Source organism: Barbus barbus, assembly GCF_936440315.1.
Source record: "Barbus barbus genome assembly, chromosome: 17".
NCBI lineage: Eukaryota > Metazoa > Chordata > Actinopteri > Cypriniformes > Cyprinidae > Barbus > Barbus barbus.
The window spans coordinates 12,462,519-12,584,314 of NC_136745.1; the positions used below are offsets into that span (position 1 = coordinate 12,462,519).

Consider the following 121,796-nt stretch of genomic DNA (forward strand, 5'->3'; position numbering starts at 1 on the left):
ATGTGCAGTGTACACTTGCCTACTATATTTAGCTATTCCAAATCATCATGTATGTTTATTTCAGTGAATGGAATCCATTTACCATAAACAAAAATATTATTAATTCATGAATAAATATTGTTATATTGCATATATATCATTTTCTGGAAAAAAAAATATTTAGAATATAATTAAAAATAAATCTCTCTCTCTCTCTCTCTCTCTCTCTATATATATATATATATAAAAAAGCAAGACAAAGAGAAAAACTAAGCTATGAAAACAAACGGAATGTCCAAAAACAAGAAAACACAAATCATGTTAAAAGCATCCACTGCTGTTTTTCTCAATCCAATTTTCTGTGGGAAAAAAGGGAGTAAAAAAAAATAATAATAAAATTAAAAAAAAAAAAAATAAAGCAAGAAATATTACGCTTACAAAACAAATACATCATGGGGTCTGGCTGCAGACTTGCACTTGCAGCCCAACAGGTAACCTAATAACACAACATTTTCCCTTGGAATAAAAACACAGGAAGATCTACACATCCTGCTGTTTTGTATACATAGCTAACTAAACTAAAAGAAAAACGTATCTGCACATTTGAAATATATCAGTCTGTGTGTAATGAATGAATCTAATATACAAGTTTCACTTTTTGAATGGTATTACTGAAATAAATCAACTTTTTCATGATATTCTAATTTTATGACCAGCACCTGTATATGACTCTCGAAAGATGTAATGAAACATGTTTTCAAACAGTAACAATGTTGCCGTTCATGCACAGCTGCCACCTGCTGGTGAAGAGAGGAACGTCTCTAATTATTGTTCCCCCAATTAAACCAGTTTTTAAAAGTTACATAACAGATTCATTCATGCAAACACGAACAATTATAAATTTAACAGCCGTCTATAAAATCTTAATTGTGTAAGTATCAGCACCATCTCTATTTAGGACTGAAAGTTGAGCGCGCTGCGCAGAACCCGCCCCCTTTCCTCAAGTGTGTCCAATAGTGTTTCCAGAGTCTTGAGCTTTATTTGAATGACCTTAGATTGACTTTTCCACCAATTTACAGGTGTGCAATCACAGGTGGACAGCGACATGGAGGGACACCAGCTACAGCAGGTGAGCGAGTTTATTTACAGTTAATATTTATAAACAGCACACTCGTTTTGCCAAAACTTTGCGCAGTAAGAATTTTACGCACCATGAGTTTATTCGTGTCATCACACTTTGGCGTTTGAGAGCACTTCAGCTCATCGATATGAGATGGAAAGCGTTACATCACCTCTCTAATTTGATTTCTGGCAGGTTTTGAACCCGCAGAGACTGAAGGCACTACAGGAATGGATGCAGAAAAGCTCAATCACTTTAACACAGGTCAATGGGCAGAGGAAATATGGTGGTCCTCCTCCGGGTGTGTACTCTTGAATGTAACCGAGATCAGCCTTTTGCAATTAAAACACAACCTGTGGCACTTTATTTCTCATAGCATGAGACTGGAGCATGGTGTGGATGAAGACAGAGCTGTAGCACATGGCCTCTTATTTTCCTTCATAACTTTAAGCAGAGCAGAAACAAGCCGTTTACTTTTCCTTTTAGAGGTTTTAGGAATAAATCTCCATCATCTTGGGTTTAGAACGGCTTGTCATGTAGAACTGATACGAAAGTTTGAACCATGCCTCTTTTGTGCTTGGTCTTTACCTCCATTAAAACATGGACACCTGGAGCTCAATTAGGCTGCAAGTCCTCATTGCTGCTCAATTATTGCTGATTGGATGTTTTTAATTATTGCTTGATTGAAATGATTAGTTCAAGATCCTTTTAAAGCAAAATTTGTAGATGAGTGAACTTAAATTCCAAAGTGTTGATCACTTTAGATGTAAAAAACCTGTTTAAATCAGACACCAACACTATTTTCTGCTTAAGTAATATCTGTTTTATTTGTTATACTTAACTTTAGGAATATTATCCCTAATGAGTTATAGGTAACAAATCATGAGTGTGTAGATAGTACTTCCTTAGTAGTTTGTACTCAATGAGTACATCTAATTTTCAGCTTTGATCTGAGTCTGGTCAGGGGCCTGTACCATGAAGCCGGATTAGCTGGCTAGCCAGGTAAGTTTCAGTTTAGTTTGCACCAATCCTGGGTTTTAGATACCATGAAAGTGGCTTGGCTTTTAGCTGCGTTCATTGCCATAGTAACTTACACTCCACGGCTAACCTGCTCTGGGGCAGGTTATGTTCTGAGTTAGAGATTGCAAACTGAAATTGGACCAATCAGATGTGAGCAAAGTGACACATGTATGACACAAAAAAAGTCACTCCCCCAGTTTCTCTTTCTACAAATTAAAGGTCACTATGAAGTACCGTAAAAAAGATACAACGAAATTGTCTGGCTTCACTGATAATTACAATTTACGTATGATTTATATAATTATTATAAGATTTGTATTATTATTACTCCATTACACACAAGCACCTTTAGTTGAACAATTATTATAAAGCATTCATTTTAAATAAATATTAATATATACAGATCATATGTAATATAAATAAGTGGTAGAATCAATAGATAATGCTTTAAAATGTGACCTTACATGTTTGAGTCTCTATCACTATATATGATAAACTATATAAACTAACTTCACAAGTTTAACTTGTGACTGCACTTATAGAGCAAGATAATTTCCTTTATTTGTCCTCTTTCATGGACAAGTACTTCAGTGGAAATGCGTTTAAATTCCTCATATTCTTTAATCTCTTAACCTTTAACAAAATAGTTCTGAATCTCGCTGGCTCTCGCGAGAAGTGAATCACACTTGCTCTGTGTTGTGATTGGCTGTTCGCCGCTGATGTCACACATTCATGTGCACACGCTCCATTAACTCAGGATTAAGCCTGAGTTGACAGAGAAAGTTGATGATCAGCTTCATGGTACCGACAAAGCCAGATTGGAGTGGTTTGGATTTGTCAACTCAAAACTTATCCTATAACTCTGAATTTGTTCATCTACCATCATGGTACAGGCCCCTGGGCTTATGTGATGTTTTCATCAGTTTTTCAGAGTATAGTTATACTTTTAAAGGATCATATTGTGAGGATTTTTATTTGCCTTGATCTTTATATTTTCAAGAGTTTAATGTACTATGAAATCTCTCAAACTATATATGCTTTATAAAGTCAGATCTTGACAGTCTGAGCATTTCAGTGTCTATGATGGTCATAATTTATTATGAGATGTTTCTGTCACACTTTGACTGCTAGTCGACACAAAATCACGAAGCTTTGAAGTTACAGCTAAAAAGGTTTTTTATATAGTTTTTTTTTATAATTATTAAAAGCACTTTAAAAAAAAGTGTATTTTGGCAAAAGTGTATATAATTAATATATAAATTGGAATTTATCTATATGATGACTTCATGTCTAAGTGTGTGTTTATGAATGTGTCCATGTATGTCTCTCTCATACCATTCTCAAATTAGTTTCAACATTAATCATGAAATATTTTTGAAATGTAAACCCAGTCACTTTTGTTTTTGAGGAAACACAAATTATCACTCCTTTTTTTACTTTCTTCTCTTACTCCAGGCTGGCAAGGTCCTGTTCCCGGCCCTGGCTGTGAGGTTTTCATCAGCCAGATCCCACGTGACATCTACGAGGACCGCCTGATCCCTCTTTTCCAGAGCGTTGGCACTATTTACGAGTTTCGTCTCATGATGAACTTCAGCGGGCAGAACCGAGGCTTCGCCTACGCAAAGTACGGCGACCCCGTCACCGCCTCCACCGCCGTCATGACCCTGCATCACTACCGTCTGCCGGATGGGGGCTGCTTGACTGTGCACAAGAGCACGGAGAAGCGGCAGCTACGTCTGGGGGATCTTCCGACTAGCATAAATCAGGTGAAGTTGCTGACGGTGCTGCGAATGGTGTCTGACGGTGTGGAGGATGTCATGCTGAAGATGGCCGGGCCCAAAGGGAGAGAGGTTGTGGCTCTAGTGAACTACTCCTCCCACTACGCCGCATCTATGGCCAAGAAAGTGCTTATGCAAGGTATGCCGGGACATGGAAATATTTGGATTACTAACTGAATGGCTATTATTTTAAAAGAAAGTGTTATGCAGTATGTTGCATGTGTAGTATGGGAATTTGTAGTACAGTATATTGTGTATATACTGTGTAGTATGCATTAAGCAGTACATAAAGGTTTATTTTATTAATCTACTCGTGTGTGTGGATTTTTAATTAATACTTTCACTCAGCAAAGATGCATTAGATTGTGACAAATAATGTCTTTTAAAAATGCTGTTCTCTCAAACTTTCTATTTATCAAAGAATCCTTTACAAAAATCCTTTATCATGTTTTCCACCAAAATATGAAGCAGCTTAACTGTTTTTAACATTGATAATTATAAGAAATGTTTCTTGAGCAGCAAATTAACATACTACAATAATTTAAATCAGCATATTATAATGAATTCTGAAGGATCTCATGACACTGAAGACTGGAGTAATGATGCTGAAAATTCATCACATGAATAAATTAATTTTACAATTTATTCAAATAGAAAATTTTAATTTGACGTTGTAGTGATGTTTCATAATCTTTTAAAATTCTTACCTCTCCCAAAATTTTGAACCGCAGCATATATGGTATGAAATGCATAAATATACATTTGGAAGCAGTTTGAAAAAAAAATCCTCAAATGATTGTGTAATATATTTGTTTTATTTGAAGATAGGATGATGATGATGATGTCGTAATTTTGTTTGTAATTCAAATTGTTTTTTTTTTTTATCAATTTTAGGCCAGAAAATGAGGTGGGAAAAATATGAGGATTGGTGCTTTTTAACATTATGCTGTCGTCTTGTATATATAATTATTATTTTATTTTTTTCTGTATGTCAACACGCATATATAAATACTGGAGTAAGAGGAAAATATTGTAACATTCAACAAATAATGTTGAAATATTTCTCTTAATTTTTTTTTTTTTCTTTTCTTATGTCTTCTCAGCTTTTAAGAAGCATTACGGCATTTCCATTACCGTGAAATGGACGTCCTTCTCCAAGTCAAAGCATGTATCTGAGACCGGACAAGAAGTTGGCACCTTTACCCCACCTGGTCTGAATCCCCTCCCCAAACCCTCCATCAGCCCTCCCAACCTGCACCCTCAGCCCTCCCTTCATGCTGTCCCGGCCCACCCCCCTCTCCAGTCCTTCTTCAGGGCTGTGGGGGGTCTGGCCGGCCCTCCGAGAGATGAGATGAAGCCACAAGGCCCCGTGAACTGCGACGCCGTGTCTCTGCTGCAGTGGATGTGCGAGGTCTACAGACTCGGCACGCCGCAGTATGAAGTCCGTTACCATCACGCCAGCTCCGACGGCTTCCTCCGCTTCAGCTATGAAGTCCTGATCCCATGCTTTGTTATTCCCCTGTATGGGGTTATCCAGATCCTTCCAGGCCCCAGCGTTCAGGCCACGAAGGAGGAGGTTTATCGAGCCGTCGCCGAGCTGGTAATCCAAACCATCTGTAAGGTCTCAAGCTTGCGACCTTTCTAAATTTTGAGCTGTTAATGTAATGCAACGTTATCAGTTTTACGTTCAGTATTATGGTTTGAAGGCATGTACTGTTTCAGATGAATGAGTGGAAATTAATAATTAAACAAGTATTTAGTTTAATGTTAAAGGGGAGGAAAAAAGCCAATCTGGGCAGTGGATTTCTTTTGATTTTACAAGCTCTTGAATTCAGCGGTATGAAAGAGGTTTGAAGTATTTTTATGTTCTTGTTGGTATAATGTTTTATGGTATTTTAATGTAATATTAATCATTTGTTATTTTCGTCAGCCTCATCACATTTGGATGATTGCATGTTTTCACAACTACTTATTTTGAGTGTTTTTCACCGTATTTGATTTTTCACGATTTGTTTTGAGTGTTTGTCACATTGGTTGACTGCATGGTGTGCTCTTGTTTCCTTGTTTGATGGGTTGTGCTGACTATAAATGACTTTTGTACAATAAATAAGTTGTTCGATAAATGATTCTTGTGTAGGCTATTGCTCAAGTCCCTGATAATGACTTGGATGTATTGCTATTGTTCATACTTGTGGTAACAAGTCAAAACTTTCACACAGAAAATGGCTACAGATATGAATGATGCCTCGAATCACATGGGTTAAGAGACGTCTTTCAAAAATGTTGTGACTTTATATTAATGACTTGAATCCATATTAAATGTAAAATTGTAAAACAATATTTGGTAAAATAGCATTTTAATTTAAAGCTGTAAAATCACAACTTGCATAATTACTACTGAAAAAGTAGAAAATTGTATTTAAAAGCTGTGAAACTACAATAATGTATAAGAAATATTACTACTTTAAATATTTTAAAATATATTTTTAATATATATATTTTTTTTTACAATTATTAAATTAAATTTGCAATCCTAATATTTATGGCTGTCTTAAAGACAAAGTTACATAGAATGTAGGTCTAGAGACAAAAGTAGCATCTTGCATGTGGCATTAAAACAAAAATAACAACCAAAATATCTTAGTTACTCATGTATTGATATATCTGACATAATCCAAGCACATTTTAAAAGAGCAGGCAATGAATTTGTTCTCTCCTTAATGTCAGTGTTTGATAACTGGCGTTTGGTAAATGGGTCCACTGTCGTCCTCCGTCTGTATGGTGACATTTTTTAAGACTACAAGGTCCTTTTTTTGATCTCATCCACCAGATCCACTCTGGGCACATCAACCTACAGGAAACCAGACAACATATTAGTGATTTTTAAAAATTCTTAATTTTTTTTTTGATCGGACTACCAAAAATTGAGGTTTAGAAATGTAAACTAATTATTTTCAAGAAGATGAATAAACATGCAATATTGTGTGACAAATGTAGCCTGTTCGAAACGTTTAGTTTGAAAATGCATAAAATTGTTTTATAATCAGTCAAAATGTTGTTAAAAGGCATGTCAAAGAGTGAACAATCTGCAAGACTATCAAACGCACTTCTTCTCGGCTGGCCACGTTGCGCAGTTTGACGACTCCGTCTTTGAGTTCTTGTTCTCCTAAAATGGCCACCAGTGGAATCCCAGTTTCCTCACAGTGCTGCAATTGGCTCAACAGCTTCGGGTTTTTCTTATATAAAACTTCAGCCTGTAGCACAATACAACTCCAAATTCATTTTGATTATCTTGAAATGACATTCACAGGTGTTAAGGCAAAAAAAAAATCTTTTGACTGAAAATATTTCCTCGGGCCAAATCCCATTCCACAGCCATACGCGTCACACACCCAGTTTAAGAGCCGTGTTCTTCTTCTTGTAATTAGGAGCGCTTGTCCTCCTAATTTAAAACATTTGGGAGCACCTTCTAATCAATGATAAAACATTCTGATAAAAAATTTTTGCCTTAATACGAGGTGACATTTGACTCAAAGTGATTTACAGGGGCATTTTCTTTTTACCTTTGTAAATGCATTTTTCTCTGTTTCCTCTAGGACAAGAGTAGGCAACGTCAGTCCTGGAGTGCCAATGTCCTGCAGAGTTTAGCTCCAACCCTGAAAAAACCTCACCACATTAGGGTTGAAGCTAAACTCTACAGGACAGTGGCACTCCAGGACCGACGTTGCCTACCCCTGCTCTAGGATTTTATCCAGCTGTGGTGGCAGGACTATTTCCCATGGACCACGCCCCCTCCCCACCCAAGAATCACCTGCACTCAGAATTGAATTTATTTTACCTAGCAAAGACAAGTAAATAATACAATAAGAACAAATAAATGAATGACAATCAATAGCACAATAACAAGATACAAATTAAATTATCAGTACTTAAATGTTTTCAGTTAGGTCTAACTATAATCTATTCAACTGTAAAATAACAATGGATTGTCTTCACTGTGTTATGAAAGACAGCAGCAGGTTTATTTAGGCTGCTGTCTCTTTAAGACCTCATGCACGGATCTAATATGTTACACATGGCTCTATGCTTTAATTACACTATTTGAGAAATTAAGCATATTTACGGCCTTAAAATTATGAAAAGTGAATTTAAGACATTAAGGACAGGTGGGAACCCTGCAAATGACAGAAATCCGTCGTAGCGACGGAGAACTTTAATCCCTGCATTCAAGCATACACAAACCTTGATTCCGGCCTTCCAAAGCTCGCTGGTCAGTTTGAGTCGCTCTTCTAGAAGGTTCTTCTGCGCTGAGGCCACCAGCACTTGAGTTTCAGTGGTGCGCACCTTCTCTGAAGATGTCTGGAGGAGATGAGAACATTCCACATTTCTATTTAAACCATTCTAAAAATGAACTTGGTGAAATAAAAATAATTATATAACTAAAATATTTAAAAATAAACCATTAATCTTCACAGATTATAAATACCTTTTATAATAAAAACCAGAGGCACCATTTTAAAAATTAACTCATAAGGAAATCAATTTTAAAAAGCATTTAGTAATTAAAACGATTTTTACCATAATGATAAACCATTAATATTATTTTAAAAGTTTTTAAATTTAAGATTTCAAATAACTTTTATCATAAAAACAGTGGCACCGTTCTACAAATTGTACTCAATAATGTGAACAAAAATTTGAATAGTATTAAATAAATATGAAAAATAAACCATTAAACTTCCCAAATGTGTAAAAAGCATTAAATAAATATTTAAAGTGAACTCTTAATATTCCCAGTTATAAATTTGAAATATCTTATTATTATTAAATAATTCATTAAAAACAATACATGCAAATAAATAAATGTAAATAACATTAATACTCCCAGTTTTAAATTTAAATACCATTCATATTAAAATACAGTGGCTCCATTCTAAAATTGTATTTAATAAAAAAAAAATTGAACGTAAATTTTAAATAGCATTAAATAATTAAAATAAATATTAAAAATAAACCATTGATCTTTCTAAATGTTTAAAAAGCATTAAATATTTAAAGCTAAACATTAATATTCCCAGTTTTTTTGTTGCAAATACCATTTCAACCGCTTTTTTATATTATACAACCTCTTTCTCTCACTCACCTCGGCCTTCTGCTCCATGATGGAAAAAATCCTCTCAATCCCAATGCTGACACCAACACAGGGCACTTTCCTGCCCTTGGGGTCAAACATGCCCACCAGACCATCGTATCGCCCTCCACCGGCCACGCTGCCAACGCTCAAGCCAGCCTCATCCGCCCCGTTCTGCTCTGCGGGAGTGGACTGGAAGAGAATGGCTTCATAAATCACACCAGTGTAGTAATCCAATCCTCGAGCCAGACTCAAATCAAACACCACCTAGAGAGAGAGAGAGATTTAAAAGTTAATGAGGGCAAACAAAAAGAACAAGATCACAGATGCAGACAGTGAATGGGTGTGAATAAAGAAATAATGAACATGAAATTATAACTGCATTTACTGAAATGAAACACCCATCTAATAAATTTTATAGGGTGTGTATTTCTTATCTAACGGATCATAAAATGTAAGGAAGATGCATGTGGAGCATACAAAAAAAATAATCAGGTGTGACGTGATATAGCATCTTTTTCAAGTTAATTTTGAGGTTGTTGTTTTTTTGTTGTTCTAACTAGCTGTAAATATAAGAAAGATAAATGCAATTATTTTGATGGATAAATATATAATTACAAAAGACTGCAGAGTAAAAGCATTTTCTCTACACACCTTTTGATCAGTATTAAGCACAATAGAAAATAACTGAAGTTTCTTTCGAAGCGTTCTTGACCTCTGAACTCACCTTATCGGTGACCTGAAAGAGCTCCAGGTAGCCGAAGAGCAGCTTCATATCCGTGAGCCCAGCGCAAGCCTGTTTGTTCTGGGACAGTTTGGGGTCCTGAAGCAGCCGCTCGGCCAGATCCTGTCCACCTGGAGGTTAAAGGTCAGCAGATGTAGGAAAATTCAAGAGGGAACATATCTGGTCAGGTAAAAACCGACTGCAAGCGACTTTGGAATGTGTGTGTGATGAATGTTTACTCACCCTGCATGCTAACATACTCCCCAATCCGATCGGCCACATCCTCTGAAAGACCTTTCTCATTCACCATCTCCTTTTTTACATCCTCCCAGGCCATCTACAAACAAAACAAGCACTTCAGACCTTAAACTAGGGCTGGGTTCAATCATATCACAAATAATTTGTTGCGTGCTTACTACTCAATAATTCCAATAAGCTTTGTGCTTTGCTACTTTAGACATTGAAGTCTCAGCTTTCAAATTCTGCTAATTTTATCACAAACTTCTAACAATAAATACTGCTTTGACACTATTTAATGTGCCGTGACAGATCACTGTAGCACATCAGTTTGTGGAAGCACAGCTTGTAAACAATGTCAACGTTAACAACGTCACCAACCAACTTATTTTGTCAGCTAGACAAAGCAACTCCAGAGAAAAACATTTTGATAAATATAGGCACTGTATTACTTTTTAATTTTATTTAAACTGTAAGTGATGACAGATACAGGTATATTCAAACTGAAAAATTATGACAGCCACCGTTTAATATTTCAGCAACAAACAGGAATAGAAATTATGTAATTGAAAAGTTTATATAAAACTGCATTGTTTGTATACAGCTGTTTTTGAGAGTTGATTGAATATGACTGTTGTTAATTTTAACCTTCAATATTATAGTAATGTACCAACTGGCAGGGTTCCCTGTATAATTTACAGCTTTAATTTTGAGACTGAAGAATAACTGAAATGCACTGCACCTGTTATGCATTTAAATTCATGGAAAATTAATTGAATCGCAATCGAATCAAATCAAAGACTTGATTGATTCTTAAAATCTGTGTCAATACCAAGCCCTACCTTAAATGGATTCTATTATCATTCTATTCTATTATTAACATTTATTACGACTTAAAAAAAATGCTAATATTCTCTTGTAACAGAAAGCATTTCTCCAGTCACCTAATGTTAATGCTCAAGTTTGATCTCTCACCTTGTCCAGTTTGTCCACTGTGGAGCAGATAGTGCGGAACTTCTCATCAGGAACGCCGCACACGGCAAACATTCCATCTAGAATGCGTCGGTCATTCACCTGAAACACCACAACAGTGAATATCCCATCTCAAACTGATAAATACACAACAAGAGGTTCTACAAAGACTAATGACCATAGCTGCTTCTGAAAGCATAGGCTGCTGACATGTTGCCTCACTGACTCTGCAGGCACAATTTAGGACGGGCTTCTGAGGCAGCATAGTAGTTTAACGATCTACAATAAAATAGAGAGAGCTTCGGATTATAACGAAGCCCATATTTAATTACTACAATACTAATTTCTCACTAGAAATTATATTAAAAGTGTACAAAGTTGGTTACACAGTGCAACTTTTAGACGCCATCTTTATTATTTAAAGATCAACTGTCACCAAATGGAACGCACCGGATAGTGGGATATCATAGGCAGCAAAGGATACATCTATGCTGCCTTCAAAAATCAATCAGATGAAAGCATCTCAGCAAACAGGATGTGAAAAGGTCATTGGATTATGACGTGCCTTGTTGCCTTGCGGAAGCAGCATTTTTCAACTTTCAGACCCAGCTCATAATACTGCGAATTTCTCATGTCGACCAGCAACCAACCTTGATACGAAAATCTCCAAGATCTAATTCGTTCAGGATCTCGTAGACAATTTTCAGACACTCGGCATCAGGGATCATGGCATCGTACTGACCTGCAATATCGAAATCCTGCAGCCACAAAGAGCAAGAATTATTTACATTCATATTAATAATAATAATTCTATTACAACTACTACTACAAGTAGTAATAATAATAACAGCTAATAATATTGAAGGATGCTTTAGAGCGAGGTACTCACACACTGGTAGAACTCCCTGTATCTGCCCCGGGTCATGGCCGGGTTGTCTCTGCGGTACACTTTTGCAATGTGGTAGCGCTTAATGTTGGTGATTTTATTCATCGCGAGATAGCGAGCAAATGGGACCTGAGGAGAAAAAAGTCAAGGAGCCAAATGCTGACAGCACTGTTGAGTCTTCAAAAAAAATGTTATGCAGTTATGGTGAGATTGTATGGAAGCCCGTTTCCGCCACGGAATAAAAAAGATAAAAAAGGTTATTGTGACTTCTCACAATTCTGAGTTTTTTTCTCAGAATTGCGTGATATAAATCGCAATTGCGACTTAAAAAGTCATAATTTTGAGATATAAACTCGCAATTCTGACTTTTTTTCCTAGCAATTCTGAGAACATAGTCCCCCCCCCCCCCCCCCCCCCTCAAAACTGGACTTTAACGCGCAAGTTCGAGTTTATATCTCACAATTCTGTGAAAAAAAGTCTGAATTGCAAGTTTATATCTCGCAATTCTGACTTTATAACTCTCAGTTGCGATGTCTTGTTTGAATTGTGAGATAAAAAGTCACAATAACCTTTTTTATTTTTTATTCAGTGGCAGAAACAGGCTTCCATAGATTGTACACATACATGTGTCAAAAATAGCTTTTACAGCAAAAAAAAAAAATCACTCAGATTTCAGAAACACTGAGAATATGCAACGACTTGTTTGTCTGATGATGCTTTTTCTGGCTATCACTTGATAATTTCTGTCCCGAGTCCCTTGGAGAAAAATGGTAATTTCAGTCTAAATCAAACAAGCTAACAGATGCAAATCAATCTGACTTTCCCCACCAGCTATGTGTCTGCAAAAAGATTCAATATTAGATCAATAAACGCATGTCTGATGGATACAGTGAGGTCGTATCTCAAAGACAGAAGTTCTCCTCCCTGATCCTTCAGATCGTAGATGAGTTTGGAGTCTTCGCCATACTTCCCCGTCAATGTTTCCTACAGAAACACATATAAACAGGGTCATTATGGTGAATGAATGCAATTATGTGATTGAATGCGTAACTGCTAAAGAGACCTTCAGCTCAAAGACGGGGGTATCGATGGTTTCAGCACCATGGCGTTTAAAGCAGCTGATGATGATATTGAAAACCTTTTCTCTGATAGCCATTTGCTTGGGGTTATAGTCCCTGGTCCCCTACAGAGAAGAAATGAAAGATATAGCTCACTGCAAAATGGCTCACTTCAAACAAACCCGTGTGTCTAAAATGTCAGTTGTTTATATACCTTGGCGGTCTTGAGAACAAACACATGTTTTCCCTCGTCTCCTCCCAGCTGAGCTTTGAGCTGCAACAGTTTGGCCACTTCTTCATCAATCTGAAAAACAAAGTTTTTACCTTCAGAAAAATGAAAATGCAGAAATTGCTCCTGGGTGAATAATGAAACTTGCCAAGAAAATATCTAGGCCATTTTTATTAGCCTAAAATTTAAAAAGAACCCCATTTTGTAAATTTATTTTCCCCTTGTGTTTTTTTTTTTTTTTTTTTTTCCTGAAAATGTAATATTTTTACCCCAATTCTCTTTCTTGTAATGCAAAATATCTCAATACATCATGGTGGTATTTGTTGTTTTAAATTACATTTAAATGCTTATTTTAATTTTTTTATTTCTGTCTGCATGAAGTCTGCATTATGGGGGGTGAAAAAAAAAGATTTCAAATGACCTGTTATTTTCTCAGCCTTACGATTTAAAATAACGGTCTTATCAAATGTTGTGTTGAAAAAATCAGCACACCCTCCTGAAAATTACTAAAAACGTAAAAAAAAAAAAAAAAAAAAGTGTATAGGTTTAAGGCTATTTTTGATCAACAGGTAAGTATATTGAACCAAAACCTTTAAAGACAAGTAATTTCCTGACAATTAAAAGTGTTTAATAGCCCACTGAATCATACTCAATGCTGGCAGCAGTGGAACCACTTGGGAGAGAACTGCCAGTTGACCTATTTCTTAGCATAAAAGAGGACAATGTTACAAGAGGAATACCTAATTATTGTTTTAAGTGTGAAAATATAGCAGAAGTAGCACCGACATTCAAAAACAATGGACTTGTGACAAGGCTCCTGAAATAATCAGGTCTTCACTTTAAGTTTTCATTTAGTGATGACTGATGAGTGAATATTTGCTAGAAAAAGAGCAGGAGAAATAACATGCAAGTGTCTCTGAGCCGGCAAAAGCTATGAAAAAAGTGGCACTTTATCTCACAGAGTATGATCAGTCTGCAGAAGTGACATGCATGGTTGTCACCACTAGAATTACCTACTGTAGCCAAAGCAAAATAAACTCATTTAACTTCTTCCAAGGCCCATATTTACAAAACAGAGACTTCTGGGAATCCATACTCTGGTCTCAAGAGACCAAGTCAATCATTTAGGATCCAAATGCATCCAAAATGTTCTGGTGTTGCTAGAGGAGGAGTACAGTGAGAAGTGCTTGGTACCCACAGTGACGTTCAGTGGTAGTAAAGCTCTTATATAGGGATGTATGAGTGCTGAAGGTGTGAGAGACTTGTGCTTTATCAACGCTGTCATGAATTCACACACTACTGTGTGATGAAATACAAAAACTTGAAACAGAAGATGCTACCCTCCACTCATTCCCTGCATTACTGGGCATTTTTTCAGCATGACAATGAAGATATTCATTCTCCCAAGGTGAAAATCCTTCAGTGGACATGTATTTCACTCGATCTTAACGCTCTGGAGCAGCTGTGGGGGATTCAGTAGAGACGAGCTGAGCAAAACTCCCCATTAAAGACCAGACCATTCAAGGAGGTCGTCCTCCAGGAGTTAATAAACAGGACAGATGCAAAAATTTATCATGAACTTGTACACTCAGTGCCAAGAAGGGTCAGAGCAGTACACTTAAAGTTCTGGAGGACATCCTAAGTACTAGAATATTATACATTTGCTGAATTAAATCTAGGGTGTACTCATTTCTGTAGTCCTTCATTTAAACAATTTACTTATCTTACAGACAATACTGGCATTTATTTTGTTGTTTTTATTAAGTATATGTTTAATACATTTCAATTTTACAATCTTTCCATGAATTATATTAGTGATCATTAAGAAAATACATATTTTATATTTATTCAGAGGGGGTGTACTCATTTATGCTGTGCACTGTATGTCTGCACTGTTACTTTTGAGCAATTTAATGCATCTTTTTTTTTTTTATTATTACTAACCCCAAATTGTACTGTATAAATAGTAAGAAATTACATATATATTTTCCTTGATTTTGAAGTTAAATTTGACCTGCTATTTTCTTACCCTTTTAGTACATTTATTTTTGTTCTTCAATAAGTTTAGTATTGTTTTGGATGGGGAAACAGGACGCAAGCAGACGACAGGCAGCATGTAAAGTCATAAGATGAGCAGTGACTGGACTGTGACTGAAATAAAAAGGTACCTGTGATAAAGTCATTCCAGAGGAGAAGCGCAGAGATGGCAGGTTCACAGCAGACCGACGGCCCATGAGTCCAGCACACAGCCGCATGGAGACCAGCCCCAGAGCGTTCATTATGCACAGTCCAAACACACACCACAATCACAATACCATAGAGTCCAAAAGCAGGTGAACCATCCGATCCCACAAACAGCGAGGATAATCCAGGTGTGCAGCGATGGTGATGGTAGCCGCACCAACAAGCAGGAAGAACAGGAGAAAAGTGGTGAACAACCCTGTCACTAGGGGCCCATTAGAGAGGCATCACAGCAATGAGGAAGCAAAACATGAGAGGAGGCCATCAAAATCAACCAGCACCCCCAAACTGAGCTAGAAACATGCCACACCTCTTAGATCTTATATTATAGCACTCCATGAAATATAAATACCCCATATATGACTTAACTTGCCTCTCTTTTACATACACTTGTCATATGTTATAGATGTGTACTAGACATACTGAAGTACAATAATGAGTCTCATTTACAATCACTGATCACGTGATTTATCACTGGACACTCAATAGCGTCCCATCTACAGCAGTCACTATAACTATAATATCATTACAGATATATTCATCCATCTATATACACTAATGATGTCCACCAGGACTGATAGATTGCATCAGCTGGCTAACAGTTAGCATCATGCCGCACGTCTAATGCATTCATTAAATATTGAATAATGATAATGGAATAAATTAAAAACAATCAATCAGATCATAACCTGTCATGCAGCCTAGACGTAAACAGTTGTGATCTCCCGTTTTCTTACATGAAAGATACCGCAGGCAGCCATTGATCTTTGAAACGCTTCAGATCTCATACTAACCTGTTCCTTACTCGCTTTCTCTGATTTCAGTTTCCTGACGACTTCTCCTTGTGTTTTAATCGTCTCCTGTAGCTGTGCTTTATCAGCCATGGTGCTTCAGACGGAACTGCACTGCGCATGCGCAGATGAACGCTAGGGGCGCTAAGAAAACATGGGGACGATGAAACGTTTAAAAAAAAAAAAAAAAAATTATGTTATTATTATTTGTTGTTGTTGTTGTTGTTGTTATTGTTATTTAAAAAGAAATTAAATTGTATTAGTGCTAGAGGTAGTTTCATGCATATTTATAATATATGCATGTTCATAACCATATCTTTCTCTATTATATCTTTGTAATTTACCAAAACTGTTTTTTTATTTTGATAAATGGAATAACAAATAAATTAAAGTAAATAATAATAGTAGTGCTCCAGCTAGTTTCATGCATATTTATAATACATATATGCTCAAATTTTATTCTCTGTATTATATTTTATATTTATTCTATAAGTCTTTCTAATTTATACCAAAAATAGACATTAATAGATATTTATACCTAAAAAAATATTTGTATTATTATAATTATTATTATTATTATTATATAATTAGCAGTAGTGGTGTTTAAAAAAAATAAAAAATAAAGAATAAGGTAACTTATCTATATCTTTGTAATGTATACACTAGTTTTGGTACTGTAATGTTATGGTGGCTGTTTTTTTCACTACTTTAATAGTTTTTAATAGTTGGTGGTTAAAATAACCTCCTTAAACAAACACATATTTTTCCTCATCACCGGTAAATTTCTAAAGACGTTTCGCAGTCTGTCCGGAAACGTGTAGTAGCATACTAATCTTACTATTTTTGCCATAAAAAGATGTAGTATGCAGTTTTACCTTTAGTCTGTGAAGTGGCTGTAAGCGCAGCATGAGTCCAGCAGGTGGCGGTAAAGAGACGCATCTCGTGCAAAACGACGCGAAAAGCCGCCGAAAGAAGAAGCAGTCACATGTCATGAAGAAGGTGGGGTTTGAATGAAAAACAAGAGCTTTACATAAATGTAACGTTAGTCCAGCCTGTGAAAACCGAGCAAAACACTACTAAAGGTGACTAAAGGTAAATACCTCCCAGCTCATAGACTAATATTTAACGTTACCTGTTATAAGTGACAGCGGTGCGCTTATTAATATTGTTTAACAGGCTGTTACTGAGCGTTAGCTTTAGCATTCACAGACTAGCATCAGCTGACAACTGAAGGAATCAGATGCTTTGCAGTTTATCCTTTGACGGTTTGCAGCAAAAATGTCATTAGATTTATCATATATTTTAAAAAAAAGACTTATATGTGTATTTGTCAGTGTGTCGTTTATTTCCTGTCTTCATATCCCGAGATTTCTGTTGTTCAAGTCACTCTCCAGGATCCTTGAACATAAACCATGGTCGTATATCTCCAATGAACAACCCATATCAAATGAAAGAAATGTCTTAGACTTGCATGCTGTATTTGCCTCTCAATGCAGTCTATATTTACTTTTTTTGTTGTTGTTGACATATTTGTGTTTATTTTGTGCTGGTCAGGTGGTCTGTTCGCCGGCGTCATGAGTCCAGCTCAATGGGATCTTCCTCCAGAGCTGTGCTGCAGGCCCATGGCCTTTGTGGCTCTGACAGGACTGGACGTGACTTATAATGCCATCCACAGAGCCATATGGGATGCCTTCTATGCCAACCGGCGGTCAGACAGAGTGCCCATCTCGTTCAAAGTTGTGCCCGGAGACCATGAGTATCCAAAGTGCAGAACTAAGGTGACACAAAAGAGCTTTGAAACCTTCTAAAGATATTCAAAAAATGCTTTATGCTCTTGATAAATAATTATTTTAATTTTGGACACTGCTGGGCTGTTGTGTAAGTGTGATGATTTGGTTTGCTAACACACTTTCTTTTTATGTTAGAGAACATCATATGAGTGGTACATCCCTAAAGGGATACTGAAGACGGGCTGGATGAATAAACATCTCAACCTGGTGCCTGCGCTGGTCGTGCTGTTTTATGAGCTGGACTGGGATGATCCACAATGGAAGGAAAAGCAATCCGAATGTGCAACCAAAGTGGAAATAGTCAGGTATGGTTTTTGGAAATTGTCAGGTATAGTTTTGACTGGTCATAACTTTTTATATTCAGGTATGAAAAGGTAGACTTGTCTTATTTGTATTGGAAAAGTAAGATTGATAACCACTTGGCTACTGCTAGTAAGTTTTGTATATTATTTACTTTACATTTACTTTTTAACAAACTGCCTAAAAAGGGTAATATTTTATGTATTTGAGGTCTGAGATGTGGGAACATTGAAGAGAGAGAGGTCAAACATTTTGCATTTTAGGTCAGCATTGCTGTCTAATCAGCCAAAATTGTCTTAAATAGACTGCATTGCACTTCATCTATTATAAAATGGGATTTTGACCAAATATATTCAGTCTTGATTTTTGTAAAATGTTGCAACAAGATATTAATTTGTGTGCGTGTGTGTGTGTGTCTGTGAGTGAAAAATTACAGTTTTGGACATATAAGCTAATAAAAATATTTGTAAAAATACCTTAAAGTAACTACAAATGAGCATGTAAAAAAATGTATTTAAAAAAAAATTCCATGTGGAGCATGTCCCCGGTTGTGACCTTTTTTCCCCCCTTAGTCAAGTCAAGTCAAGTTGAGCTTTATTGTCATTCCGCTACATGTGGGGACATACAGTGGAACGAAATGTCGTGTCTCGCAGGACCACGGTGCTACATAAATACAGACATACAACAATGAAGTAAAAAACACTATAAACCTATACACAACTATCCTACTGACAGATTTAACTATAAGTATACTATATATAAGTATTTATCAAACTAAAAGAATAAAGGATAAAAAATACAAACTATACGAATGCTTCACATAAATATTACCCTATACAAACTAAAAAATAGAAGATAAAAAATACAAACTATACGAATGCTTCACAAATACTGTACATGTGCAAAGATTTGAGTCAGCAGCTGGTTGGGGAACAGTGCAACAACAACAACAACAACAACCTTTATTTATAAAGCACATTTAACACAATAAAAATTGATCCAAAGTGCTGTACATAGTGCATAGCAGGACTACACTATAAAAAACAACAATTACAAATTTCCAAAAGCTAAGGAATAAAAATGTGTTTTCAGAGTAGATTTAAAAATGTCCAATGAAGAAGCAGACCTCACATGATAAGGAAGAGCATTCCAAAGCTTAGGCCCAGCCACAGAAAAGGCCCGATCACCCTTTAATTTGTAGCGACTTCGTGACACATTTAAAAGCAAGTGATCTGAAGATCTGAGTGCCCTAGCAGGACAATATGGCACAATAAGATCACAGATATACCTTGGTGCACAGCCAGACAACGCCTTATAAACAAACATAAGAATCTTAAAATCAACTCGAAACTTAATGGGAAGCCAGTGAAGGGATGCCAAAACAGGAGAAATATGATCCCTCTTTTTAGACCCAGTCAACAGTCTTGCAGCTGCATTTTGCACAATTTGTAATCGAGATAGTGAAGATTGAGGAAGACCACAATAAAGAGAGTTGCAATAATCTAATCGTGATGTTACAAATGCATGAATTGCAACTTCTAAATCTTTGCTTGAAAGAAGGTTCTTCAACTTTGCAATAGATCTTAAATGGAAAAAGCTTCCTCTAATAACCGCACTAATTTGTTTATCAAAGAATAGTGAAGAGTCAAAGATCACTCCAAGGTTTTTGATTTGTTTGCATACATTCGTTGAGAGAGGACCTAACTGGGCTTTCAAAGCAGGAGAGAAATCTGCCGGACAACCCAGAATTAAAACCTCTGTTTTATCCTCATTTAGCTGCAGAAAATTATTTGTCATCCACCTCTTGATATCATCTACACATTCCAATAACACATCAAATGGAGCAGTGGTGTCAAGCCTTACTGGGAGGTAAAGCTGAGAATCATCTGCATAACAGTGATATGAAATGTTGTACTTTTGAAAAATGAGGGCCAAGGGGAGCATATAGAGGGAAAACAATAAAGGTCCCAAAATAGATCCCTGGGGCACACCAAACAAAACAGGCGCAGATGGCGAGGAACAATTTCCTAAATTTACAGAAAAAGTCCTCTTTTCGAGGTAGGAAGCAAACCACTTTAGTACAGTGCCCTTGACACCTACCATATATTCTAGCCTTTCAAGAAGAATGTTGTGGTCAATGGTATCAAATGCAGCGCTCAGGTCTAACAAAACCAGCACAACACAAGAGCCTGAATCTAGAGAAAGCAAGATATCATTTGTAACCCTCAACAGAGCTGACTCAGTACTATGTAACGATCTAAAGCCAGACTGGAACGTGTCCAAAATATTAAAAGAATTCAAATAAAACTGGAGCTGTGAGAAAACTACTTTCTCTAAAAGTTTAGAGATAAAAGGCAGTTTAGAGACCGGTCGATAGTTACTGCACATTTCTGGATCAAGTTGAGGTTTTTTCAACATAGGTTCCACAATTGCATGTTTAAAACTAGCTGGAACGACACCTTTGGCTAGAGAGCTGTTTATAATAGCGGTTACCATATGACTAATGGTAGAGAAAACATCCTTAAAAAGACGAGCCGGGATAATATCTAACTTAGAACCTGAACACTTCATAGTAGAGATAATATCAGCTAGCTGAGTTGGAGAGACAGGTTTAAAGTTAGACAGACAACTCATAGGACAGGGCAGTTGCAAGTGACATGGTTCAGATGGAACAATAGAGCTTCTAATATCAGCAATTTTTTGAGTAAAATGTTTTAAAAAATCTTCACAAAGCTCAATAGAGGCCTCAGATAAAATATTCGTGGTCGGGTTTAGAATAGAGTCAATCGTATCAAACAGGACTTTTGGTCGCTTAGCGTTGTCAGAAATTAATTGAGAAAAGAAATTTGATTTTGCCTGTTTTACTGCCGTTTGATAGTTAAACAGACTTGATTTTAAAATGTCAAATGAAATCTGTAGCCTATCTTTTTTCCACTTTCGCTCCGCTTTTCGACACTCTTGTCTGAAAGCGCGGGTGTCATCATTTAACCACGGCTGGCCAGCAACCTTCATCTTTTTACGCTTAAGCGGAGCAACAGCGTCCATAGATATAGAGGATGCTTTATAAAATATCTCAGTCAAGCATTCAGTATCCGTTTCATTCAGAAAATTATTATTAAAATGTGAAGAAAAATGTTCAGAAAACAAATTTGCAGTATTTGAGTGAATAGCTCGAGAGAGAAATGAAGGCTGAGGGCAAATAGAAGACGGGAGAAAGCACTCAGATTCAAACAAAATAGGATAATGGTCAGACAAACACGCATCAATAACCTCCAGTTTTGAAATCAAAAAGCCACGAGACAGAACCAAATCTAGTGTGTGACCCAGATTATGAGTTGGACCACATACAGATTGTACAAAGTTCAAAGACTCTAAAATAGTTACAAATTCTTTGACCAACGTTTTAGAAGGGCAGCAGAGATGAATGTTAAAATCCCCAAGAATCAATAGTCTATCAGCCCGAGTCACCAGATCAGAGAGAAAATCAGAAAATTGTTGCATAAAATCCTTATTGTATTTAGGGGGTCTGTAAATCAGAGCACATAGCATAGGACCATTTAAATCAACCTTCAGTAACTGGACTTCAAAGCTAGAAAAGGTGTCCGTAGGTACAGGCTTACATTTGAAACAGTTTTTAAAAATTGTTGCAACTCCACCACCATGTCCAGAGGCCCGTGGAGAACTGAGAAAAGCACAGTCAGGAGGCGCAATCTCGGCAAGAGGCATCAAGTCACCCTGTTTTAACCAGGTCTCAGTCACAAATAAAAAGTCTAGGAAGTGAGATGTAAACAAGTCATTTAAAATAAAAGATTTGTTCGATATTGACCTTGCATTCACTAAGGCCATCTTTACAGTAACAGGGCAAACAGACTGCCGAGATCTGAGAGGCGCGTGTTTGAGCAAACTAATGTTTTCAAGATTGACACTCTGACTCTTACCATTTGATCTAATGGAAGAGCGGCGATGTGGCGACCAGATGACCGGAATGGGATAATTATCCTGAAACACAGTCGAAGTCCTCACAAGGGGGTCACGGCGAGATCCACGATGGATGTACCTGTGGCGGCGTGCGATTCCCAATGCGGCGCAGCGGTTGTAAGTTCCGCCGGAGAGACGGCAGAACGAATTTAGTCTCTGTAAATCCACCGAAGAGTATTTAAGCACCATATTTGGAGAATTATCCACACCGGGAACGACAAAGAGACTCCACTTTGAAGAACAAACAGTAGAACTCCAGCACACCAGTGTGCAAATGATATAACACCACATTTCAATCTGGATTCACTCCTCCACGTTCAAGTTCACCAAACGGATCTCAATAGATCCACGCATTCAGATCCTCCGACTCATTCAACCATGAAAGTACCCAACAATAATCAGGTGAGATCTCCTCGATCAAAGGGCATAAAATATCCTCAAAATTAGGCTTAATTTTAGAATAATAAAATACCGGAGAGCAGCGGCAGCCAAACACGCCAGCGTTCGCTCAAACCGGAAACACGTCAGGATGATTTGTAGTGCATGAGCATGTAAACATACATATATTGCTGAGTCTTTTGTGGGATTGTGCACACGCAGCAGTGTGTGTAAGTGTCCATAGTGCACATAGAGGAGAGTGTGTTACCACAGGTGGTTTGTACAGGCCCACTCACCTGTGTGTAGCACACTTCGAATTGCACAAAAAAAAAAAAAAGTTCCATACAGTTTTTCTTTGGGGTGGGGGGTGGTCCATGTTTCAGGAGGTAGGGGTTTGCATGGGGTTTCAGAGAGGGGCGGGGTGGTTTGAGTTCAGGGCTCTCACAGCCTGGGGGAAAAAGCTGTTGAGCAGTCTGGCGGAGCAGGCTCTGATGCTCCGGTACCGTCTTCCTGATGGTAGGAGCTGGAAGAGACTGTGGGAGGGATGGGTGGAGTCCTTCACGATGCTGTTGGTTTTGCTGGAGCATCGTGTAAGGAAAATGTCCAGGATGGAGGGGAGAGGGGCACCGATGATCTTTGCCGCTGTGTTCACTGTCCGCTGGAGGGTCTTGCGGTCAGCAGCACTGCAGTTCCCGTACCAGACAGTGATGCAGCTGGTCAGCACACTCTCAATGGAGCCTCTGTAGAAAGTGGTGAGGATGGGTGGAGGGAGACTTGCTCTTTTCAGCCGGCGGAGAAAGTGTAGGCGCTGTTGTGCCTTTTTGGAGAGTGACATGGTGTTGGTGGTCCAGATGAGATCCTCTGTGATGTGCACCCCCAGGAATTTAGTGCTGCTGACTCTCTCCACAGTCGAGCTGTCGATGGTCAGTGGGGGGTGGTCAACGGAGTTTCTCCTGAAGTCCATCACAACCTCCTTTGTCTTCTCCTCATTGAGGGACAGATTGTTTGTGCCACACTTACCTGTTTGCATCTCTGTTTATGAAAAGGTCACAATGATCAATTTGGTGTTATTATTAAACTATTAAAAATAGTTAATTGGTAATTGAAATAAAGCTGATATAAAGTAAATGTAAATGTTACATAAAGTGATCTTTAAAAAAAAATTAAAACTCAAATAAATAATTTGAAGAACTAAAATGACTAAAACTAGCTTTTAGTTAACTGAATTAAAAATAAATTAAAGCTAAATAGAAATATTTAAAAAAGACAAACAAATAAAATGTCAAAGGCAAAAGTAAAAAGTTACTAAACTAAAATAAAAATTAAAGCCAATTCAAATAATATATATATATTTTAAATAATAATAAAAAATATAGTATGTAAATAATACTAAAATAGCACAGGAAGATAAAAATGCTTTGTTTAATTTTGTAACAGAATCCAAAACTCTTGGGTGAATAGACATTAGGACAAATCCAAACATGTTTTTTTATTTGTTGTTTGCTGATCTGAGATGTATTTATTTCTTACAGGACAAGTTTACAAGGAAGAAACACAAAGGTCGCTGTTGTTTTGATTCAGAAGAAAACTCCTCTCCCTCCAGGTATCACAAAACTGAAATCCATGTTTCAGGAAATTCAGTATATGTCTTGAGCAGATGTTGATGGGTGACGATGTGGTTGTGCCTCAGGTGAAGATCTGGTGGCATCTGAGAGGGCTTCTGCTCTATGTGGTACCTGTGACCTGTCTGGGAAATCCCTGTTTGTCCTGCCCCATACCGACCACCTGGTGGGATACATCATTAGGTTAGAGTCTTTCTAGATGTAGAGTGTGTGTTCATTATGCCTGAATGACCCAATCAGATCTGTCTTTGTATGTGATAAACTTAAAAACGACTTGCTGGGTTGCTAGAAGAGATCAACTGTTTTGTTTTAAAACAATAGAATAGTCAGTACTGATTATTTTTATATTTGAGTATACAATAACAAATATGCAGAACTTATATTTATTAACTGCTTTTATTTTACGACATGGATGTACGGTATTTTCTGTGAATGTGTGAGACTTCTGATTCATTTGCCAGAATAGGTAAATGACTAGAAGAATAACAAATTGCTGTAAATGTTAAAACTATATGCGTTATAAAACAGTGTGTTTATAAATATGCTAATACATTAAAAGAAAATGAAATAAAGAAATGCCAGTATGTAATATCAGGCAGCTTAATAGACTGTTTTTATACAGCTAATTAACTTGAAGCATATGACACCGGAGCCTCACACATTCAAGTTACAAATGGCTGCACCGCTCTTCTATGTTAAAAATATGGTTGATATAGCCTCAATCGCAGCCTAGATTATATGACAGAAAGTGACTGACTTGCATCTTCACACCTTAGTTTTATCTGTTATGTATTTATATGCCTGCAGGTTGGAAAACGCATTCTACGAACATGCACAGACCTACTATTATAATGAGATCAGGAGAGTGAAATCTCACAAGGAGTTCCTCAATAAAACTACACACCAGGTAACCAGGAGCCCGACTGCAAATATAAAACCTGAATTCCTTCAAAATGGCCTTTATAATGAAGTTCCTAACACTCAAAATGAGGCATTACTACAAGTGTAAAATGCAAGAAATTAATTCAGCTTCTTTTGAATGCATAGCCTATATGAAGAATATGGCATGCAGTTGCCTCTTTCTAAATGAATAATTAACAGTTATTTGTTTTGTGGTTCTTAATTTATTAGTTATCTGTTAAGTGTGAAAAAGCTCAACTTGCACCATAATAACTTAAGAATTCTGTGAATTCTAGTTGCTGTTTGTCAGGCACCAGTTTAAAATGGGCTTCTTCAGTGAACTAAAGCAGGACACTCAGAACGCCCTCAAGTAAGTGCTGTTAACAGCAATTTTGACACTGCTATTTTGTATTTATTTATAAGAACTCAAACACATTCCATGTGCTGTCTTACAGATATTACAGGACTGCTTATAGCCTCGTTCATGAACAAAGAGCTCATGAAACCAACATGCTTGAGATCAAAACCATGGCTGGATTCATCAACTACAAGGTGAACTAGATGTTCTGAAGGAAGTGTGCATGGTGTAATATTATTTTAGTGACATTGATATATATTATCATTGCGTCATTGACAATATTTTGAATTCAAATTTTTTTTTTTTTTTCATTTTAATTATAAATTGTTTTCATTTTAATTTTGATGTTTCCATTTTGTAATTTGTACTGTTTTTATATGTCTATATAGTTTTTATTAATTTAATTATTTAGTTTAATAATTTTAGATTAAACTAAACAAAAATGAGAAATTTTGACACGTGCAGTGTGAGGTATCATCTAAACAGCTGTAAACGCCACACAGGAAACTGGCCAGAGTTCATTTCCTGTTCACATTCTTTTCTAAATAGCACCGTCATTTTCAGTTGCATTTTGTTCAGAGTATATCTCTTTATTTAGTGTCTACCGGTGGTCTTCTCTCACAGATCTGCAGGCTCTGTTTTCAGCATAACACCCCCCTGGATGCCATTGCTCAGTTCCGCAAACACATTGACCTGTGCAAGAAGAAGATTGGTAGCGCTGAGCTGGCGTTTGAACACTCAGCCTGGATGTCCAAACAGTAAGATTCAACCCTGCCATATGCACACATTTTTATTTCATGTTTTTGGACAAATCAGAATTTTAACAGTTTCAGGGTATTTATTGGGTTTAATTGCAGATATAAAAATGTCCATCTTTCAGTCAGAGTTTGACTGAATGATTAGTAGTTATTAAAATGTTGTTGTTGTTCTCGTGTTAATGCCATGTGGCTCTAGTTAGTTGATGTCCTGCCCATTGCGTAAATATGAATTACTTTGTATTATTTTAGATTGAATGTTATCCGTTAAAATGATTTTTATTATTATCAGTTGTTGTTGTTATTATTATTAGAAAATAAAACCATAGACTTCTATTGTAAATTAATGCGAGATGTCGAGGGAGTGGGCTATTGTCACTCAGAATGCAAATTCGTAAAAAATCGCAACCAGCAACCATTTAGAGCACACCAGAAACCCTATATCTACATGAGCAAGCCATATGTCAGCTCTCTCTTGCAAACACCCATTTGCCATGGTAAGCACCACTCACGTTTTCTTCAGGAAATGTACATGTTGAGTGATTAATATTATGAATATCTAAAATACTGCAGACATTATGAATATATAACATTTATGTAATGAGGTAAGAAAAACAAAACCAGCACACCAACTGACTCATTGCTTAATGATTTCTGGGCATGTTGCAAGTTTAGAATTATTTAAAATTTTACTACAGGCCTATAGCGCTTTTAAATTTTGATCAGAAAGTAATAATGAAAGTGCTGGCTAATAGATTAGCAAACATATTGCAACAAAAATGCATCCAGATCAAACTGGGTTCATACCTAGCAGGTTCTCTCTTTGCAATGTAATGTTTCAATGAAATGTTTCATTTAATGTTCTTTACAAGGAAAATAACTCCCAGCAGCGATTATTTCATTAGATGTTCAAAAAGCTTTTGACCAAATAGAGTGGCCATTTACGCTAAAAGCGCTTGAGCATTTTGGATTTGGAAGCGGTTTTATCAAGTGCGTAAAAATTTTGTATTTACATCCATTCTAACAAATGCTAATAAATCTAAACCATTTGAGTTACGTCGGGGAGTTAAACAAGGAGATCCTCTTTCCCCTCTTCTTTTTGATATTGCCTTGGAACCATTGGTAGTAGGGATTAGAAGTCACCCCCATATTCACGGGATAAAGTTCGGAGGTAATGAAGTACTGGTTAGTTTATAAGATGCTGACCTCTTAATATATCTCTCTTATCCAGTCAAATCAGTGCCTCATTTGCTTAAATATGTTAACGCCTTTGGCAAGTTATCTGGGTATACTATTAATTGGTCCAAAAGTGAATTTATGCCACTTTCTAAGCATATAAATCCCAATCACTTTGGTTCTTTGCCTTTCAAACTTGTTGAAAATCACTTAACTTATCTTGGCTTAAAGAATCCTAATTACATTTAAACTGAATTTTTTTTTTTATCAATGATTGATAAAGTGAAGGATAATATTTGTAGATGGAGGCTACATCCATGATCAGTGGTTGGAAAGATCAATGCAATTAAAATGATTATTTTACCACAGATTCTATACTTTTTTCAAAAATTTCCCATTTATATACCCATGTCCTTTTTTAAACTTTTAGATTTAATTATCATGCCATTTATCTGGGCCTATAAAACTCACCACATAACAAAAATGCATTTACAAAAACCCACACAGATACGAGGCTTTGGGCTTCCAGTATTTAAAGTGTTATATTGGGCAGCAAATGCTAGAGCTCTATCCTACTGGCAGAAGGGTGTTCTTAGTGAAATTTCCTCTATAGCTGATCCACTATGGCTTAAGATAGAGACAATATCCTTAGCTAAATCTTGTCTTCCAGTTCTACTTTTCTCAAAGGTGTCTCCATCAAAATATATTGGGAATAATTTTATGATTAAAAAAAAAATTCAGTACGAATATTAAACCAAATAAGATATTGTACTTTACCTGATGTCTCTGATCATACTCCAAATGCTTACAATCATTTGTTTAAGCCATCAGAACTCGATTTGGGGTTTGCTGCATGGAGAAACAAAGGTTTAAAGTCCATTGGTGACCTCTATGTAGATTAAATGTTTGCATCCTTTAGTCAATTACAGTCTATATTTATACTTCCTGGGTCTGATTTCTTTTGGTATTTACAAATATGGCATTATGCTAAAGAAGTCATTCCACAATTTGTCAGCAAACCAAAGACTAATACATTTGATGAATGTATTATGTCAAATCCAACCTTTAGACATTTGATCTCACATTCTTCCCAATGTCTGTAAATACAAATCACCTAAAAGAAGCGTAGGCCAAGGATTTTGGTATAGACTTGTCTGATGAAATATGGAACGATTGCCTTAGTAAGATCCAATATTGTTCAATAAATGCCAGACACAGGCTGATCCAGTTTAAGGTAGTACATAGATTGTACTACTCCAAAGTTAGATTAAATAAAATATACAACACTATTTCTCCAATATGTTATAGATGTAAAGTGACAGAGGGCACCCTATCACATTTGTTCTGGTTTTGCCCTAACCTGTTTGATTTTTGGAGTAGCATCTTTGATTTTTTTTTCAAAGGTTTTCCAAAAGGTTGTGAAGCCTGATCCCATTCTAGCAATTTTGGTTACTGAACTGAACAGGTACTGAACACATTTTCAAGCTCTCAACAACAACCACTGTTGTTGGGTATGGTTCTTGCCAAAAATATAATACTTTTAAACTGGAAATCTTCAGATGCCCCTTTTTTCAAAACCTGATTGTCTGAGTTGTTCCATGTTACACGATTGGAAGGTATACGTTTGTTGGAGCCCAAACTACATTGTCGATTCCAAGCTGTATGGCAGCCCTTCCTTGATTTCCTCAAGCCTGTCTAATCTACTTTTATGTAAAACTCTTCCTGCTGTATTCCAACAATCCACGTTAGCCCATTCCATCCCTTGTATTTTATTTAATTAAATTTTTTGTTCGTTTTTGTTTTGTTTTCATTGTACTGTATTATATTGATTGAATGAATGACGCATTTATATAGCGCTTTGTGTATTGCTGTACACCCAAAGCGCTTTACAATCATGTGGGGGGGTCTCTCCTCAACCACCACCAGCATCCACCTGGATGATGCGACGGCAGCCACAGTACAACGGCGCCAGTGCGCTCACCACACACCAGCTACAGGTGGAGAGGAGAGAGAGTCATAGAGCCAATCAAGTGTATGGGGATTATTGGGAGGCCATGATAGACAAGGGCTAGTAGAGGGAATTTGGCCAGGACAACGGGGTTGTTTAAATATTTTGTTTTGTATGTCATTACAAAAAGCTTAAAATATATAAAAATTAAAAATAATAATTATATAAAATTTTATAATTAATTTGATAAGTGATTCCACTGATTGGTGACCTCTGGTCTTGATTTTATACATGCACTCATTTTCTTGTTCCTTCTGTCTCTGTAGGTTCCAGTCGTTTGGTGATCTGTTCGATGAGGCCATTAAACTGGGCCTCACCGCTATTCAGACCCAGAACCCAGGGTTCTACTATCAACAGGCTGCTTATTATGCACAGGAGCGCAAGCAGCAAGCGGGGCAGCTCTGTAGTCATGAGGTACTGCTACCCGCAATGCATCATTAATGTTATGAGTTTATTTTAGTTTGTGATGCAAAATCGCCCACTCTTACTGTTCCAGTCAAGCGTGGGCTACCCTGCACCTGAGCCATTAGAGACCACCTCCGGAGCTCTAGACTTTTACGGACAGAGACCTTGGAGACAGGGACATCAGAGTGAGTAATGGCTTAAGAAACACTATAACCGTATCTGACTCATATGAATCCTGTCCAGAACATGTCATGTTTCACAACAAAATCCAAAGAAGCATAAGTTTTTTATTTTATTATATTGTTATAATTTTATTAATATTTTCAGTGACAGTTAAGCACATTGACTTGTTATTGTAATGTGGTTAAAAAAAAATCTAATTCACATTACTGTAATGTAAAAAGAAAGTCGGATTTTTACTTGCCTGTCAATATTGCGGTAGAACACAAAAAAACAAAATAATATATAATTTTAGAGCCATATTCTGTCTGTAAAAGAATAGTAATATTTTTTTAGATTAAAAATACATTAAAATGGAGTTGTTTCAATCATGTATAAATATAGAAATATAAATATATTTCTGACCCAGTGAACTTTAATCCTCAGGCATTGATCCTCCAGATTCTGAGAAGGAGAAACAAGGCATCCTCTCTCTTCAAGTTAAAGAGAGAGACGTCCCTCATTCGGTGGGATTTTCTTAAATACCTGTTATGTCGTTAAAAGTTCACGTTCATTTGTGAATTTCTCTTCAGACTCATGTTTTAAGATGCAAATGTTCAGATCAGAAAGTAATGAGTTCTGAATTCTCAAAATGTTATGTTTCTTACAGAAAAAAAAATCATTTTACAGATAAGAACCAACTGTATTTGTCTTCTAATGGTTGTATGTGTGTGTTTCTGTCAGGAGCTGATCATTGCTCTCCTCAGCAATGCTGTCGCTCAGTTTAAGAAGTACAAGTGTCCACGAATGAAGAGCCATCTCAGTTAGTCTAAAAACACACACATTCATCAGCCAGATGTTCTGTTCTGTATTTAATTGCATAGTAAATCAATAACATTTTTGTTCTCTCTATTTTCTGTGTCTCTCCGCAGTGGTTCAGATGGGAGAGGAATATTATCATGCAAAAGACTACACCAAAGCATTAAAGTGAGTTCAATTCAGTATACTGTAAGTTTGACCTTTATAAATTGAACTCTGCTTGTGTCAATGGCTTGCAGCTGTACATATAACTGTTGTATTCTGACTCCCCAGACTGTTGGATTATGTGATGTGTGACTACCGTACAGAGCGCTGGTGGTCTCTGCTGACGTCTATATTGTGCACGGCTTTGAAGTGCTCCTACCTCATGGGTCAAGTGAAAGACTACATCACCTACTCCATGGAGCTCGTGGGCAGAGGTACATGACCACCATGTATTGACTCTCAACTTCACCTCAATCAAAAGTTCCTGCATTAACAGAAGTATATGTATGTGTTTAGCCTCTATCCTCCCTGAAGAGCAGAAGTCCAGGATTGAGAAGAATCTAATTAAAGTGATTATGGTATGTATGGAAATATAGCGATACAGTGATACAGCTGAAAATAATCGTATTTATGTATGAAATTTATTGTCTCAATATTGTGAAAGTTTTGCTATAGATAGAGATGTAGTGTTTATGAAGCTGACATTTAATTTGTGATTGTCAGAATGAAGTCCCAGAGCCTGAACCGGACTGTGACCCGGTGTCTGTGAAGACGGCCCAGTCTCTGTGGAGTGATCGCATCTCTCTGGCCGGCAATAATGAGTTCACCATTGAGGTCCAGGACTATGTGCCCTTTGGTAAGCACTCAAAGAATATTCACTTTTCAGTCTTTTGGGCTTATTAGTCATAATCATCTATTTGAGAACTGCAATCCTGGCCATAACCCCTACATTTTAAATATATGGTTTAACCCCCCCCCCTTATGCTTATCAAGGCTGTGTTTATCTGACAAAATGCAGTAAAACAGTAATGTTGTGAAATATCATTCAAATTTAAAATAACTTTTAAAATATTTTTTATAATGTATTTTATTCCTGTGATGCAAAGTTGAATTTTCAGCATCATTACTCCAGCCTTTAGTGTCACATGATTCTTCAGAAATCATTCGAATATGCTGATTTGCTGCTCAAGAAACATTTCTGATTATTATCAATGTTTAATTTTTTTTGAGGAAACTAATACATTTTTTCAGTATTCTTTTATGATCAGAAAGTTAAGTCTTTTGTAACAAATATTTAAATTTAAATTTTGTTTCATTTAAAGCATCCTTACTGAATAAAAATATGAATTTCTTTTAATAAAAATCTTACTGACCCAAAACTTTTGAATGGTAGCATATATATTATAGATGTATATATGTTGTTGTCTTCATGCTGGATTACTTAATGGAACAAAACGTAATGATATGTATGTTTATTTTCAGTTCAGTGCAAAGCCAAGTTCCTGTCCCCTAGTTTCCACATAGATGAGCCTGTCCAGCTACACGTCTATGTGAGAGCCGACTGCCCACATCCTGTGCGCTTCTCAAAGCTATGTGTCAGCCTCAGCAACCAGGTACAGCACACATAATACACACACACACACACACACACACACACATACACACAACTCCACTGAACAGTGGCTGTGTTTGAATCGCAGGAGTATAACCAGTACTGTTTGCTGGAGGACGCCTCTAAAGGGAAGGATATTCTAGAACCTTCCACCCAGGAGAACATGTGTCTCGTCCCTGGCAAAACCCGCAAATATTGCTTCAAATTTGTAGCCAAAACAGAAGATGTTGGGAAGAAGATTGAGGTGAAATATATATTTTCATTCATTTCATTTCAACAGATTTAGTGGTGCCACAACTAATCGCATAGTAAGTTTTGTTTTATTTTTGTTTTTCAGATCACGAGTGTGGGACTCATGTTAGGCAGAGAGACAGCCCGATACGTCTATCTAAACTGGCGGGGTGGCTGGGGGGATGCAGCCTCTTCACATGAGACTTTGCAGGTGTCCCGCTCCTTTAAGAGGAGGACACGCATCCCAGAGCAGCAGGTGGATTGGAACACAGTTACTATACAGTCCAGCACTATGTAAGTTAAAAAAAAAGTAATAATTATATATATAACAAATCTGGAAATCTATTATGTCATTGTCACTACAGAAATATCTAATCAGCATGAAATCAAAATGGACCTTATTTATTTTCTTAATACACATTCCAGAAGCATTACTTTTGGAGACAGTTTCTAAATTATACACATAAAATGGCAATGTTTTCCTTCCCATCATGCCCATTTAGGATCATCTCCAGAGTGCCCAAAATCTCTGTACAGCTGACTCATGAGCCTCCAGTACTGACCAATGAGATGTACTGTATGATTGTTACCATCCAATCAGAAGAGGGCACTGTGGCCAAAGACATCAAACTTACTGCAGGCCTCAAACCGGGTACTTGCTATGTTGTCTGGAACAAAAATCTCATTATGTTTTAGTAAATGGTTTTTACATTTATTCGTAAAAAACATTGCTTACAAAATTAATAACATGCCTCTCAAAACATATGATTTGAGGTATCATTTGGGGCTGCGACAATTAATCGATAATAATTGATGATGAAAATCATCAACAACGAATGTCATTATCAATTGGTCGCATCTGCCCACCGTGCACGGAAAACTTCTGCCAGTCGTGTCAAATTATACCACTGAATAACGCATTTCTATGGGCGAAATTAATCTAAATGAATCTAATAGTGGAAGAAACAGAGTGAGCTGCTTCGGGAAAGATGCATGATCCAAGCTGCTCAAAACATGCGAATGCTTTATTCTAAACTTCAAGCTAATACATTAGCGTAATGTTTAACATGGCTCGTCCTGTCAGGTGCTTTGACAGATACTTGTGCTTAATATGTGATATGATTCCTCAGAGCCAAACTTTCATTTTACGGATATATCCTTATCTGTAAATGTTACATATTCATGCAAGTGTTTCTATTTTGCCTGAAGGCTCGTCCTGACAGTATGTATTAAACTTCAGAATTTACTGAACCAGTGGCTGCGCTTCAAACAGACTGAACTCATTAGAGAGGGAGAAAATTTATATGCAGTGCAAAAATATTCATTTTACTGAAATATCTGTTATTGGATGTTAAATTTAGGTTTAAAAGTCAACCTGTAATTCAAGCATTTTATGATAGTAACTGTAAAGGGATAACGGCATGTAATTGAATATAAATTTAATATGTTCCTTACATTTACAGAATAAAGAAATGACAGTAACAGGTTAATGTATTCAGAGTGAATGTGTCTGTTCATGGAGAACAGTCCTCTCATCTGTTAACACTGAGTTTTGTTTTTCTTTAATATCTTCATTATTATCTCCATTTGTAGTGTAGGGATTTAAACTGTCCTTTGTCCATTTGTCTATTTAAACTCTCCATTTAATCTGTGCTTAATAACTTTTTCGGACATGATGTATAGCATAGATATAGATATATTCACCATATAGTATGTTTATAGCATTCAGTTGGCATGCCTGTTTGAAGGACAGCATTGGGCAGCACGTGGCATAGTGTATTTTGTCAATAAAAAAATAAAGGCTTTTTATCCGATTAATTGGAAAAAATTATCAGCCAACTAATCGATTATCAAAATATTCGTTAGTTGCAGCCCTAGCATCATTCATAACTCAAATGTTAATTAACCCGGACGAGTATATCTTGTAAACTGTAGAAATACTCCAAAACGTCAGTGTCACATGATCTTCAGAAATCATTCCGATTTGCTGCTTAAGAGACATTTCTATTATTATCAATGTCGAAAACATCTGTGCAAATCATGATGCCTTTTTTATGATTATTTGATGAATGACCATTTATTTGACATAAATCCTGACTGTCAATTTTGATCGATTTAATGTGTCCTTGTTGAATAAAAGTATTAATTTATCTTTAAAAATCTTATGTAAAAATGTATTTGTGTTTATTTCTATTGTTACAATTAGGTCAGGATGCCAATCTCACACAGTCAACCCAAATCACACTAAACGGCACTGAGGTGTGTGATGATTCTTATCCTGCCCTGCTTCCTGACATTCCCCTTGGAGATTTGCAAGCTGGACAGAAGGTGCTGCTTCTTTTCACTGAGTTTGACAGATTTAATTGATTCAATTAAATCAGCTGATCTTGACTTCAGTATAATGTTGTGTACTTGTGTTCTTGTGTGTCAGATTGTAAAGCCCCTGTATATCCACTGTGTTAGCACTGGATCCAGAATATTACTGTTTCACGTGGCTTATTCTGTGAGTGCCACAGTCGAGGGCAAGGACATCACCTGCAAGTGTCACAAAGTATGCAGAATCCTACCACCCTGTCATCAAAACCCATGCAATTGTTTGTTGAATGCTACGGAAAGATTTTGTAAAGATTATGTCAGAGCCAGACATTAACTTCACCCCAACCTAGTTGAGTTGTATTATGTTTGTTCTTCACCTGCAGGATGAAACTGTTACATTAGAAACAGTTGTTCCTTTTGAAGTGGCTATGAAGTTTGTGTCTAGCAAGGTAAGAGCTGCCCTCCCTGTACACTTGAGTAATATATTAATACTTCAGTCGTGAAAATTCTGTCATTATTTACTAACCCGAGTTACTTTTTCATCCATGGAACACAAAAGGAGATGTTTTGTTCATGAAGATGGATAAATGATGACAGATCTTTCCTTTGTGTCCACAGTTTTAAAAACACATATTTTGTAAGGTTTGTTACAGTACAAAATGTTTATACGGTACAGTTTATGTTTATGTGTGTCAGTTTGAGCATTTGGAGCGTGTGTACGTGGACATCCCCTTCTTGTTGATGATGGATATTTTGAGCGCGTCTCCGTGGCCGATCGAGTTGGTGAACAGTGAAGTGCAGCTGGCCTCCAGTATGACTGCCATCGATCAGCCTCAGAGTCAAGTAGAAGGAGGTGGGAGAACTTTATTTCTGATAGTGTTTTTTTTTTAAAATACATATATTTAGGGCCTGACTGTGATTCATTTCTACTGTGTCTCCAGTCACGCTTCAGACCAGCGAATGTGCCAGTGAGTGTTTCCTGCTCAAATGTCCTCCTGTTCAGAACGGCACCAGTACTGTGGCATCTGGACACTACATCATCTCCTGGAAGAGGTGACGGCACTCTATATACTCTCACTTTTACCCTGTATATTACATGCAAGCAATGACTTTCCTTTTCTCATGCTATTGTCTTATAAGCCATTTTCTATAAACAATGCTAAAGTGTGAACATTCATAACTTGCTTTTTAATTTCCTGTATAACTTTTTTTTTATCCAGAAAGTCAGCATTTGCTGAGACATCAGTGGTGCAAACGATCATTATTCTGCCACATGTGATGGTTGAGAATATTCCACTTTATGTCCATGCAGGTCAGTCTGTTTTTATATTAAAATCAGTAGTATATATTGAATCATCTGTGCTTTCTCAGTCTTGCAATTCATTCTGTCCGTCCTCTCTTAAGGTCCATTCACACTAAGAATGATAACAGTCACTACAACTATAAAGATAAAGTTCTAAAAATCATCCTGAAGTCAAGAGAATAATGCAGTTCACGCCACAATTATAACGATATAGAGGAATGGGATCACTTTCAGAATGCTTTTTCAAGCTGATTAATAATAAAACACTGACAGCTGAATTCAGTGTGATTTAAACGGCAGATGACATTGCGGAGAAGCTGTACACAGCAAACATTGTAAAATAAAATGACCTCACTTTTCCAGTGCTAGTTTCGACAACATTATCTTACCTCCTTTGTTGCAGTGAAAAAGACTGTTGTTCTTTTTTTTCCACTACATTGACTGTTAGATCAGATTGCACTAGTTAGTTTCACTGTTCAGATGCACTCAAAACGTAACATGCTGAGGATATCTGCTGGTTAAAGCTGTGTAAAAATGAAATTGATACTGACGCATGGAATTTGTCTTCAAAAAATTTGTCTCCTAAATTCTATAAGCAGAGTGACAGATTCTCTCAACTCCTTTTGTCTCATATACCCAAAAGCATCCGTTTTTGCATAATTTTGCGTCAAATCATCAGCAGGTCACCTACATCCATCTTCATTCCTTCGAAACTGCAGCACACAAGCTTAGAATAAATAGATCGTTAGCGTTGGTTGGAGACGATGCAAATATAGTTATAATTGTTGTCATCATTCTTGGTGTGAACAGACCTTTACCCTCTCATATTCTAGAGCTGCCATCGTTTGGTCGTGTGCGCGAGTCTTTACCTGTTCGGTACCATCTGGAGAATCGAACCGGGTTGGTTCAGGATGTCGAGATCAGCGTGGAGCCCAGTGATGCATTTATGTTTAGTGGACTCAAACAGGTCAGTATATAGAAGGTGGCTTCATGTTTCCTTCACATACATTTTATTTGATGAATACTAAAATAAATGGATTTTAGAGCAACTAGGTGTGTTTTTCCCTTTTTGCGTTTATTTCAATAATAAACTTTTAATGTGTCTTAATAAAAACTAATGGAAAAACACATCCCGATGATCCAGAGTAAATTCATTCACAATTAGTCTAAGGGTGTCGGAAAGCTATATAGATATTAAAGCAAAAATTATCTTAGAGTAGCCAAACCAGTCGCAAATAAAATAAAAATGTGTTTGTTCCTCTTTACTCACTGATTATCAATAAACGCACAACCCTTACATTTCTGTTCCAACTGCCACTCATTCACTCCGGAGGTCTTGTTCTCTTTCTGTGTCTGTGTGCAGGTGCGAACGAGGATTTTGCCCGGTGCAGAACAGGAGATGTTGTATAATTTCTATCCTCTGATGGCGGGATATCAAGTCCTTCCTCAGCTCAACATCAACCTGCCGCGCTTTCCAAATATCTCCAATCAACTGCTACGTCGCTTCCTGCCTTCACGCATCTTTGTCAAGGTAATATTTTAAACACACCACAAACAATTTTGTCCATCAAATGAATCTTGATGTCAGATAATGTTGTGTACCGATCAGAATTGAGCTGAGTATCCTGTGAGTGTGAATAGTTCCATTCAAATTCAGCCATTTCTTAAATTCTGCCCATCCTTAATGGATGAGACTAAATTTGTGTGTGAGAATGTTTCAGGTGTGTAATGGTCGCTGTATCGTGTCTGTTCTGATTTCTCAGCCTCAGGGCAGAAATGGAGATACTTCCATAGAAGCAGCGTGAGGAAGAGAGGAGCACTTCTCCCAACTCGGAAGCGTTGTCATGGATCCTGTTGCAGGATGAAGGCTGAACGTTCCTTGGAGAACACGTGTTTACAGCTTAATGGTTTGAACTTGTGAATGAAATATTAGGGATTTCAGTTGATTTTGTTGTGTCTAGATTATTGCTTGTTAAACAAGACTGAAATGATGCTTGCATAAGATTTGGTTTTTAAATAACAGATTTAATCTACAGTGCTTCTATTCTCTCAAATGTTAATGAAAATAACCTTGTCACTAAAACTAAATAACAGCTAAATAATGTTAGAAATCATTAAACTGACATGAAACTAGCTGTTGAATAAACTTTTTTTTTTTTGCTTCATTGTCATGAAGCTGTTGGTTGTTGTGGCTGGTGGTGTCCCTCAAGAGGTGCTCTGTGATTGGACAGAAGTGTAATCATTTCACCACTTATACACACTATACAAGATTTTTTTTAATTTGATTATACATTTCAATTACACAAACCTTCATTAATTCAGCCAGTTTTAATAATCTTACTGTGGATATTAAGAAACTGTCATCTAAAAACATGTAATACAAAATACTCCAGGATTCAATCCAACCATATGACCGTTTGTTTGACCTGTGGAGGTAAAAGGAAAATTGATCCTGAACAGAAGAGCACTTGTCAGCTGGTTTCAGATAAAGTTTAGTTCAATGTTTAGACACAATAGAAGGTTGTGCAGTACCTCTCTCTCATCAGCCTTATCATATAGACTTTGAATTTTGAGGTGAACTATTCCTTTAAACTCAGTTTACTCTGTAGGCAACCTCACATTTACATTGTCTTTACAATACAAACCTGTTCGGTTCCTATAAAGCAAAACAGGTATCAGAGTTTGATTTTGTTTCCTAGGTGATAAGTATCTTTGTTCTCCTATCCTCTTTTACAACTTACAGACTTGTAAACAAACCAGGCTACATGAGGTTATGGCTACTTGGTTTTTCAGTCACCCAACACTCTTTGGCTTCCATTAAACATATTACCTTACAATGATGTGTACGTGTGAGAGTTTGTTTGACAGGAGGACGAAATGACTGTCTGAAAACTGTCGGCACGAAAAGCCCAGATTCCTTTCAGTCTGTCTAAATCTGTTAATCCATCGTTATAAGATTCATGAAGCTTTATTGGCATGAAAATCACCAGAGAATTAATAATATACATTGACGATGTCTGTTAGAAGGGCCTCACAATAGGATTTGATTTCTGTTTGGGTGAATGTCAAAAATCTTGTCAAGCTGGCAGGGTCATTTTTCATCCTAACACTGAGAGGGAAAAAAAGAAATACTATTTTAGAGAAATTAAGAATATTTTTAGCAACTCTTGCCTCCAAATTGTCATTAGCATAATGGAAAAAACAAAATTAAATACATAATCAGTTCTAACAGTATTTTTCATAGTACTTGTATATTTTATATTTTTTTATGCTGATTTAAATGATAAATTGTAGTATTTAGTATTATATAGTAATGGAAATGACGAATGACCAAAACATTAACATCTAGATGCATTATGGTATTGAAAGTTTCAGGGCAAAATGTGCCTTTTTTTTAATGAATGCCACAAAAAAAAAAAAATCTTAATTGTCTCTAATATATCTTAATTTTCTGGAAGGCAAAATTATATATTGTGTGTGAGATTTACACATTTCTTTTAATCAATAAAACAAGATATACACCGAATGATTGTGGATTGATCTTAGATTTCAGTAATAACTGCTTCTACATTTACTGAAACAAAGGGAAACTTGTGGAGTCAGCAGACAAGTTTAACATCCTCCTGCAGGTTAGCAACATGCTCACCGTCTTCATACTAAAGCATTAAATTACACACCACCTGTGGCTATTATGAAACAGGAGAAGCAAACAGCACAGCAGAGACATGTTTACATGTCTGAGCCTGAGTAAAAAAGAACAAAACCCCCCAACTGTCATCCCTACCTCTTCTTGTTGTAATAGATATCATGTGGTTGTAACATAAGGTGATTCTTTTTAGTCTGGATGCTGTAATTGCATTGAAAAATGTGTCAGGATCTGGATTTTTTTTTTTTTTTTCAATTGCAATAGAATCATTTGTGATGGTGAGTGGGACGCAACCTCATATATAATGTTGTAGGTCAAACTGTAGCGAAGCCAGGAGTCACTATATGAAGTTGTGTTTGTCTGTTTCATTGGATTGGAAGAATCCATTCAATGAAAGAAGTGGTATATTGTCTCTCTCTCTCGCTCTTTGTCTTTATTTCTGTTGCATATTGCATTTTGTATTAATGCTAACTATGCATATTGTGCTGTATTATGTTGCACAATAAGGTGGTGAATGACAGTGACAGTATCAATTGGTTTCATAGCCTACCATGAACATCACCATAAAAGTTAACCACATTATTTGTACGTATTCAAAGTCTTCTGAAGACATTTGATAACTGATAGACAAAACAGACAAAAATTTAACTGTTGTTCATCTTTCATAAAAATGTATTTGATTGATTTGTTGATGTTTCTTTTAACCCTTGTGTGACCTTATGGACATTTTTGTCCATTTCAGTTTTGTTTTTTGTTATAAGTGTGCCTGTGTTAATGCCAACTGCATAAATTTTGGCTCAGGTGTTTATTTTTTTTTTGGAATTTTAATATTTTACCCTCATTTCCTTCAAAAATTCAATTTTACCTACTGTACAAAAAATACTCACACTCAGGACCTTAAGGACAAAAATGTCCCCATTGAAACCCATTAAAACTGCTATTTTTAATTGCAGCGCCGTTTAACTAAAATGATGCAATTTTTGTTAATAGGCTTTCATTCTGTTGGCAAGGCTTCAAAATTAAATTTTTAAAAAAAATTTTACCAGATGGTGCCATTTTTTCAGGTTTGGTCTATAAAGGGTCTATAAAGCAAATACTTTACTCTACTTAATACTATACTCAGAGTGTGGTTTGTATGTGTGTCATAAAAAAAAAATGGTGTGTGTATGTGTGTGTTCTTGTAAAAATTGAGAGAGAGAATCTAATGGGGAGAATTTGGTACTGCGCCCAAACAAAATTTTACTGAAAGCTCATTTTTTGAGATATCAACCTCAAATTTGGAACACAGCTTGTTTAGATTTATGGCTTTGATTTTCTAGTAGGTTTAGCGTTCAACATGTTTCATAAAATATTCATAAAATAACATAAAATATTGTTCATAAATAATTTTCATAAACTTAAACCTGTATAACTTTTTTTTTGTTTCACTTCTTAAACTTTTTTTACTTCAACAATAATCTGCCATGGGTCTTCTTTAAAATGAGACCACACTTAAGTCGCTACTCCCAAGCTTTTATGACCTTTTTTTGACATGGACATTTTTTAACTTTTTTTTAACTTTTTTTATTGATGCACAAGGGTTAAAGTGAGCATCGACATATTCACAAAAAGTGGAGAACGAAATTACCCACAAATCAGTGCGCCTCAGGCCGTTGTGAAGCCTACCACATCGATATTACACCGTGTGTCCAAGTAAACTCGTTTTGTCAAGTGTTCTGAACTTCGGAATAACTTTGCACAATCACTTTAAAGAGCGATTAACAACGCATGCATGGAACCAGTTTAAACCACTGACAGCAAACAGTCAATAACAGCCATCTGAAAGGAGAATAATCAGTCAATAACAACTTAATTTTGGTCCGTTTTTAAGCAAAACTATCGGTTGACTTCAGACCGCTTGGAATATGTCGATTTCAGGCTGTATCTCATTGACTGCTCATTGCCAAAACATTGAAAATACATTCTTTAAACTCCGTTATTTTGTGTTTTGCTGAACGGAAGAAAAAAAAAGTCAAAACTGGTTTGGAACGATATGAAGGTGAGTAAAGGAAGAGAATCTGTATGTTTGACTGGGGATCGCGCCTGCAGTACCTCTTCTCCGCCGTTAGAGGGCATCACTATCTGAGCTGCGGGAGCTTCAAGGTAATAACCTGCTGTACACCGTAAACCACACAGACACCGGCCTGCAGGGATCCACCGCATCTCGACGAGATCAAAAATAAGACGAGAAATCTCAGTTTTGCGTTTGACGCGAACCTATATTTCATCCAGGGACGTTAAGATAATGTTTTTCTCCATCCCGCATCCCTGCTGGAAGAGGATGTCATTATTTTCACGCCGTTGTCTCTGATCAAGGTGAGGAATGGATAATATGCGGCGATTTCAGCGGAGAATAACATGATCACCCTTAAAATGACATTCCGCATCCACCCAAGCCTTTGTTTGGAATAATTATGATCTTATCCTTGCTATATCACCATAATGCTCTTTTATTACAATAATTGCATCACCTTATACAGGCAGGTCAAATGAACTAACGCGCAAACGCGCTCTTTGTCTGGTTGCGGGCGCGCGCTCAATCAGTCAATCAATCAATCCATCCATCGCCTTATTTGCGCTTCCACGCGCGTGGAATGCGTCGAGTCTAACGAAGCGTCTTCGAGGGGATCAATGGAGCCTTTCCTGCAGATCGCGCCGCACTCGCTGGCCATCGTGCTGTCGCGCGTCGTGGCGGAGGACGCGCCCGGAGTGACGGAGAGCGAGGAGCCGCCGCACCATCACACCGGCTACGAGATATTCGCCGACTTCAAGTCACTGAACATGAAATATTTCTGGAATAAGATGGTGGCAGATGCTATAGCCGAGACCTTCTTCCTGGGCTGGATAGACGAGCATGTGTTGCTGATCCAGGGGAAGGAGGATCACCTGGAGGTGTTGAGGGAGGCTTGGATGAGGAGGTCCCTCAAACCACCGCAGGGCTTCGACATCAAATACCTCGGTAAGAATCACCTATGTGGTGCATATATGATGTTTATACAACGATGAGGACTTCATTAGTGGCCAGTCTTGCTCCTGGAGATCTTCCATTGACAAAGTACCATGGTATTGCCTTGTTTTGAACATGGCACCAGGGTAGGGCCACTGGTTTTTGGACATGTCGTATTAATTTTTATGCCACTGTTTTGGCCTGTCATGTTGTATGAATATGTTAATTATTCAGTGCCATGTTATTTATCAAGTGCCCTTGTATTATCAAGTTGTGTTGTGATATTATTATTAGGGTTTTTGGACAAGCACCATGGCAGTATCATGGTTCTTTGGAAATGTGGCATGGTAATTTTGAAGTACCTTGAAGCAGCATGCAAATATAGCGGTCTATGAATCTCACAACCATTTACCATGGTATATAAAGTACCTTTGTATTATCATGGTGTTATGGTTTTTGGAAATAAACCATGATAATGACATGTTTTTTGGATATATGTGCCATGTTAATTTATAGTTTACTTTGAAGTACCTTGCATCTCCATGCAAATACTATGGTATTTGCAAATGACAGTCATTCGTTACCATGGTATTATTACTTTTTGGGCAGGTACCATGGTAGTGCCATGTTGTGACGGGCACTGTACAAATCAATATTTTTTTTAAGTGTTTTTTGGCTGTGTCTAAACATTAAGCCTGCTGATTTTCTGTACAGTCAAAGATTTATTGTTTGTGTAAGAAACTTTGTTCAATGGCTTACAAGGCTATAATATCAAGTCCAGTGATCTACAAAAAAATTCAAATGACCCTTAAATTAGCAAGCATATATTTAAGTACTGCAATTCTCTGTAGAAATAGTTATTTATTTGCTTGCTCAAAAAATGAAGAAGGCATCTTAGTAGATGGAGTGTTACAAAAACATTCAGATGTGCATTAATGGTCATATACTCCCTGCATGTGCAGCGTTTTTCAGGTTTCGGACACAGCCTTTGTCTTCAGCTGTGAGATATTGAGGAATTTGATCACCTGTAACCTGAAACCTTCTTGTGATCATTAAGGCAGAGGATGCACGTGTTTGTTCTTCTCTTAAAGGAACAGGCCTTCCCTTCAGTGCTGGGGTTGTGCTATTGCATATTGTGAGAATTATTGTACACGTCTAGTCTTAACAACTAGCATAGGTTTTGGTTGTCTCCTTGAAGATATTCTGAGTTTTGAAGTTGTGAATGAAGCTAATGTACTCACATCCTCATCAAGACCTTTGACGTTCAGCTCCATTATTCAGACTAATTGGTGCAGAAAACTGCTGTCCCATATTCAGCCTCATGGACACACACTTGAGGACAGCAGCACTCTTTATCTGTAGCCATTACTGTTACTGCAGCTCTGTAGATTATGGGACAAGTCTGTATTGTGGCATGTTCTTAGTGTAGTGAAGGGAAGAGGAAGGAGCCGTGGTCCTTGACAAACAGCAGGTTTTTGAGGAGTGTCGCTGTAGGCGTCAGGGTTTTCTTTCTTCTGTCCTACTCTACTTGCATCTCTCTCTCTCTCTCTCTATCCCTGATCTCCCGCCCCTATTTTGCAGGAGAAAGAGCTATGCTGTATCCGTCTCTTTGTGTTTGACATGTCTTGCGGAACAGCTGAGTTGTAGAGGAAAAACCCTCTATTGATACACAGAGACATTCTTTGCATGTTTACGTCACACAAAATAGTTAATTTTGATATTACGTTACAGAGTTTAAGACAAGAAAAAAAGTTCAGAAAGTGATCAGTAATGAGTTTTCAATGGTGTGTGAAAGTTTTGATCTTCCAAGAGAAGAGAAACATCATAAAAATGTTAATATTGTGGTGCACTGAATGGAATTTATTCATATTACTATAACTAGGCCAGTTGTTCTCGACCAGGGGGCCTCATGATGATTTAAAAATAAGGCAAAACAAGCATTAAAATAAGCAAAAAATCTAGACATTTTATAAAAATTATTTAAAAAGTTAACTTTTTTTAGCTTAATTTAAAAAATATTTTTTTTATTACCTAGATATGTTTCAATTCATAAAATCTTCTGCCTCTGTGAGAATTTTATGCATTTTAAGCTCTAAGATATTTTAGTGGGTAGAAATTGTGCTTAAAAATAAAATGCAGAACTCAACTAGTGATTTTAAAGTCAGTTGACTGAACGATCAGTAGACTGCCTTGAATAATTAACCTAGTTTTGGGTTTACCTTACTCTTATTGTACTCATTTCTTATGGCAAAGCATAGGCTACTTCAGTTTTTATGTTTATGTTAGGGTCAGCGTACAGTACGCGAGACAAATTTTGTCACCAAAATTGTACACACTTACTGTAAGCGCACCATCTGATTTTTGTAACCGCGTGTACTTTGTACGTGCAGTGCGCACATGCGTATTGACTTGGTTTTGCACTAATCAGTTGTTCCACAAGGTGGCACCACTGTCCTGGGCCATTGTTTCACAGTAGAAAATGAAACTAAAGAGACGGAGCAACAGATGGCTGCATTGACAAGTGCTTGTGTGAAAGGGTTATGAGATAGCAGCTAGCTAGTGTATGCATGCAAAAATGAAAAGGGATGCACCGAAATGAAAATTCTGGGCTGAAACCAAAAATTCTGGATGCACTTGGCTGAAAACCGAAATCGAAAATGCTTCGTAATAATTTTTTATTAAATAATAAATAGTAATTTAAGACTTTTTGAATTAATAAAACACAAGTCAATAAATAGCCTCACTTTTATTGAAAGTACAATAAAAATGGACAGAAAATATATTAACATTAAATATCAATGTATTATTTTTACTCAGTTCTATGCTCAAATATAACACTTTTTTTTTTTTTTTTGGTCTAATTATCCAAATATTGTATAGTCCTTCAAAGCTGTTTTCATCCGAGCATGTGAGCAGAGCATAGCGGGGAGCAGATCAGTGAACGAGAGGGTTAACGTTAGGGCAGCAAAACGATTAATCGCATTCAAAATAAAAGTTTGTTTGCATGCTATATGTGTGTACTGTGTATATTTATTATGCATGTATAAATACACACACATTATGGATGTAACTATTAACCACAAGCCGGTTGAAAATCGATTCATATATGTGACGATTCAAATCGGTTGAGATGCTAAACAAATCGCGATTCAATTAGGGGTAGGAGTTTATATGAATGTATGTCTGAGGGGAACTTACTACATTTACATTACATTTACATTTATTCATTTAGCTGACGCTTTTATCCAAAGCGACTTACAATTGCTATATATGTCAGAGGTCGCACGCCTCTGGAGCAACTAGGGGTTAAGTGTCTTGCTCTGGAACACATTGGTGTCTCACAGTGGATTCGAACCCGGGTCTCTCACACCAAAGGCATGTGTCTTATCCACTGCGCCATCACCACCCCCATTACTGTCTTTAGAAAAGTTTAGATGGTATTTTTTTTTCATCTTGGCTCTGTATAATGCATATTAAAGTTCATAAGTGCAGTGCTGCTTTGTTTACAGCGGAAACAAAGGAAACGCTTAAAGCGCCGCCTGCTGGCAGAGAGTGAATCTGCGTCCCATTCAGCTCGTCATCTGTTTCATTTCATGCAGATATTTTTTATGTATACAGTAGTTTCACAAACCTGAAGTGAGACCATTCTGTTTTTGCTTCAAATTTCGAAATTATACAATCTAATTTAATTAAAAACTGCTCATGTTGCATGTATGCAGCATCTTTGTTTGGGTCATGATTAAAATGCAATGGTTGCCTCTAATTTTAAATGTAAAGAGCACAGACAAAGCCTTATTTTGTTTATATGAAGAGATTTCTTTTGTTTGTGTTATTTGATTTGGAGCTTGTTTTGAAATTTCAATTTAGTTTTGTTATTTACATTTACATTATATTTACACTTTATTTAGCAGAGGCTTTTATCCAAACGACTTACAAATGAGGACAATAAAAGCAATCAAAACCAACAAAAGAGCAATAAAATGCAAGTGCTATATTATTGTTATATTTCAATTTCACAAAGAAACGTGCTGCATTTTGTCCAAGCAATAATAAAAGGACACATTTAATTTATAATTTGTCTTAAATCTCATTTTGTTAAACTTAAAATCGTGACTCGAATCGTGAGTTGAGTAAATTGTTACATCTCTAACACACATACATCTGTATATTAAGGAAAAATGTTACATATATATATATATACAGGGGTAGACAATAAGGGAAATTAGAGGGCCAGTGTCTTTTGAAGTTCACTGGCCCAGGTCAACGCGTCGGGTATTGATCCCAATAATCACGAAAAAGAACAGTTTGCTTGAACAACATGAATAACATTTATTTTTTTTAAGGTAGGTTTAGTGCAAAGTGCAGCAAAACTGTGCAAAAACATGAAACAAGTGCAAATAAACCTATTGCATAGGATTCATTCTCCGTAGTCACAGCAATTCATTATATTATGTTCATACCATAGGTTTCATACACGTTAACTTTTCTCTAACTTACTTGTCTGCATATGTGGGCACTGATCTGCAGAGCTCACAGTAAACCTCTTTTTTTTTCTTGATCGTAGCCCAGCTAGGGGTGGGCGATACGGGAAAAATATCATATCACGATTTTTTTTAGAAATATCACGATTCACGATTTTATCACGATTCTTTGTCATGTTGGTTTTACAAGTTGTCTGAGCATTACAGCCAAACTAGAAAGACAAAGCCTTTCAAGGTAACAAAAAAAAGACATGGCAGATATTTAGGCCAAAGTGGGCGAAGATTAAAATCTTTGTCATCATTCTATCTTTCTTATTAAAAAATAAGAACAAAGATACACATTACAAATACACATAATATACAAATAAAACAAACAGTGCTCTATTTTCAGGTACAATAGGTGTATTTAGCAGAGCAGTCAATGAAATTAAATGAAAAAATATAAAAATAAAACACTAGATAGACTGATTCCTAAAGCAACTGTATTAATGTTTTTCAGTCAAGAATAGTGAGTGATTTTTCTCTTTGCGTTTTGTTGTTTTGTTAACGTTAAATTAATAGTTCCCCCCCAAAATAAATATTCTGTCATCTGTCTGTCAATTCTGTCATAATATTTTATTTTTATACCATCATTTACTCAAAAGTTGTTTTAAACCTGAATGAGTTTCTTTCTTCTGCTGAACATAAATGCTATTTTGAAGAAGGTGGAAAACCAAACAGTTGCTGGTCCTCAGTGACTTCCATAGGATTTTACTTTCCTATCAAAGTCAATGTGGACCAGCAACTGTTTGGTTACCCTCATTCTTCAAAATATCTTCTTTTGGGTTCAGCACAAGACATTAATAGAGGTTTGGGACAACATGTGAGTAAATAATGACAGAAATTAAATTTTAGGGTGAACTATCCCTTTAATGACAGTCGACAGCATGTTTAGTGGCCTGTCCCTTTAAGAGCTGCACGCATCTAATATACAGACACGCATCTGTTTCTCTCTTAACTATTTACTTTCATTTTAGAGATAACCAACTGAGTCTGTATGTAAACCTTGTGTGTTTTGACAGTATTAGCGCAAAAGATAAGTTAGTTGAGTAATCAGGCTAGACAGGCGTTTTAGTGTCCGTGCTTCAGGTGTATGCGATCAGAAAAAGCGCACGACAGACCAGCGCGCGAATGAAACATTTAACCAGCAAGGCTTGTGTGCAAATAATGTACTTTTGCGATCGCGAATAAGTGCTGTCGGGATCACGTAACGTGTTAGCGGTGGTTACCGAGACGATTAAACAGATATCAAAACACAGAACCACAGGTAATTAATGTGAAATTAGACTTTTTTTTAATCGAGGCATTATTTTTACTGGCCCCACCGGGCTAGTGGTTGGATCGATCTGGTGGCCCTGACGGTTTTAAAAGTACGTCCGGGCCACCGGGCCAATTATATTGTCGACCCCAGATATATATATATATATATATATATATATATATATATATATATATATATATATATATAATATTTATATTTGTATATAATATAAATTATATGCAAGTATAATTATATATACATACAAATTATTATTTTTAAATATATACATATGTGTGAATATTTATACCTAATAAATATGCACAGTACACACACATACAGTACATACACAACTATGTTTTGAATGTGATTAATCATTTAGCAGCCCTAGAGAGGGTAGCATCATTTTTGCATTTTAATTTTCGGGATGAAAATTCAGTGCATCCCTAAAAATGAAGTATACTTTGGGCTTTAGGGTGTCTCTGAATAGGTTCTGATCTTGCATTTAATATAAAAACAGCTAGTCAAAGTACAGCAGAATGAGAATATCATGGTCGACAGATTTAAAGGTTGAATTATTCTTTTTAACTTGATGCGGCATCTTCAAGATACATTTTCGCATGAATGGTGAAAGGTAGGCTGATTCGCAACGCAGTGGTCAAAGAGGACATTGATATATCTATGGCTGTGGTGCTTTAAAGTCACAATGAAATACAAGTAGCAATTCATCTTTTATTCTGTACTGTAATGTATATCCGAGTGAAATTGGAAAATTATTGGAAAAAATACTTGCAGCTTATTGTAAGAAAGTGGTAGGGTTTAAGCAGACTAATTGACTGGCAATTTGCCGTTGCAACTTCTTGCAATGGGTTTTATTGTGAAACCTCACAGTTTGTATTTGGGGATGAGTTACGAAAATTGTTATTGTTACTGTTTTCTGTATTTAGGGTTAGGACAGAGGTTTTCAGACTCTTTTGGTTTAATCTTTCTATCTATTAGAAAGATTCAACCAAAAAATCTATTTAGCTGGTTATCTTTTTTTTCTTTTACATTCTAAAAGTCCTGTCAACATCTTGAACATCTTGTGTGAAGTAAATTGAGGAGAGTTGTGCTATTACTTATCTATTACTTTTTAATCAGACTTTTTTTTTTTTCTGGACTGGCTAATGATAAATCTTAATAAACCTTAAAAATTTAAGTAGGGGCATTAGAATATCACAGAGACTTGGGCTGGTAACCTTCTAGCAACAACCCAGACCAGATCCTCCTAGAAACACCCTGACAACCACACAGAATAAAAATAATCTCTGTTCCTTTGCACTATACTTTGAGTCTGAAGTGTTGAAAACAGGTGGCTGTTAGCGTTCTTTGTTCTCTCATGAAGTGAAAGCCAGTGTTAAATGTTGTGATAACATAAGCTCAGATAATATTAGGTTGTGCAGTACAGTTATGCCGATTATGCACTTTCTTAACGGCAGCTTTTAAATGACAAAACTTACTTTTGGCAAATTATACCGTGACTCAGGCAAGCATGCCTTAACAACATTGATCGAGTCTATGTGTGTGTGTTTGAAAAATGTATGCAGGAATGAGCCATTTCTCATTTGCCCATGGCTGAATGAGGGTTGTGTGGTCTCACATGTGTGCATTGTTTCCAGTCAGCTCTCTCAGGTGTGTGTGTGTGTGTGTGTGTGTGTGTGTCTGTACAGGCTGATTCCAGGGAGGGGAGAGAAGGCCATGCCCTCAACTGACTATACTGCTCGTAAATCTTACTCCGGTTTGAGATTTTCCTGTGCAATGATCTAAGACCTTTTTATTGCAGTGAAATCCTGAGCTCAGTAATTATAAGAGAAACTAGAAACCCACTCAGAACAGTATGAGAGCAACATTTAGCTCTATACATTGTCAGTGCTGCATTGCTTTTAACTCGTGACCTGCACTTAGAGCAAACTCAAGCAAATCTTTCTCAGCCTATGTTTCACAATGTAATTAGCTTTTTTCTACAGTATATCCACACATGCTGATACAGCCTTATTGTAAATGTAACTTTTTATGTTTAGAGACTTAAGAAATTTTACCATTGCCCTGCAAATTCCGTAATGATGCTGTGTGTGAGCAAAGCCATAAGATTAATGTTTTAAAAGCATGTGCAAGGTTAGGACTCTGACGTAAGCAGTCTGCTGTCAAAGAGTTTGAGCCAATCACCGAGTAATTAAGGAGCTGATGCAATTACCTCATGCATTTAGTTGTGAATCTCTTAAAGCTGCAGTCCGTAACTTTTGGGTTTAAAATGATCCGAAATCAATATTTGAGCAAGTACATAACCAGCCAGTGTTCAAAACTATCACCTTACTTTAGCCCGATTCACAACGGTTAGCTTATAATAATGTTTTCTAATTTGAGTGGTACGGGTAGGTTTTCACTGGAAATTCGAGCATGCTGCTGCATCATTACGCCACGTCTGTAAACATGAAGAAGTTGTCCTGGCTACTAGACTATTGCATGTGAGGATCCTGCAGGTGGAGGATCATTTATAGACTTTTCTCACAACAGCTGGAATAATTAAATGTATCATTTTATTGTGATCCAGAAAGGATTATGTGCTCATGAAACATATGTGAATTAAATTAAATTATATTCCAGTTTTAAATGTGCTTCTGATTACAGATAGCCTGGGATTACAAAAGATATTTTAAAGACAACCGAAGGGAGCATAGTTTGCTTTTTGGGTTAAAAGAATTTCTTAATATGAAATTCGAATGGTATGACAATTAGAGATTAGACTTTACAGAAATTTAAATTTACACGCTAATACACACTATAGCCTACTCATTGTCACGCAATGCTGATGTTGTTAACATGAATAATTTCAGAATAATGTATTTAATAATAAGAATAATAATAATTTGATCGGTTAGATGTGATGTGAGCTATCTGATCGTTAGATTTAATTACCATTGGTAGCGCAATTTATTGTAATGCTTTTTTCCTCAGTTGGTCAGAACAAACATGGCAGACTCGTTACTTGTTCAGATGACAATTTCCTGTGAAAATTCTTATTTGGGTCATATATTCCAAGACGTAGGCTAGAATCTGTGATTCCTAAATACAGTATCCACACCGGTGCAGTGACTGACAGACTGACACACATACTCCTCAAAACATTAGATTCATCCACGCTGGAGCACAACCCCACGCATGGAAGATAATTCCACACAGAGCTGCAATTCCAGGTTTTCAAACAGAGATGGTGACAAAGAGGCAAAACTTACAGACTGCAGCTTTAAATTTTATTTCAAAAAATTTGGTTTTGTTATATATAAAATTATTCTTATTAGTAGTAGGAGTTGTAGTTAGTATGAGTTAGTAGTAGCTAGTATTTAGTTTTGATCTGATTTTTGCATTAAAAAATATATATTAAATTTTTTTGATTCTATGAAATGACAATAAATTATATTTAAAAAATTACAAATAATGACTTATTATTAGGTATTAGGATAAATGATGTATCCAAACTTATTATTCAGAGCATGTATTTAAAGTAATTCTTTTTTAATGAAATGTTTTTAAATTTTAGTTTTGTGAAAAAAGCAAGTCTTTCGGACCGAAAAAGTCATGAGAAACATAAACATAACGTGTATAAATGTTACAATTTTAAATATAAATGTTGTGAAAGTCAGTGCAAACAGATCTTAATGACCATAAAATAGTGACGCCTATCTTTAAACAAAATGTGGTTTCTTATTTCTTTCTTTTGATTTTGGGATGAAATACGACCCAGACATGTATTTGACAAGTTTTAAGAGATTGACCCCTCAGGCTCAGTGATTTTAGTATCAGTGACGGTCCACTTTTAAGGACTGTAGATTCAACTTCACTAACTCCAGTCGGACGCATTCCAAAGTGCCTGGTTTGTCGGGGGGTGTGTATTACCACGTTTTCACAAGTAAAGAGTCATAAATTCATGGAGAGAACGTGGTTGGCAATGCGTGCACTCTTGACTCAGTGTGTTTTTGTTGGTCAGATTGCTTAAAAGGTGGCATGATAAGAATATAATGATATTTAATAAAGGTTTTGACAGGCTTGATTTAGGCGAATAACTGTGGATTAGGCTGTGAATCCATAACTGAATTAATACTAGTAAATGGTGTTATACTAGCTTTAAAAGCATCCTCATTGGAGAATTGCAAGGTGACTTGACTTGCTACAGAGGTAGTGCTGGTGGTGACTCAAAGGGCAGTCATGAAGCTGAGAAATACCAGAGCGGTGCTGTGGTGTCTGTGGTAGTCCCAGTGGTGAGGTCATCTTCATCTCATCCACTTAAGATGGATCAGAAGCAGGTGAGCCCAGAGGAGCTTTGAGGTGCATTGTGCATGGCTCCCCCTGATGGTGCAGTACTGATAAGATTCATCAAGTGCTTTGCACACTAATCTAAATCTGCCTTGCTCATGGCAATCTAACACATCCTGTGATTGCATACATTGTAATGCCTGGAGACAGGGTCGTAGATTACGCGGGGGACGTGTCCCCCCCACTTTTTATAAAAAGTAAATTCGTCCCCCGCACTTTTTCATTGGACAGTTGTGTTCTCGACATGTTGAGGTTTTAAAGGAGCAATGTATATAAATGCAGAATGATTTAAAATTCAAAGAGACAAGATATACATGACGTTTACGTTTCCATGGCAATCAGTCACTCAGTTTGTGACGTCACGACATGCCCAGGCTCGCGCCCGCGGTCCCGCGCTGTCTCCATCATTCATTGGTCGAGATGAGTTCAAAGCGGCAAGAAACTCTTTACTCCTTTTTTACGAAGAAGTCAAGCAGCGTAAGTTGGCATGTGGGATCCGAATAGTGTTGCACAATGTTCATTGACTCTGCCTATTGCTCTTGTTGAATAATTAGCAAGTTTGATGTTCATTATGGAGAAAAAAAAGCTGCCTGACAAACATGCACTTATTTATTTTCAGTGTATTTTTCCGTAACTCTTTTGTAACGTCTTTTATTTTAACACGTATGTTATCAGAACCCTTCAAATAAGAATAAAGATAATGTCGAACTGAGATTTTACAGCGTTTGTAGCATTGTGACACTGCCAATACTATACATGATGTATTTCAATCAAGTATGCAAGCTCTGACGATCTGATATAGGACCGATCTTCATTTAGGGGTGCTCTGTCATTATTGCACTAATTTTACGTTTTTATGTGTTGTCAAGAATGAACAAGAAACAGTCAGCCAGGTTTGTTAGGACAGAATCAGGACGACACACAAGAAAAACAAGCTTCACAGGTGAGAACAACTGATAGAGTGGCTTTTAACACCTGGCTGGTTTTACATGGTATAAAATCTATTAATACACAAGCGTTTGTAGGATTATATATGGACCAATCATAGAAAACACATAATTAGTCAAATATAGAAAAATAAAAAATAGCATTAGTATGATGAACAACTTCTCAGCTATCATTTTTAACTACAGTAGGTAATTATTAGCTTGCATGTTGGTTGTTCATTAGTACTTAAGCACATATTAATTCTGTATTCTTCATGACCATATTCTGCATCCCATAATCTTAACAACTACAACGACTACCTTACAAGCTATTAATAAGCATTAAATGAAGAGATTGAGGCAAAAGTCATAGTTAATAGTGAATATGTGTTTATCATTCTAAAGTGTTAAAAATAATTTAGTATACAAATGATTGGTTATTGTCCAGCAGTGTACTTAATTAGTTATTTTCTTCTGTATGTCACTATTCCCTGTATGTACATGTTTCAAACACTACTTTATTTGCTATAGACAGAGGCAGAAGTAAATTGACAGTTGAGAGTGAATGAGGCAGAAAGTTTCAGTGAGGCTTCAGAGGTAAAGATTATTTACAGCATTGTCTATGATAAGATATTTATTTTAACATAGACTAATCAGACTAATGTATAATAGAACAGAACAGAATAAAGAAGTATGTGAATGTGCAAGTATCCATTACTGTGTGCCATGTACTGTACATACAACACTCACAAAATACAATCTGAAATATGTAAACAATAGTACCCTTATAAGGACATCTTTGTAACTTATACTCAAAAAGGTGCACATATAGAGTACCAATATGTACCATAATGTACAACTATGAAACTTTTTGGGGTAAATAAGGTACAAAGATGTCCTTTTAATGGTACTGTCCCAGCAACAAGCTGTTGTATTTCTTTCTTTTTTTCTTTTTTCTCTCTTTCTTTCCTTCTGTTTTATAATCATATATAACAATATAATCATAAAGCATATTAAGGCAAGGCAAGGCAAGTTTATTTATATAGCACATTTCATACACAGTGGTAATTCAAAGTGCTTTACATAAAAGAAAGTGAAATAGACATTAAAATCAATAAAAACATGGAAATAAGAATAATAAAAACAAGGAATTTTAAAATGATATAGCCACCTATTAGGCAAAAAGGTATGATTAAAAATAAAACCTGTCAATTAGACAAGGGTTAACTGAAAAAAAAGAACAGGTATAACACTAGACATTCCGTCCCCCCCACTTTTGAAATGATGGCTACGCCCCTGCCTGGAGATTTACCTTAGAGGCTTCATGTATGGGTGAAATCATTCCTCTTGCTTTCTGCTGGATTGCAATTGTGAGCGTATATTTGGACAATGTTGAACATCTATAGGCCCCAATCCTTATGGAGCCAGTGCTTGTAAAATTAAGTTTTCTGGTAATTTAATGCTAGTGAGCAGTGAGGTCAACATGACATCATAACTGTGTCAATCTTCATTATTCTAAAGAAATTATTACCATTATTGTTATATTAAATAAAAAAAGTAAAAAAAAATATAAAAAAAATCAGTTTTTGATTACAAAATGTCACATTCAAAATGGTTGTGAATGTGTTTCATGTTGACTTGCATCGCTGGCTCTTACTGTGTGCATTACCTTTTCATGTCCCTAATTTAAAAAAAAATTTAAATGTGGAAATCATATTACTTATTTTCTACTAAGTCAACCTGGGGTTTAATCAAAATAATTGGTATTATATAATTTAAAAAAATAATAATAATTGGATGTTTTTTGTTTGTTTGTTTTTTTAATGTTTTTTCCTGTATTATTTCTCTCTCATTCTGTCCTGTTTAATGGAATTATAGAAAGTGTGCATGATAATATCAGTTTCAAAAGACTGGTGTGTTTATGTAATAAATCTGTTCTTTCTGACTTCCTGATGCAGTGTAAATATCATAATAAAATTGCAGAACTACTTAATATAAATTGAAACACAATCATATACAGTAAATATGTGTCAGGGTTCAGGAATGACCCTGCTGGTGTAATTCACATGTTGCTGTGTCTTGTGGTTGGACTGCTTCTCCCCACAAGAGGGCAGAGTCAGATAGCGATTCATTATCAGTGGCTGGACTAAAGGGATTCTTGATTGTGCATTGGGTTTGAAAGAAATAATAGTTCTTTGGTTCACTGTTGGTGTGATTCTTTCCATACTTTTCACAGTTTAATGCCAAGTAGGACACATCAATACCATTGTACAGTACGGTCACAATGCTCCTAATTAGTCCTTTTACAGTCATGTGGTTGTCCTGTTTTATATCTAAATTTCCAATTTTTTTATTTCTATTTTCTTTAATTGTCTCCTGTCTTCCATTTTCAATCATATTCATTCCACTTTAAAAGTTCAGTATTTGCAAATGGTTGCCCCTTTTTAGAATTTTTTTTTTTTTTTTTTTTTTTTACTCTTCTCTAACTAAATATCCACTATGTTCGATAATCAACGCTTGTGCATACATAATTGCTTTCCCTATTAATTGAGTCTGTCTCGTGTTTGATTAATAGTATAGATAGTCAATAACAGTCCAGTGTGACCCAATTCCAGCAGATGTGATGAGGGATAAATCAGCTGTGTGAATGTTGCTTGTCCTGTTATGTTAATCAGTATATTGGTGTAGTTTGGAATTTTTGTAACTGATATTCAGGCAAATTATCTGGAGAACATGTGTAGGCAACATCAAAATCTCTCAGACACCAAAGAACAATGTGTTTTGAATGAACTTGATTAGAAAATGGTACTTAAGACATTCATAAAGACAGACTGACAGGCCTGTTTTTAGTGGAGTCTTTACAAATACATTTAGTTCCAGTCAAAGAATTAAAGCAAAGTTTAATACAATTGCTAACTTCAAAGAAGGAATGCAGGGAACAAGTCATTGTGTGATGTGAGACCATGTATGATATACAGTACATTTTTAAAGACTAATGCGTTACATATTGATGGTTTGGTCTCTACACTAAGTCTGCCTTGATGGATGTGTGTCAGTGAAGTACTGCTTTGGATTTATTCTGCTTTTCAACACTTGAATTGCAGATGGCACAACTGGATTCAAGTGAATTTGGCTGTAGCATGAATCTAAGATCAGCCTGTTATTTTTATTTGTTTCGATGTTTCCCCAATGCTTAATGCTGCATGCTTTAAAAAGCATTCGCAGGGCGCTTATACTGTCTTTTACCAGAAAGATTCATTGTGTAGTCTTCTCGACTCTCGAGTAAGATCTCTGATTTGAAATGTTATAATTAACCAACAGAGCTGGGTAGATTATTTACAAATCGTAGTCTGTTAGTGATTACAATTTACATGTAGTCAATAATTGTAATCTAGATTAATCATTTTAGGTAATGCATTCTGACTACTTTTGCATTACTTTTAGATTACTTTTGACCTAACTTTTATAGATTTGAATGGGATTATTGTTATAAAACGTAAAGAGAAATCAAATATATTCCATTCTCTTTTATCAACATCATGTAATGCATTAAACATTACATTATTCCAGGGTTTCCCAAACTAGTGTAAATGAAAGATCTGCAGTGTTCATGAAAAGATTATATTTCATCAAATCATATAAATTAAAATCAATAAATTAAATTACATTTTAAATATTTTAATTGTTTACCTGCATGTCAGTTTGACCATTAACTGACATCAGAGAACATGTGAATGTTGAATGTTGTTAAATTATTAATGTATTAAGTTGGTATAGTTAACTGAGAGGTGCTTTTGTCCTCCGATTCAGATGCATGGGTCGCAAATTAATTTACATGGCCATTCTATATTGTGTATTTTCAAACAATATGACACTAGTATGTTTTAGAAAGGAACATTTAAAAGAGAAAAAAGAGGAATTAGGAATAATCAATAAATTATAAATAATTTACTGCCAATGTATGAGAAATTTTTAATCATGTAATTCATGAAACAGTAACTGTAATCTGATTATGAATATTTTTAAATGTAAAATGTAATTACAGGTAGTACATTTTTGGAATCTGATTACGTCATCTAGATTCCATGTAATCAGTTACTATTCAGCAAAGTGACCCATTTGAGATTTTTAATGCCAGACATGTTGAAATTGTTTTCAGTAACATGTGGCTACAGCATCAGGGGTTGTGCAATATAGCTAAATATTTTCATTATATTTTCCTTTTGAATATTATTTTATTATTATGAATTTTAATATGTAGCCTGTTTGCTTTGAATTGCCGAAATAGGGTAACTTTTATTTTTCCTTTTTTTTTTTGTGCCAATCAGAATCAAAATAATTTTGAAATTAGATGTTTCATGTAAGCTAAAAATACAGTTTAAAATACCCAAGCATTTTCCCACACTTTTTTCCCTGTATTAAATTTACACAGGATATATATATATATATATATATATAATCATTTTGATGTATGTTCATTAATATAATAACTAGTAAAAATATTTTTTAATATTGCTGTAAAACTTTAATATACACTACCTTTTAAGTTTGTGGTCTGTAAATTTTTTAAATAAATTTAAATTTACTGTCACTTTCGATAAATGTTATGTGTAGAAAGTATAACGTAATAAAAATCTACACTACCATTCAAGAGTTTATTAAAAAATAATGCCTAGAACTGATTCACTTAAGTGGACCATTTGAACTGATTCACATTAATTTATCAGTTCTTTTCAGGCAAGAAAGTTTTGTATTGCTAGTCAAATTTAATCTAAGAGTCTTTAGCAAAAAAATATAGTATGAAGCTGCATAATTTATTTCACCACCAAAATCACCACAAATACTTCATGAATATTTTCTATATGGTCTAGTCCTTCAACACACGCCTTTCATTGCAGCGTTACTCCAGTGGGTTCCATCGGTTCTTATGCCATCTGGAAGACATCCTGTGAGTGCTATGGCAACTGTGGGACAGAGGACACTGGCCAAATGATTCCGGAACTCAATCCCAGGTCTTCTCTCACAGAAGAAAAACAAAGCTTTAAATTCTTGGCTCAGATTTCTTTGTTTTCTTTTGCCTTGTGACCTGGAGTTATGAATGGGCTGCTCAGGCGGGCCAGATGACATTCACTCACACATTGGCTTTCACTCACTTTGAATGTCCTCACTTCTTTCTTTCCTAGAAATTCAGGGCGGTCTCCAAATTCGGAGGTTTAGATGCTTTCTCGACCAGAAAAGGGGCACTGCGTAGCATTTAGTACTGAAACTAGTGGTAGATTTGTACATTCTGTGTACAAGGGCCATATGCAGTTTATAGGGTGATATGGGTGGTTGCTCACTGGTCTCTAGATATAGCTGTCAGCTGCAAGCCAAAAATCATTAGTCGTCTTTTTTTTTTTTTTTTTGTACTGAAGGCAGAATTCTATTTCATAACATTTAATTCTTTAAAGTGGTATATTTCAAACAATTTAAATGCTTCTTGTTTCTGTAGTCTGTCTTGGGCATTCAAATGTCTGGATACAGCATTTAGCAGTTTCCAAGAAAATATCCGCCATGCCTCATAAAATTCATAGACTAACATAATTCAACCGGTTAGAATGTTGTTAGTACTGAATCGCATCTCCAGTGAGTGAGAACAAAATCATCAGGTTTTCATTATTCCAGCAATTTTGTGCCTGAATAAGGAGCAGACTGTCTTTTGATAATGATGATTATACACTAATGACTATCACAACAATGATAGAATCTGTAGCCTGGATTCGTACCCTCATTAAATAAAATAATGTATATGAAAACTTTCCAGCTTGTTGGAACACACCCTAGAGAGAGATGTCTTGTTATTCTAGCTGATTAAAGCATTGATTGCAACTATTTTTAAACGCTCAGGTTGCCAGTTTGCTGCAGGGTGTTGGCAAATCTCTCATCATCCATCACCTGGATAAGAAACAATGTGGAAAATGAGTAACTCAGTCAAAATAATGCACATTTTGTCTTTTTTTTTTTCACCTTGTCGTTCAAACTCTAAATTAATGTCTTTCTTCAGTGAAACCCAAAAGGAGATGTTAGGCAGCATGTCTAAGCTGCTCTTTTCTATAAAAAGAGCAAAGATGATATTTAAAAAATATATATGTTTGCATACAAATGTACACTACCATTTATTATGTTTTGGGTGAGCAATTTATTTTCTTCAAAAAAATGAATAATTTTATTTAGTAGGGATTCAGTAAATTGATCAAAAATGACAGTAAGACACATGATGTTTCAAAACATTTCTGTTCTTTTAAAACATTTTCTATTAATCAAATCCTGAATCATGACTTCCACAAAAATATGAAGCAGCACAACTGTTTCAACACTGATAATGATAAGAAATGTTTCTTGAGCAGCAAATCAGCATATTAGAATGATTTCTGAAGGATCATGTGGCACTGAAGACTGGAGTAATGATGCTGAAAATTCAGCATTACAGGAGTAAATTACATTATAATAATAATTTGAAAGATTTCACAATATTGCTGTTTTTGTGATCAAATAAATGCGTCTTTGGTGAGCTCAAGCACTTATGAATATTATTGCAAGATAATCTCACATTTCAATCTTCACAAATTTCAAGGCCATGTATATTCTGCCGTGCAAAGGCAAAAGACCGTAACTTCGATTTTGGTCGAAAATGAGTTATTGATATTTTTGGGACATTCAAGACATCCTTTATCATGTACATAAATATCTTGAATCAATTTCATTGTTTTTCCGAGAAAATAATGGGTCGTCTTAACCGTAACTTCAAAAAGCCCCAGAGAAACCAAGGCAGAACACCGTATAACACCAGTTATGGCTCTTTCACTTTGTTTGGAATGCTCAAAATGAGTTACGGTGTTCTGCCTTTGTTTTACTGTCCATTAAAGACCGCGTTTTAATTACGTTGTAACTTGTATACTTTCATTCATCTGATCTGTCAGATTATTAGACAAACGAATTAGATTACGATCTACCAAACAGCTCCATATAACAAAGCACTGTAAAGACTAGATACCTTGCCAGCAAAACATAATCGTGAATAACTTTTAAAGATTTGTTTTATTATAATTTTTTCCATTATATAATGCAGATAATTCACCAGGCTCTCGCTTCTAGTTATACGCGTGTGGACTAGAATGCCGTAGCATGATCAATCATAAAATTAGTATTAACAGTTCGCAATTAAATCCATATCCTACCTTGTAACCCGATAAAATCAATCCATGGCGACGTTTAATCCACAAGCATTCTGAGCATTCCTGCATGCTGACGTTCACATCAGTCCACAAGTTGTTCTTTTAGGTTTGACTATTTTCATTCAAATCAATATAAAAGCAATTACGCAATGTCTAGCATTCTTTTACGTTACTGAACATAGAAAATAACTTGGCTGCAAAATGGTATCCACTCACATGTTTAACTTTTAGTCTGCTTGTTATGGTCAAAAAAGCTATTAATACAGTCACATTTCTATATGCAATAGCCTATATGAGAGAACCCATGATCACTAGATTTTATACTGTATAAAAAGTGTTACTGTAACGATCTTGTATATGGTGATCAGCAACCAAATATTGATAATGTGGAAGTTACTGTCTTTTGTCTTGGTGTGACTTCTCACATTTTGCAGACAATGCAAAGGCAGAGTACAGTAACTTCAAAATAGGGGTAAACAAGTTTGAGCTCACATTTTTTTTAATGTAGATCATTTTCATTACTAAAACATCTAATTGCTAAATTTCCAGTGTCCTACCTATTATTAATTTGGCTGGACATATAAAAAACTTTAAAGTAATTTTTCTCTGTTTCATACTCTAGCAAGTTAAGGTCTTTTGCTTTGTAGGACAGTATTTAGATCTGCAGTAATGTGATGGAGAACAAATTCTATGACTTTTGACCTCTGTATAACACATTTTTTATGTTTCTGTGAAGAAAGAGAATAATACATGGCCAAAACAACACAAGGGTGAGTAAATGATGACAAAATGTTCATTTTAGGATGAATTATTCCTTTAATTCCTTATGTTCTGTCAAGTCTTATACGTAATGAAGATATGTATGCCTCTGCTATTGCTTAGTGAAGCCCATTTTAGGCGATATAAAACAATTTCTCACTTTTTAAGCATTTGCACGTCTAAACTGTATTTTTATGAAACTGAGCTGTGTTGTTTTAAATCGGAGCCTAAAAAGGCTTTATTTTCTTTAATTTTATTCTATTCTGCCATGATAGTGTGTTTCCAAACTACACACAGCTGAGCTGAAATTGCCCTATTCCACAATGTCTGCCGTGAGTTACAACAAAGCAGGGACTCCTAAATCAACCCTGGATGCGAGTCTGGCCCTGGACCCCGTGAATAAATTACTCAAATATTATATTGCTCAAATCATGATGAAGTTTCCTCTCTGGGCTACAAGCCAATGCCCATGTGCTTCACCGCTGTGGAAACAGAGAGTTGAATGAAAGCAGTGGAGATTTCAAAGTATCAGTGACCATATCTCAGACGATTCTGACTGTTGATGAACAATTCAAGAGAAAGGCAGGACTCTCATTTAAGTTTTTTGGACACGACTCAAATTGGCCTCGCCAAACGTATGGTGCTCTCATTAAGACCTCTACGATAAAACTTTCGCCGCTGTGCTCATTGCTAAACCATGATTAGCCTTGGCGAGAAGCGCTACGGGGCCCTCAGAGAGACACGGCATATATTAATGCCAGACAAGTGCTTAACTTAACGCCACGGTGCCATGAAGAGGGTTTGGACCAAATCGCTTTACAATCAGACCATGAAAGTAGGGCTCTGTATGTTTGAAGCCAGAATACATCGATTCTATGGTGTTGATTATGAGTGTGCAACTCAACAAAGACATTGCGGTCATCTCGTGGCTGTGAAATGGCAGGGGGGCAATAGAGATATCTGTTCCTGCTCGTTCCCGGTGCCTTTGAAGAGCAGAGGGGTTTCCTTTTAATTGCTTGGATTTCAATCTACTTCACATGATGGATTCTGTTTGAAACGGCTGCGCCGAGCTCCCTAATGAAGCAGCGAGGTGCGCGCGGGCCCTCGCTCAGTGGCAGGCTGCCTGACTGAAGCTGTCGTTCGTTCGTGCGCGGGCGACCTAGTTGCATAAATTCAGTGCCGCCTCTGAGCTAGAGTTCGAACGGAGTTCACAGCCACTTTCACAGCTATTGATCTCGCAAGCTGATCGGATGTCCCATTTATTTGTTGTTATGCTGCGTATATATTTTTAATGAGGCATCTAGTATTCTCTGAAAAATATTTGTATTTTGTGTTTTTTTGTAAGGAAAATGGCCAGATATTCTAGTTCTGTTTAGATTTAATGCCACCAATTGTTGTTTTTTGTTTTTTTAGGAATGCTGTTATGTTTGTACTAACAGGTAACATGACAAAAAGATGCCTCACAAAAGCTGTGGTGAACATGCCTTCAGGGGGTGATATGTTTATTTCTGGTCTTATTATAGTACTGTTATGACTTTTTTGCATTATGACATTATTTTCAAGACAATTAAAAGGATAGTTCACCCAAAAATGAAAATTCTGTCGTCATTAACTCACTCTCAGGTTTTCCAAACCTGTATGAGTTTCTTTCCTCTGTATTTAGCTATTTAGTTTAGCATGTAAAAAATACCAAGCAAGTCAGTGGCTACCTTCAATAGTTTGGTTACCAACGTTCTTCAAAATATCTTCTTTTGTGTTCAGCAGAATAAAGAACTTCATACAGGTTTGGAACAACATGAGAGAGGGTAAATGATGACAGAATTTTTATTTTTGGGTGAACCATCCATTTAAGCACCTAAAATCAGAGAAATAATTACCTAAATAATTAGTCAGTCATACAGGTAACCACAAGTGAGTAGATGACAGAATTGTCTTTTTTAGGCGGGTGAGTATCTCTTTAAATCTTGTAGGCTAATATACAGGCTTATTACAGGCCTAAAATACAAAAATGCATCTGTAGCCTAGGAGATGACAACAAACAAGCCTGAGTGCTTGCATCTGTCAAAAAAGTTTGGTTATGTGCGTATACACCAGACGCAAGTGAAACTAGATCGCTCCTATTACAATCAACAGAGCCGTCCAAACTGGAAGCGGCTGTTCAGCTGGCGGTCGCCTTTTTTTCTATTTTTGATGTAGCAGCTACTTTATTTTGTCTGTCAGAAATAGAATTACTTTTATATACATGTTATTTAATTGCTTTATATTACAGTCCTTTTATATACAAACTAATTTTGAGTGTAATGAAAACCCTTTATTTGAACTGTAAAGTACTTCTTTTATTGCATATGCTAACTGTAATGACAACAATGATAAAACAGGATTATTTTTTTAACTGTACAAAATAAATCAATTTCTTTAAGCCAAATGTAACTTCTCATTTTTATATTTTGATTTTGGTCTTAACAGACCTGCCAGGCAGCTTCATTTCTCTTCGTTAAAGCCATGTTTTTGTAATAGACCAGCCTGTTGAAAGATGTAGACCAGGATTACAGATAGCATTTGTGTGTGGTTTTAGGGAGTGAGGGCGATTAAAAAGTTTCCTCAGAAGACCAGAACGCAGGGATGGCCAAACAAATGTCAGAATGCCAAGATGTGTGTGATGTATCAACGTCCTCCAAAGCTTTTTGTGCCTGTAAAGTGGAAACGTTCTTGTCCTAATGTGTGCAGCTTGACTTAATATAGGGCATGTATCATATGAAAATTAGATTAAAGAGTTTGGGGTGGTTGTCGAGTGTGTGTATATAGGTGAAAGGAAAAACATCAAAGGTCAACGTAAGGGCCATGTAGAAACAGAATACTAAGTCTTAAAGGCATAGTAGCAAAAATGATTTTAAAGAAAGACTGACATTTTATCAGTAACTTAAGGGAAATAAAAATGTCTTTAAATTGGTCAAGCCATTTTAAACCTAACACAATCACAGACCTCTAATGTACTTTGAGCACCATGCCATTTGAAACATCTTTAGTCCTTTGCTCTTTAATCTGTACAATATGATCACATTATTTCACATCCAGAACTTTTAAACACATCAGTCTGCCATCCCTTGAGAAACACAGAACTGTCTATAACGGTGAGCACGTTGAGCTAAGGTACCTAATGAATGTTGAAGTTCCTCCTGTATGGTTTAGGGTTGGACTGAGGCCATGGAGTTGTGGTTTGGCAGAGGTCATGCTGCGCTGGCTATTTATTTCACAGAGGGCTATAATTGCTCATTTTTACTGAAATTGGGCTGCAGCAGGAGTCCAGAGGCCTGGCCTCATTGGCAGCAGCTTGGCATTGGCGCTTTCCTCTCAGGACATGCACATGGAGAGCTCTACTCATTCACAGTTTGCATGCAACATCCACATGTATTGCATATTGCAAAATTCTTAATGCTTTCAGTTTAAGGAGCCGCTTTTGTTGGGGATTTTAATGTTGGTCAAGGATTCCCTAACAAAAAACAGTTATGATTTAGAAACTACTTATAATTAGACACAGGCATTTTTCAAGCATTTCTTAAAGTTATTTTTTTTTCTGCAGTTTTAAACCAAAGTAGAAGCTCTTTGATTTAACATTTGAAAGCAAATAAAAAGATAACCATAAATTAGTATTGTAATTGTACTGTTGTTAAATAAAGTAATAATTAAATGAAAATGTATTATTATTATGATATATTGTAGTACCTAATACTATAGTGATATTTCCTTAATGAAATAAATAAATAATCATAAAAATTGCAGTTACATTTTCTTTCTTTTTTTCTTTTTTTTTTATGAAATAATGCACTTACAGTTTCTTGGCTGCTGCAAAATATTTATGGCGGGTAAATTTCTCAAGTCACTGGCCATTGGCAGGTGTGGCAGATTGTTAGGCCCTGATTAGGAACATGTACAATAATAATGTACTCATTGTGGCTTCACAGTAGTCATGACTTCTCAGTGACCTGTAGCTTAAATGTCCTGTATGAACTAGGGAGGCAACTTTGAGTTGTAAATATTGCATAGTACATAAAAATGATCTATTTCAAAAGAGCATAAACATTTCTGATTTTCCTGAAATGGCCCCAGTTCGATATATGAGGGAAAGAACACATTCCGTTTAAATAACACTGCATTTTTCAGAAGTATGTCCTCAGACCGACTTTATAATCCAAAACATTCACCCTGTGTCCGTAGAATCAAGAGCAGCATGCTTTTCCCATCTTGTCTTCATAATACACACCACATCTGACATGGACTCCTGTAAACAGACATTACTGCTGATTGTTTCTGGTCAGATTGTGAAGGGCCACTAATGGAGATGGTTCTAGATCAGTGTTTCTTAATCAAGCTCTAGACTCCCATGCACATTTTACTACACGTGTCCACTGGTGTTGAAGGTAAGCAGTGTTTTGCAGTTTATTGTCTATGGGAGCTGAGAGTGCTTATTTTTTATTTAATTTTATTTATTTTAATATCAATTTAAATAGTTATTTATATATATATTTAATATTTCTTATTTTATATTGTTTCTTTGTTTTCCAGTGTTGTCAAAAGCAAATCATAAAGCATGTTGAAGACAACCACTCTTGCTGTAGCTACATTTTACAGATGCTCTTTAAAGCAGCAGACCTCTGGTGTTTTTGGTGATATTGAGCGGGTTTCTTCCACACCAGTGGACATGTACCCATTTCAGCTCATGCACACTTTACTAATGAGCTGATGAGCTACTGAATCAGGAGCCACATGAATACAGGTTAGAAAAGGATATAGGCCTATGCATTGTTAATGGGAGCAGAGTCAAAGTGCCAGGATCAAAAAAGTACAATAGTATGTCTCATGACTTAAACTGCAGATTAAACTTTATCACCGTTTTGCATCGTTGCTCAAAGCCAACACAACACAGTAGAGTTGCATGTTAGCAATTTCAGGCGTTGATAGCAGCAGCAGTGAATTTTATTCAGTAGTGAAAGTTATTCAGGTATACAAAAATTAATTAAATAGCAGTAAGTAGTTTTCTTTTTTCTTGTTAATTGTCATTTATTAATTCTGTTATATTGACTTTGATTCAGAGCATTTTTGCTTTTGAAATCCTTAGTCCAAAGACATGATGTATGTGTGACTGCATGTTCAGACTGGTGTAAAATAAGAGGCAACTTTTGAGTTTCAACACGCTGAGTCCTATAGTCAGAGAAGAGCTTGTCTAATTGTTTCATTACTATGGCAAATGTAAGAGTGATTTGTGGTATTTTTGGAGGTGGAATGGCCTAAATATGGGCAAACAGAACTGTCTGTGTAGCTTGGAGCGCTTTCTGACACTCAATAATGCAGGTGTGTTTGGGATTGTTTGGCGTGGGAGTATCAGCGGTGTGTTTCTTACAGTAAGGGGTGCTGCGAGGAGGGAGAAGGAGATTGTGATGTTCCTGGAAGAAAAGAGGGTGAGAGAGAAGGAAAACAGTATGGTTTGAAAGCGGGGGGCAGGGTTGATAATTCAGAACACGTTTTTCTCATGCATGGGTGGGTTCTGAGCTTCATGGATTAAAAAATCCTGCAGCCTAGCATAAGTGTGGGATCAGTAAAAGGTCTTAAGGAGTCCGAAATTCTTGTCCAAAATTTTCGCACGTTTAAAAAAAATAAATATGACCTCACGTTGTGTCAATCTCACGTTGTGCCAAAACTTTCATCCGTTGTAAAAAAATGTTTAGATCAGATTTGATTTTCTGCGTTTTCGCATCCCTAGCAAACATTTTGATTGGAAAGGATGAGGAATTTAAAAAAAAAAAAACACATGAAAATTTTGGACTCAGTGTGTAAGGACCTTTAGTATTGTAGCAGAAACATGAAGTGATGGTATTAGATGCTAATGGGACTAATTAATCAGATGATGTGTATAAATTTCTTTTAAATATTAGTGTTAAAATAAAGCGATTTGGGGGACAGAAACGGTTTAAAGTTTCAGTTGTTTAATTTAAACCCTGAATTTGATGTTTAACAACAAATACATTATGAAAATACTTTATTTGAAGTAGCTTTGGATAAACGTGTCTGCTAAATGTAGATGATATTTAATCACTTGTTTGCTGTTTAAATGGACTGTTTTGTCAAATATGATGACAAATGTCATTACTCCAGTCTTCAGTCTCACGTGATTCTTCAGAAATCATTCTAATATGCTGATTTGCTGCTCAAAAACATCTCTGATTATCATTAATTTTGAAAACTATTGTGCTGCTTTATATTTTGGGGGAAACCATAATATATTTTGGATTTCAGGACTCTTAAGTTTTTGGAATTTAGCATTCAAAAGTAGATTTTTATTTTTATTTTTTTGACAGTTTAAATGTCTTTATAGTCACTTGTGAATTTAAATATATTTTAATATATTTCTAACAATTACCAAGAAACAGTAAATGACAAATATTTATATATATATATTTTTACAAATATAGTTTCTTCTAATATGTAATTTTATATTGTACTATAGTTTTATTTAATACTGAGTGCACAATGCAAAGACCAACTTTCATTGTTATCATTGCCATTATCATAATTTTGATCAATTTGTTGTTTTAAGAGTCCCCTCTGACCCGCCACCTTGTGTGTTATGCTACTATACCCTCTAAGGGTCACACTGTCAGCTTTCTCTGGAAGGAAAGAGATGTGCTTCATGAGCCCTCGTCTGCATTCCGGTCATCACTGATGGCCCTGACATAACACAACCAGAAATATGAACCACAACAGACCCAGGAAAAGTGAACTGGTACCGTGGCCTGGCCCGGAGATAACCAGACTCTGAGAGCCATGGAGGAATGAAGCTTTGAGTGTTTGCAAGGCATGAAACGACAGCAGAGGGTTTCCCAGTGAGACTGTCATGCCAAGAGGTCCAGACAGTGCAACGTTTTTATTGGCTGAGTCGTAAACTGTAGGTGTTGCAATTGGTCAGAGAATGTTAAATGCAAATTCTGACAATCTCAAAGATGCAGGCGAATTTGTATTGCATTCAACCTATTCATTCTCTGGGAATCAAACCCATGACCTTAGTGTTGCTAGCGCCATGCTCGATTTCCAACTAGATAAAACTAGCCACAGTGGATGCGTTGTCTTCCTCAAAACTGTCCAGACCTCATGGAAAGTTGTAAACTGCATTTGCCAAGACTCCTGCAAAGTCTGTACTAGTGAGCCAAGGTTGCGTTTGACCTACAGCAGGTTTCTGCTCTCCATGACTCTATAGTGTTCCATTAAGAGCTGTGTAACCCAACACCCTCTGCCTGCAAAGCATAAGTGCTCAACCAAACCATTTCCGAAGCTCAAAAGACACCATTTAGTTCATCATAAATACTTACACATTATTTGTTCCATTCTTTGAATAAATTACTTTCATCCTTTTGTTTCCATTCAGGAAACACTGATGCCAATTTGTTCACTGCAAGCCGTGAGCACAGATTGTTGATATTAATGAGAAAGATGGTGGAAGTCTGCTTTATTATGGATGGGTGACCTTTGATCTGTGGCTTATTGGAAAAACATTAGTTTCTCGCTGCTCATTTGGCCGGACAGAGAGGGAGTCCTCCCTCTGATTAATGATCTGCCCTGCGGAGGTGAATGAGTCAGAAAGACAGAGCAGCCTTGTTAAATACAGTTTGTTGAAAAGTAGAGCCAAATTATACTGGACAAAATGGAAAAACATCTCACGACCACAGAGCATCTTCAAGAGATTCTATTTAAAAGGGTCAGTGGATGCCCATTTTCCACAAGTTGATATGATTCTTTAGGGTCTTAATGAAAAGTTATAACATACTTTGGTTAAAATTTCTCAATGGTAGTGTAAAAACACCTCCTTTCCTGTCAAAATCAGCTCTGTTTTCATCAAGCCATTCTAGTCAATGTTGCTTTAAATGCTAATGAGCTCTGCTGACTCCGCCCCTCTCTTCCGTGGGGTGGAAACTGGCTAACTAGCACGTTATTAGGAAAGGCGATTTGCAAAGATTCATTAAAAAAAAAAAACTTGCACTCACTTTTTCTGTTGAAGCTGGATGATCACGAATGATTTGCGTGAACATAAACGCATTAAGGGAGATCGGGATGAAAGTAACGTTAATCCTCTGCATCTTCAAAGGCTCAGATGTGGTAAATGACGACTGCTATATTCATTACTTCATCCAACAACAAAACCTCAATCCACCTCAATTGCTAAATCTGAGACATCGTGTCTTCCCCTGCACTGGAGTCGACACAATGGCGGACAGCTCACAGTTCACTCGGGGCGGGTCTAAGGTAAGACGGTCTTGTCAATCAACTATTGTGGGAGGGGTCTGTACAGAACTACATCATTCTGACAGGAATCTCAGAACAGCCCGATTTGAGAAAAGGGAATTTAAAATAGGGATTTAAAAAAAAACACTGGGTGGATTTTTTATCATTATAGGATGGATGTGTACACACACTTCCAACACACATTTATGTTCAAACAACTTGTAAAGTGAATTTTGCATCCGATGACCCCTTTAAATGGTGTTTAGGGTGGTTCCTAACTGGGTGCTATTGGCCCTGTGGACTTTCAGAAAATAACTTAAACACTTTAACTAATTTTACTAATTTATGCACTTACAATGTGCAGCAGTGGACACTATCAGAAAGAAATAGTAGAAAGATGTTATATTAAAGACTACAGCTTGTTGTGGGGCAGTGCCCTCAAATGTACACTTATACTTATATGCAATATAACTCTCGCATGCTATTTAAAACATTTTCCTCCCTCCTTTGTCCTCCTCCTCCCCCTCCTTCATCATCTCTAACAGCTGATGACTTTGCCACATTCTTCATTAATAAAATTACAAACCTCACTGCACAATTTTCCACACCACAATCTATCAAACATATCTTACCAGCAAACATACACTCGTTCACATCCTTCTCTCCACTCTCTGAGGCAGAAGTCTCTAAACTCATCCTTTCCAGTCATCCTACTACCTGTCCGCTTGATCCTATTCCATCTCATCTCCTTCAAGCCATTTCACCTGCAGTCGTACCTGCACTCACTCACATCGTTAACACATCCCTTCACACTGGAATTTTTCCCTCTGCATTTAAACAGGCTCGTATAACTCCACTTCTTAAAAAACCCACTCTTAACCCAACTCTTTTTGGGAACTATAGACCGGTTTCCCTTCTTCCTTTCATTGCAAAAACACTTGAACGAGTTGTGTTCAACCAAGTCTCTGTCTTTCTCACACAGAACAACCTCCTGGACAGTAACCAATCTGGCTTCAGAAGTGGACATTCGACCGAAACTGCCTTGCTTTCTGTTGTTGAAGCCCTAAGACTTGCAAGAGCGGCTGACAAATCTTCATTACTCATCTTGCTAGATTTGTCTGCTGCTTTTGATACAGTCAACCATCAGATCCTCTTGTCAACCCTATTGAGAAAGGGCTTCTCAGGAACCGCACTCCAGTGGTTTGAGTCTTACCTCTCTGATAGGTCCTTCAAAGTATCTTGGAGAGGTGAGGTATCCAAGTCGCAACATCTAGCTACTGGGGTGCCTCAGGGCTCAGTTCTTGGACCACTTCTCTTTTCTGTCTACATGGCATCACTAGGTTCTGTCATTCAGAAACATGGCTTTTCATATCACTGCTATGCTGATGACACTCAACTCTACCTCTCATTCCATCCTGATGATCCGACGATAGCTGCTCGCATCTCAGCGTGTCTATCAGACATTTCTTGCTGGATGATGGACCATCACCTTCAACTCAACCTAGCTAAGACAGAACTGCTTGTAATTTCAGCTAACCCATCGCTTCATCACAATCTCAGCTTCCAGTTAGGCTCATCTACCATAACTCCTTCAAAAACAGCCAGAAACCTTGGAGTTGTGATTGATGATAAGCTGAATTTCTCAGACCACATTGTTAAAACTGCCCGGTCCTGCAGATTTGCATTATATAATATTAAGAAGATCAGGCCCTTTCTCTCGGAACATGCAACGCAACTCCTTGTTCAGGCTCTTGTTCTGTCCAGACTTGACTATTGCAATGCTCTCTTGGCAGGTCTTCCAGCCAATTCTATTAAACCTCTACAATTAATCCAAAATGCCGCTGCAAGATTAATCTTTAATGAGCCGAAAAGAACGCACGTCACGCCTCTGTTCATCAATTTGCACTGGCTACCAATAGCTGCTCGCATTAAATTCAAGGCATTAATGTTTGCCTACAGAACCACCACTGGCTCTGCACCCCTTTACCTAAATTCTTTACTTCAGACTTATGTGCCCTCTAGAAGCTTGCGTTCTTCAAGTGAACAACGAATTATTGTACCATCCCAAAAACACAGAAAAACACTTTCAAGGACTTTTTCATTAACTGTTCCCATCTGGTGGAATGACCTGCCCAACTCGATCCGAGCAGCCGAATCCTTACCCATCTTCAAGAAACGGCTAAAAACTCATCTGTTCCATCTTTACTTGACCCTCTAACTCTAGCACTATCTATTCTAATTGTATTTTATCTATGTCTTTTTATTAAAAAATAACAACAATAATAATAATAATTATCTGTACTGCGTTAGGCTAACCAAGACTTGTAATAGCACTTGCACGTTGTTGCTCTTTTGTTGGTTTTGATTGCTTCTTATGTCCTCATTTGTAAGTCGCTTTGGATAAAAGCGTCTGCTAAATGACTAAATAAATAAATAAATAAATAAATAAATATGCATCATTTTAGGAATATATAAGGTACAAAGGTTTGCTTTTGGCTTTAAGGGTGAAAGTTTGAAGGTAATGTTTTCTGAGACTGCGTTTACATGCTTTAATGGAATCGGTTATTTTTATGAATTTTTTTTTCTGTATACATTTCCACCACAACTCAAATTATGAATTAAGTTTAATACCTTTTTGTGGATAGACAGCTTAAACATTTTTGATTCATTTTGGATTGCTGATTCAAATGACTACTTTCATAGAATTTGATACGTACAATTTTATAAGTAAACTCATTTTTTATTTTTAATGAATTTTATTTAATTAAAAATAGACTTTTTTTGCTTTTAAAAATATTATATAACTTTTTGCATAATAATGACAAAAATATAGCTTGGTTGGAAATGATGCGCCATACTTTTCTGTTCACCAAGGATAGATTGATGGATAGATATTTTATTTTATTTTTTTGCATTAAATGCCTCATTTTCATAGCTTGCTGTTGTGGTGAAAAAACATGTTCATCATCATTAATAGTAATAATAATAATATTCTGTTTGATAATCGTTTTAATAAAGTTTTTAGCATGTGAAATTTAAAAGGATAACTACTCTGAAATGTCCAGCATTTCGCCTCTTGTGTGTATCTTTGTGACTGTTGTATTTCCAACTCTGACTAAATAATGCAACGTGCATGAAAAAGAGAGATCCTGTCACATTCTCTCTCCGTCTGCTGCCATGGAGTGATTGGCTGTGTTCTCAAACAGCTGCGTGATTGCGCTCCTGTCAGGAGAGGTAGGGAGGGATGACAGCGTGACTGAGCGAGAGAGAGAAAGGGAGGGCAGGAGAGATCTCTATTCACCATTCCACGCTGCTCCCCGAACCCCCTTTTTCCCGCTCGCGCTGCCGTGGAGGGATCTCTTTAATTGCATTCCAGAGGAATTTCTCTTGCAGCTGGTGCTTAAACTGACGGGAGCGAGTGGGAATTGTGAATGACTCTGCCTGGAGGAAGAAGGGATTTTCAGTGCAAAAAGCAGAGAAGAGGATAGAGAAAATAAGTTATTTTGGAAAAGGCACTGCAAGACTCTACTCTTTTGTCATTCGTCTCTTGCAGATAAGGGAGTCCTCGTCCTCATTTCTCACATGCTCTTTACTGCGACGGTTCGACTGTCTGGGGAGCTCGCGAGGCAGCGTATGTAAATAAAGCTCAGGGTTTCTATAGGCTGGGCGGACTGCCAGAAAGTGAGAACCTTCAGGGCTTTCTCTTGCCGTCTCTTTGTGGCGAGAAGCGCACCCTGACTGGATCAACAAGTCTGAAGACGGACAGCTACTCAAATCATCAGCCGAAAGCAGGAGCTGCATGCGCCAGCCTTGCTTTTACGAGTGCTTGGTGCAAGAGAGACAAGTCAGACAACACAGCCTGGAGAGAGACTAGAAGATGGACGGATCTTCGCTCAGTGCATCAGTGTTTATCTTCTGAACGCGTCAGAAATCAACAAGTCTTCCAATGCACCCAAGCGGGTCTCTGTGTGACACATTATTTTTCTTAAACAGATTGAGCTCTTTCAGAATTGGATTTGAATCAGAGAAGGGGGAGGACTTGGGTCTTGTGTCTCCCACATATGCACTTTTTTTTTTCCTGGTTGTAATTTCTGCATGGTTGAAGGACCCTTGCCCTGCACACGAAGACTTTGTCTCCACTGTGGTTCCTGGTCTTAAAAGTCTAATTTGTTTTTGGGGGTCTCCTTTGTCTCGACGGCTCTGCACTAGTGGAGTGAAACACGACTGAATTGATCTTTTGTTTGAATCTAGGGTTCTTCTCACGGTGCGAAAACCCCGCAGCCCCCCACTCCGACCCCTCTATAATCCCCTCCTTCCATCTCTCCCACATGAGTCCCCTCATACCCTTCGTCCCTCCACTCCCACACACCTCCTCGTCTTCCATCCACATGCCGCTGCGATCGGCGAGCATGTGAGAGTAGTGTGCATGTGTGCTTCTGTTTGCAGAAAGCGTAAACCAGGATTAGGTGTTTGGAGGGTGATGTGTTGCTGGATGCATCTGCAGTTGACCGATTCAGGACTGGGAGGACCCCAAACCATTCCTAAGGGATTCTGCAACCTGAGCATCTGTGATTGAGTGTGTGCGCGTGCATTTCACTGCATGCACTTACATCGGACTGACAGAAGAGGAGAGAGCTGGATAACGACAGTATCCCGCCATGTCTGAAGTGTGATCGCAGTGGTGAGATATCAGAGCTGGTGCCAGCACGCTGCATTTATCCGGGGTCATCATGAAAAAAACACGCAGCACCACTTTGCGCAGGGCCTGGCCCAGTTCCGAATTCTCGGACCGGGCCTCCGATCGCATGCGGTCACGGAGCGAGAAAGACTACCGGCTCCACAAACATTACCCTAAACACTTCATCTCTCACTGCCCTCGAGGATTCATGATAACAGGTCAGTTGTCCTTTACGCTCCAATGGCAGAAGCAGCACTTTGTTAATTTGCACATCTGATTTTACAGCCATCCTATATTTTGTTTGCTTTGAACGGATGAATTTCACCAGATTTAAGGCCATGAGATGATTATGTCTCTTGCATTACAGATGCAGGTCAGCTATTTTTAGCATTTGCTCCACACTGTCTGAACATGCTATTGTGTGTGCGAGTGTTAGCAGAGTTTTGTTGCATCTGGAGCTTGTCACGTGGCTGCTCCATGTTTTAAGAACACACAGTTTGATTTGGATTTGGACCCTGGACCACAAAACCAGTCATGAGGGTAAATTTTTTTTTTTATTGAGATTTATACATCATCTGAAAGCTGAATAAAAAGCTTTCCATCGATGTATGGTTTATTAGGATAGGACAATATTTTGCAGAGATACAACCATTTGAAAATATGGAATCTGAGGGTGCAAAAAAATCTAAATACTGAGAAAATCGCCTTTAAAGTTGTTCAAATGGAGTTCTTAGCAATGCATATTACTAATCAAAAATTAAGTTTTGATATATTTACAGTAGGAGATTTACAAAATATCTTCATGAAACATGATCTTTACTTAATGTCCTAATGATTTTTGGCATAAAATAAAAATCAATCATTTTGACCCATACAATGTATTTTTGGCTATTACTACAAATATACCCCAGCGACTTAAGACTAGTTTTGTGGTCTAGTGTCACATATATATTTTACAAGTTTCTAGAGATGGTTCAGTGAGGTTGACGAGTCTAGATTTAGTTTTATTCATGTTTTTGCTTTAACTTTATTTTTTACAGCAAAGATTTACAGTGGATGAATTTAGAGATGCAATGTTTTGGCATGCTGGTTTTATTGTGCTGTTAGATTCTCAGCATGGGAAGCTCTTTGAGATGTTGCATTCATAAATTCATTCTCTTAAAGCAGAACAACTGTAGCCACCACAGCCAACTTGTGAATTTCAAGATAATTATTGTCAGACTTCAAGTAGTTTTGTGCAATAAAAGTTTATAGCCTACATATTTGAAAATCTGTCAGATATCTTGAATGCTATTAATTTTGTTATTATTTTAGTGTTGGTCCATGTGCGCAGTACTGTCTCATACATTAGCTAAAATAGTTAAAATGTAAAAAATGCATCTTAAGACTATTGCCTTGACTTTCTTTTGCACTCTTTCCAACTGCTTCTGAACAAGAATGTGTCCCTTAAGAAATGCGTCTGATCGAGGTCTGGTGGATGTGACCCTAAATCAACCTAATTATACAATCAGTACTTCCACAGGGAATTTCAGTATTTTGATTTCCAGGCCTAGAGAAGTCAGGAAAATAATGAAATGGACTTTAGGAGTTGAATATAAATTGTTCTAGCTGTAGGAACACAGATCTAAAATATTTTGTCAATGATGTAAAATCAAATCATTTTTAAAATCCTCATCCAGTAATCGCAAATAACTGGAAAAGACACTGAAATTCGATCTTAATGTCAAAAAGATGTGGGAAGCCTGTTAGTCAGCCTAAAGGAAGCCCTGTCCTTAAGAGTAACTAGTCATACATACAACTCACCGACCAGTCAGCTTTGAAAATGTGTAGTTTTGCCCATCTGTATTCCAAATCTAGGTTTGCGTTTATTAAATGATGTGCTGAAATCAGATGTGCTGAGACCTGTCACAATATGAGATTTAAGCTTTGTTGATTACGCATGTGCTCGTTTTGTGATACTTTACCGGACTTGTTCAGACCCAGAAGGCAAAATATAACAGGATAAACTGCATCTCATATTTTGATCGGCTAATTAAGGTTTCCTGTTGGATGTCATTATACCAAATCACTGCAGAGAGATCCCAGACCCAAGCTCAAGACCTGAAACAACAGAGTGCTCCCATAAAAATAAATACTCTTATTGCCGCTGTGCCAGAACCCCTCTTTACATCTGCTCTCCTCTGCGCTAACGAGAGAATTAAGAGGCGATAACCAAGGATTACTCCATCCCAGTTTGATTAGTCTACGTCCAGCAGTCTCACCAACAAAGTCCAAGAATAGACTTTGTGTAAGCCAACAATTGGAGGGAACTTGAGCCTGACGTGAAATGCACTACTTGATGGTCCCCTAAAATGTTTTTGCCTTCCATATTTGGTGTCAGTGGTACGTGAATTATGGTTCACTGGTTGACGTACATGAAGGTGCTCCGCTCAAATTTATGCTGACCTGTGTAAAATGGCTACGTTCTATTTTGCTTCACTTGAAGTGAGAGAGACTGGAGGTAAAGCTGAATGGGAATGGATAAACCGCATTGGTCTGAGGATCCTTCATGTTTCCTAGCAACATTGGGTGTCAAAGGTTAAATAACGTGGTCATTGTGGAGTTTGGGTGTCATTTGGGGCATAAAGCACTAGCGAGCAATTCAATGTGTGGGGCTGAGAAAGTGGGAGGTTCTGTTTTAAAGTTGGTTAAAATGATTGGACGGCGCTCCCTTGATGTATAGGCATTGTGAATCTCAACTTCATTGTAATTTACAGTTCCTTAAAACAGTGAATCTCCATTGAGGGGATGTAAAGTAGTTAATATTTAGAGAGTTCTCATGACTGATATCAAAGCACTGGCATTTGGTTTTAGTTGTAAAGTCTGCTGTTGGTTTGTTGAAGAGGCAGTTTCTGTTGTTAATGATTCATGCAATCAGAAGGAATCATAGAAACATCTGTTCCTTTCAATCTTAGATTAAAGGCAAATCATATTGTAGCTACTCCAGATTCAAATGCAAGGGTTGCATTTAAATCATAACTTCGTTTATTGTCTGTATTTGATCATTGGTAAAATGACAATTTAAAGTAACACTACAATACAGATCAGAAGATGTACATTAGTCAGTGCAGTCAGCTAACAGGAGATGATGATGAACAATTTTACCACGTTAATTTTAAATAAATTATTATTTCAATTAATTAGATTAAATATACAAAACCAGTCATAAGTAGCACTGGTATATTTGTAACAATAGCCAACAATACATTGTATGGGTCAAAATAATCGACTTTTTCTTTTATGCCAAAAATCATTAGGATATTAAGTAAAGATCATATTCCATGAAGATATTTTGTAAATTTCCTACTGTAATTATATCAAAACTTAATTTTTGATTAGTAATATACATTGCTAAGAACTTCATTTGGACAACTTTAAATGTGATTTTTCTCAAAATTCTGATTTTTCTGCACCCTCAGATTCCAGATTTTCAAATGTTGTATCTCAGCCAAATATTGTCATATCCTAACAAACCATACATCAATGGAAAGCTGATTATTCAGCTTTGTATAAATGATGATGTATAAATCTTAATTTTTAAAAACAATTTACCCTTATGACTCGTTTTGTGGTCCAGGGTCACATATACAGTTTTACATTTCAAGTTGTGTAAATGTTCAAATTGGCCGTGATGTCTAATGCACGAACTAATGTCAAAACTGTTTTATCAAAAGAAAAAATACATTGTTATTCATTGATATTCTTGATGAAGCAAATTTGTTAAGGGTGTGACTTAACTTGATTTAGGGTCCCTAGTGAAAAAAAATACACAATTTATTTACATTAATTTCATGCTACTTATGCTACAAATACATCTACATATTTATTTGCTTAATAAAAATGCCCTGCAATTGTACTTTTGGTACACTAAACTGGTAAACTTAAAAGTCTCTAAATTGGAACAACTAATTTTGTACTTAATGCACTTTAATTGTGTGGAATTAGTGCTGAAGTCCACTTAAAGATATACTGAAGTATATTGTATTGTGCTAAAGTGGAACTACTGCAAGTATACTTTCTTGCATTTAAAGACCGATATTATTCAAGGACAATCCTCATCAATAATAGTATTAAAACACATTTTAGGCTTAATAATAAGAAATATGCATTGTGCACAAGTAGTACTCCAAATGAAGTTGAATTATAATTTTTATATAAGTAAGTCTAGAGGGATATATCAGTTAATGTTACTGTACTTAGTATTAAATACATGTATTTTAAACAAATTAGTTTTTACTAGGGGTTCCTCACGCAAATATCTTTTTTTTTTTTTTGTGTGTATTCTGTCTTTTAAACTTGCAGTTCTGGGCTGTATTTTATGTCTTTGTTCATGCAGGAAAGAAATGTCCATAAACTATTGAAATACCATCATCCTATTGTCCTTCTTCAAACAACTGTTGGAAGCATTTGCTCCCCAATATTGGTTAAGACCCACAGAAAATCAAATGACTCTGAATTCCTCACATGGCTTATGCGATATTTTTAGTGAGGTGGCGGTGTGCTGCTGGTCAAGTGAGTTTGCGGATTGTACAAACCGCCTGACTTCTGGCTTGCATTCTCGTGGAGGAGTGTTAGTTGGGGGCGGGAAGGTAAAAACTATGAAGTAAAGGTCGCACAATCATCTGCATTGTTCAGAGATAAAGTTGTAAACTTTGGATTTATGGTTAATGCTGAACTTGACCCTGTGTTTTCTTGTCTTTCATTACTCTTCTGCATTTGCAGTAACACATGCCTAGCATGGAGTGCTAATTCATGCAGGTCAGTGGGGGAGTCATGGTATGCGATATCCACATGCAAATCAGGTCGACGGACAAGGTTGATAACTTACAGCTGTACGCGGACACTTTTGTGGGGTTTTAGATTTTCTTATTGATTTGTTTTGACTGGCTCCTCTGTTTAGTCCAATCATATTTTCCGGTGTCCAAAATCTTTGTTCCCCAGTTTAGTGTTTTTCTCAGACAAGGAGTTTTAAAACAATTATAGGGAATTTTATGCTGTCATGGGTGAGTTGGGAGAGAGATTTACTGTTATCTTACCTGGCTATCGCTCAGCACAATTACACTGACTGACTATTGGGGGTTTTCTGGAGGAGTTCCCAGAGTCATTAGGAAAGTAATGTTAGGAAGTCTGCATTGGTTTCAAATGTGTAATTAATTTCAGGCAATAAGTAATACGTTTTGGTTGCAGCCTCTGAGAGAAAAATTGTGCTACAGTAAGAGGAAAGATTTGTACATTGCTAATTTAGGAAACCCTATCATATCTTGTAGCCTAAAATGGAAACTTCTTTTGTGATTCAAACCACTACACATCTTGAGACTTTCAGATCCACTTTAGACACACGCATACACACGTTCTCTCACTTACAAGAAAATGTCAGAGCTCCGTGTCAGCTTGTGGATTTTGGAGGGATTCACTTAAATGGTGGTGAAATCCCAGACTTTGTTTCAGTAGATACTTCAAATGGGACATCTGTTGCGGGATAGACTTCCACCTGCAGTTCCTTCATGGTCTTTGAAGACTTGCATCTCATACTATTCCAAGATTTTCTGAATTAAGGGACCTTAAACTTTGTAATGCTTTTAAATTAAAAATAAGACGCCAATTTTGTGGCACATATGGAACCAGATACTTTGCCATTACAGTATTATGAGATTAATGATATGTAGACTATTTATTCTAAATAGCTAACTGCCCAGATCAGAGACTTTTTCATCTTGAAAGGCATCTTAATGCCGCAATCAGACTTGACTTTGACTTTTCGTATGAGGTCATTATTTCTAATCTGACCCCACTGGTCTCAGACTGGCCGTAGTGTCATGTAACAGCTCTAAAATAAATAACAGCTGGTCCTGCAGTTCAGAGCATACCGAGTAATAGTTGGTTGATTTTGTAGATGCGACAAGCTTAGATGTCAGTGAACCATGTGACTGGATTTGACCAATTACCCTTATCAACCTCTACCGCTCTCTTTTTATACACTGTGAAAAATGCTTTTTCAAGAACTACCTGTACTAGCATATAATCAGGTTAAGCTTCACTGCATATCATAATAATGATGTTTTAGTGATTTGACAAAATTAGAATGGCGTTTTCTTCTGAAAGTCCAAGTACTGATATGAGTGAAATGTTTTAATAGAATGAAAAGTATGGTAGCTATTTTGTTTTTCAAAAGCATGTCAGGACATGATGAATGTCGAATCATTATGGATAAATAGACATTCAGTAATGAGCACAGAAGCATTTTCTGCAAGCGTTGTGCTTAAAAAAAAAAAGTTACAATTGAAAAATAATGTAATTGCTTTGCCATAAAACTTGACTCCACTAAGGATCGTTTAAGGCTTTTTGTGCACATAATAAGCTGTTTTGTTAAACAAAAGATAAACTTTTCCATATTTTTACATGTTAAGCACAGTTCAAAGTCTTTTTTGTCATATGTGTCCCATTACTGTCTTCCAAAAAAATAAAATAAAAGCATCACTATGTCATGAGTTATGAATTAATGTATGTTTATTGGAAAGATGCTTCATTGTGTCATTCCCAGTCATTCATCAGATTGGCTTTTGAGACACTGTTATTTACCACAAGCTGTTTTGATTGTTGGAGACTGTTGAGCTTGATTGTCATTTTTGAATGCTTTTTGTTTGTTTTCTGGTGCTCTATGCATTTCCTTCCAGACTCTTAGAGAGCAGCTTTGGATGCCATGAAAAGGAGTGCTCCTCTAGCCATTTGATTGGATGGGAACGCTGAAGTATTGGCAAGCCACTCAGAATGGCCATGTACCCACAACACAAGTGCTCACACACACACACACACACTGGAACACACACAGTTGCACACCATGTTTTCATTGTCCATGATTTATTTGGATTCTGAAGATGTCGTGAAGTTCTCAACAGTCTCCCTTTCTGACTTTTTTCAGTTTTTCTAATAGTATGAGCGGCTTCGTGTCTAGTGACGGCAGTTCAGATTCAGCATATGTTTTTATGGGTAGCATACTTGACGTATTAACTACTACTTCTTGCCACTGTCACTTTTAGCTTTGGGGTTGTGAGGTACTATTTAACTTAATAATATTTATTTATATAGCGCCTTTTAAAAGTAAATATTTTCCAGATAATATTTGTCATTTGTTGGGACCAATTCTCATTATTAACTAGTTGCTTATTGTCATGCCTATTATTCAAATATTGGCTGTTTATTACTACTTATAAAGCACATATTCTGCATGACCATATTCTATATTTTTAATCTTACCCAATACCTAAAATTACCAACTACTTTACTAACTAAAAGCAGCAAATTAGGAGTTTGAGGCAAAAGTCGGAGTTAATGGTTTGTTAATTAATAGAATTGGACCTTAGAATAAAGTGTGACCACCAATTTAAAAACCTGTTGCGTTTATAATATAAAGCTTACTATTTTTCTCACGCGGTATAATTGGAGCTATAAAGTAGCACATATAGATTTGCATTGCAGGCTTGCTTTGATAACCCAATGCTGTGGATTCTCATTTACGGTAATCAACTTTGTTAAAAGCCTTAAATCCAGGAAAAGTCTGTACAGATCTTTACACAGTCCAGAGCTTTCTCTCCCTCTCTCAGATATCTCCATATTGGTCTTTCACATATTTTTTTCCATTCTTTCCTATCCCTATCCTAGACATCACACAGTCTCAGTAAACTGTAAGATGTCAGTGGGCCCCAACTTAGGAGCCTCTGTTAGTTCTCCAGCTAACTTAAAATCTGCTATGCAGCCCTTTGGCATTTTATAATCAGTTTTTATTTCTTCTTCTTTTGGTCTTCCAGTTATTGTGGAAGCGACTGAAGCTGTAAACCTTGACGTTTTCAAAGATGGCTTCAGCCTGTTAATGTACTTTCTTTTATTTGTTCACTTTGTTTTGCCTTTCTTTATGTCTTGGGCATTCTTTTAATCTTTTCATTCATCAAGCCTACTTTGAAACTCAGTTCAGGCTGTAAATTGCAGATTGTGCGACAAGACTACAGGGATAGAAAGCCATTATAACACAGACAAGGTTGTCATCACCTCCTTTTGAGAAGGGTTGTGCAGTGTCATCCAGCATTTCCAATGAGAGAGCGTTAAACTTCAAACATATCCAGAACTCTTTGTGGTTTTCTCAGCGTATTGCTCTGTAAAGGACAGCATTCATTTTGGAGTATGTCATGCATATTGGCGTTCAAGGGTTCTTGCCATAGGACTGAATGAATGCTGCATGTCCTGGTGAGACCAAGTTAAATCAAGTCTTTCGACTGTTCATTTGGAGTGGGTTGAAATAGTTGGTTAATTTTTTTTTAATTTTAAGTTTGTATATGCAACCTCTCTGAATGAGTTTTAATATGCTATGCTTTAGCTTGTTAAACTGTAAATGTTAAACAGCAAATCTCAGCCTGAAAGCAAGAATGTGCATTTAGCTTCAGTATTTCTTTAGTGCTGGAGATTTAAAAGGGATGAATTTTCACATGCAGCAACTTAGAAATTGTTTTGCTGTTTAACATTTACACTTTTTAAGCTTGACTGTAGTGGACTACTTGTTCAGAGAACCCACTGACCAGTTGATTATGAAAATATGTAGTTCTGCATAGGGATACACCGAATGTTTAACAACCAAAATTATTAGAATAAGCAAAAAGACAAAATAAATTGTACCGAACAATGACATTTTTGGTGACGTGATCAAATTTCCACCAGCGTAGAGTGAGGGACGCGCAGTCTTTATAATGCAACAAACATGTCGGCAGTGTGGAAGCATTCAAAACTGTCCGAGAAAGATACAAAAATCATTACAAGCACAGACAGCGAGAGACTGTCATCGAATATCTTAGATGAGAAGAGGAAGCGGTGGTTGTTGCTGGTTACTGTATGATGATTGAAATTGTGAAATGGTCTTAAATAATTAGTAAATAAACTGTAGAATGTTATGTTTTCTAATACATGCATGAATTGCATGTATTCTGACGGTGCAGCTCAAACTCCAGTCTCCAGGACCTTTCAGAAATCATTCTAATATGCTGATTTGCTGCTCAGCTTTCCTTCTTTTCACATGCCTGATTCAAGAAGGGGGTCTCAAAAATTGGCATTTTTTCATTTTACTAACATTTTAATTTTAATTTTAATTGTGCTTTGTTATAATCTCTGCTAGAATGTTAAAAATGTTCAGTGTTAAATCAATCCCCGAGCGCCGCAGCATAAATGGCTGCCCACTGCTCCGGGTGTGTGTTCACGGTGTGTGTGTGTGTTCACTGCTGTGTGTGTGCACTTTGGATGGGTTAAATGCAGAGCACAAATTCCGAGTATGGGTCACCATATTTGGCCGTATGTCACTTCACTTCACCTGTAATTGATTTATTCTTTGCAAGCAAGACAAAACAGTAAAAAGAACATTTTGCCTATTTAATTTATGCAATGGTGAAAAAAGTTGGCAAAACATGAAAAACGGTGTTCGGTATTCGACCTTTGGTCCAGTGTTTCATTTTGTTTGGTTTCGGCTTCGGCCAAGATTTTTCATTTCGGTGCATCCCTAGTTTTGCATTTCTCTGACATTCATAGGATGCCCTACCGCAGTATTTCAGATCTTGAATTACATTTGGTCCTGATAAATGTGAAGCTTGTTGTTTATGTGTTGTGTAATGAGGTCGTAATTCATATGATGTCAGATTAATTTAAATGAAGATTTATTTACTGAAGCTCTGCCTCCCTCTTATACTGAAAGTCTTTTATTCCAGATGTTTCTACTGATTTTTTGGCATCGTCAGCAGACAGTGACTGGTTTGATCTTAAGGATTTGTCACTAGTATTTTGTCATGTGAGAATATTTCAGCAGTTGCTCAGTTAATGTGTTCACACTGACAGACTTACAGTGTTGAAGGTCAACAGGTTTATGTACAGATTGCTATTCAAGAATAAAATACTTCTGTTCAAAAGTTTGGAGTTGGTGAGATATTTTTTTTAAAGGTTTGAAATCTTTAATGCTCACAAAGCCTGCATTTATTTGATTGGAAATACAATAAAAACAGTACTATTGATGAACATGTATTATTATTATCAGTGTTGAACACAGTTGTGCTTAGTATGTATGTTGAAACTGTGGTACTTTTTTTTCCAAGATTTTTTTAATGAATGGAACTTCAAAAGAACAGCATTATTTGAAAATAGACATCTTTTGTAATATTAATGTATTTTATTGTCACTTTTGATCTATATAAAGCATTGCTGAGTAAAAGTAATAATTTCTTTCAAGAACAGCAACAACAAAACATACTGACCCCAAACCTTTGGATGGTTGTGTTTGTGGTTGTTTGTATAATATAATGTAATATATATGGATGGATGGCTAGCTAGATGGATGAATGGAAGAAATCTAGATAAACTAGTCGAGTTCGCTAATTGACCAGTCAATTTTCTGACTCATAGTTGATTAGTTGACCGTCGTGACCCATGACTAATGTGCCATGACATCCATTGGTGCCTCAGTTCGTGAGCGATGCCTGAGCAATCATTATTGGCAATTCTGTCAATATTGGCTTTAACAGATGTTAACACTGTTAACAGCATATCTTTATGATTTCCTTGCCTTTGTTATGATGCAGTTGCGAATGGATTTTAGTGTCTATATCAGAATCCATCGGATGTTCTACATCAGAGAAAAAAATTCCAGTATTGTTTTTGACTACACTTGACACGCACGTATGCACATGTACATTTACCTATACGCACATCATCTCCTACTGACATGTCGGCTCCCACACATACACTGTGGCATAAAGGATGCAGCAGTGCATGCTGGAATACAGAATGAACCCGTTAACCCACTGCGGCCCCTAGGCTACCTGATGCAAGAATGCCCCCTGTAGAGAAACACACACACACACACACGTACACGCATATTTACCCCAACCCACAATCACGTTTTAATGTCTGTTTTTGTCTCTAAATCTTTCATATGCACCCAGGCAGAGGAGACAAATTTGTTCTCAGCTCATATGATTAGTTAATGGGGTTTATTTGTGTTTTTCAGTCATGAGATGCAACAAGAAAGTTGATTTTAAAAAGATATCAATACTTTTGTTTCACAAAGTGTGGTAATCCATTTGCTTTAATGAATAGTTTACCCAAAAATGAGCATTTTGAACAAACTGAAAAGGAGTTGTGAATGGATGCAACAGACTAGATTCGTTAAGAAGATTCTCATACATTTCTGTTTCTCATACAAAACTGTTATAACTTAAAAAGACTGTTATAAGTTAAAAAGAAGGCATATGAGCAAATTTTATGACCCTTTTTTTTTTGTCATTTTGGATCTTTACAACCCCTGCTCAGCATATTCTTCTCAAACAAAACAACTTGCGATAGGAATTCATACGGTTTGAAACGTCAGGATTTCTATATTTGGTCATCTATTCTATTCTGTTCTGTTCTTAATGTTTCTAGTGCTATCAAACGATTAATCGCATCCAAAAATAAAAGTTTGTTTACATGATATATATGTACTGTATATTTATTATGTATATATAAATACACACACATTCAAGTCGTATATATTTAAGAGAAATTTAATGTTTATACACTAAATATATTTATGTATAATATAAATTACATGAATATGAATGTATACATGTAAATACATATAAATATTTTCAAAATATAAACTGTATATGTGTGTATTTGTATATACATAATAAATATGCACAGTACACAGAAACAAAAACTTTTTGGATGTGATTAATCGTTTGACAGCAGTAAATGTTTCTTTCATGTCATCAGAATTGTCAGATGCATATTTAAATGCAAGTGGAAAGTACACAGTGTGTACCTGCTGGTGTTTTGACCTGTTTTATGTGGTGTGTTCGAGCCGCTGTTGCGTGTGCATGATTTTCCCTGTGCATTTCAGCATATATTTTTAACCCTCCAGCACACTGGAGAACATTTGTTAAACGACGGATGGAAACCTGCAGCAGCTGTGTGTGTGTGAGATGCATTTGTGCATTCAGGCTATAACTGCAGAGCATGCAGCTTAATGCCCTGCTTATAGTTTCTCACATGCAACTTGTCTGTGAGATACTAGTGTCTAAATACATGTGCATGCATTAAATTTAATGTGCAGTACCGTATGTACAACTTTACTTGCTTTGGTTTGTATTTCTTTGCTCTGTAGAATAACTAGAGTGAACCAAAGACCCAAATCGTCATCAGAGATACGGAGCACTAGCACAGAGATTAGTGTGTTTTATAATCCAGAACTCCATGTACAGTGACAGGAGTCAAATCCTCAATTCTGTCCGGCATCAGAGCTGAATCTGATCTTGCTGTTATTATCTGAGCTACGCATTACAGCTCAGGGACAAGTTATACTAGTATCTCATTAGTACGATTCACAGTGTTTACTTTAAGGAGTTAACCGTTTGACAGAATCGGTTTAGAATCAAGAGATTTTTGCACAACCAAGCATCACATTTACTTAAGATATAAATGTAAAAATCAAGTGTTTTTTTGTTTTTTGCTGAAATCACAGATCTTTAGTTCATTCCTGGTGGAACTGCGTTCAAGGCATTTAAAGTTTAGATACTTTTAGGGCTCAAAAATTGCAGTTATCCATTCTCTGAAAGAAATTGTGTGGTTTAAAAAGAAATTGTATTAATGCTTGTTGTTGGTTTTCTCTTTTGTCTAGGGACATATCAAAGTGTATTTTTGGTAAGCAATGATCCAATCTTGTTTAATGGTGGGAGGTCAATGTAAACACTTCTCACACAATCGTACACACCTTTTCTAAGTGTTTGCACAACATAAGTGGAGTCAAGTGTCATATTCTCAGGGTCATGAAACAGTATAGTGATGTCACTCTAGCAAGCACATGAGGGTTTTAGCTTGAAAAAGAGTCTGAAAACCAGTATATCACTCTATATATTTTATTCATAATATTAAATATTATAATAATTTTATTCAATGTAATTTTTTAATAATGTAGTAATATTATAAAATAATGTTTTTTAAATAATGTTAAGTTAATACTTGTTAAAAACAATCACTTTAGCAAAGTGTGTACTATTTTCTGCTTAGTTTGAAAAATAAAATAATTATTTTTTGTTCAATAAATATACTGTCATTAAAATGCTAATATAAAAAATATATTTTAAAATACAGAAACAAAATTATTTTAAAAAGTAAATATTCTGAAAGCATTGAAGGAGATCCCATAATAATTGAATATAGATTTACAGTAGTAACAACAAATGATATTTTGTTATATGATATGATTAATATCATGTTTTTAAATATGATGGTTTCATTCTAAACATGGTGATTCTCTCTAATATATATATATATATATATATAATACCCAACATAATGATATTTACCATCTGAATCTAACCATGTCATGTCAACAAATGGAAAAGTCAGCCTTCTGTTAGTCTCGCGTAGCCAGACCTTCAGACTGACGGCTGAAGGTTTGGAATCCATGGCAGCTTTCATTGGCCAAGGCCCGCCCATGAGGTCGTTTGACCAACATGTCAAACAACCAATCACAGTTCATTTCGTTCAGCGTCACATTTTGGGGCATGGAAATGTCGCCACAATAACAGACCGGTTTGTAAAACTCTCTGACATATTTTAAAGATTATATGCTGCGAACTTTAAATATTTCACATAATTTAGAAAATCCAGCGTTTAGTTGATCATGATAAGCGATTCTCATTTGCTACTTAAATCTACAACATTCGAAAAAATATAAAATATTAGAGCAAGTAAGCTCAGAATCAATTTTGTGCTGCTTCGTGTGATCGCGTCAAGTATCAGACAAATATACATGTGCATCTTGAAAAGTGTTTTGGAAAGTGCTATGCCATGTTTTTGTGCCATCTAGTGGTCTAGAGGAAAATAATATCAAAGGCACCTTTTACCCCATTGTACACTTTCAGGGAAGGGACATTATCAAAAATCTGCATAACGTAGGATGAGTCATATTTTTTGGAGTGTTTTCCCTGATGAGAAAGACTGTACATTATTAGTTTACAATTTTTAGAGTACAAATTCAACTAGCACATAAGTGGCATCAAAGCTAACAGACATAGACTGAAATCCAATTTTTCATAGGGTCTTTAATATCAAACCAGTGTATTTGTTTGGTCGAGTTTGTTTAATGTTGCCATAGTAGTTGGTCTTTGAATGGGTTTCATTTGAATGACAAAAGGAGCTAACGGAAGCCCCTTCTGCACTGTGGGGTATTGGCAATACAGCTGTAATCATTTACATCAAAACCTTCACTTGCCAATAGGATCATTTGCTCACCATGATTTCTGAATTATATTTGAATCTCAGGGCCGATTTCGATGTTTTCAGCTTCAGTTGCATCACAGACGTACTGTAGCGATCTGTAGTGGGTATGTGGAGGGCAGTCATATTTTGAGCTAAAATTCATTTTCTTTGATGTCTCTCCTTGAGCAGAGCCATGAAACCTAGTCTCTTTTTTGTGGAAGACGTGCCAAACAGTCTGAGCTTCTGTTTTCTAAGAGACTCACATCTCATTCATTTAGGTTGTGCCGTGATTGAAGTCAGGCAGATCCATGGGGCATAAACATGCTGCCACACGAATTTGAGTGGAGTTGCAGAAAAATGCCACCTGACAGCTTATGGATGTTTTGATCCATCCTGGAGATGAGACGCAAGACTGAAGTTGCCAAAAATTGGAATTCTTTCAGATCTGTGGCAGGAATTGCTTTCAACTTCACCGTCTTGCATGCTTAGACTTTCTGTTACCACCATCTAGTGTTACAACCATAACAGCAACTAATAGAGGATCAGGGCTACTGTTCAGATGATATTAGCGATTCAAGGTGAATTGAATTACAAAAATTGTCACATTGTTTACACTTTTGAGGAAATCGGTGTATGGCTTATTTATAATTGTCTCAGCACATTTAGCTGGGATACTAAAGAATTTGAACAAAACACAAAAAATTGGCACTTCACCTTTGTGTAAATGCATAGGGGAGATGTTCGATAAGTTTAAGTAGGTCTATTGAAAATGTTTTGTTTTTTTTTACCTAAGTGTGCACACTTTTTGGTTTAAGCCAAAAATGTTTATTTTTGGTGCCTTACTGATTTTTGTACATTTTAGATTATTCAGTTTCTTCAAATTGGGTAAGAAAAATTCTTTAGAAGATAATCTCCTTTTTAATGAAACAACTGTCTCATTGTTTAATCCCACCCCTCTGACACAAGTTATAAGATGATTTGTAGTGGCATCTGGTCACTCCTGTTAGATATCCTGACACGCAATACCAGAGTGACAACTGTCGTGTGTGTGTGTGTGTGTGTGTGTGTGTTTACAGTAGTGCCTCTGTGTCTTAGTTTTTTAAACACTAGTGCGTTTTTGCTTTTATTTTTTTTAGTGCATACAGGAAACTTTATTGTCAGCAGAGACATTTTTATAATATTTGTATTTATATTTATAGGACTAAACTGCCTAATTTGTATCTGGAATGCCAGAAAAGTGGCAGAATAGCCTATTTCTGAATATGTACTGAATATCTCTACTTGAACACTTATTCATATGATATAAGCCCCCTGAAGTGATTCAGTTTGTGGTTACTCTGGTTCAGGTTTTATGGCAAGTTTAAACATTTTTAAATCATAATTTCAAATTGCTATAACAATGCAACAGTAGATTGATTTTTTTTCTTTAATTTGCCATTTTAAAGCACTGCGACCTTCAAAAATAAAACAAAAGTTCAGTCAAACGTGATTGATGCTTTTCTGTGTTAAAGTTGCTGTCATGATGCTGGGTTCCCATAGGTCTCCCTATAGCTTGGGTCTTTCACAGCAAATCAGTGTGTGTGTTTAAGTATTTATTTTGTTTTATATTACCATTCAAGAAATTTAGGGTTGGTATTTTCTTGTTTATTTTTATTAGAATTTTGCAGGTATTTAGGGTTACTGATTTGAACAAAGCCCTAGCTATAAGAAATAATATTGCTACTTGCCTTAAAAGGAACCACTAAAACAGCAAATAAGCCTGTTTGTAAAAATAACATTTATTTTCCATTAAAATTGGCTTTAGTATGGTTGATCATGAGGTATTTATTCACAAAATGATTAACGATTCCTTCTATAGGGTCAGTCAGCCCTGGGAACCTGAATTCATTCCAGGGGCTGACAGCATGAGACAGCAGATCCTCTGAGTTTCTGAATAAAGCCTTTTGTGATCGCCCATGTGTCCTTTAAGAGACACCCCTCCCCCTCTCCCAGCGATAACCCCCTTCCCCCTCTCTCCATCCCGCTCCTCCTCTCACACCCCCTCGCCACATTAACAGCTACCATGACGATACACACTCATCGTTTGCCTACAGATGGAAGTGACGTTGGATTTGGGACGATTGTGATGCGTGATGTCATTCGACTTGTGTGTGGAGAAAAACAGGATTCTTCTTCCTCACAATACAGTATTCGCATAGGAATAACTGCATTGAGCTTGATTCCTTTAATTATTAATCAGCAGAATGTGGGAAAAATCTGTGGAAGCTGAGCATCGGAAAGAGAAAATATGGCTAGCGTATGAACATGCACTAGGTATGTTCAACTGGGATGCGTTACCATAACAACCTTTTCCGAAAGGGCCGCCCACTAGACTGTGTCAGTGGGCATTCCTGGGAGTGAGCAAGTGTTGTAAGGACCCCCCCTCCCAAAAAAAAAAAACAAGCAAGCTCAGCCCCAATGTGATTGGTCACACCTCCTCTCTCTTTGTGTGGACCAGAGCATGCTGGGTAAGACCCTGGAGTGAATGCTCATTTGTCTGTGGAAGGCTCTCGGAAGGATCCCAAAGTCTGCTTGGATTTTAGGAGCTGGAGCCGCACGGAATAAACCAAGGTAGAGCTTGATCCTCTTCTCTCTTTCATCGCAAGCACGGATGTGTTTCTGTCACACGTTTGTCTGCACGCCGTAATTAGGCTGCGTGCCGTGGCGTTGTCAGAATGAATCACAAAAGAGGGGGTGGGGTTGATCAGGAGGTGTTTGGACAAAGAGCCCAAGCTGTGGTGGGATTGTTTACTATGGTGGCGTCAGGCGTGAGCGCGTCTTCTGCGTGCCTCCTCCTCCATTATCCGACAGCGAAAACACCTCTGGAGCAAAACGCATTCACGTTCAAGGATGGTTGTCTCTCTATCATCCTCTTTTTCTCTCCATGTCACGTCATGCTTGATTTTTTTGCATGCTTGTGTTGTATTAACCCTGTCGGGACGTGCTGATCTCACCAGCGCTGTGATGCAGCTGTTGCAGGCGGGATCAGATAAAGACAGACTGTTTTTAACCACTCGGTACTTATGTCTGTGTCTTCTCCCCCCATCAGCCATCAGGCGAGCCCCCTACTCCGGGCCTACTGTTAGAGGGGGTGGGGGTGGACAAATGGAGCAGGACGGTCTGAAAATGTCTGCCATTCTCTTCCTGTCTCCCTGCTGGGGGTTAAAGCTGACAGCAACATCACATGTTTTCCATTTTGCTTCTGATAATGCAGCTTTTTGTTGCGTGTGAGGTCACTTCCTGGTTTCCTAGCTATCTGTGAAAGTTTCCACGGTTCAGTTCAGACAAGCTTTTCCACCCAGAGCATCTGGAAGTTTAATTCAGTATTTGTTTTGAGGCGTTTAAGGCGCTTTTCTTACTATAAAGTACTGCACAGTGATGATATCCGGTGCCAGTACCATAATATTTTAATACTGAATGCATATGTATCATGTATGTTCATATGCTATTGACATCTAAAATAATAATAAAAAAAAATGCATTTTTTGTAAGAATTGTTCCTCTTTACCTTTTTATTACGAACGTAAAACCATATTTTTAGTGCAAGAAGCTTTCAGAACATTTCTGTTCACATTATAAATAGCTAATTATGAACTTACCTTTGTTTTACTGTAGTAACAACATGTAAAAAGTGTTGTTATCATGATAATTTGTAATAATGTGCCATGTAAAGGATAATATGATCATTAGTTTCCATGTAGTCAAATTCACAAGCAAATGTACTGCGTGCTTTTCACAATACACAGAAAAGATCATGATGTTAATGCTTTTAATATCTTAATATCTTCATGCCTCAGTCATATTAAGCAGATTAAAGATATATGTTAATATAGTTTACATTTTGTGGTGATGCAAACAATCAAGAAGTTGAAATATGCTAAATAATATATAATGTCCTATGCTGTACAATATATGTACAGTTGTGGTCAAATATTACAAACTTTACAGTATCTGTGAAATGTTAATTATTTTACCAAAATAAGAATTCATGTTATTTTTATTTAGTACTGTCCTGAATAAGATATTTTGCATAAAGGACGTTTACATAGTCCACAAGAGAAAATAAGTTGAATTTAGAAAAATGACCGTGTTCAAAAGTTTATGTACCCTTGATTCTTAATACAGTGTTGTTGCCTGGATAATCCACGGCGTTTATAGTTGTTGATGAGTCCCTTGTTTGTCCTGAACAGTTCAACTGCATATTCTTCAGAAAGATCCTTCAGGTCCCACAAAAATATTTGGTTTTCCAGCATCTCTTGTGTATTTGAAACCTTTCCAACAATAACTATGATTTGAGGTCCATCTTTTCACATCCAGAAGGAAAAACCATGCAATAAGAGCAGGGGTCTAAACTTTTGAACAGAATGAAGATGTGTAAATCTTTCTTGTTTTGCCTAAATATCATTTTTTGTTTCATTCAGTACTGCCCTTCAGAAGCTACAGAAGATACGTACATGTTTTCCAGAAGACAAAATAAGTTCAACCCTGATCTTCAAATTCAAAAAGTTTTCACCTCAAGACTCTTAAGGCATTGTTTTTCCTTCCTTCGACTATTATTTTCTCTTGTGGACTATATGTAAACACCTTTTATGTGAAATATCTTATTCAGGTCAGTACTAAATAAAAAATAACATGCATTTTGTTGTATGATCCCTCTAATTTTGGTACAATAATTAACATTTTGCAGATACTGCAAAGTGTATGTAAAATTTTGACCACAACTGTATGAATGCATAGTTGAACATGCTTATGTAAGCTTGTGCTTATGAGCATCATTGTCGTTACTCAGAATCATTTGTTGGTAGTTTTTTTCCCAGTAGTGTTTCATTACTTTTTTCAGCGTTTCCTATTTTATTTAAATAAGTAATTCTGGCCGCCAGTCTTTTAGTTCGAACACACCATGACAGTTTGCTGGCGTTGTTTGAGTTTCAGGACTCATTGTAATGCAGAGAGCTGGTTGCATCCTGCTGCTGAAGGCTATCACCACCATCACAACACACATGGACCATCGGAGAGATCAAAGCTCACTCAGGAAGCAGAGACCAGCTCCTCCCCTCTGTCCTCTTTCACTATGGCTATTGTGTAATGAAACCAATTTTTCTGGAATAAGACCCAGCTTGATCTGAAAACAGCGTTTATGCCAAAGTACACTTGTGTGGTGAGGAAAAACGTAATGCTTGTTTGAAAGTTTGGATCATTCTTGCCTTTTTCTTAGTTTCTCGATGGGAGTTTTATTTTTAGAAGTGACTCAACAAGAACATTTGGTTTTATTTTAAACGTATGTAGTGTGCTTTAAGGCAAGCATTGCTTAAGTCCCTCTTACCTGCCTTTCAGCAAATCAGTTGATTTGTAAATCAAAAAAAGTGTCACTAATTATTCATGATCCACCCTGATAAGGTTTGTGTCCTCTTCCCTTTTTTCCTACACTAGTGCAGATAAGGTTTTCTAGTTGAGCTCTGTGCGAGATGTATTGTAGTGATGAACTGTGAGAAATCGCTCTGACCGCTGGCGAAGTGATGTTTGGACTGCAGTGTGTTTACTATACAGTGTCTGTGGTCACGAATGACTGGGCAGCAGGACCGCAGTCCCAGCCGGGCGGCTGGAGCTCTTTCCTGGAAGGAGAAGGAAAACAGTGATGTCAGTGTCTGTGAGGAGAGGTGGTCTGGCGTAAAATATCTCGCAGGGGAGTTAGAGAGTCCTACACCGGTGAGGATGAGGAAACGGCATTAAATGACTTAAATGTAAGCATGATTAGGAAGTTTAAGTGTTTAGTTTTGCAGCTTTTGCTAAAAATGTATTTGTTTATATTTATTCTCGGTTTCTTTTCATTTGCATATTAGTCAAAGTTTGGTTCAATTTTTTTTGACCAGTATGCAAATTGAGTAATGTTTCTTTTGTTTTTGTGCTTTTTTGAGTGGAATTTATATAAAATGGTTTATAACACAATAATAGATCTGTGTGGGAAAAACTTTACTGTAAAGTTTTGTGTGTTAACATTAGTGCAATAGCTAACATGAATTAACAGTGAAGTTGAGAAATACTTTATTAGTATACATTATCAGAAGATTAGAAGACTTTATTAGAAAATACTTTATTATATATTTACCTTTAAATAAATTGATATAAAATTGATATTTACGGTTAATGTATTATGATTGTACACAAAATAGCAATGAACAATTGTTAAATGTAAGTTCACGATACCTGCTATTTAAAATACTTTTATGGTATAGGTTTTTTTTTTTTATTAGATTTAATTTAATTACATTTTCTTATTTTAGTTTTAGTAATTTTGTTGTTTTTGTCATATATCTATTTTAATATATATACAATTAAAAATACAATTTAAAATTTGTATACAGGTTGTTTTTTTGTTTTTTTTCAGTTTTAGCTTATCAGGTTGAACTGAATAAAAATGTTACGTTGGCAACTAGCTGAAATAAAATATGTTTAAAGTTTTTTTTTTATTTTTTTTTTTATAAAAAAATATTTTATTTCAAGTAATGAAAATAGTTTTGATAATTTCAATGAAGTGTTTACTTAGGGACATGTGTGTAGACATTTCTCTGCATCAGGAAAATAATTAGGCCTAGTACTTTATTGCTTTTGGCCGAACAAAATTTTTGAATACAAGGCAAAATGTAATGTTCATGGATATCTCATTGAATTCCTACTATGTGCTGAGTATATTTCAAAGGATTTAATGCAACTAACCTAGACAAATCTTTTTGATTAGTTCTTCCTTGTAGCATGACTTTGTTTTCAGGTGGATTAAGCAAGTTTGAGTCAGCGATTGGCATGTTTGTGTGCAGTATGCGGTCTGTGCATAGTCAGGTTATTCACTAGTGCATCTTTAGACTCTTGTCTTGCACTTAAGTCTGATTTTTCTCAGGTGACCTCGTAGTAAAGGATATTCTTAATTCTACATATGTTTGTGCTGGGATCGCCTTTGAACCCAAACTGCTCACTTGTCTAGTATCCTGTTAATCTCGTGTTACTTGAATACCTGTGTTTTTTGAGCAGGTTTGACAACCTCCTGGCACCAGGACAGAGTGTAAATGGGACACCTATGCATATCTATTGTTCATGTCTCTGTTAGAAGAAACATAACCTTTCATGTTCATCTACAATCAGGTTCCTGCATCTACCCTCCCTGATAACCTGCATCAAACAGATCTTAGGTCAGTGTTTCATCTTTATCAGTCTGCCCACCCTCAGCGTGTCTGATTGTTGCTTTCCATCTTCACATGGACACTAGTTCACTTTGTGCACTCCTCACATGTGTTTTGTCCTAATCAGCTTACCCTTGTTCTTCACCAGCCAGGAAGGTGCATTATCAGTATGTTTCTGTCCTCACTTTGCATGCCTGATAAGCCGATTTGGATCCTAAGGGCCAGGGATCCATGCTGAGCTTCTTACACAGGTGCCAAGGCCTGCTGGCTGGGAGTGTTGCCTCCTCTGGGTGTCTCTTCCAGGGTCTGTACTGGAGGTTCTAGCACCAGATGTTCTGTGCTATTTTTGGGACAGGCCTTTGAGTAGTACAGAATGTGGGACGGTCCGGAGAGCAAGTGTTAAGTCGGTAGTTAAGGATGATTGAGTTGTGTCAAGGGCAAAGATTTCATCTCGGCAGGCTAAAGGTGGGATCTGTCATTTCTGCTGCAGTGCTTTTCAAAAACAGAGACTGAAGATTAAAACGTTGTTGGAAAGTGTTTTTTGTTGCACTGCAAGCAATTTCTTGCCTAGGTGCGATTTGTTAGAGTGTGTTTTAGGGGTCAACTGATAAGGGTTTTTTAAATGTCATTGCCGATAATTGCGGCCAATATAATGCTGATTACATAATACAAAATAATGACAGCAAATGAGATTTATAGAAAAATTGCTGAAATAAATAAACACTTACTTACTTATCTAGGTATGAACAGTATATTGCCACCATATTGGTATGAGTGACCTTTCTATTAATTGATATTTAATTGGGCATGCTCATTTTTGCATATTTTTACATTTAGATTGCATTCTGATTAGATTACACTAGATTACATTCTGATTACATTTAGATTGCATTTTTACCTCATGCTCTTTACCATCACCTAGCACTCATTTATAATTTTAAAACATATTTATCAAAGCTCAGTCTCTGCAAAAATGAACTTGTATCATTTAAAACTCTTTAGTATTGAAAACTCTATTTAAAAATCTTTTCTATTGTTTTTCAAATAAAAAATGTTTTTTAATTTAGTTGAATTGTTTTCGTTGATTTGAATGAGTAATGAAATAATTTAGTTTACTTATTTAAGCAGATAATAGAGAATTTGAATAACTGCCATTTATTATTTGCCATAACATGACAATAATTATTGATGTTTTGTGCCAGAACTTTATTGCTATCTGTGCATCCATAGTAGTATCTTTTTCTTTTCTTTTTTTAAGAGATTATATCGAGTGATGCAGATCATCTCAAAATGGTGAAATATTGGGCAATAAATTGTTCTGTTATTAGTGTATTGTGTGTGTGTGTGTGTGTTTTAAACATGATCTTACACATTAACTTTTGATCAGTTCCTCTAGAAAGTCGTGACACCTGTTCTGCATTAAAGCCAGCACTGTAACCTTTTAACCTTTCACCTCTGCTACACTGAGCGAATCTTTGACCTTTGATCTTTGTCCTTTGCAGGTGATGTGTCTCCCATCAGCATGTCTCCCATCAGCCAATCCCAGTTCATACCACTGGGAGAAATCCTGTGCCTGGCCATTTCTGCCATGAACTCCTCCCGTAAGACTGTCACACAAGAGACTCTCATCGAACACCTAGCAACATGCTTCCCAGGTAACGTCCTTCAATGATATCACAGAAAATCAGTGAAAAAAATGCACTTAAACACCCTTAAAAATAATGTCACAATACAAAAAATCATAATGGTCCTTTTTCCTCTATTTTTTTTATCTTTCTTTTTGCTCAAAGCATCTGTAAGTTTTACATGCTAAATCTGTTTTATAATGGTTCAGTGATTTTAGTTTCTTCAGTTTTTTTCAGTAACACCAGTCGTAATCATTTACACAGCCATTTGCACATGATAATAGCCATATCCTGGAACGTCTGGGTAAAGTCTCATATTTGGAGCTTTATAAACAATGATGTGGTCACAGCAGTGATACGGAAAGTTTAACATCCGTAGTTTATATGCTATTTTGCAGAGACACAGCACAGGGTAATAATGTTTTGCTGAAATTAGTGGTTGGATTATGAGGGAAAATGTATTATAGTATTTTCTCAGCGGATATGGTCGAAACAATGTTAACAGTACACACATACATGGGGAATGAATAGACTTAAAGTGTGATGCAAACACACAAATTAATTATTTATTTATTTTTTTATAATCCTGTTAATTGATGAAAAATTGACTAATTAAACGCACATCTTTTTAAAAATTATTTGCAATTAAGTGCAATTAATCCCACCTAATATTAAAGTTTTTAAATATACTATTATATTGCAATAATTTCACATTCAATCTTCAAATCAATATAGAAACAACATAAAGACAGTACATTTTAAAAATTTGTTTATTAGATTATTTTTTGGTGACTGAAGGCGAGTATTACTGATACCAATCTAGGAAACTGTTCTTTTCCCCTAATATTTAACCATTGACTATAGGCATTCAACATTACAGTGTATAATTGAGAGCTATCTAGTTTAACATTTATTTTATATATACAGCATTTGAAGTGGATCAACAAAGTTAATCAAAGTTGTCCTAAGTCAAGAACTGGTATTGTTCAAAATTCATGTATAACATATATAGGCTAAGTCTGCTATTAATCAATGTTGTCATCAATGGAATTTAATGCCTCATCACTTTTGATGGTGCCCAGACATGATTGTTTGTGAAGGTGTGAAGTAGCTTGTCACACATTTGTAAAGACAAGATTGCACCAAAAATCTGTTGGTTGTTCAGTACTTCTGTGATTTCACCTGAAGTCACAATGGACTAGAAATGCCTCTTAAACATTATTGCATGCAGTGTAGCAGTGTAGTGTCTCTGGAGTGCCTCAAGGAGCCAGCACAATGGTCATAATGGTGATGCTCTGGATACTGTACTGTACTGTTCTGTAGTCACTCTGTATGGAGCGTCAGAGCTTCAGAGCTTGAAGCAGGACCCAAAACGGGAAAGAGAACTTTTTAAATTCAACAAAACAAGATGTTATTGCACGTTACAGCAGATCAAATCTTGAGTTCCTACTGTAAAACAATTATGAATTGCATGGTTTAACAAATGGGACAAACAAGTCATGAACAAGAAACAACAAACGTTATGCATTGAGACAACCAGTCAGTGGGCAGTGTTACGACCTCTGGCTCTGACATTGATCACAGCCTCACATAGCCTGTGCATGCTTGAGATCAGGTTTTGGATATTGTGTTGAGGCATGGCATGCCATTCCTCCAGCAACAGACATACATGTTATGTATGAATTGTGAAAGAAACACACATTGGTTTTAGAACAACTTTGATGAAAGGTTTTGATCCATTTCAAATGTTGACTAGTGTATATATTATAATAAATGTCATAATTATACCTTTGCCCTTCAGCAAGTAGGAAATATACAGAACTGAATACAGTTATCAAACACTAAATTGTAAATTAAATATAGATGAATCCTTAAAGCTACAAAAATGACTGATTTCCGCTTTTTGCTTCTTTAAATAACAGACATCACAGCTGCTGGGTTATTAGGTAATTTGGCTGCTATTACCGTATTGACCCGAATATAAGACAATATTTTTTTCTTGAAAATATTTATTTAGACAGTACCCAGATTTGAAGACTACAATAAGATTTCACTTCTACTGTTAATACAATTTTGGTAGGCTACTATGAGATGGATAGCCTAAATGTTATATAATTCAGAGGTATTCCTGTTATTTTTATGGTATATCAAAAAGTGAATATTTTTAAATGTCATTGTTGGTACATTTTTACCAGTATTTACCATACTTTCAAAACAAAAATTTAAATTGGAAAAATATGCAATATGAAAATAATTTAAGAAAAAATTTGTTTTACAGAGAGAAAAAAAAAACAAGATTTGGTTTTCAAAAAGCCTTTTTCCAAAAGGTACATCTGGAAAAAGGGGGGTCGTCTTATAATCAGGGTCGTCTTATATTCGGGTCAATACGGTACTTTAAGACCTGCTGCTGCTGAATGTGACACAGATCTGACACGCGTTCACATAGTTTCATTCACACTTTAATACGAAATGGTATAGGCTACAGCGCGCGCCGCCATATTTTGTGTGTGCAATTGAAGAGCATGCGCTATGAGCACAGTATAACTGCTGACAGGACAGGAAAATTAGTTTTTACTGACATATGGCCTGACATCTCATCTTACCGCAGTTCACTGATGTTCTCTTGAAGCTCCTCGTCACCTGTACCATTTCCACATCGTTTGACTCACACCTGGCGGTGAGGCGAAGTTGAAATGCACGTCTGAAAAGTCTCTTGTTTGATGTGGTCGTAAAGATGTTCTGCGTTGGAATAAATGCAATTCTTGTCAAGAAACAAAGATACAGAAGCAGCAGTTGTGCATGGGGTGGCAAACCCTAGCTCCACTCCTGCGTTAAATATTTTTAATGCCGTTAAACTGGAAAAATTAATCGCATTTACATGCTAATTTTGACAGCACTAATAATCCATTATTAATTGAAGTGTAAACTATGCAAATGCACACTATGACTGATTGATATAGCTAAAGTTCCTGGTTTCTGACTAGATAGTCAAAACATTTAAATCAGAGGTGAAATATGCAAGAAACAAGGAAAGATTGTGAAGTTGGTCTTTAGTAAATTTGATGGCTAAAAAAATAATTGCCATATTTATTATATTGTGGTTTATTCAATATATTGTCTTGCTCAAATTGTATTGGCACTGCCCTAATTGTTTCATTACATGTCAGTCATGTTTTTTGTGCCAAACAGATTTGTCAGATTCAGCATCTCAGTAGTGTGATGTTGATTATGTCATGTGAAAGTGAGCTGAAGAGATGCAACAGATCATGAGTCATAATGAGCTCTGTGTCCCTTATGTTGTGAGGCAATGCGGTTGCTATAGAATCAGTAGCGAATGCTGAGGTTGCTATAGAATCATGAACTCATCCTTTCAGCTCACGCCCTGAACACAAAGCTGTACGTTAACACACCTGGATCAAAACCTCTCCACTTGGAAGATAATACAAGCACCAAGAAGGCAGGTCAGATTCTGTGTGTATGAATATGGTACCTGAGTTGGTTTGGTTTGATTCGGTTTGTAAGGTTACCTTGAACTGTTGTAAGTCACTTTAGATAAAAGCATCTGCCAAAATAATACATGTATATATGTATTCGAAAGTCTTTGTAAAAGTCATATGGGGATTGTTTTGTTAGATAAAAGTCTGTTGGAGAGAGACTCATATGGGGTGAATTGTCTGTACAAATAAAGCATACAGGCATCATTGAAATGTAATATGTTATTCCACAGAGCACATTTTCATATGACTCATGTAGCAGTTCATCTCACTGCAAGTATTACAGGATAGAAAATTACACCCCCGCCACCCAATGAAGTTTTAGTTTTGGCTTCAAATCCATTGAGGTTTATTTTGGAGAAAGCTGCTATAAGGATGTTGCATAGATCCTGTCGTAAAAATAAATCTTTATTTTGGTGAGGCACACAGCATCATATTATTATTGCTTGGTACCTCATTTTCCAATTCAGGTCAAAGTCTGTTTGTTTGGATAAAAAATACACCCTTTTTTCTGACATCTGAACGTAAAACATAGATTGAAAGTTCTGCAACACAGGCTCAGTGTATTCTTCTGATGGTTTTTTTCTGTGTAATCTATAAGAGAAAAAAATACATAGTTGTTTAGTTGAGTTAAAGTTATCTTTTTTTGTAATAGTGTATCATACTTAAAGAAAAATGGTCAGTGGTTAGTTAATGGAGATTTTAGGATTAGACTGGTGTTTTAGGGTACACTCAGCCACATTCATTGGATACTGTTAGTGATGGATTATTATTGGTTTTTTGGTTTTTTAACTCTCTGAAGTGTTTCCCAGTATTGGGTTAGAAAGAATGAATCTTTGTCTGCGTTGATGCATATTGGGTTTTTTTCTTTTTGTACCAGTTTAACACAATGTCTGCTGGTTAGAGCTGTGGTGCTTATTGGAGACCCAGGTTCAGACAGGGTCATGTTTTCATCCCATTCAATACTTCCATTTGTCTTATTTCATATTTTTGAAAACTATTTTATTAATGCTAATAAAAAATAAGGAATAGGTATGTCCAAACTTGCAAACATGTTCAATAGTAATTTGAATGTACTGTAACACATCTGTCAAGAAGATCTTGTTGAGGAACTTCTCAACTCAACAGCTGTAGACCTTTAGAACCAAAGTGAATTTCTGCAGTAAGTGAAAGGCTGTTGTTCTCGATTGGATTAGACAGTCATTTAAGTGTGTGTGTGTGTGTGTGTGTGAGAGTGAGGGAGAGAGTGTTTGTAAGGTTGAATTAGGATTGCACCTCATTGACAGGGAAACTAAGCAGCAACTATGATGTAAGTACAGGCAACCCTTCTCCACCTCAGTGTCTACATATAGAAGTGCTCTGGACTACAAATGTAAATGACAAAGCCGAACCAAAACAGCGATCAAGCAACTCTTTAACTCCGTATTTTTAACACATGTTGAGGCGTTCTGTACTGTTTGAAAAGAGTTCAGGAGTGGTAAAAATGCTAATGTTCTAAATGTATCCCTTTAGAACTGTGACATCACTAATGCACTTATCAGAAATATCTCTATTTGGACCATACTGTAGGCCAATCCCCCCCCAAAAAAACACGGGTGTTTGAATCGGGTGTTGCCTGCTGTATTTTAGCTACAGTGGGTGAGAGGTGGGTGTATTGCGTCACACTAGGCTGGCTTTAAGAACTCCATGATGTAATGGGGAGTAATGCCAACAGAGGAGCATTTTTTATATATAGAAATTTCATAATTCTTGTCACCAGTGTCAGTTTTGCAAAAAACTAATACTAGCTTTAAGTAAAAAAATAAATAAAAGCTCACTGAAGACAAGTAAACAGTCAGAATAAGAAACAATTACAAGCAATTGGACAAAAAACTTTAGTAGAACAAATAAATAAGGAATGCTATTTTATAAAGTAATCAAATGTATAAACGCTGCATATTCTTCACAGTGTAAATTAAATATATGTTCTTATTAAAGTTACAAAAGTGATTTAGTCAAGAGCAGTGAGAGATTCTCTATCTCTGTTGTTTGATTAACATGAATGACAAAGAGCAGGAATTTTAGATTACTGTTACTTTGAGTTCCTTTTCGCTGCTGATTGCATTTCAACGGCTTAAAATCACGTGCAATGCTAAAACAAATGTGTGCAAGCGATACGTTTTCATGACCACGTAGCACAGCAATGTTATGTGCCCATGTAACTGCGATAGAGACGACGGCCGACAAATTGACTAATCAAGGTTAATCATGTCTACCAGTATATCACCCATCCCTAATTGTTATAAATGGAAGAATTGTAATTTCTTGATTTTAAAAAGTTTTATTATAGGTCATCATGTACAAATACACCTTGTGCACAATCATATTAAGATTGATATCAGTGTAACACGGAATATTATTGATATCAAGATACTTGATTTGGGGCATTGGACCTGATTGTCTTCTGTCTCTCTTTCTATCCTGTAGGCGTCCCCACTCCAAGTATGGAGATCCTGCGGCACACGCTCAACATGCTGGTCCGAGAGCGGAAGATCTACCCCACCCCAGAGGGTTATTTCATTGTTACGCAGCAGACATACTTCATCACGCCTTCCCTCATTAGGACTAACAGCAAGTGGTACCACCTGGACGAGAGGATACCGGAACGCATGCAGCAGCAGCAGCCGTGCACCTCTCCTCACTCAAGTACCATGACACCTTCCACTTCGGGATGTGTCCGGGAAAGACCTCACCACAAGAACCACAGTGACTCCTACAACAACAGCCACCGGGAGGACATCCCGAGTGCGCATACCTCAACCTTACAGAGAAGGTCTAAGGAGCATAAAGAGTCTTCTCCTGTGTCTCCGCCGCCTCAGCAGCAGCCATCAGAGAAGAGTAAGAGTTCACTTAGTTTTCCGTTTAAAACTGAGACAAACAGTAAACACAAAGACGGAAGCAGCAGCAGCGGGGAGAAGCAGTCCAAGAAGTTTGGCCTGAAGCTGTTCCGGTTAAGCTTCAAGAAGGACAAAACGAAACATCTAGCCACATTTTCAGCACAGTTCCCACCTGAGGAGTGGCCACTGCGGGACGAAGAGACACCCAGTACTGTTCCTAGAGAGGTGGAGATGGAGATCATCCGTCGGATCAACCCAGATCTCACGGTGGAGAACCTTGCTCGCCACACAGCTGTAATGAAGCGGTTGGAGGAGGAGAAGGCACAGCGGAACAAAGCCAACTCCTCGGCTCAGCAGAGCGCCCGCAGCAAGAGGAGCCGCAGCCATCGAAAGGCCCAGCAGGGCAAGGCCTCGCGTTCCCATAGCAAAACACGTGCATCCAGGGGGGATCCGTCTGAAGGATCCAATCTGGACATAACCTATGATCGGGATTACAGATTCTACAGCTCCTCATTGGTACGTTCTCCACGTGAAGCCATGATGTCCATGGAGCGGAATAGGGGGAAGTATATGGTTCACAGCAACCCCAATATTGTGGAGTCTCACTTTACCACCACTCCAGAGTGGGATGTCTCTGGGGAACTGGCAAAGCGGCGGACAGAAATGCCATTCCCAGAACCGTCTAGGGCACAGTCACATTCCAAAGTCCACCGAAGTCATAGTCATACGCAAGAGAGAAAGTCACGAAATGAGAGGTCGGACAAGGCTAAAGAAAGGTCACGTTCCATGGACAACTCCAAGGGACCACTTGGTGGTCCATACTTGGGAGGCCCAGAGGACTTTGAGTGCAGTCCCGATGACAGGAGTCGGTACTACACTGATGATGGTACTTTGAGGGCATCTGCGCAGGCGACCCACTATTCCCGCATCATGCTCTCTGCTGCTAGATTACACTCTGACGTTTGTGTGCCAGATGTTGGAAGAGGATCCTCGGAGGATGCTGTGCTTTACCGGACGTTGGAGAAGAGTAAAAGCAGGGATAGTCTTCCTGATTACAACGACCTGAAGTCTTGCTCTCCCAAAATGCCAGTAGACGACTATTTCCAGTGCACTGCAGCAAATGAAGTCTCTCTCTCTGCCCCACCATCTCTTGCAAAACCCGGCCATGACTTTACGGATAGTGTCTGGAAGGGGATCTCCTCGGAGCGACTGACCCCTCATCTTACGCCACCTCACCCTATAGAATATAAAGAGGAGTCAGCAAAGGGACAAAGTAGTATTTCTATAGCATCAACAAGCCAAACCCCCGAGCATCTCCCCAATGGACGATTGTTGCACCAACACAATCTCGACTCAGGTGACATGGACAAAATGCCCGAGGTTTACAGTAAAGAGACTTTGTTCAATTCTCCAGACTATGTGGAGAGCAGCTTCTCAAGGCCAGGTACGATAGGTAAGTCTCCTCATACCAAGTCGACAGAGGTCCTGGAGACTCAGGAGCATTTTGATAAACCTCTACCACTGACCGTGCCACCATCCTCAGCTCAGGAGCAGGCTTCATGCGCAGAAACCACCTTCGACTATTATAACGTGTCGGATGATGACTCTGAGGATACTAGTCATAAAAACCGTGTGGAGGAGAAAGTCCTAGAAGAGGGAGGGACAATGCAATGGCTGCTGGAACGGGAGAAAGAGCGGGATTTGCAACGGAAGTTTGAGAAGAACCTTACCTTTCTAAGTCCCAAGGAAGGTGAGAGCAACAACAGCCAAAAATCTGTCCATTCTACCCGATTGGACAGTATGGACTCCAGCAGTGTGACTGTGGACAGTGGATTTAATTCCCCACGGTAAGGCACTCAGGGCCACTTTAAGGGTTTGTCTCATTTGTTTGTGTCTGAAATGAGGGGTATGCTATTCTATGAATAGACATACGTTATTATCCTTGGTTTTTAACTACGTGTTAACTCACAGGAACATTTAGGGTTTTATGCTTTTATAGACATGAATTCTGTAGAGCGTTAGTTTAATCCCAATTCAAGCAAACCTTACATTTTCTTATTTTAAGCAGTAGTAACCACCCCTGTGAATGGCATTAAGGCCAGAAACATACTCTATGCAAGTACAAAAACACAGATACCTAGCCAACATGTTGTAGGCACATTGTCCTGTTGTACATACATAACATGTATTCTTGCATTACTGTGGCAGTAATAAACCTCAGTAACTTTAAAATGTCTGTGCCATTAAACCTGATGCGTTATATTTCAGATAACTAGCTATAAACATCAACACTTAAACTAACTTTAACTTGCTTTGCAAGATTGTAAAAATGGTTGTCTGCTATGACAGTAATTGACTTAAAATATAACTGACCACTTTAGTGGCCCTGGCAGAAGTGATGAGAATGCATTTTACACATTGCAATACAAATATGCATTCTGACACATTTAGCAATGCTACGGTTTGCTTAGAGGCTTGAAACTACTGTACTATGAATCACATTTTCACTGAAATGGGAGAGGCCCTAACATGTGAGAGGTACCGAATACAACCACTACCAGTTCTATAACTGCAGTCTTTGAAAGGGTTTACACTATTGGTTTTGTCCTTAACTGAATTTTTTGTTTAAATAATATTTTGTATTGGGTACTCCTTTTGTCATTTTTGTCTAAATGAACGTCATGTTTGGATTGTAAGTGCTGCATTGTTGCATTGTGTGTTCTCGTCCAAAATACATTGGGTTAATTGACATTGTTCTCAAAATGATCACAATATAAAATGGATAAGCACATGTCTGTGACTTTATCTATTGATATGTTTGAGGCCTTACTTAAAGAATGAATTGCTTTGAGCACATGATGCAACTTGTGCAACTTCATGTCCTACCGTTATCCTTGTCCTTCCTTTCAACCTGCACCCAGACCCTTTGTTTTCATCTTCCAAATGTCTGAAACCTCTCATACCGCAAACTTCAAGTAGATGTTTTCATGCTCAGACGTTGCAGTGCAATAATATTGACTCAGAAAACACTTTAAAGTTGGATAAGTCTGTTTTGCAGGCAAAAATCCAACAATAAAAAGGTTCAGTGTCATCCAGAGTGATAGAAATAAGTTTGTGACATCTAATTGAGGAAAAACCTTGTGTTTTAAAAATCAGGCTTCTTGAACTGCTGAAATTGATGAAGTGGATGTTTTCTGACTGTGTTTAGAAAAATGTGATTGGATGAAGAAAAACAAGCACTGTGCTGATACTCAGGTCACCCTGCGAGGCGGAGCGGGTTAGAGGTGCTTCACTACAGTGATGGCGACCCCGCTCTGTGCCAAAAGCCTGATGAGACATTTCAAACATTTGAGGAACAAAATGTGCCCCCCTGATTTCTTTTTGTTTTTTCTTTAATTGTGTTTTTAGTTTGTTTATTTGTTTGTTTTTCCCAAATTAAAGTATGTTGTATTTCATGCAGTGGTTCAGTTGCAGTTTTTACCCTGTGTGTGTGTGTGTGTGTGTTAGTTTTGTGCAATTCCTTCTTGTTTTCATTCAAGCTAAAATTGCCTGTTTCCAGCAGTATGTCAAACATCTTGTGAAATCTTGTTATTGTTTAATACATCATTATATAGATAAATAGTGTTTTTTTTATTTTATTTTGTAGTTTCTTGGACCAATAACAATTTTTACTTTAAAATATCCAACAGTAGGGGTGGGCGCTATAACAGTAGACACGATAAACTAGTAGAATGTCTTTATTGCAGTTAGATGCTCACGTGATGTTACTGTGCTAAGTGGTCACAAAAAAACGTATCATTTGTATGTTTGTGGGTTTTTAAGCATTGCAGTTTTAAAATGTGATTTTAAGCTGTTAAAATGCAACCAGCAGCGAAAAGGAACTCTTAAAGTGACAGCATTCTAAAATTCCTTCTGTGTATCATTCATGTTAATCAAACAAAAAAGAGAGGAAACGTCTCGCTGGTCTTGACTAAATCACTTTTGTAACTTTAATTTAATATTTCATTTACACAGTGAAGTATATGCAGTGGTTTTATAAAATTGATTACTTTATACAATGCATGTAGCATTTCTTATTTATTTGTTCTACTATAAGATTTATATTATCCTATTGCTTGTAATTAGTTTCTTATTTAATCGCGGACTGTTTACTTGTCTATGAAATGCACACTGGTGACGAATTATGAAATTTCTATGGTATCAAAAATTGTGATATCATAAAGACCTTATTTAAAGCAAAAACAACTATATAGTGATAAATATTGTTACTGTGAAATAATTACTCATATCGTGATATCAGATTTTGGTCATATTGGCCAGCCCTACACCCCTATCCAACAGGATTTATTTATTTATTTTTTGCAAGTCTCTGTCAAATTTATGCTTTAAATGGCTAAATAAAAACTAATTAATTATTACAATAATAAAATATCTAGATATATAAAATATACGAAAAAAATACAGATTTTTACAGTTGTGTATTTGGAGGGGGTAAAAATTTATCATGACGCTGATATTTAATATATGTGCTATAGTTGGAGCTTGGCTGCATGTCACCTGAATGGATTACACTTGTAATTTGATTTATTTAATACATTTTGATTACCCCTTTGAAATTTGGGCAGTCATGTTTAAAATGGGCCGAATAATTTGATATTTTCAGATACTTTTTTAAATGAAGATTCATTCATACAACTCTCATATAGTAAATCCATCTTACATTGGGAAGATTTGGGCTTGTTGAGAGGAGCATCTGTTGACACTGGTCTTTTAGACTCAACATATAAATCCATGTATCACCACCCTAAACCTTTATAGATGTTCTGTCCCTTCAGGTTTGTATTCCTCATTTTGTCATAGTCTTAAATATTAATTTTGCTCATGTACTGTCCTTTCTATTTTCTGTTGTCCTTATTTACTTTTCTTTTAGTATCAGATTTGGGCAAAATTCTGAATTCCAAAATGAACAGACCACACGGCGCAGGAAGTTGAATTGGAATGACAGGAAGAGGAATTAAACACTGATACCCAGCAAGAATTTCTTTAGTCCGATACAATATTTGCAATTAAAAAAAAACTACATTATTAATTTTGACAAATCTAGTCCCTGTAATTTATTAGTATTACATTTCTTTTATAATTTTAAACAGTAGTAGTATACATCTACACACATTTAAGTTCAGTACTGTTAAAATGTTAATTTTGTCTTTACAGCACCACAAGATTTATCCACTGCATTGTTTTTCTGATAAAATATAGACAAGAAGATTTATGTTTGGCTTCATTCTGAATCCATTTTAATAAAGCTTCTTCATAAATTCAAATTCTACCTCCTGTTTGCAGATTCGATTCAAATTGAGAAGACTCTTTGGAAATTAAACTGCATTCTGATCCCTGATCAGCATTAATAACAAGTTTGTGATTGTTAACCTTGACTAACCCCATCTTGTTTCCCTTTTCTACGGTGGCCGAGGGAGCTCAGTGCGCTGCAACTTCAGAAAGCACATGCAAATAGAAAAAGCACCAGCAAATCAAGAAAACATCATCAATTTGACAGCAGGTGCTGCAAATGCTCACAACACAAACAAATAAAGAAACTCACTGCAAATGCTCACAACACAACCAAATAAAAAAATAATTTGCAGCGCTTCTTTGTTTGGTTGTGTTGTGAGCATTTGCAGCACGTGTGTTGTCAAATTGATGTTGTTTTCTTAAATTTGAGGTGTTTTTTCTATTTGCAGCGCGTTGAGCTCTCTCAGCTACCGTACTTTTCAGCCTGTTACTAATCAATTTTCCATTTCTGCTTTCTTCATAACACTTTCATTCTCTTTCCCTTTCTGTCCTTCTGTACTGCTTCAGCACACGGGAAAGCCTTGCTTCGAACACCTCGAGTAATGTGGAAAATAGCAGGCGCCAGAATATGGCTTTGAGTCCAGGACACATTGGCACCAAAAGACCCCCGCCGCCCTACCAGCCCCCCAGCTTCCGCACCATCCGTGAGCCGCCCACCAACCGCACGGAGAAACAAGCCTCCATCACCAGCGTGTAGTGATGGGGACCACCATCAAACCCCACTTCACCAGGACTGTTACAATCTTACAGAGCTCGTGTGACGCCTGTTCCTGCTGTTTTCAAAAAACACACTTCATCATGATTCACTGGAGGTATCTTTGACTTTTTTTGATATTTGTAACAAATACTGCTGCAGACAAACAAGTCACTTCATTAGGACTAAATTTACGCTGATCTGTGATCTGTTTGGGATAAAATCCTCTATCAAACTCATTTGTAGGTGTCCTTTATGGCTTAATGTATCCACTACGGGTCTTAACTGTCTTCTGATCCAAATTTGGCTGCGTTGCCTCTGCCTATTCATTCATCGCTGTGTCTGGTGTGTCATTCTGTACGCTCAGGTCCCTCTGAACTCTACTGACTTAGTGTCTCACATTTGCTGGCCGAAATTTGAAGGCCACGATAATCTCCCTGGAAATCCGAACAAGCTCATCTGTTCCTGCTGGAATCGTTCTACTGCATCCTTGTGTATCGTCCGCCGTCCTGAGATTTCTCTGGGACATTTATGTATCTTAACAAAACATACCACCGTTAATGCATTATTATTATTTTTATTTTTTTTAAATACCAATTTAAATTTTACTGGTGCTTTCTCATTGAATGGACCCTTATTATTTAAAAAAAAAAAAGAAAAGGAAAAAAAGTTGGAATACATTTTTTTTCTCTCCAGATTTTCTGTTTTGACCAGGTGCTCAACTACTAGATGACACAGAATACACACATTGCTACCTCCACTATTTGTACAGTCATAGAGGGAGACATGAGAGACGTCCACCCCCACCTTAGGCCCGCTGTATTAGACAAACCACTATCAGCTTGCAAACTGTGAATGTACTGCTAGTGCTTTTCAATCACATCTCCATCATCAAGCGTTAGTAACCTACTGTCCTCATACTAATAGAGCCAAATCTCATTGTGATAGAGAGGAGACTTGTGTAGAGTTTGGAATCATATAGGACCCATATAGAGTGGATAATTTACAACTTCATATCTCTGATATGTCCTGCCATGTTCAATTATTTATTGTTATTATGATTATTATTATGATTACAATTAGTTTTTCTCCAGTTCTTTTAGTGCACAAATTCATGGTAAACATTTAGAAGTATATTTCACTGATTCTTGAGATGTGGGGCAAAACATTTTCATTTTTTTTGTATTTATTTATTTGTTCTTTCCAACTTTTTTGTTCATCAAAGAATCCTGGGTGGAAAAAAATCATGGTTTCTACAAAAATTAAGCTGCATTGTTTTTAACACTTTTAAAATATTAAAACAGAAAATGTGTTATTTTAAATAGTAATAATGTTTCACAGTTTTTATATTACATTACAGTTTATATATACATTGTTCCCTTTCTATAAATACATTTCCTACTAGAATATTGAAAGTCCTGTTAAAATTAGCAACACTAGAAAAATAAAGTGGCTACAGCAAATTAATACTTATATGGTTATGATAGTGTGATATTTTCTTCATTCTTAAGTTGAATGCTAAATTTGTCAGTATTTATGATAAATATTTGACATTAGTCATGTCATTTTTATAAATATTGACAAATCTAGCAAATTCGGTCACATGGCCATACACATTTTGCATCTGACCTGTGAACAAGTCTTGTATAAATTATTTATAAAGTAGCAACCAAGCCAGAAAACATGTACAAGTTCACACAAAATAATTATTTGATGCATTAACATTTGTTCTTTGCCCTGTTTTGCCCCAATATTTAAGAATCAGTGATTTCTAAGTTTTTAAATAAGTTATTCAATTATAAGTCTGAAAGAATAGCTTTTTTCTTTAGTGAAACAATGTTCACTGCTCCATTTAGTGAACATCTGTCATATTCATCCGAGTACGAGTCCCCTCGTGAGTTCTAGAGGACTGTAAAATGTCACGCTCTCCAATAAATGGATAAACTGCTGCCAGGACTACCTTGTTATACCATTTTTGCACTAATGGCTGTTCTCTGGTGACTGTAAAAAGAAAAAAAAATCATCCGAATGGATGTTCTGTTTATAATGCACATATTTCATACGAAATACCGATAGTCCATGAAATGTCTTCCCAAAACATGATGGATTTCTTATGGTTCTCAATAACATTGTTCCTTATTGTGACATTATGTCATTCTGTAAGAGATGGTCTATCTGTCAAGCTGAGTATAAAAACCTACAAGGGGGATTTTTTGGTAAAGTCTATAATATTTAAAAAAAGAAATTCCCCGTTTGTGTAGTTGTGCTGTTAAATGTTTTAGTGTACTAAATCCCTCCCTTGGGGATTGTGTAACTTTTTAAGACAATAAAATAACATGACATGTTTAATTTAACTGTGTGATCTCTGTTGAGGTCAATGCCATGAATGGGAAATGCAAAGCTATTCACATTGAGGTAAACTACCACAAATAACCACTAAATCTGCAAAGCATTGACTTTGGATGGAAAGTATTTTCCTTTTCATAATTGTATATTTTATGCATTTTTTTTCCAATGATTTTTGCTTCTTCATCTAAAACACTAAAACCAACCAAACAACTTAAGTTCCACTTTTAACTTTGGCAAAACCAGTGTGTCAAACATCTCTCTGAGGTTAACCATCTCTTGCTACATTTACTGTTGTGGTTGCTTTCATCCTGGGATTCATACATTTTAAAGTGGCTAAAATGTGAAACTAATTGAAGCCTTTTCTAAATGAATATTGCTCATTTATTGAACTTAGAAAACGTGACTGTTATTGCAGCATAAAGCACGACTGAGACATTTGGGAGTTTATTCAACAATACAGCTTTGATAATTCATGAGAGATACAGCTGGTTTGAACAGTAACAGCACAGTAACTGAGAAATGCATCTTTTCTGCCACAACACAAACCTCAAACAAATCTTCCGCTGTGCATTCGGAAGAAGCATCAGCAACTTTTTCCAATTCAGAAAAATATTGTCAAAAATGAGGAAGATGTGCGGGTAAAAACAGCCATACTTACATTAATGGAATGATCACAATATACTGTGGAAATTCATAGTGTGCAAAATCTAGTTTCCAAGACTAGCAGCTCAAAATATTCAGTAAAATGCACTGTTAAAAACTGCTCATCTGTTCAGCAGGGTTAAAAGCAAATACGACACAGGCTCAACTCATTGTTTTGGAATTAAATTAGCAATTAGATAATAAAACACAGAATTACAAAACTAATTAGTGTAAAATACAAAGTAACTAAACAATCACCTAGTCTAAAATCACAATAACACAAAGTATGTAATGTTTTAGTCATATGGTAAACTGTGGTTTTATCTTGTACCTATTTGCTATTTGGTAATCTGCTGTGTCTGTAACATCACATGTGGATCTGAGGTAATGTGCACCAAATTCAGCTAAAGCATTATGAAACAGCAAAATGACTGGTAACTAAAGTACATGACCTCAAGAGAAATACTTCATGTATCTGAACTACTGAGAATTATGTGCTTATGTAGATGAAATATGTGCAGAATATGTGTTTACACTGAGTTCACAGATCACACAAGACTGAAACAGAGTGTGAACTGTGCACAATCATCACATGTTCATGACTGGGCTGTTTTCACATGTTTTGTATCCATGCTTGCTTGCTTTGTCTCTCTCTCTCTCTCTCTGTGTGTGTGTCTTAAGTCTAATTCACAATTGCAGATGAGCACATCTTGTTGATTCCACACAGTCTGGATCCTCTGTACAGGTAATAGTAACCCTATAAGAGAAGTACAGGAAAGATTTGAACATTTCTGTGATCTCACATAGTCTACGAACACCTACATATAAGTTACAAGCAGGACCAAATGTTTTTTTTTCTGTGCTGGTTTGGTGGAAAATTTACAATAATAGCAAATGACACATTAAATAAAAAAAAAACTTATTTTTATAGCAGTTTTCAAAATGCAGCTCAAAGTGCTTCATGAGGTAAAATATAAACAAAAAAGAAAACATACAATGGCGACAATGCATTTTCACACAATATCAGTAAATAATGATATTATACATCAATATACTCAAAAGCTACTTGTGTCTTTTAAAAAGATGTGGCTCACCTTTTAGAAATATGAATGCACCACCACTGGATCACTTTAATGTATTGTGTGCCAAAAGTACAGGACTAGAATATCTTAAATTTGGAGCAATTTTAGATGCTTTTCACTTTATTTTCTAACAATCAAACTTACTGACATTAAACATCAGTAATGTTTTCCAACATCAATCAAGAATGGATGTCTACAGAGGCCATGTATTAATGATTTTAAAATCAAATAATGACTGCTGCCGTTTTCTATTTTTCATACCTGCTCTCCATAGTCCTCTCCCCAGCTGTTCTTGATGGCCCAGAATGGAATGCCATTACCTGCACAAAAAAGCAGACAAATATACTCAACATCACTACGCAACCCTGTTGACTGATTTTATATGCCAGTAAATGTATATCCAAAGTATTCTGAAACTTTTTTTTTTTTTACATAGCCTTGCTGTTTAAACACCTGAAGTTCACATCTGTATCAGTACAAACATTGAAATCAATATAACTCACGTTGTCCGAATCCCACAAGAAGCACTGCGTGATCAATCATCCAGGGGTTGCAGAAGATCTTTAGAGGATGAGATACTCCTTTTCTGTAGAACTAAAGACAGTGGAAAAACTCATATTTAAAAAAAAAAGGCAACTTCAAGTAACCAGGTAAAGATATGTATTTTTGTTTCTGTAGGACCAGACATACTGTATATTCTACTTTTGCTTACTGCATTAGAAACGTGTGGCTTATTTATACACACACACACACATATATATATATACGTATACATATATACACATACGCACGTATATATTTCTACATATACGTACATACGTATATGTATACACACACACACATATATATATATATATAACTTTGCTTTATGCAGACCAGTCAAGTTCTTCCACACTGACTGAATCAATAACTTCTTTTTGAACCTTGTCTTATACACAGAGGCACTGTCATGTTAGAATAGAAAAGGGTCCTGTCCAAACTGTTGCAATAAAATCAGAAGCACAATTCCCAAGAATATCATTATATGCTTAAACATTAAGATTTGTACTCATAGAAATTACGAAAGTAGTCAAACATGTTCATTAGAAAGGGGTGCCCCAATAATTTTGGCAATAGTGTGTATGTATATGTGTGTGTATATGTGTATATATATACATATATATATATATATACATAAACATATATATACAGTGTGTGCAGAATTATTAGGCAAGTTGAAGTCTTTTTTTTTTTTTCTCAAGAACATTTTTACCAATTCCAAACCACATCAATCTTAATAACTACTATTGATTTTGAATTTAATCATTTATAAGTGATATATAATTGACCATGAAGACTGAAAGTCAAAAACTCCTTATTTCAGGTGTGCAGAATTATTAGACAGGTTTTCTTTTACAGATAAAATTAGCCAAAAAAAGAGATTGAATTTAAGAATAAAAGTAAAAAAATGATTAAATGCCCATGAGAAGGACGCAATACTAATGCAATAATAGAATTAGCAAAGTTAAGGCATGACCATGGGACAGCGAAATGCTCATTGGGTCAGCACGGTCAGAAAAAACAGGTGTCTAACCTGTCTAATAATTCTGCACACCTGAAATAAGGAGTTTTTGAGGAGAATATCAACTTGCCTAATATTCTGCACATACTGTGCACACACACACACACACACACACACACACACACACACACACATATATATATATATATATAATGCATGCTAATGGTATATTTTTCCAATGAGGCAGCTCTATGGTGTATTTGTTTTACCTGCATGGCGAAAGCATTGAGGGCAGCAGAGACTGGACCGTTCTCAGCCAGCCAAGCAGCAATCTCTACAAGGCAATACCAATCAAGATATTTTACAGTTCTACTGTAACAAAAAATCTTTAAATAAGTGCTGTTCTTTTGAACTGTGTTCATCAAAGAAAATATGATATCAAGACGTAAAACTGTATTCAACAGTGATAATAATTTAAAAAGATGTTTCTTGAGCAGCAAATCGTCATATTATAATGATTTCTGAATAATCATGTGACACTGAGACTTGAATAATAATTCTAAAAATGTAGCTTTGCATCACAGGAATAAATAGCATTTTAATATAAATATATTCAAAGAAAGAAAATTGTTATTTTAAATTGTAATGATATTTTGTTTTTACTGTAATTTTTTATCAAATACTCTAAATGCAGCCTTGGTGAGTTAAACATTTAAATAAATCTTACCCAAATTTTTGAACACGGGTGTATTTCCATTTAAAACACTGGATGTTCTGTAATTATCGATGGTATATTAACACTTAAGTAAGATTAGCTTATAGCTCATATTTCTCTCCAAATGTTCAGATATAAATATTTGATATTTTGAATTTCCTCTAGTGCAGGTATTTCATCATCAGTGTTGTTTTAATGCGTTTTCAATTTAATTGAGTTTATTGATATCTCTGGTTCCTCATCTCTCTCACTAACCGTTTTCATTGTCAGGCAGCTCAACAGAGCTGTTAATGTAGGCGGCCACCTTGACTGAAGAGAAATCACAGCTCTGCTTGTGTCCGATGTAGTTGTAGTCTGTTTCTGTCTCAAGACCTCCTTTATAGGTGAAAGAAAGAAGCACATTTATATGGGACATGTTTATTCTTACAGATTCGCTATAGGTAGTTTGATTGAAATGGACTTCTAGGGAATATTATTTCTTACCAAGCTTCTCAATGGCTTCGTAAGCGTTAGACGGCAGTCCACCTCCACATGCTTGGTCCAGTTTATCACAGTCCACTAATTCTGCGATGTAAACAGGTGAGCAAAGAAATGAATGTACCTTTTCACTGAATTCAGTTATTTTTTCAGGATTCTTTGGTGAGTAGAAAGTTTAAAAGAGCAGCATTTATTTGAAATAGAAATCTTTTGTCATTGTAAATGTTTTTAGTGTCACATTTGATCAGTTGTATGCATCCTTGCTGAATAAAAGTAGTAATTTCTTAAAAAAAAAAAAAAATACTGACCCCATACTTTTAAACGGTATTGTAGTTTATATTTACCCTGCTCAGAGAGGGAAAGAAGCTGTCCGGATTTCTTGAACCACTGTCCCTCAATGTTCCCAGTCACAGAAAATGCCCAACAGGAGCCACACATGCCCTGCGACAGACAGTCAGTTAAAATGTTTAACTAATTATAATAAAACATGTTCAATTCTGCAGACATACTCAAGACTGATTTTCACTTATTCACTCTTTATTAAGATAATCTGTGCCATCATACCTGATTCTTCACAGGATTGACCGCCCCGTGGTCCCTCCAGTCCCAGCTGTCAGGAGCAGCCTTACTAGCCGCTGTCGCTGGCTTCATCTCCTTCATCAAGCTCCACTGACTCAGCATTGGGTTCAGGTACATCATCCTGAACTCATCCTCTAAACACACAGAGGTTGGGATTAGCTGTACTTATATGATCTTATAATCGAGACATATTAGACTGGTCCCAAGTGTTACAAAATGTGTCTTTGAATCATGTAATAACAATTGTTAATAATGTTCATTTTGGCTTGGATTGTTACTTTTGACCACTGAGTCATCACTAATTGGCAATTTTTGCTCATTTTATTAACTGAGTAATCAACGATAATCAACAAATCCATAAACATACCTGTGAGGTCACTGAACTTGGTGACCCCATACTCAGCTGACCCCTGTTCCAGTGATTGCAGCGTTTGTGCTGTTTTCATATTTTCCTGGAAAATGCGCAGACGCTTCTCTGCCTCTGTGGAGTTTAATGGATCAGTGCTTAAAGAAGGGATTTTTATTGTGTTATGTGCATTACAAATAGCCGTTAACTGACAAACTAGTGTAGAACACTAATATGGTAATAGTTTACATTATGGTATCTATGTGACAGGTAATATATATTAATAAATAGTAGTCAACATTTGAAGTGGATCAAAACCTTTCATCTAAGTTGTCTTAGGACAACTTTGATTCACTTTTTTGATCCACTTCAAATGTTGACTACTGTATATGTATACTGATTACTTGTTTATTAGTAATTCAAATTTCTAAGTACCTGAGAAATGACACTGTAAACTGTAGAATAAAGTACAAGTGAGACGAATTCATGGTAATGTAAAGTATGTTCTGTGTTTTACCTTCTTGGGAGCTGTATGTTCGATTGTATGTGATCATAAAGTTTTTAAACTGGGTCAAAAGCTCCACAGTTTCCTGAAAATAGCAAAAAAAATCAATAAAAATCATAAAATGCATAATGAAAAGTTCACAAATATTTAACCCTGTAAAGCCTTACATTTGAAATAACGGTTCGAAAAAAATTATAATTTGAAATGGAGCTGTTTATTGAATTTTAGGCAAAATATGAAAACGATCTTAAAGTTTGCATGTGTGTGTTTTGTTGTGTATTATATTTGATACATCAGGCTTTTATATAGCTCATAATAAAATAATGAGAATATGGAGCTCATACTTGAGGAGGAAAGCCTCATGTATTATATTTGATACTCATATTTTACCGTGATTTTTCTAAAAAAGTGATGTATGGATACTCAAGTAAATCTAAGTTGCTTCAGTCCGGTAAGTGTTCATCTTGCTAACAATATAAAAGTTATTCTTACATTTACTTTATAAAAATTAGTAAACATTTCACAGCAAAAAGACACCTGAACCACGACCTGATGGGGGACATAATTAGAATTACACTAAAAGGTCTTTTCAGTTTATACTAATGATCAGACGACAGATAGCATGTAGTAGATTGTGCACAATAGGTTTTTTAGCAATGTTGTGATAGAGTAGGCTTTATAGGGTTAACTGATTTTATAGGGTTAATTGCAAATATTTAATGAAATTTTAGGTGTATACTGCACACTTATCCATACCTTCATGGGTTTGCCATGGGTTAGAGGTACGGCTGCAACCTTTTTGAGCTCCTTGGAAACTAAGGCATGAACAATATCAAGGTAACTACACATGCATGTGGATGTATGATCAAAATCACTTTATATCCTGTCCTAAAACATTACAATGAGTATGCGTGTCTCTGTGTTTTACAACACAGCAGTATATCATGTGATAAAGATGATTTGGACTACATGAGGCTGACAGATCTGCCATCTGTCCCAGGCTACTGACCCGCAGGCTGGCATTTCTGTTTAAGTAGGGTGGATTTATTTTCCCAGGGAATGTCCCAAACCTCAAACAAACAAACCTCCGTCTGTGGAGAGACAGAATGGGGTGATTAGGAGAGAGGATGTGCATTGTAAATTTACAAGAACTGCATTTCTTTGCAGCAGATGGGCAAGTTCAACTTTTGCCAAACTTCTGTTTGGCTACTTTTTGAACAAAAACATGGGGTTATCATACTGGATTTGAATTATTTGGAACATTAAAATCAAAATGGCAAACATGCTAATAATGGACAAAAATGAAATTCCACCCTATATGGGTTGTGTGCTGTGTTTTGACTGTTAGAGAATCATCTGAATTTGCCATTGCAGGACACTGAGTAGTGGAGTTTGCTCACCTTCTGTTTGTGAGGCTCTGGGAAGAAATCACAGGTGTCCACACCGCTCAGCTTTAGGGATTTCTTACACTGAGTGCTTCCAATCTCAACCATAATACTGTACCGAACACCTTTTACCAGCTGTGGAAGACACAAAACAGAAATTAAAAGGTTTTTTTTGAAAATGGAGGAAAAATTATGGTTGTGTAATATCAAACTTCTATAAATAATCTTAATACATTTGTTACAATATTTCAATAAAGACTGACATTTAATAGATTTATAGAAACTTTCTAATAATTCATATAAATACACACATTTGTTACATCATAAACTGCAAGAATTTGTGATATTTATACAACAGTAGGCTTTTTAACAGCTTTAAATATACCGCCCTCTTGCTTCTTGTATTCTTCCTTGTTCCATCTGTGTAACATCTGTAGTTAAAGTTCTTCTTCAAGCTGATGTTGTTGACAATAGGGAGCTAAATGATGACCTGGACTTTATTCGTATGATGGGGTAAATACCACATTTAACAAGGTATCTCAACTGTAAACCTTACTGCAAAATATTCTCTTCTGATTTACTATTCTTATCACTTCAAAAAATCAATTCTCATCATTAAAAAAAGTTGAAAACATTCCATCTTGCAGAAAATTTCTTAAATAAATTTTTTGCATTTTATTATTATTTTGCTTTTATTTTAATCATTGTATCTCCCCTCTTGTTCTAGTTTGATTGCCTAATGTTTATATGTATCTTTATATTAGAAATAAAGACATTCCTAAAAACATTCGTATATGCTCAAAATTGCGCAGCTTTCCTCTGAACTAACGTAATGAACAAATGCGCACAATGCGCGCAGTGTGGTGCTGTTTAAATCAGCTCAGCACTGTTATGTATTTGAGGCCTCTGCGCACGTCTAATCACATGAATGCGGTAAATATAGCGCCTTATAATAAACTTATTGTCCAATATCAGAATCGCGAAAATCAATAAGTCACGTCATAAATAAGACATAAATAATAATATAGATCAACAATTATATATATGGTTTTGTTCCCGTTAATAACATAGATATTGGTAATTTTGACGGATTAGTTATTTATAATTCTAACGTTACCTGTTTGCTGGCCGAAAGGATTTTGCTAACACGGCGTATATGCATCGTGTTGGAGCCCATATTATATCGTTCCTCTGCGAATTTGACTGCTTTCATAACCCCCGGGTCTGACTCCGACAGACGGACCGGGGATCCCAGAGCTCCGATAACCGGGCGATCCGGGCCATCTTCTGAAGCCAGAACCAGCCCGATCAGGACCCAGCAGGCGATGACGGGGTAACCGCGGTTAAAGTGCATGTCGAGCTTTCGGAACAGAAGGCAGCGACGAAAGATCAGGACAGGTCTTTGTTTTTAGATCGTAAGCTCGCAGTGTTTTGTTGCTCCACACACTGCACAGCATCAGTCCGCGAGATTCCCCGCACAAAGATGGACGACTGAAAGGCGCAGTGATGCCCCGCACAAAGATGGACGACTGATGCCCCTCTGTGTGGGCGTGGGATATATTTTGGTTTAAAAATGTATATAATAATAATTTGCTTGTAATTCTCAACGATTATCGATTAAAAGAGAAAACTTATATTTCTTTTTAAGTTGTTGGGTATTAGAGAAAGTGTTCCAAAAAATAATGTAATATTTTGCTTGATTGTTATATTCTATTAATTATATATCGCTTGTTTACATAAAAAAAAAATCATACATCAGTGCAGTTATCACCGCTAGATGGTGTAAA

At 36.5% G+C, this 121,796-nt stretch overlaps 5 protein-coding genes across 9 annotated transcripts; 3 read left to right on the plus strand and 2 right to left on the minus strand.

Annotated features, from left to right (window-relative positions):
- The first annotated feature begins 1,055 nt into the window (after window positions 1-1,055).
- LOC306883354 (dead end protein 1-like) lies at window positions 1,056-6,036 on the plus strand. The gene is made up of 4 exons (XM_079438544.1): window positions 1,056-1,108; window positions 1,295-1,400; window positions 3,575-4,036; window positions 5,001-6,036. The coding sequence occupies exons 1-4, from the start codon at window positions 1,085-1,087 to the stop codon at window positions 5,540-5,542; spliced, it is 1,134 nt and encodes a 377-aa protein (XP_079294670.1). The 5' UTR covers window positions 1,056-1,084; the 3' UTR covers window positions 5,543-6,036.
- Window positions 6,037-6,404: 368 nt separating this feature from the next.
- On the minus strand, window positions 6,405-16,303 carry LOC306883307 (histidine--tRNA ligase-like). 2 transcript variants are annotated; one of them, XM_079438475.1, is made up of 14 exons: window positions 16,170-16,292; window positions 15,303-15,580; window positions 13,120-13,209; window positions 12,911-13,030; window positions 12,736-12,831; window positions 11,851-11,976; window positions 11,612-11,719; window positions 10,965-11,063; window positions 9,996-10,089; window positions 9,756-9,883; window positions 9,041-9,295; window positions 8,140-8,256; window positions 7,005-7,151; window positions 6,405-6,748 (listed from the first exon to the last, which is right to left on the minus strand). In XM_079438475.1, exons 2-14 carry the CDS (start codon window positions 15,411-15,413, stop codon window positions 6,695-6,697), a joined length of 1,545 nt encoding a protein of 514 aa, XP_079294601.1. In that variant the 5' UTR covers window positions 15,414-15,580; window positions 16,170-16,292; the 3' UTR covers window positions 6,405-6,694. The 2 variants fall into 2 exon arrangements, with proteins under 2 accessions (XP_079294601.1, XP_079294602.1); XM_079438476.1 differs by lacking the exon at window positions 15,303-15,580 and having other exon boundaries at window positions 16,170-16,303.
- Window positions 16,304-17,134: 831 nt separating this feature from the next.
- On the plus strand, window positions 17,135-39,097 carry LOC306883367 (trafficking protein particle complex subunit 11-like). 2 transcript variants are annotated; one of them, XM_079438565.1, is made up of 30 exons: window positions 17,135-17,258; window positions 17,721-17,944; window positions 18,092-18,261; window positions 24,145-24,215; window positions 24,303-24,417; window positions 25,042-25,141; window positions 25,431-25,504; window positions 25,590-25,686; window positions 26,117-26,250; window positions 29,698-29,845; window positions 29,928-30,021; window positions 30,443-30,522; window positions 30,740-30,818; window positions 30,928-30,982; window positions 31,088-31,233; window positions 31,316-31,377; window positions 31,523-31,655; window positions 32,282-32,412; window positions 32,500-32,655; window positions 32,749-32,936; window positions 33,146-33,294; window positions 34,849-34,970; window positions 35,074-35,193; window positions 35,342-35,407; window positions 35,655-35,811; window positions 35,900-36,011; window positions 36,179-36,270; window positions 37,095-37,228; window positions 37,625-37,792; window positions 38,025-39,097. In XM_079438565.1, the coding sequence occupies exons 2-30, from the start codon at window positions 17,741-17,743 to the stop codon at window positions 38,064-38,066; spliced, it is 3,399 nt and encodes a 1,132-aa protein (XP_079294691.1). In that variant the 5' UTR covers window positions 17,135-17,258; window positions 17,721-17,740; the 3' UTR covers window positions 38,067-39,097. The 2 variants fall into 2 exon arrangements, with proteins under 2 accessions (XP_079294691.1, XP_079294692.1); XM_079438566.1 differs by having other exon boundaries at window positions 17,146-17,248.
- A 14,330-nt stretch (window positions 39,098-53,427) lies between these two features.
- Window positions 53,428-111,071, plus strand: LOC306883477 (storkhead-box protein 2-like). Of its 3 annotated transcripts, none has more exons than XM_079438763.1 (4): window positions 53,428-53,498; window positions 53,891-53,964; window positions 97,890-98,042; window positions 103,973-107,836. In XM_079438763.1, the coding sequence occupies exons 2-4, from the start codon at window positions 53,892-53,894 to the stop codon at window positions 106,231-106,233; spliced, it is 2,487 nt and encodes an 828-aa protein (XP_079294889.1). In that variant the 5' UTR covers window positions 53,428-53,498; window position 53,891; the 3' UTR covers window positions 106,234-107,836. The 3 variants fall into 3 exon arrangements, with proteins under 3 accessions (XP_079294889.1, XP_079294888.1, XP_079294890.1); XM_079438762.1 differs by lacking the exons at window positions 53,428-53,498; window positions 53,891-53,964 and adding exons at window positions 73,438-75,087; window positions 110,242-111,071 and having other exon boundaries at window positions 103,973-106,229; XM_079438764.1 differs by lacking the exons at window positions 53,428-53,498; window positions 53,891-53,964 and adding an exon at window positions 91,672-91,786.
- Window positions 111,072-113,139: 2,068 nt separating this feature from the next.
- Window positions 113,140-121,502, minus strand: LOC306883379 (cathepsin F-like). Its single transcript, XM_079438582.1, has 14 exons — window positions 121,127-121,502; window positions 120,025-120,144; window positions 119,634-119,715; window positions 119,381-119,439; window positions 118,637-118,709; window positions 118,141-118,254; window positions 117,759-117,907; window positions 117,539-117,635; window positions 117,201-117,281; window positions 116,973-117,092; window positions 116,272-116,336; window positions 115,005-115,095; window positions 114,763-114,821; window positions 113,140-114,176 (listed from the first exon to the last, which is right to left on the minus strand). Exons 1-14 carry the CDS (start codon window positions 121,361-121,363, stop codon window positions 114,102-114,104), a joined length of 1,422 nt encoding a protein of 473 aa, XP_079294708.1. The 5' UTR covers window positions 121,364-121,502; the 3' UTR covers window positions 113,140-114,101.
- Between the last annotated feature and the right edge of the window lie 294 nt (window positions 121,503-121,796).

Bases quoted from the DNA above. Each gene is read 5' to 3' on its own strand.
- LOC306883354 (XM_079438544.1), top strand. From the start codon at position 1,085: ATGGAGGGACACCAGCTACAGCAG. The intron at 1,109-1,294 runs GTGAGCGAGTTT...GATTTCTGGCAG, and splicing joins AGGGACACCAGCTACAGCAG to GTTTTGAACCCGCAGAGACT. The intron at 1,401-3,574 runs GTGTGTACTCTT...CTCTTACTCCAG, and splicing joins ATATGGTGGTCCTCCTCCGG to GCTGGCAAGGTCCTGTTCCC.
- LOC306883307 (XM_079438475.1), bottom strand. From the start codon at position 15,413: ATGAACGCTCTGGGGCTGGTCTCCATGCGGCTGTGTGCTGGACTCATG. The intron at 11,064-11,611 runs GTTGGTTGCTGG...GTGGTGTTTCAG, and splicing joins TTGGAGATTTTCGTATCAAG to GTGAATGACCGACGCATTCT. The intron at 6,749-7,004 runs GTGCGTTTGATA...GGTTTCCTGTAG, and splicing joins ACGTGGCCAGCCGAGAAGAA to GTTGATGTGCCCAGAGTGGA.
- LOC306883367 (XM_079438565.1), top strand. From the start codon at position 17,741: ATGAGTCCAGCTCAATGGGATCTTCCTCCAGAGCTGTGCTGCAGGCCC. The intron at 18,262-24,144 runs GTATGGTTTTTG...TATTTCTTACAG, and splicing joins ACCAAAGTGGAAATAGTCAG to GACAAGTTTACAAGGAAGAA. The intron at 25,505-25,589 runs GTAAGTGCTGTT...GCTGTCTTACAG, and splicing joins GACACTCAGAACGCCCTCAA to ATATTACAGGACTGCTTATA.
- LOC306883477 (XM_079438762.1), top strand. From the start codon at position 74,922: ATGAAAAAAACACGCAGCACCACTTTGCGCAGGGCCTGGCCCAGTTCC. The intron at 75,088-97,889 runs GTCAGTTGTCCT...TGTCCTTTGCAG, and splicing joins TCGAGGATTCATGATAACAG to GTGATGTGTCTCCCATCAGC. The intron at 98,043-103,972 runs GTAACGTCCTTC...TCTATCCTGTAG, and splicing joins CCTAGCAACATGCTTCCCAG to GCGTCCCCACTCCAAGTATG.
- LOC306883379 (XM_079438582.1), bottom strand. From the start codon at position 121,363: ATGCACTTTAACCGCGGTTACCCCGTCATCGCCTGCTGGGTCCTGATC. The intron at 118,710-119,380 runs GTATGGATAAGT...TGCTATTTTCAG, and splicing joins CCCATGGCAAACCCATGAAG to GAAACTGTGGAGCTTTTGAC. The intron at 116,337-116,972 runs GTTAGTGAGAGA...ATTGCCTTGTAG, and splicing joins GCTGCCTGACAATGAAAACG to AGATTGCTGCTTGGCTGGCT.